Consider the following 144,179-nt stretch of genomic DNA (forward strand, 5'->3'; position numbering starts at 1 on the left):
TTATACTATTTTTTTTTTTTTGCTAATGCAAGAGTCATACCTTCAATTCATTAATAAAGTACAAAATATACAACAATCCACAAGGAGTTGTGGACCAAGGAGGAGACCCCCAAACTTGATAGTGAACGAGCCCAAGGCCATATCCCCCACCTGGAAAACCCTACATCTAATTTTTTTAAAAGTCAAAAAACGAAGAAGAAGCCTGCAACGGAGCCAAAATAACAAGCCTTCCGCCTGAGACCAAAACCTCCCGATAAGAAGAGGAGCATTAACTCTAACCACTAACTCCCAAACATGCCGCCTTAAAAGTCACTGTTGTTGAAGAACCCACCGACCCAATCCGACGGCAGAGGACTAACTCGCCCAATAGAAAAGCGGAAACTTACCCGCCAATCCGTCCAACTTGCACGATCAATCGGAGCCGTCGATCCACCTCTCTTGATCCAACGACAGAGGTTCATATCGCGACGGCCAAAATGCTGAACTTTAGCTTGCGATGAGGGCGGTATTTTGGCCGACCCCACCGCCACGTGTAACCTACTGTATGGGATCGCTTCCAAAACAGAAATACCACTTACCGCTAGCGAGGCCTACGATCACCGGAAAATAGCCCCTGACCTGGTATAACGTTCACGGTCGGATAACCCATGGTAATATGGCCACCATATGCTCCCGTGGACCCACAATCTAGCTCGATCCATATGCACCATTGATCCTCTACGCGAAATCATATGGTTGAAGAACATGTCGCTCCGATCAACATCGATGAACATTAGCATGCGATCAGAGAGGTATTTCCTCTAGCCCCTTTTCCACGTGGTGTTCCCTAAATGGGATTGCTGCAAAATAGGGAAAACTGCTTCCCACTCACGAGGCTTGCAATCATCCCCAAACTACCCAAGCCATGGTATTCCGAACAAAGGTGAAAGAGTCAAGGTTTCGGGGATGCCACGGGATCTCTGCATCCAAACGCCCGCGCTATCTGCTTTACCTGTGCCATTGTGAGGGGAGGCATCCGCCAACCTTCCCAAAACCCAGAGAAATAAAACTCCCACTTTACCACCACTAATAATCAGTTTGAGCGAATTGCTCCAAATAGCAAAGGTCCTCCGATCAACATCATGCACAAGCATAACACTCATTGGGTAATCAAACATGTACACTCCACTGATCAGAGTGGTATTTCGTCCGACCCCTCTGCCACGTGGTGTTCCCTAAATGGGATTGCTACAAAATAGGGAAAACTGCTTCCCACTCACGAGGCTTGCAATCATCCCCAAACTGCCCAAGCCATGGTATTCCAAACAAAGGTGAAAGAGTCAAGGTTTCGAGGATGCCATGAGATCTCTGCATCCAAACGCCTGCGCTATCTGCTTTACCTGTGCCATTGTGAGGGGAGGAATCCGCCAGCCTTCCCGAAACCCAGAGAAATAAAACTCCCACTTTACCACCACTAATAATCAGTTTGAGTGAATTGCTCCAAATAGCAAAGGTCCTCCGATCAACATCATGCACAAGCATAACACTCGCTGGGTAATCAAACATGTACACTCCACTGATCATGACGTTTCTAAGTCATCTATGTTCTCCTCCATGGCCCTGCTCCGAAACACCAACCAATCTTCCTTAGCCTGATCGTGGCACTTCGCTTTTAACCTATTCAGAGGGATATCTTGCCATTTCATTGCAAACCTATTTTCTGTGCAGTTCACTCCTTGATTGGCCAGAAGATCCGCCAGTTTATTGGCCGATCTACGTACATGTTTAAAATTAACTGTGCGGAGGCTCAGAAGGTGGTTGTGGATCCGTTGAAAGATCTGAATCAGCCTCTAGTTCCTTGAGGCCTTTTCCAGCGCCGTACCCCAACTGATTCTCTTGATCGAGTTAATGATTAACTCGGAATCAACTTCCACAATCACATTGTGTTGATTATCCTGAATCATGAATTCTAAACAATGCTCCATAGCCATAACTTCTGCCATGTTATTGGTGGCTCTCCCAAGGTGACCATGGAAAATGAACAGAATATCTCCTCTTTCATCTCTTAAAACCCCTCCATGACCAGCAGTACCCGGGTTCCCCTTTGAGGCACCATCAATATTAAATTTTACAAAACCCTTGGGGGGTGGGTGCCAAAAATCAAGCTCAGAGTCTCTAATGAGAGTCTTCCTTTCCAAGCCCTGAGGAACGAGACCCTGCAACCCTAGCTACTGGAGAATCCTCAAATCTGGAGCCGAAGGTGGATTCTTAGGGAGATTTCGGACTATAGTACCCACGGTCTCCTGAAGCTATTTTAAGATCTGATCCAAAAGGTGAAGGGCTGGTTTTTTTACGTCCTTGAAGGTTCTGTTGTTCCTTTCTTTCCAAATATTCTAGATAATGAAGCTTGGCGTAAGAGCCCAAGCTGAATCTAGGACTTCATTATTCGAAAAATTACTTCTCCACTTGTTAAGGGTATTGATGATGCTTCCTTTATCTCTATTTGACTGTTGGAAAATGGTGGCAAAAGAATCCCACAACCTGGAGGTAAAGGTGTAGTTGTTGAGGAGGTGCTCCATAGTTTCTTCTTGAGCTTCACAAAGCTGGCATCTGGAGGGCCCCAAAACTCCCCTCTTCCGGATGTTGTCCCAAGTCAAAATCTTCCTATGTTGGACCAGCCACATGAAAAGTTTAATTTTCATCCAACCTTGATGCCTCCAAAGTCTTTGCCATGTTGCGTTCTGAGCCTGGGAGGCCAAGCCAAGGAGAATAAGTTTAGCTTCCTTGAGATTAAAGGTACCCTCGTTGTTGTTGCCCCATCTCAGCTGGTCATTCCCTTCTGACACTAAAATTTTCCTTCGATCTAACTCTTGCACTAGCATCTCAGCTCTATCTTTTAAGGGGTTGTCATTCCTAAAATCAAATTTGCTCCATTTTCTCCATTTTCCTATACTGTTGGTTTGATCCCAGAAATCCTTAACCTTGTATAATCCTTTAGCGTCTGTCTCTGCCTTAAGATCCTTCAATTCCTCTCTCAAAAGAATGGGTTCTTGTTGCCATCTATCTTCCCAAAACAGAGCTAAGTTTCCCTCTCTTATTTCCCAGAAGCCATTGTCTTGGACCAGTCTTCTATTATCCCAGGCCTTGTTCCAAATGTGAGATCCCTTAATATTTCCATCCATTCTAATATGGTCATTACTGTGCCATGAGCTGGTGTATTTTTCTTTCCAAATTATAGCCCACTGAGCCTTTGGTTATTTTATCCAGCGCCACCATAATTTAGCCCCTAAAGATTTGCTTAAAATTTCAAGATCATCCAAGCAAAGACCCCCTTGTTTTTTGGGTTTGCAGATTTTTTCCCAAGCTACCAAGGCCCATTTCTTCTTTTCTTCCCCCTTGCCCCAGAGAAAATCTCTCTGTATGGTTCTGAATAGCTGCAAGACTCCTTTAGGTGCCAGGAGAGAAGAAAGCATGAAAACTGGGATTGATTGTAGAACAGCCTTCGTGAGCACCAACCTACCAGCCAAGTTTAAGGTCCTCATAGTCCATTTCCTAATTTTGTCTTGCAATTTATTAATGACCGGCTCCCAGATGCTTTTGTGTAATGGCTTAGCAGTAAGAGGAACCCCCAAATATTTTGAGGGGAGAGAGTCCCTTTGAAAGCCTAGAATTTTAGCAATGTTTCTCTAAATGGCAATATTAGTATTGAAGAAAAAAATCTTAGATTTGGAGAGATTAACCTCCATACCTAAAGCCTTGGCAAAGTCATTTAGAATTTGTTTGTATGCGAGAGATTCTTTGACTGTGGGTATTCCTTGCAGCATGGTGTCATCCACAAATTGTTGATGTGTCCAAGCCTGTCCCCTATCAGAAAGTTTGAGACCTTTGATCTTACCAACTTCTTTAGCATGCTTGATAGACCGGCCCAATCCTTCCATCATGAGGATGAAGAGAAAGGGAGAGAGTGGGTCCCCCTGTCTGAGGCCTCTAGAAGGAAGAAAAGATTTAGATGGAGAGCCATTGACCAGAATTGAGAAGCTAGAGGAAGTGACCAGGGCCAAGACCCATCTCACCCAGTTGTGATCAAACCCAAAAGCAATAAGAACTTTCCTGATATAATTCCAATTCAGTTTATCATAGGCCTTGGCTATGTCTAATTGCATGATCATACCAGCCTTTCTGTTGCTAGTCAGAGAGTGAACCACCTCATGAGCTTGAATAATATTATTAAGAATTTGCCTTCCTTCCACATACCCAGATTGTTCCATAGAAACTAGGGTAGGAAGGAAAGGTTTGAGTCTATTGGCCACCACTTTTGAGATAATCTTGTAAACCACATTGCATAAAGCTATTGATCTAAACTTGTCAGGAGTTTGGGCTACCTCCTATTTAGGAATCAGGGTGATGAAGGAGGTATTCAGAGCTTTCAAAATAGTTCTGTTCATTCTAGAATCTTCTACAACTTGCAGAATATCCTGTTTTACAATATTCCAGCAAGCCTTGAAGAAATCAACATTGAACCCAATTGGGCCAAGTGCTTTACCATTTTGAATTTCCTTGAGCACTTCACTGACCTCTTCTTCAGTTACTGGCTTGTTAAGGTTGAAATTGTCTTCTCTGGACACCAGCCTAGGAATATGTTTGGTGAAGTCCCTTATGGAGTTTTCTTTGTCATGACAGGTTTCCTTGGCTATATCACGAAAGTGCTTAACAAGAACTGCTTCTATCTCTACATGAGAGTTGTGTTGATTACCTTCCTTGTCCTTGATCAGTGAAATTTTGTTGTACGCTCTATTAGCCATAGTGGATCTGTGGAAAAATCTAGTATTGCGTTCTCCTTCTTTGAGCCATTGAACCCTAGATTTTTGCCTCCAAAATATTTCCTCCTGTTTGCATAAATTCTCCCATTCATGATTATATTTGGTAGCTTGATCATTTCTGGCTTCATCGAAGCCATCTGTGATAAGGGCTTGGTTGAGATCCTGCATTTTTCCCTCCACAACTTTTTTAGCCTCAAAAATGTTGCCAAATTCGTTCTTATTCCAATATTTGAGCCAGAGCTTGATATGTTTTAGTCTTTTCTGAAGAAGGAACATCCTTGTGCCTTGGATGTTCAAATCCTTTGACCACCACTTGGCCATGTTGTTGATGAAATTTGGATGGGAAAGCTAGATGTTTTCAAATCTGAAAGGTCTGTTCCGGGGAGTACCAATACTCTGCACCTCCAAATGAACTGGCCAGTGATCAGAGCCTCCAAAGGGGAGAATTCTTGCTGATATTTCTTTGTCATTGAGCATAAAGTCTTCTAAAATCATGAATCTGTCTAATTTTGAAGCCACCTGAGACTCTCCTCCTCTTTTGTTGTTCCAGGTAAATATGCCATTACCCGTTACAATATCCACTAACCTCATAGTATCTATAAAAGTCTAAAACTTCAGAGAGTCTTTGTTTAGAACTCTGGTTCCACCCTTTTTCTTCGAAAGTGATTTGATCATGTTGAAATCACCTCCCAAAATCCAAGGAATGTCTGAATGTCTATCTCTGAGGCTCTCTAGAGAATCTAGAAATTTGAGTTTACCCTCCAGTCTTTGGGGGCCGTAAACATTTGTAACCAGGTAGGTTTCCTTATCTCCTACAGGCTGTATGACCACTGATAAATATTCTCTAGATGCCTCAGCATCTAAGATGTCTATTTTTTTTGGATTCCAAAGGGTGATTATACCTCCTGCTGTATTTTCTGCTTTGACTTCCAGAAACTCATAACGGTTGAGCCATTTGCTATGAATTTCTTTTATTTTTTGAATGGAACATTTAGTTTCCTGGATGAAGATCACATCCGGTGTTGTTTGTTTCATTCTATGACTAATCAGTCTCTATTTTCTTTTACTGCCAAGTCCTCTAATATTCCAAGAAGTAAACTTCATTATTAAAGATTGGTAAAAGAGTAGCTAGTTAGGTCTTTCATCTTACCTAAGTCTATCATTAGCTTTCCACATTCCATCAATAGCTCGTTCTGCCTTTTCCTACCTCTTTTATTTCCTGGGTTTCTAGGTGATAATTCTGGTTTGGTTTCACCGTTTTAACCCCTTCGCTATTTTTCTTTTCCTTGCTTCCTTGCCTCTCCAACCCTTTGTTTTGGGTTCTCCATAAAAATAACTACTGGACTTTGTTGAACTCTTCTGGAGGTAAAGAGTCTATCCCTTCTTTGGTTCCTTGAATCAAGAAATCCTCCAGATCTAGATTTTCTTTTTCAAGAATCTCCTGGAGTTCTTGGTCCTCCGTTTCCATCTCACTTTGGGTCATCTCATGATCCATTTCTGTTTCTGCATCACTAACCATCGTTTCTGTCTGCTGATTTTTGTCTGGTGTTTGTTCCCTGTCCTCTTCTTTCCCTTCCTCCATTAAACCTTCTCCCTTCATCTGGTCTGCAGTAGTAATACCTTCCTCCCCTTCCAGGACTTGGAACCTGTTTTGACTGACTTGTTGTCCATTAGATTTTTGTATCTTTGACCCCCTCTTGCTTCCTTTTCCTTTGCTTGCCACTTTGTGAAAGCTTTCAAAGTCCTTCATTGCGGTAGTTTTACTCTTATTCTCTATTTTAGTGAGAGGGCAGTCCCTGAATAGGTGCCCATGCTCATGGCATTTGCAACATCTGAATGGAATATGTTCATAGTCCACAATTTGCACCCATTCTTCATCAAAAACTTCTAAGATTACCTCATCTAGTAGAGCTCCAGAGAGATCCATCTCCACACATATTCTAGCAAAGGAAGTGTACTTTCCCCTCCTAGTGGCTTCAGAAGCTTTAACAAAATGTCCTAACTTGTTTCCTATGGCCGATAAGGACTCTGTTTGCCAATAATCGAGAGGAAGAGAATAGAGTCTTACCCAAACTGGGACCGAAGTAAAGGTCTCACATTCTGGAACAAAATTCATGATCCAAGGTCTCATATAGACACCCGCTACAACATAAAAGTAGGGCCTGCCTTCAAAGATTCTATCCTTGTCTTCGATGTTTGCAAATACCACTGTGAAGAAACCCTTTGACCCAAGGTGTAGGTCAATGCTTCCTTTTGGTTTCCAATGATATTTTATCCACATTTGTAAGGCTTTTTCAATGGGCCATAAACCCATGAATTTACAAATGATAGCATAAGTTTGCATGTGGTCCCTATGCGCCGGCAGAGCAGGCTCATTTAAAAAAACTCTGGGAGTAGCAGAAGCTTTGGGTTTACATGGACCCATGTGTGCTTTGTCTTTTGTTCCTTGTTCCTTGTCTTCTTCCTCATTGTCTTTAGTGATGATGTTCTCCTTTAACTTCTGTCCATCTTGTTCCTCTTCATTGTTCATGTTCCTTCCCTTTACAGCGCCTCTATCATATTCCATTGGTTTTTTGTCCCTACTGGTCACAGCCTGTTTGAAGGAGGTAGTGGAGCTCCCTCCTTTTCGCCCTTCCATGGAGAATCGCCCCTGCAACAGCCTTGAAACCCTAGTTTACTCTGCCTCCGTCGCCAGAAGTGTTTCCGTCTTCAGCTATGCATAATGTTTTCTTAATACTTAAATTATACTATTATCTACCTAATTAAGATATATATAAAGCGAGAATGTTATACTACTGCAAATGTAAAACTCTATTGTACATAGTTTCTCCACACACCCTTTCTGTTGCATGTCATTTCTCAGTTCTAGCACATATTACAAAATTTTTCTATGTTATGCAGAGATACAAAGCATTGTGAATATATAAGGATGTGTGGAGGATGGGGTATGTGTGGGAGAATGAGTGTAGAAACAAAATTAATTTTAAACTCTTTTGCATTTAAAACTTTTACAAATTTAAACGGGGAATAAGTTGCATAGAGCTATGAATTTGTACGGAATTAAGGATGTGTGAAGGATGGAGTATGTGTGGTAGAACGAGTGAGAGTAGGGGGCGTTCTTTTGGTTAGTATTGTGACACTGATAACAAGACATGCATTGCTAGTGTATTTATCTTTTATTATTTTTTATTCGTCATATATTCCCATAATATTGTAATAAATAAACACTACATAATAAAAATATTTTACAAAAACTTTTAAAAATTGTTTTGACAAATAATTTCATTGAAATATAATCTAAATAATTTATAGATTAATAAATTGAAACTTTAACATATTCGTTAAAACTTCTTCTATCTTGTTTAAAAAATTATTTTCATTTATAATGTGTAATTTTGAAACAAATACAATTGTTATGTAACTTCCTTACCAGTGACATCTATCGATAGGTAGAGGCAACTATGTTAGATTTTAAGCTCCTGTGGATGTCTTTTGGAAAATTGTGATTCGGATCATCCATAGTATTATGTGCATCTTGTCGACGTTTCGAATCCCAACAGGAATCCATATTCAGGACATAAATTTTGAGTGATAGATTGAAGGAGGAGCTTACCGACCAAAACCAAATAAATACGTAATTCATATAAACAAAAAACAGAAAGCCGACTAATTTAAAAAAACTCAACCTAAGCCTATAGGGAAATAATTAATAGATTAAGATATTTAAATTATTATATTTATATGTAGTTATTTTATTAGTAAGTAATTTTAATAACAAGTGATTTTAATTTTATTTTCTAATAACAAAGATTTTAATTTTATTTTTTACTAACAAAGATTTTAATTTAAGTGAAATTTAAAAACTTAAAACATCAAATTAATAAATTAATTTAATAAAACCTTTTTATTTAATATGTAATAAATTAATATATTAATATTAATATCTTTTTAATAATAAGAAATTTATTTAATCTATTTTTCAAATAATAAATGAAATCTTTTATTTTACTAGGAAATAAATTAATAATTTTATTTTATTACTAGTAAATTAATATTAATATCTTGTTAATAGTGAGAAATTAATTTATTTTATTTAAATTAATGAAGATAGCTTTTTGTGTGGGTTTTCTTCCTAAATACCTGGTGTCCCAAAGTACTGTCCTCATTTCTGATCACGAGGACATCTAAAAAAGGAATTTTACATTTTTCTTCAAGCTCCATAATAAACTTAATTTCTGAAGAGATAGAGTTAAGATGATTAAAAAACTTCTCAAGCTCAGTCCTACCATGAGTCCATTTTAAGTTAGTGTCGTCAACAAATCTTTTCCACCATGTTGGTTTCAAGGGGTATGAGTCAAGAGCCTTTTTCTCAAAATACTCCATGTATAAATTGGCGACTATTGGTGAGAGGGGGAACCCATTGCGACCCCAGATATCTTCTCATAATAACTGCCTTGGAAACTGAAGAAAGTGGAACACAAACAAATCTCTACAAGTTTCATTGTTTCTGGATCAGTGACTTCTTTTATAACATGAACAACCTCATCCAAGGGGATCTTGGTAAATAAAGATACTATGTCAAAACTAACCAAAATGTCATCCTTATCAACCCTCTCATTTTTTATAAGTTTTATGAATTCATTAGAGTGTCTTATAAAAGACACACTGTTCCCAACTAGAGGCTTCAAAATCTTAGCAACATTAATATTAATTTATTAATAACAAAAAAAATTTAATAATTTATTTCATAATAAAATAATAAAATTCATTTATTATTTGAAAAACAGATTAAATAAATTTCTTATTATTAAAAAGATATTAATACTAATTTATTAATTTATTACATATTAAATAAAAAGTTTTATTAAATTAATTTATTAATCTAATGTTTTAAGTTTTAAACTTTAGCTTAATAGCTTAAATTGAAATCTTTGTTAGTAGAAAATAAATTAAAATATTTGTTTTAAACAAAGTTTTTCGGTAGAAATCACATGAGAGAATTTTTTTGGCCGACGCATTTCGAACCAACAAGTGTGGTTCATCATCAGGACCAGATGATGAAGCAAACCATAGCAAAGGCTTAAATAGAGAGCAATGTAGAGACATAATTTCAAGTAACAGATATATTTAACCAATAATGTTTAAATTATAATATTAATTTATTAATATATTAAAAACAAATATTATTAAGTAATAACTATATTAAACGGCTAGTTTTTTAAAACAATATTTAAATAATGATATTATTTCATTAGTAGGAGAATCGAGGATGAGTACTGCAGGCGTTCGTAAGGGTTTCGATTAACCCTAGGTTTTTACTGCAGTCTATTACCATTACTGCTCCGCGTGCCCGTAGCCAACAGTTAGCAGCCACCTTTCCCATTCCCGACCCATCCGTCGTTATCAGGATGTCTTCTTCAGCTGGTATATTGGGAGATTCAATGGAAATGGAGGAGGTGGATTATACCGAGGACCCGCATCCTGATCGTGTAATTTTTGGGTGTCCTGTTTTCTCATCTTCGGAAGCTGGCCCTAGACTCCCGTCGGATCCTTTTCCTCCAAATACATCACCGGTGGTTGCCTTGCCAGAGCACTATTCAGCTCCTCTTTCCACCGGGAATACCTCCCTGGGTTCCCTTGCTCTGGACATTCCCCCTCTGTCACCTGGGACCCTTCATATACTGTCTGCAATCTCGCCTCTGTCGCCTACTTTCGACCCAAATCCGCCCATTACATCCTTCTTCGTCGTACTTCTGCAGGTCCTCTTCCTTCAGTGGCTCAAAACCCTTCTGTTCCTCTCCATTCGCCTTCAGGTTGTTTCGAGACTCCGACAATCAAGGTTAGGTATGCTAAATCCATCCCTCTAGACGGCTCCTCGGATCCATTAGCGGACCACCCATCTGCAACTCATTCGGGGAAGAGAAAAACTAAGTGCGTGAAATCGACCTCAAAGGATATCTCGATCCGTTTTGGTGAGACCTCTGCAATCGGGGAAGCAGATATCACGGCAAGCACTATACTTGTCGGACATGTTCGTGGAAGGGCATATTCGGCTACTCGTCTCACTCAATGGGTCAAGGAAATCTGGGGGGGTGTTCTTAAAGAATTACCTGAGGTTCAAGTTTTACCTAGGGGTTGGTTTGCTCTTCATTTTGTAAAAGAGAACTACATAGACTTGGTGCTCACCAGATACTGGCACATTGAGATGGCGCCGGTCCTATTAAAGAGATGGAGTCCTCTCTTTGACCCTGAGAGAGAACAAATTGGGGCCGGTCCATTATGGGTACGCTTGCCAGGGCTCCCTCTATAGTACTAGTGTGAGGAGGTATTCATTCGCATAGGGAATGCCCTGGGGACTTATCTTGACCATGATCGCACTTTCGTGGAATCAAGGAACAGAACCCTTGCTCGTATTCTGGCACACTTGGACACCCGCGAGGGTTTGGAGGAGAAGATTACCTTGCATTGGGGGAAATACACCAGGATACAGATTCTGGATTATGAAGGAGTTCCATTTCGATGTCGACGATGCCACAAGGTGGGGCATATACTCAAGAACTGCCCCCTCAACAAGAAATCAGAGGATACTCTTATATCATCCACTGCACCCTCCAGGGCTGTCTCATCGGCTACCCAGCGTGCTCTTGCGCCGGGACCTACTCACTCTGCCAACATTTCTCAAAAGGCAACGGACTAGGCTCGCAAGAATCTCTCGCCACTGGTCACCAGATCTCGGGCAGCTGCTGAAGCCGCCATAGCTTCGGGTACATCTCTCTCTCCCCCCTCCTCTTGTATTTCTCTCTGTTCCTCCTTGCATGTATCGTCCACCTCTGTTGCACATTGCACTTTTCCCACCTCACCTGTCATTGCACCATCTGCTCCCTCTTTGCATTCATTATCCTCGCCCTACCCTTCTCCATCTTCATCTCGGGGGTCAAAATCTCATCACTAAAATCTTCGTCCTCGTATACTAACTCGAGAGTCCCCGATGCATTTCGCCAGATTGGGACTTGCCATACCTGGTTCTGCCCCTATGCCTTCCCATGGGAGAAAATCCAACCTATCAAAAGCTATCAGACATGCTGGAGCTGAATTTGCCTCTAGCCACCAATCTACTCTTGATGGGGTTTTTAGAGCAGCGAACACCCCTGGTAGCTTTCCCCCATGAAATGCCTTTCTTTTAGCTGCAGGGGCACGGCTAGTGCCTCTAAGAAACTAGCCCTGCGTAGACTTTTTGAGATTGATCCTGTTGACATTATACTTCTTCAAGAAACCCTTGGCCCGGCTGATCTCATCACTGATTCTTTAACCTCTATCTCCCCAGGTTGGATTTTTTCGGCCATGGATTCTACTGGGAGATCCGGTGGCCTTGCAATTGGATACAACCCCAAATCCATTAGAGTACAAGCTTCCTGGGGAGGTCAGGGGTTCATGGGCATTGATCTCTTTTCGGCAGACCTTGGGACTAGCCTTAGGGTTATTAACATATACGGTCCATGCCAACACAGGGAGCATTTTTGGCAGCATCTGCTCGGTCTCTCCATTTTCTCTACTGATCATATCATTATCGGGGGTGATCTCAATTTCTCCCTAGGTTATGGTGAATCCTGGGGATCAATGGCACAAGTGGACTCGATCACGGGCTTCATGATTGATCTACTGGAGAGATATAATCTGATCGATGTCCCTATGAATAAACCTCTCCCTACATGGAGGAACAGAAGGGTGGGTGAGGCTACCCTTGCTTGTAGACTAGACAGATTTATCATGAAAGGGCCCCTTATACAACAATTGCACCATTACAAACAATGGGTTGGAGCTGGAGGCATATCGGATCACTCCCCTGTATACCTGGAGATCTTGGGACCTCACCATAAGCCAAAAGCCCCTTTCAAGTTTAATCATGTCTGGCTACACGACCCATCTTATATCCGTATGGTCACAGATTTTTGGGCTGCAAATCCGATTGATAGGACAGACTCTTTGGCAAAGGGTTTCTGCTCCAATCTATCCTAGCTCAAGCACCTCTCCATCAAATGGGCCAGAGAGAAACATCAGAGGGAAAATTTGGCTCTTCTGCACATAGAATCTGAACTCAGCTCCCTATTGGATAAGAGAGGCTTGGGGTTTATCACTGCTGAAGATAAAACCCACCTGGTGGAGCTTGAAAATCAGAAGACTCAGATACTAAAAGACAGAGAGGAATTCGTTCATCTTCGTAGCAGAGCTATATGGTTAAAAGCAGGGGATGACAACGTTCGGTTTTTCCATAACTATGCAAAAGGAAGAAAGGTCACAAACACTATCTGGAACATTCCGACACCAGATGGAGGAGTGGCTGATACTTTCAACAAGCTCTCCCACCTTGGATCTTCCCATTTCAGGAACCTCTACGGCCAGACACTTCCCCAGATTTGTAAATGAGGATGAAGTTGTGGCACTCTTTGACCCTGTGACACCTGGGGAGCTTGAAGGCACTTTAAAATGGTTCAAAAAGGAGAAAATTCTGGGTCCAGATGGTTGGACCATCGAATTCTACCTAGCCTTCTATGAGCTTCTCAACCAAGACCTACTGAGGGTAGTGGAGGAATGTAGAATATCTGGGTCAATGTATAATGCCATCAACTCGACCTTTATCAATCTCATTCCTAAATCGGACTCCCCAACCTCTTTCAATGACTACAGACTCATTTCTCTGTGCAATTGTCTCTATAAGATCATCTCCAAGATCATTACAAATCGCCTCCGCCCTATCCTGTCCCGTCACATTGCCCCTCAACAATTTTCCTTCCTAGAACATCGTCAGATTCATGAAGCTATCGGCTCTGCCCAGGAAGCCTTACATACGATCTGGACCAGACACCAAAAGGCCATCACCCTAAAGATCGATTTGGCAAAGGCTTTTGATCGTGTCAGTTGGCTTTACATTAAGATGCTCCTTATCCATCTGGGCTTCCCCCTCAATTTCATCACCTGGATCATGGCCTGCATCACCACCCCTATTTTCAGTGTTCTTATAAATGGGTCTGCATCTCATTTTTTCCACTCTGAAAGAGGTCTCAGACAGGGATGCCCCCTGTCTCCTCTTCTATTTTTGATTGTCATGGATGGTCTCAGTCGATTGATTGCTTTAGCTAAGAGAGATGGTGATTTTTGTGGTCTCAAGATATCTGATGACTGTTTTCTTACCCATCTACTATTTGTGGATGATGTCATTATTTTTCTTGATGGAAGTATCAGGGATACCCACTCCTTCTCAAAGATCCTCTCCCTTTTCTCTTCTGCTACTGGGATGTTAGCAAACCACTCAAAATCGACCATCACTTTCACTCGAACCTCCATCCATGAGTCTCAATATGCTCTCCGTCTGTTTCCATACAGTATCAATCCACTAGATCGGGGTCTAAAATACCTGGGGTTCTGGATAAAACCTGTCAGCTAGAAAATTGCTGATTGGATTTGGGGCGTCACAAAATTGGAGAAAAGGCTTAACTTATGGAGTCACCGATACTTTTCCAGAGCTGGTAGACTTTCACTGGTAAAATCTGTTCTTGAGGCTACGCCTGTCTATTGGATGGCTCTCGCTTGGATTCCTAGAAGCATCTTGGCCAGGCTACACCAAATCTATAACATATACCTATGGAATGGGAACCAGGACAAGCGAATTTTTGCATGGGTGGGCTGGAACATGATAGCGCTACCCAAAAAATGGGGAGGCTGGGGACTAAAAGACCTGCCTTCATTCGCACAAGCTCTAGCAGCTAAAATGGGGTGGACTTTGCTCACGGGACAGAACCTATGGACTAGCATCTCATATTACAAATACATTTGGCCTCTGAATATCATGGAATGGATTCGGCTTCCCAATTGGCCCAAAACTGGCATTTCATCTGTCTGGAAGGCACTTCTTCATTCACTGCCTCTCATTAGGGAAAATTTGGTTTGGCGAATAAACGATGGCTCATTGGCTTGCATCGGAATAGACCCATGGAATGGGAGCGGTGGTAGACATCTGTTATCCAGGAACCTCATACAGCATCTACACTCCCTTGAGATTAAGGTCCTAGCTAACATTGCGGATCCTCATAATTCCACCATCTTTGCACAATGATGGAAATCCGCTCATCAGATTAATCTGCCACAATGCTGGCACCAAGAATGGAATGATTATATTACTATGCTTTCAGAATCGCACATTAGAATCAAAGAGGGACCGGATGAACTCATATGGCACCAATCTGACAGCGGATTGTACACTCCAAAATCGGGATATCTAGCGCTGATATCACACAAAGTCCCGGATTTGATTACATTTTGGTGGAAGGCAATTTGGAAACTCATTGCGCCTCCTCGGATCAAACTATTCTTTTGGTGCATACTAAAAGACAAAGTCCCCACTGGTGAAAATCTCATGCACCGAGCTATCCATGGACCTACGTAGTGTACACTATGCAAAAATGCAGCCGAATCGACTTCACACATGTTTCTGAAGTGTACAGCCCTGATGGACCTGTGGCATAACATCTCCATTACTATTTGCTTCACGAGCTCATGGGATGGCGAGGATTTAAACAGAGCTTGGGAAAGTTGGTATAACCAGCATAAAGGATCAAAATTACAGAGCCTCCCATTAATCATCAGTTGGTATCTCTGGTTGGCACGTAACAGGAACATTTTTTATTGCAAACCTGTGAGTTGGCCGCATACTACAACACTAATTATATCGGCTTACAACGAGATGCCTGAGCCTCCACAACCTTGAAACCGAAGGCCTCACGACCCTCCGCATATCAATAAAAATACCCCTTGGGCATATTTTGATGGTGCTACCCAAGAACAGGGATGTGGAGGGGGTTTCATCCTATTCATTAATGAACATCATTACTATAAAGTCCAGATGGGTCTGGGGATGGGCTCAAACAATTTTGCTGAACTCATTTCACTTCGTCATCTCATGCATTTTTCATTGGGACATAACTGCATGAGCATTCATATATATGGAGATTCGAAGATCATTATAGACTGGTTCAATAATATTATTGTTTGCCACACGCACACACTCAGTAATATTTTGGATGAAATAAATATTTTTAAGGCTCAATTTAATGATATCACTTGCAATCATATCTACAGGGAACATAGCAGCAGTGCTGACGAACTATCCAAGGCGGCCACGTCACTTCCTCGAGGAGAGTGGTTGATCCAGGAGCAGCGTGGGTCAAATGCATACCAATACTACCATCGACCTTACATAGACCCACATTACTACAGGGCGGATAGCCCTTGAACTAAATATCTCTGACATTTTTTGAAATTTTTGTACAGCTTTATGCATATATTGGACAGAAAATATTTACATGGCCCTGCGTGGCAAATATGTACATAAAATAGAAGGACTGAATGAACATCCTGCGTGATGTTTCTGGGATTTAGGCTGTTATTTTTGGATCTTCTACCGAGCCCTCAGAGGCTGACAGACACATAGTATATGCATCGTGCATCTACAATATGTAATTTTTCAAATTTAATGAAAGATTACGATTTTTCCAGTGGAAAAAAATGATATTATTTCATTAATTTATTAAAAATATTAATAGGTAACGGTTATATTAAACAACAAGTTTTTGAAAAATAATATTTAAATTAATTTATTAAAACCAATTATTACTAGTTCTTGAAAATTAATATTTAAATAAATATATTAGTTTATTAATTTATTAAAATATTAATATGTAATGGCTATATTAAACCGCTAGTTTTTGAAAAATATTTAAATAATGATATTATTTCATTAATTTATTAAAAATATTAATAGGTAAGGGCTACAGAAAATAAAATATTTGTTATTAGAAAATAAAATTAAAAACAATTGTTATTAAAATTACTTAATAATAAAATAACTACATATAAATATAATAATTTAAATATTTAATCTATTAATCATTTTCATGTAGATTTAAGCTTAGTGTTTTGAAATTAGTCGGTTTTTTGTTTTTTTTTAATACATTAAGTAGTTATCTCGTTCTGGTTAGTAACTTCCTCCTTTAATCTATCACTCAAAATTTTTGTCCTTAAAATAGATCTCCATTGATATTCGAAACCTCGATAAAATGCGCATAAAACTGTGATGATCCTTATCACAATTTTCTTAGAGGCAACTAGTTCGACCGTACACAAAAATTAACTAATTTGACCGCACACAAAAATTTCAATAAATTTTTATGGGCTCCTTTGTCAAACTTTAGGTTTCACGTTTTCAAGGCAAATGAAGTCTCACCGCTGTCAGGGTAGGGCTACAGCCCCTAGGCGTGAGATCATCGGTCTCGTGGTAATGGTATTTAATTAGAGTTGTGGATTGTAGTACCCATACGTAAAATATTTTTATATTTTAATTTTTTATCATCGATAAAGCCGTGTCGATTGGAGTTTGTTGTTGTGGCCAGTCAAAATGTTGTTAGGCAGGCATTGTCACATGACGTCATGTTTCCACGTGAGATAGTTGGTTGTGCACACATGCCATATACGTGAGGGAAAAGACTTGGCGATAGGACGACTATATTTATGTGGAGCATTGAGAGTTTTAAAGATAGAAATTTATCTTAAAGAATAAAAATTTTGGCGAATTTTACGAGTGCATAATATGTAATCTATAAAATGTTTCACAATATGTTTGTAAAGATATTCATATTCTATTAATTTTATATAGTCTTGAAATAAAATTTTGGTAATTATCAAGGTAAAATAATTTTATACTATAATATTTGGGTGGACCATTCTTAGAAAAAATGGAAGTAAGCCACTTTCTTTCTAAAAAACAATAGAAAATTAGGGAGTTGTCTTTAGTGAGACTTTTTGGAAGCTTTTCCGGTCAAATTTCTCTAAAATTCGGCAGCAATTTATTGAAATCGCAAGTTTGATAGCTAATTTCTGCACAATCAAAGCGTCCTAGGGGTTTTTTAGGGTGCTGAATCCAAATATGCAGTTAAAAAACCATTTTAAATAATACAAATCAAGATTTAACCTCAATTTTTTCTGCTGGATTCCGTCACCAGAATCTCCAAAAAGTCGCACTAAAGACAACTCCGAAAATTAGCTCCCCTAGGAATATTAGCCCCTAAATTTTTCCCTAATTTGGAGGCCGACAACTAGGAAATGAGAGAATGCCAAATTGACCACAACTCTATTTTGTGGTGAGCGTGTTGTTTATTGGTGAAAACAATGGCACTCTTTTATTTACTGGTGAAAACAATGGCACTCTTTTATTTACAAGTTGTTTTTAGTCAGAATTTTTGGAAGTTTTTCTGGTCTAATTTCTCTAAAATCTATCAAGAATTTAATGAAATAACAAGTTTGATGGGTAACCATTGCATTATGGAAGTGTCCTAGGTTTTTCAAGGTACTGAATCTATATATATAGTCAATAAACCAGTTTAAATAACACAAATCAAGATTTCACCTCAAATTTTTACGCTAATTCAACACCGGAAAATCTAAAAAATCGCACTAAAAACAACTCCTTTATTTTCGCTAAACATTAACTTTTAACATGTGTATTTAATGATGAGTTTATGTAGGATCCTTGCGGAAACTTCAGCGTGCATGACCATTACTGCGACAAGAACTGATGGCCATTCCTCGATCTTCATTGTTGAACATGCCATTTTCCTTCTCTCCATGAATGTTCAGCGGTGTTCGACTTGTTTTCTCAAAGAATTACTCTGTAGCCCAGGGGCGAAAAGGAGGCTTTCTTGCAGCAGGGATATCACTGAACAACAATTGCCAGTTATTTTGTATTTCCTCCTGGTTGTCTTCATTTCCAGGTTTCCATGCCTCATAAAATCACCCCATGGCCGAGGAGCGAAAAGGAAGCTCTCCCTGTTCGACGTACTAAAAAGACAATTGCCAGGCATCGATGTTTACAGAGCCATCGACGTGAGTTCAATATATTTAATTATATTATAGTTGTTACACATAAATTAGCAAAGTGATAAAATCTATATTCTCTATAAATAGAATATATATTCTTTAATTTTACTCAATTATATCATAACAGAAAAAATATATAGTTTTATGAATAGTTATTGTAGTATTGGTTAATTTTGGTTTTTTTATCACATAAATATATGACAAAATTAAATAATATCAAGACCAGCTTTGTAACAATTACCTTTCTTTTGGTGCTTGATATAGGTCATTTGGTTTGGTCTGTGTTCATCATTATATTTTATTAAGATTAAAGATAGTGTTTTGTAAAAACACATATTTTTTTTTTAATTACCTTATAGTTGCTACATATAAACTAGCAAAGTGATAAAATCTATATTTTATATAAATAGAATTTGTTCTCCTTAATTTTAATTAAATATATTAGAATATAAAAATATATGGTTCCATAAATAATTATTGTAGTGTTTGTTAACTTTTGGTCTATTTCTCACATACACTAATACCTACAACCAGATTCAATAATATGACTACCTTCGTAACAATTAGCGTTCTTTTGGTGGTTGATATATATCATTTGGTTTGTGTTTATTCATTCAGAGATTTAAAATACAAAGAGACCAACTAGCCTATATATATGACTAGCCTATATATATGACACCAGAGCTTTTTGGAATTGAATTTTTTTTGGGCTTTATAGAGTAGTTTTAAATTTAAAATATTTTTAGAATTTCTAGCACTAATAACAATTTGGTAACTACAAAATGGAATATGTATTTTGTTAATCTTCTATACTTGTAACATTTTTTGAGTCTAAAATGATGTTTTTCTCCATTATTTTCCCCCTTTTATAGTTTTTTTTATTGAATATGCATTATTTATTTGTATCTCCATTGATATATATGTGTGTGTGGATGGAATTTTTTTTCCATATCTCATTCTTAGGATTTTACCAAGACATTTTGGTCTTGAAACTTTTTTAGAGATTGCAAAATATACTGACATTTTAGTAGTTATATAACAAAATGTTGTTCCTTTATCTATATATATATCATGTATCGAAATACCAACAATAGAATAAGACACAAAAATTGATTGAAAGTTGTGTATGATATTGTTGTTTATTGTATTGATTTGCAAATTAACTAGAAAAAAATGTTGACACATTATCTTATTGCTCTAAGTGTGGCAAAAACATGCACATGTTCACTGGTGCTTGATGGTCATTTCAATCTGAATTGGGCATTGTTTAATTGTATTATTGTACTCTATCTTTGTTTGAAAAAATCTAGACAATGTTATATTCAAATTGCCTTATACCTTGCTCTTCATCTTCTTTGTCCTAGAACCAACTACTTGTGCTTGGATACGTGGTGAGAAAAAAATAGAAAAAAAAAGGAGTCTTATAATTGTACAACAAATTCCACATTGTTGTCTAATGGTATTAAGTAATAAAACATTTAGCATATTGTATGTTTTTTTGTTAGACAAAAAATCTTGAATTTTACACTTTGCCATATTTTCCCATTTATCCACATGACAAAGAAAAATGCTTTTGCACTGAATGGGTCAAATTTCGAAGAAATCAATCAAAAGTTATCTAGATTCAAATTATATAGATGACATCATTTATGCTATTATCGAGGGGGTTTCCTTTTTAAATCTTTTGATTTTATTCTTCACTTCTGCCATACCTTGATTGAAATCTGAGAAGGAATTGTTAATCACTTCCAATATTGGTTGAGTTGTGAACATGACATTGCTTTGAAACCATTGCATACTGAACTGACTTATGAGTATCTTAAAGACCTGCACCAGGTTAGTGATGTTCATACATATTTGCAAGGATTTTCTACACCCTCCTTTCTTTCTACTTCTTCTATGATTAGCTTATGGGGAGATATTTTTTGCATCAAATGGCTCTCTAATTGGTTTTCAGTTCCAGTAAGTGTTTGGCTATTTACAAATGGGAAACCTTATCTTCAGTTCATTCAAGGCATTGATGGATATCAATATAGTATTTTATTGCACAACCAAAATCATGTACCTGACCATTTTTTAACCATTGTTGTTGCACCACATAATGGACATTTCATATTCGCTCCCTCGATCGATTTCTCCATGCAATTCTCGATGCCAATGTTCTTGTGGACAATATGACATGTTCTCAATTGGAAAAATTCTAATGTAACAAGGGTTCTTGGTCTATGGTCATATTTTCAATGACTGCCATGACTTGTTGTTTGAATCTATTTGTGCACTTGCTCCATGGTTTGACATGGTTTGTCTAAGAAAGACATTGGCACAAACCTTTTACAGTTGTTTCATTCGCAATGAAATTAGAGCTATTAAATGTTTGCAACAACACTTTGATGCTAGGATCATTGAACAGGAACAATGTATCAATAGTTGGCAAGGTTATATTATTAACTTATCAATGCCATTTGCAAATGGACATATAGAAGGAAACACTTTTACAATCCAATGGATATGTGAACTACTCAATGTTAACATATGCATTTGGAGTGCAGCAATCAAATATATTTCTTTTAGATTATATCCATCAAACAGTTCATCCAAAGTGTTATACCTCATGTGTATTCAATTGTCCATATCACATATGCATTATTGCGCACTTACGCAAATAAATAGTGCTAATGATATCAACCACACTGACAAGGTACAATTAATAATTTAGTCAATGTCAAAGGAAAAAAAATTGAAATGTCGTGTTGCCTATTTCTTTTAAGAATCTTGTTCATAAAGAAACTATTGCTATTAAATCATGCTCTTTGCTACATTTCCAATCAAATGAAAATAAATCATAAAAAAAGAGAAGCTTTGTCGGGATGTGTAAACATCACAAGGCATTAGAACAAGATACATATTCTTTGTCACTGAGCAATGATAATAGCAAGTTGGTTGATGCAGATGGATGTTGGTGGCCACCCGCCTATCCCACTTGGACTCCCAAAATTGTCTCTTTCAGTTTTTCAGTTTCCTTAATTGTAGCACAATTTACTATTTTTAGTTATTTTTTAGGTCCTGAACTTCCGGAGCCATTTTGAGGCCCTAAACAACGTTTTTGTTTTTTTTTGTTTTTTGTTTTTTGTTTTTTTTTTTTAATATTGGGACCAACATTGGTGATAGACCAATGTTGGTCACTCAAAAGTTGTAGTCGGATAGATATTTCTAACGAGGTATTGTGTGCATCAAACGGAGATCGTATGCCAAAGTTACGACCCCGGGAAGTTGATATACCAATTTACCCAAACGGGGCCCATAGTTTGGCACTTCATCTCCTAGGGTTAGGTTTTTGGATGTTAAGGGTTTTCCATTATTTCTCAACAATAAATAGGCCTTCAAGCCTCATTGTAACACAGTTCAAAGACATGTAGCCACCACATCTCTCCTCAGAGATAAGCTACCATTGCCCGAGCTTTTTTATTTCCATTTCTATTTGTAAGCATATTTCAGTGTTTTACATTAATGAAATGAAGTATTATTTCTGCTACATCTCTGTATTTATGGTTATCTCTATAATTTGTTGTTTTCTTATTTAAATATGGATCAGTGGTATCAGAGTGGTCTGCTCTTTCTCTATTTTTCTTTGCATGTCCCCAACGAGGTTGGGATATAAGGAGTTAGGGCTCGATCTGGTTGAACCTTTGCAAGATCAGCCTCACAAATCCCAATGACCTCCCATGGTGGATGAAAAGAAAGACAAGGGGGCAGGAGATCCTATCAAAATGTTGCTCAAAGAAGCCCTCGAGCGAAAAACTAATGCGATGATGGACAAATTTGCCCAGATCCTTCAGCGGCTACCCAGGGGCAATGCATCTACTTCCAACAGCTACTCTGGAAGCGCCACACCCTTTAAGGTACAAGTTAAATTTGATATTCCCATATTTGAGGGTCAGATAGACGTAGACGCTGTAGATAAATGGTTAAATCTGCTAGAAGGGTATTTTTCCATTCATGATTTTTCGAGCTGGGAAAATATTACTTTCGCTCTTCTCAAAACAACCCCCCACATCAAGGACTGGTGAGAAACCTATTGCGAGTAGAAGGATGAAAGTACAAACTCACTGTTTTCAGCTACTACCACTTGGAATTCATTCTGGGATGCCATTAAGGAGCAGTACTACCCTGTTAGGAGCTACGAGGACAAATATATAAAGTGGACCACGCTGCGGTAGGGAAGGGACCAAGATGTGTCGGAGTTTACCAATGTTTTTCATACCCTACACACGAAGTTGGGCATCAAGGATTCTGAGAAACATTTGGTACTCAAGTACTGTGGCTACCTACATAGATACATTCAAGACGAGATGGAGTTCCTGGACATCTCCTCGCTCGGCATGGCATATTGATACAATGTCAAGATCGAGTAGAAGTTTAAACAAAAGAAGCGAGACTTTGGATTTGTGAATCCAAAGAACAAAGGACAAAGCCAAGGCGGGGTGACCCAAGACAACTCGTCGAAGCCGCAAGAAAGGAACAACACCATGAAGTCAAAGAAGGACACATGAAAGTGGTGTGATTTCCATAAGAGCCCCACTCACAACACAAGTTAGTGTCAGACCAAGCAGTCACTGGTAGCCGAATTGAAGGCTTCAGAATCAGATGCATGTTCCGACCCTGAGTCAGAACCCAACAAGAGGAATGACAAAGGGAAGCAGATCATTGATGTGGAGCCCAGCGCCACTATTGCCATTGCCAAGATCTAGAAGAATGAGCCGGAAGATCCAAAGGAGGGGGAGTGATCTTTTCCACTCATAAATGTGGGTGAAGGGTTCGCCGCTATAATTCATTGTCGATAGTGGTAGCCAAAAGAACCTCATTTCAGCAGAGGTCATGAAGCGGTTGGGCCTACCGACTACACCACACCTGCAACCGTACAGTATCGGATGGCTTCACGAAGGACAAGATCTCCGAGTTCGCCAGCAGTGTCGCCTTCCTTATAGCATCAGGCCCTTCACGGATGAGGTATTGTGTGATGTTCCTCCTATTGATGTTTGTGATGTATTATTAGGGCAACCTTACTTGTCGAAGCGACATGCTGTGTATGAGTCAAGGCCTCATGCTGTTATTATTTCTTTGGGTAATTCATTACATAGGATACCAGAGGTAGCCCCACCTACCGCCGCCCCTTTGATCTCTACTAAGAAATGCAGTAAGATCATCTCCCAGACTAGGAAATTTATTTTCTTTCTGGTTCGCTCTCAATGTAAGGGGAAGATCATAGCCACATCCATGGCCCCCAGGAAGGGTTCCTCCACGTGGCAAAAGCAAGTGGATATGGTCATGAAAGAACATAGGGACATCTTCTCTTCACCTACAGGGGTACCATTGCACTATCAGGTCAAGCATTCATTTGATTTGACTCCCGGAGCACCTTTACCCAATGGGCTGATATATCGTTGCTCCATTCTGGAAAATGCCAAGTACAAGCAGTGACATGATGAACATCGGGTGCCACACAAGTTTCAAGTGGGTGACAAATTTTGGTTGCATCTGTAGCAATAATGTCTTACAAGAGCCCATCGGAAGCTCAGGCCACTCTGATATGATCCTTACACCATTACCAAGATTGTGGGAAATAATGCTTTGGAGCATAGCAATCCCCCATTCCTTAGCTTGCACTGATTGTTCATTGTGGACCACCCTCAACCATGCTTCCCACCATTACTGGACACATCAAAGATTGTAGAACAGCTCACCAGGGACCAAGTTCAGCAAAATTTTCCCCATCTCATGAAGGCACTCAACAAAATGGGGACCATTGCTTCCTAAGGGGGGAGGAATGATCCAGGTGGATGTTGGTGGCCACTAGCCTATCCCACTTGGACCCCCACAACTGTCTCTTTCAGTTTTTCAGTTTCCTTAATTGTAGCACAATTTACTATTTTTAGCACTTTTTTTTGGGTCTTGAACTTTTGGAGCCGTTTTGAGGCCCTAGATGACGTTTTTTGGTAACACTGGGACTAACATTAGTGGGAAATTGATGTTGGTCACTCAAAAGTTGTAGTCCTTGGATATATCTTTCTAACGAGGTATTATGTGCATCAAATGGAGATTGTATGCCAAAGTTTCGACCCCGGGAAGTTGATGTACCAATTTATCCAAACGGGGCTCATAGTTTGGCGCTTCATCTCCTAGGGTTAGTTTTTTGGATATTTAGGATTTTCCATTGTTTCTCAGCAATAAATAGGCTTTCGAGCCTCATTGTAACACAGTTCAAATGCATGTAGCTCCCCAATCTCTCCAATGTTTTCTCCAACAAAGTCATTGGACAACATAGTCAGTTGCATTAATTAAAATATGCAATATGTGCACCGGGTGTGGTGTTAAATCAAGAACATGGAAAGCATATAAATTAAATTAAAACATCTGAGATATATTTGCAATCAATACAAGACACACCTACTTATGCATGTTGCATTTGTGAGAAATTACGTTTTGCAAAAGACATAAAAAAACATTGAAACATTCACATTTTCAACTCTACTCAATGTGATTGGTGGAATAGAGACAAAATCCATCAAAATCAATGCTTAAAACCTTTCCCCAACCCTTCATGGAATAATATGATGGAAAAATTTAAATCCAAATTTGAGAAACATGGATCCCAATCGTTAAACCTAGCATGAAGGATAAATATAATAAAATTTGTTATATTTATGCTCCCACTCTATCAGTTTTGTGTCCTCTTAGCTCCAAAGTCTATCAAACAACAAATGTCGTAGGAAATTAGGAATATTATCCCACAAATCCTTCGTTGTAGTTTCTCTTGAAACATTCAGTAATACTAAATCTGAGACACACAATTATATTGTTCTCTTTTCCTTTCGATCCAACTTGGTCCAATCCTCTGTCAACGTTGTTGTTGGTTTAGTACTTGGATCCACCACGATCCACTAATCTTTATCCACCAACAAATCCTCCATCTTAAATGATCCAAATTGGATCATTATATTATTTTTCATCCATCTTGATGCATTTGGAGTGGAAAAAGTGGAGGAATCAACTCACAGGACCAGTTTTTACTGACGGGACCCAGTTTGGCAAAACAGGGTTTGAAACCTTTCAAGAGTGTTTTGAGGCATAAACAATGTTTTTATGGCTAAAAAATTGTCTCTTTAGTGCAACACCATTTCATGTAATTCTACACACGTAGATATTTCCAACGACACAAAAAGTGCATCAACCAGACTCTGTATGTAAAAGTTATGCCACTCATAAGTTGACCTTCCTGTTTTCACACCTATTGTTTGGGAGGATGCCACATCAGGCCCCATTATTCATGTAAAATGGGCTAGCCACGTGATTATGATGTAAAATACTCTAGAAAATTCTATATTATAACTCTAGTTAGGAGTTGATGTGGTCAAAATTAACTACTAGTAGGCTATCAGGTTGTGTTATAACTGGGCCACTAGGAGGAAGAGGCATTGCATTCTTTCGAGAGAATTTTGTTCCATAGCTGAGAAAATATCCAGGAGAGATAGAAGGTAGAGCACACAAAGAGGATTTATGCACTGTAGCAGCCCACGGGCCACAGGAATTACTTCTTTGTACCTACAACTATATTTCCAGACATAGAAAGAGAGCGAAACGACCTCACCTTCTAGTTGGGTTTTCTCTTGAGATGGTTTCCCAGAGAGAATATCTTGTGTCTTATGTGTGTGTGAGAGCTTATTTTGTTGTGCTCTACTTTTATTCATAATTTCCATTCACATGCATGCACTAATTACAGTTAAATCTACAAAACTTAAAGTTTATAGAACTGTAATAGTATAGAATCTTAGATTTTTTATATAATATTATTTGATCTGTTGTGACAAATTGTCCAATGGAATATCCATGGCAGTTTATGGGTCATTGTGCTTCCAAAGCTCAAAACTCTATCCATTGAATTTTTCAATCTCTATCTTTCCATTTTTTTCCATTTCCTTTCACCACAAGAATCAATCCCATAGATCTCCCATTGTAATAGAGTCTACCATAGGCCCTAGAAAATCCCCCTCATCCACAAAGGTGTCCCATTGAATTCAAAACTGCGCTGATACCAAATGAAGGTTTTAACATTGAACAAAAATTACTTGCAAATGAATTCTTAAAAAAATAGAAATATACAATGGCTAGAACCTAAAATATACACAGAGATTTTTCTCCTGTAACCCAAAACATGGAAAACGGACTGATTTTTCATTGTATTCCTTTCAATGTTACAATACATTATATACATGTCTAAGAATACATAAACCCCAATCCATTAACCCTGAATTAGAATGTAACCATAGTTACCTTAATTAGATCTAAAAAATACCATGGGAAAAACCATTATGCCCAAAACCATGTGCAAAACCATGGGTGGGTCCACCCACCATCCTTGGGTCTGCATAAAAATAAAAATAAAAATTGGGCACTACCTCAAACCTTTTACAAGGGGTTGTCACTCTCCATGGGGACTTTACACAATAAACCTCTGATATAGCATGTGTGTTCATGGATACTAAACAATACCCTTAATTTGACTACATATGGGAAAATGCCTCTAAAAATCACATTATTTAATCCCCTACCAATATGAACCCAATACACCTTCCCAATTTAATAAATCCCTACTTTCACTAGATATTTAAGGTATCCATTTCTTCATTAACATTTTGTATACCCCTTTATATTTTTCCATTAACTTTGAGCTCCTTTTTTCATACTTACCAATATAAAAACCCTTTACCCCTTATTATATGCTCAATATATTGTGTCATTTTTCTTCAATATATGTCCCCCACTATGAATGCATGTGGTCACAATATATCCTTATAACTGATTGTACCAACCCCATACCTAAAAAAATCTCTACAACCAAATTGCTTCCTTTCTTACATAAGTGGTTGCCATGTATTCAACTTATATAGTTGAAAGTGCCACTACAAACTGTCTCTTTCTCATCCAATTGATTGCTCCTACAAATAGGTTAAACACATACCCACTTGTAGATCTTCTGGGATCCATATCCCTAGCCTAATCTGCATCAAAAAATCCAAGTATGCCCAACATGTTTTCCAATCCTAGTCTTTCTTGGTAGCACAAACCATAATTTCTAGTGCCATGCAGACACCTGAAAACCCACTTTACTATTGTCCAATGCTCCTTCACTGGTTAAGACATAAACATATTCAATACTCTCGCTACATGTGCAAAGTTTGGCCTTGTATAGACCATTACATTCATCAAACTACCAATTGCACTCACATATGGAACATGGGGCATGTCCTCTTCCTCTTCCTATGCCTTGGGGCATTGTTCTATAGATAACTTTGCATCTACAAGAATGGGAACCTCGATGGTTTACTATCTTGCATATAAAACCTTTGGAATATTTTCTTGACATACTTCCTCTAGTTTAACCAAATCTTCCTCCTTTCCCGTTCTCATTTAATTTCCATGCCCAAAATGAATTTTGCAGTAGCAAGATCGTTCATGTCAAAATTAGAGGACAATTGGGTCTTCACATTGTGGATAATTTCTTTGTTAGTTCCAATGACAACATATCATCCACATACAAGACCAAATAAATAACACAAGAATCAACTAATTTATAATAGACACGGGCATTTTCTTTGCTCATTGTGAATCCAAGTATATATATATATATATATATATATATATATATATATATATATATATATATATATATATATATATATATATATATATAGATATATATATATAATTTTTGATGCCACATCCTTGCTTATTTATTTAATCCATACAAAGACTTCTTTAACATGCACACTAGTTTTTTCTTACCCTTCACAGCAAAGTCTTTCAGCTGCTTCATGTAGATCGCTTCCTCCATGTTATCACATTTTTAGTCTATAATCTTTAAATTGATGACAATGGGAGCGCCAACACAAATTTGTAATAAATATGGTTAAAGCATTGACAACAGGAGTGACAACGTTAATATATTTTTGAAAATTAAAAAAATGCGCTGACATTCAAGGTATTAGCACTAAAGGGTGAAATTCAAATTTTTTTCCTATAATGCGCTGACAAAGTACACGTCAACAAAGGAAGTTGGAACAATCATTGATCAAACACGCGCTGATGAAATGGATGGTGAGGTCACATGATGCATTGTTGGATTATGTCGCTGAGAGGTAATGTGGGTTAAAAATTGTGATTGCGTGTTAAGATTTTTTAAATCAATTGTCAGTTTGTGATAATGATGATCCGCTTGACATGTCCTAGAGTAAAGTACCTCATATGGTAATACCCATATAACCCATGATTGATATGTTCATTTCTTATGCTAAATGAGGATGTGTTGTTAAATTGTCCCCATCAACTAAGGATTGAATCACGATCCTCTTTCTTGTGCTTGTGCTCGGTGGTGAGAACCATGGAAAGGAGTGTAAAATTGAACAGGAGTGATCCTAAGGAACCTGACCTGCTCAAAATTTATTTAGAAATTAAGTAGTGGTTTCAAGAAGTAGGCTAGGAGCAATTTTTCAATTGTTGTGCAGGTTACCATGATGAAGTTACTAGAGTGTTTACTAAAGGTTTCGATGGTTAGCATGTGACTATTGGGGGAATTACATTTCAGGTCATAAAGGAGCTAATCGTTGAAGTCATAGGTTTGCCTACAGACGAAGAAATATATTGCAGGAGTCATATTTTGGCTGGCATTGATGTACCCTTTTTTTAGAAAGATGAATTTAAGGAGATGAATTGGCATTCAGAGGTCCTGGTTAAAGGAAGAGTGGCACCATCTCCTGCAATTTACTCATTCATACTTCACCTGTGAAGGGTGCTACAATCATGTCAATATTTATCATTTCTGACTTTTATCTCATATAGCATGTCAATTAAGAATTAATACCCCCTATTTTCTATTAGAAATCCTTAAATATATGTCTGCTAGAGTCAGAGAAAGCACAACTTCATCCTCCCACTTTATATATCATAAGGGTATGATAAAATTGTTAATTGAAATTCAGTTAAGAAGAGTTGGAAGGACTTGGGAACACTTTTTGTTTTGGGGAGGGTTTGAACTTCAACCTGCAAAACCAAAAAGGGGTAGGAAGAAGGGTAGTAAAAAGAAAGTTAAACATCCACAAAAACTTGAATAGGGGACCTCATCTGTACAAGAAAGGATCCAACAAAATGTGGAAACAATCCCCCCTTTGGTTCCTAAATTAACCCAGGTTTATACCAGGAGAAGTGATAGGCTAAGAAAAATAGAGGATGCTCCTCCTCTCACTACCCCCCTACATGCAGAAAAAAAAGTTAGTAAGGGAAAAGAGAAATCCAAGGGAAAATTATTGATCATGAAGTAGAGTAGACACTCGTAGATAAGGAACCCACCTTGGCAGAGATGTTTAAGGGTGGAAAAATACCCCACACTAGGCCATGGAATAAGATGAAATAAGTCAAGTTGAAACTGAATCCTGGGTTGGAAATGGAGGTCATAAATGTAGATAAAACTCTTCAAAAAGACCTAATCATAAATCAAGAGAAGGCCACAAGCTCAAAGAGGCTAGAGAAAACCAAAGATTCAAAGAAAGGGGTCACTGTCGAGGTTCAAAGGAGTAAGAGACAAAGGAGGGAAAATTTTGACATCTTGCTGAACACAACTAGCACACTTACCTGTTTTGACCACACAATTTTGATTTCCCACTGTCAAAGTGAAATTTTGATCCACATGCATATAACCCATCTATCAGTATTTCACATTGTTAAAAGTGGAAGAGCATTGATATTTTCATTGTCAATGCATTTTTGGTAATCATTTCTATAAAAGTGTTAACATCCAGCCTGTCAGCAATACTGTTTATATTTTGGCTTCAAAAGGATAACAGCAAGACTGTCAGCACTATCAGATCTCGGAGCTTGAAAGGAGGAGCTATGCAACAAAAGATATTTTTGGAAGGATGACGAGGCACGAGTTCCAACAAATCAAACAGAGGACCAGTCATCAATTTTTTACCTAGTTTTATAGCCATTTTTATAGCACTCTATTATGTTTAGATACAGATAGGCTTGAAGAAATGTATTATATACATGTATTTGACATATACAATTTTATTTTTAGGAGGTTGTAATTAAGTAGATACTAGAAACTTGGTTATATTTTGTAAGTGATCTATAAAGACAAAGTCTCTATAATGAAGAAGGGTTGGAATATTTTTAAATAAAGCCTCTTTATGTATTGTGCATGTATGTAATCAGTTAATATTATAGGAGTATATGTGAGAAGTTTGCAGAAATTATTTTCTTTGCAACTCCCTGTTTGTTTCTAAGTATCATATCTTTTTTCAATTTTTTACTACCAGGTTGTTGAATTGGAATTCATATCTCTGTGCTCCAATTTATTTTATTCAGATATTTATTACTTTTTTTTCACCTAAAGATCACACTAATTTCTTTACTATTCTCTGATTTCCTAAAAATTTCAGAGTTGTTACTACCTTGCTTTGTGATATTTTCTCAATGAATTTGTGGTTTATATAAACCGATTGGGTCAAAAATCCATGCCCAATGGTGACATTTTCCTACAGTCCAACCAACCTTATTTTTTCTCAATTAAACTTCCCATAGAACATATTACATACCTTCTACCATTGTGACCTTGGGTAGTTGAGTTTAGGGAGAGATCCCTCTCCAGGTTGAAGGGCCAACTTTCAACCTCAAAGCGGTTAGAGGTTACCTTAGATTTTTTCCCTTACAACTAGATTTTTTCTTTACAACCAGGGTTTTCTCTAAGAGATAACACTCCAAATCCCCATGTAGGAATGATGTCTTCACATCCATATTTTCTACCTCAAAATCAAAATTTTTAGAGATAAATAAATTTATCTAATAGAAGCTAAGTTGGCAACAAGAGAAAAGATATCACCAAAATCAATTCGTAGCATCTAGGAATAACCTTTTGAAACTAACTGAGATTTGTATTTCTGTACTTTTCCTTATGCATTCATCTTCTTTTTAAACACCCATAAAAAATAGATAAAGAAAACTTTGAACAAAAATCAGATGGACTATACCTATTTGGCTTCCTTCTTTCTTGAACTGGTCTCCTCAACACTGGAGTGCAAGGTTCTCCTTCTTTCTTGTTCTTCTGTGGAGTCTTATTCTTCACCCTTTAGATCAAAATCTATCTTCTCTGGTTCATTTTCCCTTGGTAGTACTTCTTGTTTCATGACATCCTTCACTTATCTAAATGTCATATCTTAATTATACACTACCTTCTTTATTTATGGGTTCTAAATCTTGTAACCTTTTAAACCATCTTTATACCCAATAAAGATGGCCCTTTCAGACTTACTATCCAACTTAGTTATTTTCTCTTTTGTAACATGTACATATGCATCATAGAAAAATACCATGAGATGTGAGGGAGAGGGTTTGTTACCAGTCCATACCTCATGTGGAGTCTTTTCCTCCAACGCTGATGAAGGTGATTTGTTAAACAGGTAGCATGCAATATCCACTGCCTCTACCCAAAATTCCTATCCTAATCCAACACAACTGAGCATTCTCCTTTCCTTTTCCATGAACATCCAATTCATCTTTTCTGGAACTCCATTTTTCTAAGGTATTTATGGAGTACTCATCTATCATTATATACCACACTTCTTACATAGCTCTTTGAATTCCTTCTTATAAAACTCTCCAGTGTTATCTTCCCTCCACACCTTAATCTTCTTCTCTGTCTGATTTTACACCAGAGCCTTAAATTCTTTAAACCTGTCAAAGACTTCAGATTTCTTCCTAAGGAAATATATCCATGTATTCCTTGAAAAGTCATCTATAAATGAGACATAGTACACAAATTTACCTAGTGATGGAACCGACACAGGTCCAAACACATCATTATGGACAAGCTCTAATATTCCTTCTACCCTCTTAGCACTAGAGGGAAAACTCACTCAATTATGCTTCTCATATACACAATGTTCATATATATCAAAATCTAGAGATAAATTAGACATGCATTCTACCATACCATTAGTATCTAAAGTCCCTTCTCTCCAGTATGTCACAATCTTTGATGCCACATCATAGTCTTTTAACCATAGGCTATAATATTTTGTTATCCACTTTTAGGAACAATAGAACTGTTGCACCCATCAATAACAACAATGCTCAGAATCTTGTACAAAGTTCCAATCTTAGCTTCCCTTGTTGAAAAGTGTGCAACAAGAAATGCTTGTTGAGAGTGCAACAAGATGATGGAGCTTAGTGAAAAGAGTCGCCTTCACTAAGTGGGCCCGCAGGCTATTTTTGGCGCAAGTCTATTTTTAGACTATGTCTATTTTTAGACATATGGATCATGTCTATGGATTGTAGGTTTCTGTTTATGGATGATTGGTCAAGCTGGGAAAAATAGATGGACTTCTATTTTTGATGAAAGTGTGAGTGATCAAAGTCTATTTTTAGACTGGTTGTCAAAAATAGAAAAGTCAAATATTATTGTCTCATAATAATATTTGGACTATAAACTTGATCTTATTCTCTTGGAGCACTTCAGTTTGAGCTACAGAGGTGGCACATGCAGCTGTCAGAAGGAAATACGCTTTTCTTATGAGTCAGTTGAGTTGTTGCATGCATGACTTTAGTTAGAACTCAATCAGTTGAGTTTGGTGGAGTTGATTGTGGAGTTGATGGAGTTGTGTTCAGTTTGACTTAGTTAAACTAGTTGTAGTTAGTCTAACTGTAGATAGAATAATGATGAGTTGTTAAACTAATTATTAACTCATAATACAACTATAGAATACATCAGTTAACTCAGTTGCATGTCAGTGCATGTTCAGTTCAACAGGGACAAGTGGTAGAGAATCAGATTGCTATCAGTTGTGATTATAGTTGTGCCCCAGATCTTGCACAATCAAGGGATTGAGTATGCCAATGAGTTTGCTCACGTATTTTCCCAGTATTGTAGCCTTTGCTCACGTCCAACAAAGTGTGATTGATTATTTTGAGGTGAAATACGAGTTTGGGAAGTCATTCTCATCAGTTCTTGAGCAGGAATTGAGCTGGAGAGGCAGGCAAGCAGTGGAATAGATTTGGAGATCAGATCTGAGCTGTATTGTGCGTAGCATGTGGAGATAGTACTGAGTACTTGTGAGGAGTATTGTACTATGTATTGTTACATGATTCAATCACTATAATATACAGATAGTTGGGGTTTTTAGCGAGATGCTTTCCCCGGGAAAATACTGTGTTGATATGTGTGATTGACGCTTCTATGTACGCCTGTGAATGTTTCTGCTTCTGTAAATTGATGATCAACGTAGAGGAGGTTATGTATTATGCATGTTCCGCTTATAAGTGTATAATCAAGATAATCTCTATGAATATGTGTCATATTATTCAAAATTTCTACATGGTATCAGAGCTGCTTGATTTGTAGAAGAGATTTTTACAGGATATCAAGCGAGGATTGATCATCAGATCTACTATTCAAGAAGTGTTTACATTCTATTTCTTTAGGCAGAGTCTGTAATCGGGCCAGGTAGCCTCTGGATTCATCCTTCCTTTGGAAGGTGAGATATCTGGTGAATGCCCATACAGTCAATCTCTGTACGAGAAATATTGTGTTCTCACAAATTCTAGATCGGAAGCGGTTGAGTTTTGAGCTGGTGGAATTTGAATTTAATTCCAAAGCAAGAGCGAAACTCAGAAACATTCAGTGTGAGAATGGAGACAGTATGTCCAGGTGACTCACAAAGTTCATCCAATGCCGGGATGAGCTGGGAAGTGTGGGGGTGACTGTCGGATGAGGATGGTGAGTCTAGCACTCCTTGACCTTCCTAAGAGTTGGCATAGCTACCAGGACTCGGTGAATGGAAGGGAGAAATTGCCAAGATGGGAGAGACTTTGGTCGGATCTTGTGCAGGAGGAGATTAGACGGAGCACCAGAGACAGTTATTCATCTATGCATGATGAGGAGAACTGTGCCTTAGCGAGTAAGGCGAAGAAGGGGAAGGAGAAGGTTTCTCTTTCCGAATCTTGTTCTTCTAGTGGTGGGAAGAAGGTTGACAAGTCGAAGGTGAGATGCTTTCGTTGTCATGAGATTGGTTCATGGGTCAGGAACCTGTATGCTCTTGAGGTTCAAGATGCATGCAAAGCCTTGAGCAGCGAGGCAACTGATGGAGACTTGGTGGTTGAGAGGGAGCATATATTACCTCTCAACATGCAGAGCCAGAAGAAGTCTTAGACAATTGTGGAGGAGCCATGATTGGTGCAGCAACTTCAGGAGGTTGTGGAGGAGCCACAACAGGGGAAGCTGAGAGGAGATCGAGTAGAGACATCTACTCATCCAGAGACCTCCAGTAGGGGGAAACTTCAAGCCAGATGGGCTGAAGGATCGCATGCAGGCATACCTCCAGGTAGGAGGTGGGGTGATGTGGATTGATTGTCCCAAGGAGGAGGGGCAGGATCCTTGAGGTACCCAACCTCTTGGATGAGACCTTGCTACGGGAGCCCCAATGTGTAGTAGCAGGAACTGACTGATTGGGTAGAGACAGATGCGGATGGAGCGGCAGAGAGAGCGACAGTGCAGGGAATCCCAAGACAACGCATAGCTAGCAGGCTGTAGCAATGCGAGAGGCACAAGTGTTTTGCACAGTGCTAGGTGGCACAGAGAGGTGTGCAATGGTGCGAGATGCATGGAGATGTTGCAGTAGCGCAGATGTCAGAGAGGGAGCACTTGTCAGCAGCAGGTAGAGCTTCAGCATCAGAGGATGTTTCTAGACCAACACGGAGATCAGTTGGGAGGTGCAGTGCGGATGCAATGCTGGGAGATAGAACCAGCAGCAGCACGGATGCAGTCAGAGATCAAAGTGATAGAGGCTAGAGCAGTCAGATACTGAAGAGCACAGAGATGCAGAGTTTCAGTCGACAGAGGAAATATCAGTCAGAGACTTTGATGACAGAGCAAGTGGACCGGCCAGATGTGTTGCATGGAGAACATTCCAAAGTTTTAGGATCGGGTTTGAGAGGAAGCCTTTCTTGTTGAGAGGGAGTGTTGAAAAGTGTGCAACAAGAAATGCTTGTTGAGAGTGCAACAAGATGATGGAGCTTAGTGAAAAGAGTCGCCTTCACTAAGTGGGCCCGCAGGCTATTTTTGGCGCAAGTCTATTTTTAGACTATGTCTATTTTTAGACATATGGATCATGTCTATGGATTGCAGGTTGCTATTTATGGATGATTGGTCAATTTGGGAAAAATAGATGGACTTCTATTTTTGATGAAAGTGTGAGTGATCATAGTGTGAGTGATCAAAGTCTATTTTTAGACTGGTTGTCAAAAATAGAAAAGTCAAATATTATTGTCTCATAATAATATTTGGACTATAAACTTGATCTTATTCTCTTGGAGCACATGCAGCTGTCAGAAGGAAATACGCTTTTCTTATGAGTCAGTTGAGTTGTTGCATGCATGACTTCAGTTAGAACTCAATCAGTTGAGTTTGGTGGAGTTGATTGTGGAGTTGATGGAGTTGTGTTCAGTTTGACTTAGTTAAACTAGTTGTAGTTAGTCTAACTGCAGATAGACTAATGATGAGTTGTTAAACTAATTATTAACTCATAATACAACTATATAATACATCATTTAACTCAGTTGCATGTCAGTGCATGTTCAGTTCAACAGGGACAAGTGGTAGAGAATCATATTGCTATCAGTTGTGACTATAGTTGTACACCAGATCTTGCACAATCAAGGGATTGAGTATGCCAATGAGTTTGCTCACGTATTTGCCCAATATTGTAGCCTTTGCTCACGTCCAACAAAGTGTGAGTGATTATTTTGAGGTGAAATATGAGTTTGGGAAGTCATTCTCATAAGTTCTTGAGCAGGTATTGAGCTGGAGAGGCAGGCAAGCAGTGGAATAGATTTGGAGATCAGATCTGAGCTGTATTTTGTGTAGCATGTGGAGATAGTACTGAGTACTTGTGAGGAGTATTGTACTATGTATTTTTACACGATTCAATCACTATAATATACATATAGTTTGGGTTTTTAGCGAGATGCTTTCCCGGGAAAATACTGTGTTGATATATGTGATTGATGCTTCTATGTACGCCTGTGAATGTTTCTGCTTCTGTAAATTGATGATCAACGTAGAGGAGGTTATGTATTATGCATGTTCCACTTATAAGTGTATAATCAAGATAATCTCTGTGAATATGTGTCATATTATTCAAAATTTCTACATCCCTCATTAATACTAGTGCTCCTCAAACCTTCTTGTGGGTATCTATCTTGAAGACTATCTTTAGACCTACATCATCCATATTGCTTACAAAAAATAGGTTTTTGGCCAATCTAGGAATGTGTAGTGCATAGAGAAATGTTCTAATCCTCCACTTATCAGCTTTAGCATGAATTTTCCTATTCCTATGATTTTAGTGTTCCTATCATCACCTAGGAATACATCACCACCATCATTTTTATCATATTCGTAGAACCAACCCCTATGGGAAGTCATATGAAATAATGCACTTGATTCAATTAACCATGCTTCATGATCTATGTGTGTACTTGAAGAAGAAGCTAAGTACACATCCCCACCTTCATTTGAAGTGGTTTTTGCCTCTGACAAAGGAGCATCATAAGATCCCTTTCCTTTATTAGGAGTTTTAAATTTACAATATTTCATGTAGTGCCCTTCTTTTCCAAATTTCCAACATACCTTTATAAATATTCCTAGAGATTTAGATCTCCCTCTAGATTTAGATTTCCCTGTAGATTTAGATCTCCCACTTGAGGAATTATTTCTATTTCTATTATGAGATTGTCTTATTGTAGACAGGGCATCTCCATTTTAGCTCTCCATGTTTTTCTACCTCATCTCCTCTGACAACAAGGATGAGACTATTTCATCAAATTTTAAGCTAGTTGTATTGCTACCTATGGTAACAACCATACTATCCCATGAATATTGTAGAGAACACAACAAACTAATTCACTTATCGTCGTATGACATTTTAATACCAACAGACAATAACTGACTTACCACAATATTTAAGGTGTTTAGATGCTCTCTCACTAAGTCTCGACTCTCTGTCCCTCATCCTCAGGTTACATAGCTTTTTCCAGAGGAATAAGTTTTTCACTAGGGACTTAGATTGATACATTGTCCCTAACTTACCCCACAAAGCTTTCACTTAGCTTCTCCTGAAAAAGTTAGTAATACTAAATTTGAGACAAACAACTGTATTATGCTCTTTACATTCCAATCCAACTTGTCTAGTACTCTGTCAACATTGTCATTGGTTTAGTACATGGCTCCATCATGATGCATGATCTTTATCCACCAATAGATCCTCTATCTTAAGCTTCCATAGCTCAAAACTTTGTCCATTAAATTTTTCAATCTCTATCTTTCCATTTTTCACTATTTCCTTTCTGTTAGCCTCCTGCTGCAGCAGGTTAATCATCTTTCATGATCGACATTTTTACATGCCAAATATGTCGAACTATGCATGCTGCAACGCTCCATATTTGCTACAATTAGCTAAAGGAGTGTGCTTGGGAGTGTGCTAGTCTAAAGTGCCACTGCTCTGTTCCAGGCTTGATGAGTAATCCGTTTTGATCAGTTTTCAAGTATGGGAAGGCCAAACAGCTTAATCTTGGCTTCCCTAGGTTTCAATTTCCTGTTGTAGAATATAGAGAATGAGCATCTGTCCAAACAGCTTAATCTTGGCAGATTTGTAGATAGGTAGAGAAGCAAGGGTGCTCAACAGCTTAATCTGAGCCCCCGGCTGAAATAAGTGTAGAAGTAGATAGGAGCACAGCAAGAAGAAAGAATTAAAAGCTGGGTATGCTAGTTCAAGTGCACCCAAACCAAAAAGAAGAGAAAATGCTAGGTGAGTAGGTCGGGTAGGTAGCTTTGTGGTTGCAGAATCATGGCTTGTGATCCATCTCATATCGTCAAGTGTTATATCTATCATATCACAAGTTGAAGGCAGTTGTTCAGTTGGAGGAATTCAAGCGAGGCATGCCTAACTCCCCTTCTTCCTCTTTCCCCAAATCACTCACTAACTTCCCCCAAAGAGGTCAAGATCTGCTTGATACCTCTTAGATTCATCATTCTCCATACCATTTGCCTTGGTGGAGATCTGCTTCACTCAAGGAATGCTTACACTTCCTCTATCAGTCATTTTCCCCCCATTGATAGCCTAAGACATCATACTTAGTGCTTGTTCTCATCTTTGTCATGTTAACAACTAACTTTATTATGTAGCTCCCTATCTATTTTCCCTTCCCCTACTAAAACTATGTATATAACTCCCCTATATACTTATCCCTCCCCCTGGTTGAAAAATAACCATATGCATCCTTGGGGATTGCTAAGTTTATCTGAAACTCAGCAAGAACCCTCATTTCCCCTCAAACCATCTTCTCATGCATTTTGGACACTTTCCAATGCATAGAACCCTTCATCCCCCTAACTATCTCCCAAGTGCATAAGGACTCATTCCTTTGCATAATTCCCTTCACATGTTTAAAAAATCACCCCTTTGACCTTGGTTTGCCTTTATAAGGCATGAAACCCTTTGGGCACTAAACCCCTCTCAAAACCACATCACTTTCCTCCTAAGTGCCTTTGGACTCCTTCCAAGGTATAAGAATATGCAAACCATGCAAAAACCATGAAAAACCTTCAAAAAATGATAAAATCCTCCCTTTTTTGGCTATCGAACCTCTTCCGATGCCTTAGAATCCAAGCAAACGCATAAAGGTTACCCCCTCCAAATTCAAAAGACTTACATTTTTGAATAAATAATGGCTTCGATGAGAAATGGGTCCTTTGGGTCCCCCTCCGATGCGATATTGCTATCGGGAGGGGGCAGTGGCATATATAAGCGAAATGGCTAAATCTCAAGGCATGGGGCATAATGCCGATGGGCCGGACCCGAAAACATATAAGGTGGACTGGTAAAAGCATATCGGGTCCACCACATTTCGGCGTTTCTATGTGGCAGCCCCATGACCCCGCCGATAGCGAATTACCGAATTAATCACAGCCATCCATTTTTGGGCCCCAAATCAACGGCCCATATGTAATCGACGGCCACCCATGTATATGGCTCCGACCAGCGGAGCCGAAATAAAATTAAGGCACGGCGTATAAAGGATTTCGGGTCCGTAAGGGGGTGTTGCACAGCGAAAAGGGAAGGCTCCGACGAGGTGGAGCCGATATATAATAAACTGCAGCATATAAGCATTTCGGGTCCGCTAACCTTTTTATTAAATCCGCCGATTGACACGCTGATGGGCCGGACCCGATTCAAATAGAGAAAGGGCCTATAGCATTATCGGGTTCGCGCAGTTCGGCGATTCTATATGTGCTCCCCCCCCCGGTCCACCCCGATGCGATTTAGCGATAGCCGTTGGATCGGCCCGCGCCGGATCCAACGGCCAGGATTTAAAGGCTGCTACAGTGCCCGCCAAAAGCCAATTTTTCATTAAAATTTCATGTTTTGGGCACATTTTCTGTGTTATTCGGAAATGGGCCGTTTTCAAAGGTTTTGTGTGTGGCGCCGGTGCCCGCCCAGGTATAAAGAAATCATGGTTTTTCCAGGCCATTCTTGGGTCGCTCCAGGCCCAAATTGCCCCAAATAGCAGGTTTTCACCTCGGCAGGCCTTCAATGACCCTTTACTCATCCAGTTCGTGATTTTAAGTGTTGCTAAAGCATATTGAGTCGGCCAAGGGCCGACAACCACCCAAAAGTGGCAGAAGGCCTCACAGCAGATATTTGGGCTGATCAGCAGCCAGTAAGTGTTGATTTGATAGTTTAAGTGCATTTTTGAAGCCAAGATAGCCTAGGTGTGTGCCAAAGAATATCAGGAAGCGGCAGAGTGTATCAGTGAAGATTTTCCAAGGCAGATGAAGGAAAAGGGGCCCCAGCAGATTCAACAAAGCATCATTGAGCTGTAATGGCTCACCAGCTTGCAATTTTTGCCATTTAAGGCAGCAGGACCACTTGAAAGTCACAGATAAAGGATTTCAAAGCAGTTTTATTGCAAAAACATTGTATGAGGCCACATTTTGGGGCGGCGCTGCTCAGCCCATGCACAGTTATGGCCATGAGGCTAGCACACGGCTCGAGGACCTCTCTCCACTCATTTTTGAGGCTGCTGCCTCATGCGCAGTCCTGGTCTACATGACTTGAGATGCCAGCTGCCCCAGCGCAGCTGTTTATGATGTTTCATGCATTTATTTCCAGCATAGATTAGGTTCAAAGATAGTGATTGCACAGATCTCTTTTGATCTGTTTTTCAGAGATATTTTTTGGGATATTTTTCCCCTTGACACCTGTTGAAGGGAAATCTGTAGCTATTTCTTCTATATATACCACCCTCTGCACTGTTTTAAGGGTTGGTTGGTTGTATGACTCCTCTAGAGACTCGCTTTGTATCTGATATGTTTTCTTTAATCAAAGATTGCTAAAAGCTTGGAGGATGGACTGTTTGATGTGTTGTTAATGGTTGAAGAGTGGATGATGGAATTCCTGTGCTGCTATATGGATCAATAAGTGTCTCTCACCTCTGTTATCTCAATTTCATACATGCTCAAGTCACAGAACAAAAGATTGGCTTAGAATTTGCTTAGCTGTACTCTATGCTCAGTTTCTGTGGCTCTTTATGTTTTCTCCTTGATTTAGGCATAATATGAATTCCTTTATGGCTCATGTTTAATCTATTTCACATATGAATGACTGTTGTCTAAGAATTCTTAGCTGCTCCTAGATAGAGTTCATTCATCTTCCCTTTGCTAACTTGTTTGAGAGATTCTTTGTTGCCTCTCATTCCTTAGCCTCCAACCCATCTCTTTTACCTTGAAAGTTGTTTCATATGCAGCTATCTTGCTCCATATTCCTCTTGTCAACAAGAAACGCACCAGCAGTCTTACCCATGACTCCATGCCCAATGGTTTGAAACTTACCACACTATGCATTGCCTCTCTGTTTGAAAGCATCCTCCGTCCCACCAAATTACAAACCAAAACCCCTTGAACTCAATAGCTAGCCTAATATCATCATCAACAAAGCTAAATCTGAAAGAGAGAGCCCTCTCTGACTACAGGTAGGCTAGAAACTGCAGTCCAAAGTTGGTTAGTGGTTACCTCGGCCGTATCCTTTCCGAAGCTTAAGGACAACTTGAGTGATAACATAATGGCGACTCCACTAGGGACTTTCCTCAGATGATTTCACAAAGAAGGTAAGAAAGCTTCGTTGAGACCATAAATCAAACTGTCCAAATTCCAATTGCTGTCCACCCTTTAAACTACAGATGAAGCCTGAATGCCAGCCAGGAAGCCTTTGAAACTACTCTTTGCTTTGCATTAACAGAAGTAAATAAACGCTGCTTCAGTCAATCTTCATGCTAGTTTAAATTGTAGATAGATGTCCCGAATTTTGACTAGTCATTTGCTATTACTGAAACATCCATATAAAAATACCAGAAATAGGATTCAGAAGCTGGCTCCTAAAAAGAACCCACGACATACAAGGTCAAACCCAGATCCGGACCCTCCAGCTGTTTTTGAGAATCCCAACCTAATCCCGAAGATCCTTAGGAAGCGAGAAAGTCAAGAAGATTTTGCTGACTTGAATTCTGAAACAGCTTGGCCAAGTGCTGTTCCAACTCCTGTCAAGGTCTTATTTCGGCCAACCCCTGTTTCCCCTTCTTCATCATCCACATCTCAAAACACTCCTTCCACACCCTCATTGACTGCTACCACTACTGCTGTTCCAGTTACCCCAGTTATCCCTGTTATCCCAGTCGCTCCGGTTGTACCATTTATCGCCGTTGTTCCACTTATCCCCATCAATATGGCTAATAGATATGCACCCTTGCAACTGCCTGCCAATGCTGGGGCTTTACCTCAAGATTACCAATCTAAAATCACACATTTTGATTCCACCGGTCCTTTCACAGCTATTCAGCATACCAAAAAGATGCAAGATTATTTCGAAAGCTATGAAATCGATGATGATAGTGTAAGAATGAGAATTTTTGTTCAGAGTCTAACCGGTGATGTAAGAACTTGGTTAAGATCACTTGCTGCAAATTCCATAACCACTCCTGATGAGCTATACCAATCCTTTACTACTAGATGGGAGAAGAAGAAAGACCCCTTGCATATACTAGCTGAATATGATACAATTAAAAGAGGCCCTCAAGAGACTGTTTTAGAGTACTGTGCGAGATTCAATAATGTCTACAATGCAATACCACAGAACTTAAGACCTCCACCTGACCTTGCTTTGTATAAATTTCCGGATGGCTTTGACCCTGATATGGCATATTAGTTGAAAGAAAGAGCCCCTGCAACTCTTGCAAACGCACAAGATGTTGCTATTACCGTAGAAACCAACTTGATTGCCAAGAGAAACAGAGCAAGAATGGAAAGAAGAACCACCTTTAAAGAAGAACCCTCAGCCTTTGACCAAAAGCTTGATGCTATCATCAATGGCCTGCAAAGACTGGGAGAAAGAGTAGAAAATGTTGAGAGAAAAGCATCATGGGAAGGACAGCAGTCCAATCCCATAAGGAACCCAAATTTTAGGAAAACCCAGAACACAAATGCTGGTAGACCACACCAGACCATGACATTAGACCCCCTTTTCAAGATAATCTATGTAAAAGGGTCCACTTCTAGTGAACCCATAGAGGATACTCCATGAACCTGATGGATCTAAAGGTGAACACCAAACTTTCCTGTCCCAAGAAGACCAAAATCGGCATGACTGTAATGAGTTTCAAACTAAATCTGGTGAGTCTTTTGATTTTAAACAGAGTTATGATACCGCTGTGTATGAGGTACACAAATTATATAAGCTCAGAACTAGGATCATTGACATCTCTGAGCCTAGCAAGACAAAAGAAGGTAAACAGCCCAACAAGATTAAAAACAAAGTTGTTGCAACAGAACCAGCTGATATAACTGTCCCTAACCCACATCAAGTGACTATAGAAGATATAACAAACACTCAGCCTTCTGTTGAGCAGCCTCTGCCACTTCCTTCCTCAAAAGAAAATTCAAACAACATCCCAAAAAGCACTCTTGAAAATGTAAAACCGCAAGCAGAAATTTCCCATAACGCCGATCAACAAGAGCAGATTGCCGAGAAAGCAAATGAAAAAGAAAAAATTGCCATTATCAACAGCAAGACTCCACTGGAAAAGCCATTTAACTTAGAGGTAGAGATTGGAAAACTCAAGATATCTGTCCCTCTTTCAGAACTCGCCAAACACGATGTATATAGACAACAAATTCAAAGATCACTTCAAATCCCGGGAAACAAAGATGATGTAAATGTTTTGGATGATTCCCCAGAACTGCTATTTGGTCCAGAAGTTAACGGAAAATCAACACATGGACCTGTTCCACCCTTTTATATCAGTCTGCATATACATGACAAAGTTTTACACAACGCTATGTTTGACTCAGGGGCCTCGCACAATCTTATGCCCAAAGCAGTTATGGAAAAACTCAACCTTGACGTTACAAGACCTTACAAAGATCTGTACTCATTTGACTCAAGTCAAGTGAAATGTCTAGGCCTCATCAAAGACTTGTGTGTCTCCTTAGTCCAATATCCCAACAAAACCATTCTCATGGATATAGTGGTGGCTGATATCCCACCAAAGTACGGTATGCTCCTATCAAGATCATGGGGAGCAAAGCTCCAAGGATCCCTTCAATTAGACCTTTCCTACGCTACTATTTCTGTCTTTGGGCAACCAAAGAGACTGTACAGAGAAATGCTCATGAAATATGTGGTAAGTAGTGAGAGCAAGCCTGAAAATTTTCCCATTTATTCAATCCACTCCGACATGGATTCTTTTATTTTGTTTAATGATGATAGCTGCCCTCTAACTGATAACAAGCCTTTGGCTTTAGAGCAGCAAGCACATATCAATCAAGAATCGATTGCACATACTCAACAAATTGTCACAACAGCAAATGCAATCAGCATACAAAAAGAACTTCCCCAAACAGAATTTTCAAATCTGCCCAATCCTAAAATGACTCAAACTCTTGAGACTACCCACAAGCAAGAAATCACATGGTATTTAGAGTTTGACGGATCGGTTAACAAATTAGGGGCAGGGGCAGGTGTATGGATTCATAATTCTCATAACAATCATGCACAAGGTCATGCATATAGACTGAATTTCAGATGCACCAACAACATGGCAGAGTATGAGGCTCTCCTGTTAGGCCTTAAATTGCTAAAAGCTTTGGGGGCTGCAAAAGTGTCTATTCTAGGTGACTCCGACCTAGTAATCCAACAAATGAAAGGTAACTTTGTTACCAATGACAACAGAATGAGAGCCTATAGGACTGCTGCTACCAACATACTCAATGCATTCTCTGAATCCAAGCTTGCCAAGATTTCAAGAAATCATAACATTCATGCTCACAGCCTAGCCACTTTCGCTAGTACATGCAAGCTTCCCTTTGAGCCAAATCACCATTTCACTGCTGAAATAAAACATAGGCCTGCTGTCCCAAATAACATTAAAGACTGGCAAGTGTTCGAGGATGATGCTCAAATAGACAATTTTCTTACCTTACAGAATGAATTTGCAGGCCTAAACATTGATGAGGATACCATGGAGGACCTACAACAACAAGCATTAAACGAAAATCAGCAGGCTGTAACAGCCAGACAGATCCTAAGCCCAACAGTTTTTGGCAATGAAAACATAGAGGAATTGAAACAAATGCACTTGGAGGAAATAGCCAAAACAGAGGCCGAGATTATTGATCTAAAAGATAACTTTCTCCCTGCTGGCCTCACTCCACTAGAAGACATGTTTGATGCAAATGATGTGCCCAAAAAGCCAAAAATGCAACCTATAAACACTGCTATAGAAGAACACAACATTGGGACAGCAGAAAAGCCCAAAATGATCAAACTGTCTAAATCTTTGCCTCCTGATCAGAAGCCCAAGTACATTGATTTATTCAAAGAATTCGAAGATGTATTTGCTTGGAGCTATGAGGATTTAAAATCCTATGATACCTCTGTAATAAAACACATAGAGGAATTGAAACAAATGCACTTGGAGGAAATAGCCAAAACAGAGGCCGAGATTATTGATCTAAAAGATAACTTTCTCCCTGCTGGCCTCACTCCACTAGAAGACATGTTTGATGCAAATGATGTGCCCAAAAAGCCAAAAATGCAACCTATAAACACTGCTATAGAAGAACACAACATTGGGACAGCAGAAAAGCCCAAAATGATCAAACTGTCTAAATCTTTGCCTCCTGATCAGAAGCCCAAGTACATTGATTTATTCAAAGAATTCGAAGATGTATTTGCTTGGAGCTATGAGGATTTAAAATCCTATGATACCTCTGTAATACAACACACAATTCCCTTGAAACCGAATCATAAACCATTTAAACAAAAGCTGAGAAGAATAAACCCTGTCCTTCTCCCACTGATTAAGAAGGAAGTAAAAAGAATGTTTGAAGCAGGATAATAGCACCCATTAGATTCTTGAATGGGTTTCCAATTTGGTTCCCACAAGAAAGAAGTCAGGCGAGATCAGACTTTGTGTAGATCTCAGAAATTTAAATCAAGTCTCCCTAAAGGACCACTATCCTTTGCCCAAAATGGACCACATATTGCAGAGAGTAGTGGGATCATCTAGAATCTCTTTACTAGATGGCTTCTTAGGTTTTAACCAAATACTTGTTCACCTGGATGACCAAGACAAGACAGCCTTTACCACACCGTGGGGAACATTTAAGTATGTAAAAATGCCATTCAGACTTAAAAACGCTGGTGCTACATTTCAACGGGCAATGGACATTGCATTCGCCAAGGAAATCCATGATTTCCTAGTTGTCTACCTTGATGACTTAACCCCATTTTCCAAATCTGATGAAGAACACCTCAAGCACCTAAGGCAAATATTCATCACATGTAGGAAATATGGCATTTCCTTGAATCCCAAGAAGTCTCTCTTTGGCCTTGAAGAAGGCAAATTACTTGGACATATCATCTCAAAGGATGGTATTAGGGTTGATCCGGAAAGGATCCAAGCCATATTGCAAATCCCATATCCTAGAAACATAAAACAATTACAAGCAATCCTTGGGAAAATAAATTTCCTAAGAAGGTTTATTCCAAACTCGGCTGAGCTAATAAGAATGCTAAACAACATGCTCAAGAAAGACGCCAAGGTAAAGTGGTCTCTAGAGGCCAAGCAAGCATTTGAGGGCATCAAATCAGCCTTAACTCAAGCCCCAGTCCTCACAAGTCCAAAATTTGATAGGGACTTTATCATATTTTCATTCGCATCTGATAATACTATAGCTAAGCTGCTGTCCTTTGCAAAAGGATGATCAAGGAGCTGAAAAGCCAATTGCTTTTTTTCCGAGCCTTAAGAGATGCCCCCCTGAAATACCCAATCATGGAGAAGCAAGCCTATGCCCTTGTTAAAACAATCAAGGAATTCCGAATTTATATTTTATATCACATTGATTGCTTATGTGCCAAATGCTATTGTAAAAGACATATTAACCCAAGAGAGGTTAGAAGGCAAAAGAGGCAAGTGGATTGCTAACATTCTTGAGTATGACATAGAGATAAAACCAACCAAGCTGATAAAGGGACAAGGTTTAGCCAAACTCATGTCCGAAACAAACTTTAAAGCCTTAGACATCAACCAACTGGACAATGAACAGGAGTTGGCGACTCCACAGATCAGTGACACCTTTTTGCAATCCCCATGGTATGCTGATATTTGCTTTGTATTGTTAAACCTGTGTGCTCCCCCAGGATTGTCCAGGACCAAGAAGAGATTTTTAAGAATGAAGGCTTTGAAATTTTGTGTCTTAGATGGTGCATTATTTTGGAAAAATCATGAAAGTATATTGCTTAATTGCTTGACCAAGAATGAAACTAGTGATGTCATGAAAGAATTCCATGCAAGGGACTATGGAGGACATCTATATTGGAAGTCCACGGCTGATAAAATTTTAAGGGCTGGTTTCTATTGGCCCACTTTGTTTGCAGATGTAAAGAAGTTTGCCACCTCATGCCACAATTGCCAAATTTTTGAAGGCAAGAAAAAGCTGCTCCCTTTGCCTCTGAAACCCATCTCAACCGAGAAGCCTTTTCAACAATGGGGTCTTGACTTCATTGGAGAAATCCATCCCTCTTCCTCAGGCCAGCATAAGTGGATCTTAACAGCCACCGATTATTTCACTAAGTGGATTGAGGCCATCCCATGTAGGCAAGCCAATGACACCATTATTATCCAATTCCTTGAGTGCAATATCCTTTCTAGATTTGGCTGCCCTGAGAAGATCATCACTGACAATGCCGCTGCTTTCAAATCCAAAAAGATGATCAGTTTTTGCCACAAATTTCATATCACCTTGGGCCATTCCACAGCCTATTACCCTCAAGGTAATGGCTTAGCTGAGTCATCCAACAAGAGCCTGATAAGTATTATCAAGAAGACCTTAGAAGAAAACAAGAAGAACTGGCATAAAAAGCTCACCAATGCCCTATGGGCAGACAGACTTTCAACAAAGAGATCCATTGGGATGAGCCCTTATGAGCTAGTATATGGCATGGAGGCCAGATTTCCATCTTCTTTAGGCATTCCTGTTATCAAGCTGTTGCAGGAGGTTCAAGCTGAACCAAATGATATTCAACGAAGGATCAATCAGACCATTCATCTTCAGCAAACCAGAGAGCAGGTGTATGACAGAGTTCAAATGATACAAGAAAGGCTGAAGAAGGCGTTTGACAAGAGGACTAAGGCTGAGGATTTCTTTATTGGCGATAAAGTGTTAAGGTGGGACTCACGACGAGAAGACAAGGGAAAGCATGCCAAGTTTGACTTTCTGTGGAAAGGCCCATTTGTCATCAGCGCTATTCAAGGCAACAATACATATTTTCTCAAAACTCTAGATGCCTGCACAGCTGAAGAGGGCCCTGTCAATGGCCGCATGCTAAAGCATTACCTCGACCCAGTGATCTAAGGGATACAGGGTTCTGATGTATATATTTGTATATTAATGCATGTACATATAAGCGCTTTCTTTTTATGTTTGTGTAAGCAATCCGATTGCTTGGAACCAAGCAGCGAAGTTATGGAGGCAGGGCAGCGCAGGTCCTCCGTTTTAAAAACCTACCATAAGCATTGACCACAGCAGAGCAGCACAGCAAAGCTTGAAGGCGCAGCCCACGCAAATCCCCCATTTCAAAGCTCTGTCTTTGCATTGGTTTTGGGAAAAGAGCGCAGTCCCGAAGAAAAGAAGCCAAAGGAGCGCAACATTCGAAGCCTCTGTTCTTTTGAGGTGAATTTCAAAGAGAAGCACATCAATTTTGCCCCCGGTTATGAACTTACTTCAAAGGGTGCACAAGGCAGGTTATGATATATTTTAAAATACACTCAATGGTAAAGGGGCAGCGCTGTTATTTATAACAACGAATTCAATTAAAAATGTTGCATTCAGGTTACCAGCTCTTCAGTCAATGGTATCAAACAGAGGAGCGGTTTTTAGTGTTACATCTACAGCCTGTTCAAAGACAAAATTAAGAGGAGTTGCTCCAGTTGGTTCCCTTTTTGTGTGTACTTCAAAATGCAGTTATCAAGCAAAAGTGTATGCAATATCAAGCACACAGAAGAAAGCAGGCGATGCTTTATTTTTCACAATATTTCAGTTGAAGGAGAGTGCTGTTCAGATCTCAAAGTTCCTGTCATTTAGCAGTCAGCACAGAAGAAGTTTTCAGTTAACAGCAACTACAAAGGATCAAGGCAGTCTGACCTGCTGTTCTTGGCTTTTCACAAGGAAAAGCCATCCCCAAGTGGAGCCACTGTTAGCCTCCTGCTGCAGCAGGTTAATCATCTTTCATGATCGACATTTTTACATGCCAAATATGTCGAACTATGCATGCTGCAACGCTCCATATTTGCTACAATTAGCTAAAGGAGTGTGCTTGGGAGTGTGCTAGTCTAAAGTGCCACTGCTCTGTTCCAGGCTTGATGAGTAATCCATTTTGATTAGTTTTCAAGTATGGGAAGGCCAAACAGCTTAATCTTGGCTTCCCTAGGTTTCAATTTCCTGTTGTAGAATATAGAGAATGAACATCTGTCCAAACAGCTTAATCTTGGCAGATTTGTAGATAGGTAGAGAAACAAGGGTGCTCAACAGCTTAATCTGAGCCCCCGACTGAAATAAGTGTAGAAGTAGATAGGAGCACAGCAAGAAGAAAGAATGAAAAGCTGGGTATGCTAGTTCAAGTGCACCCAAACCAAAAAGAAGAGAAAATGCTAGGTGAGTAGGTCGGGTAGGTAGCTTTGTGGTTGCAGAATCATGGCTTGTGATCCATCTCATATCGTCAAGTGTTATATCTATCATATCACAAGTTGAAGGCAGTTGTTCAGTGGAGGACTTCAAGCGAGGCATGCCTAACTCCCCTTCTTCCTCTTTCCCCAAATCACTCACTAACTTCCCCCAAAGAGTCAAGATCTGCTTGATACCTCTTAGATTCATCATTCTCCATACCATTTGCCTTGGTGGAGATCTGCTTCACTCAAGGAATGCTTACACTTCCTCTATTAGTCATTTTCCCCCATTGATAGCCTAAGACATCATACTTAGTGCTTGTTCTCATCTTTGTCATGTTAACAACTAACTTTATTTATGTAGCTCCCTATCTATTTCCCCTTCCCCTACTAAAACTATGTATATAACTCCCCTATATACTTATCCTCCCCCTGGTTGAAAAATAACCATATGCATCCTTGGGATTGCTAAGTTTATCTGAAACTCAGCAAGAACCCTCATTTCCCCCTCAAACCATCTCTCATGCATTTTGGACACTTTCCAATGCATAGAACCCTTCATCCCCCCTAACTATCTCCCAAGTGCATAAGGACTCATTCCTTTGCATAATTCCCCTTCACATGTTTAAAAAATCACCCCTTTGACCTTGGTTTGCCTTTATAAGGCATGAAACCCTCTTTGGCCACTAAACCCCTCTCAAAACCACATCACTTTCCTCCTAAGTGCCTTTGGACTCCTTCCAAGGCATAAGAATATGCAAACCATGCAAAAACCATGAAAAACCTTCAAAAAATGATAAAATCCTCCCTTTTTTGGCTATCGGACCTCTTCCGATGCCTTAAAATCCAAGCAAAAGCATAAAGGTTACCCCCTCCGAATTCAAAAGACTTGCATTTTTGTATAAATAATGGCTCCGATGAGAAATGGGTCCTTTGGGTCCCCCTCCGATGCGATATCGCTATCGGGAGGGGGCAGTGGCATATATAAGCGAAATGGCTAAATCTCAAGGCATGGGGCATAATGCCGATGGGCCGGACCCGAAAACATATAAGGTGGACTGGTAAAAGCATATCGGGTCTGCCACATTTCGGCATTTCTATGTGGCAGCCCCATGACCCCGCCGATAGCGAATTGCCAAATTAATCATAGCCATCCATTTTTGGGCCCCAAATCAACGACCCATATGTAATCGGCAGCCACCCCATGTATATGGCTCCGACCAGCGGAGTCGAAATAAAATTAAGGCGCGGCGTATAAAGGATTTCGGGTCCATAAGGGGGCGTTGCACAGCGAAAAGGGAAGGCTCCGACGGGGCGGAGCCGATATATAATAAACTGCAGCATATAAGCATTTCGGGTCCGCTAACCCTTTTATTAAATCCGCCGATTGACATCGCCGATGGGCCGACCCGATTCAAATAAAGAAAGGGCCTATAACATTATCGGGTTCGCGCAGTTCGACGATTCTATATGTGCTCCCCCCTCGGTCCGCCCCGATGCAATTTAGCGATAGCCGTTGGATCGGCCCATGCCGGATCCAACGGCCAGGATTTAAAGGCTGCTACAGTGCCCGCCAAAAGCCAATTTTTCATTAAAATTTCATGTTTTGTGCACATTTTCTGTATTATTCGGAAATGGGCCGTTTTCAAAGGTTTTGTGTGTGGCGCCCGTGCCCACCCAGGTATAAAGAAATCATGGTTTTTCCAGGCCATTCTTGGGTCGCTCTAGGCCCAAATTGCCCCAAATAGCAGGTTTTCACATCGGCAGGCCTTCAATGACCCTTTACTCATCCAGTTCGTGATTTTAAGTGTTGTTAAAGCATATCGAGTTGGCCAAGGGCCGACAACCACCCAAAAGCGGCAGAAGGCCTCACAGCAGATATTTGGGCCGATCAGCGGCCAGTAAGTGTTGATTTGACAGTTTAAGTGCATTTTTGAAGCCAAGATAGCCTAGGTGCGTGCCAAAGAATATCAAGAAGCGGCAGAGTGTATCAGTGAAGATTTTCCAAGGCAGATGAAGGAAAAGGGGCCCCAGCAGATTCAGCAAAGCATCATTGAGCTGTAATGGCTCACCAGCTTGCAATTTTTGCCATTTAAGGTAGCAGGACCACTTGAAAGGCATAGATAAAGGATTTCAAAGCAGATTTATTGAAAAAACATTGTATGAGGCCACATTTTGGGGCGGCACTGCTCAGCCCATGCACAGTTATGGCCATGAGGCTAGCACACGGCTCGAGGACCTCTCTCCACTCATTTTTGAGGCTGCTGCCTCATGCGCAGTCCTGGTCTACATAACTTGAGATGCCAGCTGCCCCAGCGCAGCTGTCTCTGATGTTTCATGCATTTATTTCCAGCATAGATTAGGTTCAAAGATAGTGATTGCACAGATCTCTTTTGATCTGTTTTTCAGAGATATTTTTTGGGATATTTTTCCCCTTGACACCTGTTGAAGGGAAATCTGTAGCTATTTCTTCTATATATACCACCCTCTGCACTATTTTAAGGGTTGGTTGGTTGTATGACTCCTCTAGAGACTCACTCTGTATCTGATATGTTTTCTTTAATCATCAAAACTGCTAAAAGCTTGGAGGATGGAATGTTTGATGTGTTGTTAATGGTTGAAGAGTGGATGATGGAATTCCTGTGCTGCTATATGGATCAATAAGTGTCTCTCACCTCTGTTATCTCAATTTCATACATGCTCAAGTCACAGAACAAAAGATTGGCTTAGAATTTGCTTAGCTGTACTCTATGCTCAGTTTCTGTGGCTCTTTATGTTTTCTCCTTGATTTAGGCATAAATATGAATTCCTTTATGGCTCATGTTTAATCTATTTCACATATGAATGAATGTTGTCTAAGAATTCTTAGCTGCTCCTAGATAGAGTTCATTCATCTTCCCTTTGCTAACTTGTTTGAGAGATTCTTTGTTGCCTCTCATTCCTTAGCCTCCAACCCATCTCTTTTACCTTGAAAGTTGTTTCATATGCAGCTATCTTGCTCCATATTCCTCTTGTCAACAAGAAACGCACCAGCAGTCTTACCCCATGACTCCATGCCCAATGGTTTGAAACTTACCACACTATGCATTGCCTCTCTGTTTGAAAGCATCCTCCTTCCCACCAAATTACAAACCAAAACCCCTTGAACTCAATAGCTAGCCTAATATCATCATCAACAAAGCTAAATCTGAAAGAGAAAGCCCTCTCTTACTGCAGGTAGGCTAGAACTTGCAGTCCAAAGTTGGTTAGTGGTTACCTCGGCTGTATCCTTTCCGAAGCTTAAGGACAACCTGAGTGATAACACTTTCACAAAAAGAAAAATCCCATAGATCTCCCACTATAACAAGGTCTACCACAGGCCTGAGAAAAACCCCTTATCCACAAAGGCATCCCCTTGAAGCCAAAAATACTCTAATACCAAATGAAGCTTTTAACTCTGTATAGAAATAAACCTACAAATGAATTTAAAAAAATAGAAAATATACAATGGTGAGAGCACAAAACATAAAAAGAATTTTTTCTCCTAGAACCTAAAATCAGGAAAACTAGATTGATTTTTCATTATGTTCCTTTCAATGTTATAATACATTATATACATGCTGAAGAATTCATAAACCCCAATCCATTAACCCTAGATTAGAACATAATCGTAGTTCCCTTGGTTAGATCTACAAAATCCCATGGGGAAAACCATCATCCCCAAAACCCATGTCGAAAAACCATGTGTAAAACCATGGGTGACTTTGCCCCCCATCCTTGGGTCTACATAAAAATAAAATTGGGGCGCTGCCCCAAACCCTGTGTAGGGGGGATACCAGCCCCTTTCAAACCCCCCAATAGGGGGGGTGTTGCTCCCCACCCCGCCCCACGATCCCCCTACTGCGCACAATGTAATATAATAATGCATACATCTATTCGTGCAAATAATATAGCACATAGCCAATAAGGGGGAATGATAAATTCTAAGAAATTTCATCTTATAAATTGGAAGATAGTTCAACTAACCAAAATTTGGGAGGATTGGGCATTAGAGGCCCCACTCTCTCGAATATTTCTATGGGAGGGAAACTGGTATGGAAGCTAATATTTTGAAATCAAGGCAAGTGGAAACAAGTCCTTCATAACAAATATTTTTCCAGAGAAAGACACACTTGCATTTTTAAGCTGCTCCTAAATAGAGGCAACTCTCATATATGGAAAACCACAGAAGCATCTATCTCGTTGATCCAATCCAAATTAACTTGGATTCTGGAATATGGAAAGAAAAAAGGCCTCTAACATGGAATTATCATGCCCTCCCCCCTTAGAATCATTCCCCTCCATTTCCTCATTTCTATATTGCCTCTCTTCTAACAATAAAACCACTCTTGAGGACGCAACAGTTTGGTTGTCGAATGACACACGAGAGTCCTAAAATTGAGGTTACATTTTAGATAGGTTGAAAAGGGAAAGAAAATATTTGGAACAGATCCATGTAGGTTGCACTCTAGTATTGAACAATGAGGCTAACTAACGTGGATGGGATCAAACTCCCTACTTCATTAAAAGTGGGTATGCTTACCTCCTGAATCTAGGGCGAGCATCTCCATCATCAATATTATGGAGGAATATCTCGAATCCTGACTTTCTACCCAAGATCAATGCTTTCTCCTAGATCCTAGCTCATAAAAATTATTGACTGTGGAAAATCTAGCAAAGCGAGGGATCCAAGGTCCCTCATGGGGTGTTCTATGAAAAATAATTAGGAGACTATATACCATTTTTTCCTAGAATGTCTCTTTTCTTTGGAATATTATGAGCTTCGTCTTTCACCCTTTCAGGAACAGGGTCATATCACCCAATAATATTCTAGATCTGATTGGGAGATGGGAAAAACAGATTCGGGATCCTTCCTAGAGAAGAAGAAAATTAAAAGAATATGGGAAACTGCAATAAAAGTAGTTTTCTAGAAAATTTGGTTGACTAGGAACAAATTAATCTTCTCCAATGAAGACGAAAATAACACCAAGGTTGCTACAAAGGTGATTGGATTAATATTGGAAATTTACAAGGCCAAAGAAATAAAAAAATGACATCACAAACCTAGATCCCCATGAATTAGCTTAGGTTAATTCCTTCAACATCTCAACTGTCCCCTCAGGAAGCAAAAGGCTCAATAAGAAGTGGCAAATAAGAAGTACTGGAGAAGAATTCAAGCAATGGATATCCTAGTAGAAGAAATTTATCCTTTTTTTTATGGAGCAACAAAAGGAAACCTATGGGCGATAGGAAATTGGGGGGGGGGGGGGGTGGGAGAGGGTGGTGATTATTCACCCTGAGAATAATCCCGAAATCAAATTCAACTAGGGATTGGGCAAGGCAATAAAAAATGTAGTAGAATCTTATTCTCTCTACCAAGGAATAAAACAAATAATAAACCTTAACATTGAAGATATCATAGTGATTGGGGATTTACTTATTATTCTCTCCAGGATTCTAAATATATCTCTCCCTATAGATCTTGTTGTAGAGGCTGCAATACCCTCCAAAATATTTTCTTGCATCCAAATTTCGGAGCCTTCCTTGGTTTTTCTTTTAATGGTTGCAAACACTCGAGCTCAACCCATGAGCTCTTGTGAAGTTTTTTCACCTCTTTTATTGTTTGACCAACGGTCGTACTTCGGTATGTTGATTGCTTTTCCATGCCTGTGATCTAACTCAAGTGAGTTTGAAGGACTGTCTTTGTGTGTTTGGGTTGTCTTTGCTATGTAAGCATCCGTTTCCCTCGCACATAAAGTTGTCAGCACTGTTGTGCAAGTGTCATCACGGTTGTCCGAAGGTCTATCACGAGTGTCGCACTTGTCGCTCTCAACTCCAAGATAGTATCACTGAGGGCATGTTTTGTCATGTTTTCATGGTGGTCTACATTGTCTCGTCATCAAGTATGCTAAGTGTATGATCACAATGTCATTCTACACAACTTCACTTCCTTTCGACACTTATCCATTTTCCTGAAAATCTGCCCGACCAGACAACCCTCTTCCACCAAACCTTGAATAAGTTGCACTGCGCAGTCTTAGCCCTTAGTGACCCTGCTTTGCTACCAGGAATTGTGCAGTGCTTGAGGTTTCTCTCCAGATCAGCTGCATTGCACAATCCTGGAGGTGAGAAGCCTACCTACCTCCCAGAATTGCACAGAAACTGCCTCCCTGTCCAACTGAACTACACATTTTGCAAGCACAGTCATCAACCCTCCTCCTTGTCTGTCGGAAGCCCCCACTGCTTTGAGACCTGGCTCTACACTTCTCCCCAAACTTGCACAAACATGCTTAGTTGGTCATATGTTGCCTTGCTCTGTATTGTTCCCAAAAATTGTGTAGAGCTACCCAACTGACCCTTGATGCCTTGCTTTGCCCTTCCTCCAAAAATTGCATAGACATGTTTGGAATTTCCCATGCTTCCTGTCCTACATTGTTCCCATAAATTGCATAATCATGTTCAGCAGGTCCCTCTGTAGCCCTGTTCTGTCTTCCCTCTTGAAATTGTGCAGTCATGACCAACAGTCCCTCTGCAGCCTTGCTTCGTCCTCCCTCTGGAAAATGCGCAAAACTACCTAGCAGTCCCTCTATATCCTTGCTTTATCTTCCCTCAGAAAACTACCCAGAGTTGTCTCCCTCTCGGGTCCCACCTTGCAACTGACACTAGGGACTTTCATTGTGCAATCTTGCCTCCCAGTGATCACTGTTTAGTTTTTCTCGACAGTGCAGGTTGTCCTCCAAGAATTCCTCATTCAAGCATGATCTACGCTCTTCCTTGTCTCAATGAGTTGTCCTCCCTCCTTGTCACCCGGAACAAGAGAACAATGCATCATGCTAAACTAGGAGGTTTTGGATTTGATGTCGTCCCGTCATGAGTGAATTGCAGGAATAGGTACATTGGTAGATCAGGGCGATAAGATGAATGAGATGAAGAAGTGTACATGATAGAAGACTTTCTTGTAGCTAGACAGTCCTACCAAGCATATCAAGCAACAAGCAAAAGGAACACATGCATTGAACTGATGAGCCTTAGCATTGCAACAAGAATGTTGCAATTCCCAAGGCTACCGACTTTAATTATCAACTCGAGGTTCGTACAAAATTAAGAGGTATCAACACTATATGTGCAACATACAATGTGTCCTTCCTTTGTTGTCATGATGTAATGGAGTGCATGTACTAAAATCAAATCCTAAACTAATTGCAGAAAATGAACTACTCGAGATGGAAACCTAACCTATTGCAAGAAATAAAGTATAAGGAAAGAAACATATTCTAATTGCATAAATATCATGAACTAAATGTAAAAGTAACCTAACTTAACCTTATTTATCACATGTGATGATTTAAACTAACTAAGCATGGAATTTGATCCAGAGATTTCTAACTGCTGTGTGCATGAATAAATATAAAATAACTTTTTCCTTTTTATCTTTTTGCTTCAAAAATGTAAATCCTAATCTTTCTTGGTACTTTGGCAGGGGATACAGGTGTGGAGGAAAAGGAGTACAATGGTTCAAATGGCTTGGATGGAAAGTAGGGGCTTAATCCTAGCTTCTAGTGATGTTTTTTCTCAATTCAAGCTCAAAACAGGCCACTACAATTTTTCCTATAGGATGTCTACATGAAGTACTAGTTCCTATAGGATATCTACAGGATCCACTGTTTTATTACAAAAAGCAGGCCGAAAGCTTAGGAAGTGGTCTAGAAGGTGGAATGGATCTTGGGAAAGGTGGATAATGAAAGAATAAGGAATGGAGGTGGTGGACACTACCCAGAAATCAAGCAAGGGCTTCAATATGGGTAGATTTTCTCAATGGAAATGGCAATTTTTGCTTATAAAACAAGAATTCAGATTGAGATTTTAATGGATTTTGGCAACATGGGTAGATGAGGTGCTTGGATGAGGTCTCCCTGAAACATAGAAGCTCCTGCAACAACACACATTATTGTCTGCATCTATCCATAAATTCATCTATACATGAGAAAGTTTTACTAAATAACGGAAAATTACTAGTCTAAAATCCAGAAATTAGAGAACTAGTGAGCTAGTAAATCTATCAAATGCCTAACCTAATCAAGTGAAAATTCAATGGGTAAATGTTGTTATTAAGTAGAATTCTTTTGTGATCTAATGCAAGTGGAACCAACTCGATTGAATCTCGTTAGCATGCCCTAAAAAATAGCAGAAATTTATTGTTCTTTGCTACAAATGAGTTTCCAGAAATCTAGATTTGGGAATAAGAAGACTAATCCAAGTAGCTCAATGATTACTATGACCTTCCAAAGATTTTCCAAGAATCAAAATTATTCTTTTGATCCTACAAAAGAACTTACATCAACCATTGAACCCAATCGTACAATAAGAAATCATTAATTCTAAATGCAGAAATAGAAAGAAACAAGAACAAGAGATGCATGTGAATAATAAGTGACAAGAATAAAAACAAATGATAGAAAAGGGCTCTGAGGCTCCTGGGATGGCAAGCCCAAGGAAAATCAGAGTCCTATGGAGGAGAACAAGATTTAGAAGCTAAACATGACACCAATCTTCATTATTTTCATCAATACAATTACATCCCTGTAGGAAAATACAATGGAGCTGCAAAAATGCAAGTTCTCTCCACAAGAAGACTAATCAAAATCTATGCCTAGAGGAAAATTTGACTTTCTACTTATACAAATGATTAGGAATCATTCCCAAGAAAGGAGGAAGCTTTCCCCACCAAAATCCCTTGATTAGTGGATCTGGTTCCCAATAGTAGGAATTTGCATTAAATGACAGGGAACACATTCCTAGATTTTCTCAATCATTGAAGTTCCACAATCTGTGTCATAATTCCATAATATATTGTTGATTTATTATTTAATATTGATCCTCTTGTAGTAGGGAGAAAGTCCCTAAATTATCTCCTCCTCCAACTCTTCATAATCTGCACAATATTCTCATAATATTCCACAAATATAAATAATATTAGGCACAAATATGCAATTATTCATAAACCTTCCTAATGAATACATTAAAGTTAAAAATACATTATCTAATGCAAAAATAGAGGTTTAATGTGATGAAGGATAGTTATATGGGCCTTAATTTATGTTTAATTCAGAGGCATGGGCCTTAATTTATGTCTAATTTAGAGGTCCTTCATACCCCCTGCTGAAAGTGTTGCTCATCCTTTGAGCAACTTAGTGACCTCATTGTGCCTCATTCATGGCCCTAGTGGCCTCTCTCTTATGCATTAAGAATCTTGGCTGTAAGTTCTGCAAGGACAAGCCCAAAAACATATTTGTGCTAATAGAAATCATTGTTTCTTGAGACCATTATCTTGCCTTCTTCTTTTCTTTTGTGGCCTAGATGATTGCCTAATGGCCTTGGAATTTTCTATTTTGATTAGGTCTCTCTTAGGCACTGCCTTTTTTTTTTTTTTTTTTTAGCACAATTTGTTCATTTATTCCTTCTTGTAGCAACATTCTGCCTTCCTGTAGTTGTCATTCCTTCTTCATAGTCTTCTAACTGTATGGGAGTGATGAGAAATGATGTAGGTTTGTGAAAATGGAGAGGATGCTCTATTTGTTTGTTTTTTTTCTTCAAGAAATTTTCAGGGTGAGACAGAGTGTAGGGTTTGTTCTTGAAATTATGAAATGGGATGGATGAATGATGGATAGATAGTGAATATGAAGTGTATGGAGGGCTTGGAGTGTTGTGGTGACTTAGCCTTTGCAAAAGTTTCTTCTTTTAACTGCTTTCCTCATTCCTTGAAATCATCACCCTTCATAATTTGACTTTTCAGCATTGCATGAGTGAAGGAGTGAGCTGCAATTAACTAGTTGACGATGGTTGAGATTGTTGACCCATCCTTAGCTTATAAAACCTCATCTCTCATGCATTGACAACAACTTTCTAACTATAATATGCTCAAGAGAAGAGGTCAAGAATATTACATACTTGTACCTACCTGATGGTTGTTGGAGAAACATGCATGCTGTTGCTGAGTTGATGTTGTTGTGCTGCTAATGACTCAGGTACATCTTCTTGACTGCCTTTTTCCTTTTTGTTGATCTCATTTTGTTGATGTGCAGGTGTTGGGGCACCTATATCAACCTTCCCTAAAGAATACCTGAGATTTTGACCCATTTCTCCATCGTATTGCCTCTTGTAGCTTCTTCTCGGCCTTCCTGTAGAGATCCTATAGTAATTCAAAACTTCCTGTAGAGATCCTGTAGTAATTCAGGACAGCCTCTTGTAGCAGACTTGTTTTATCTATATCTCCAAAATGGTAGAATGGATTGACTTGAAAGTTGTTGAGCATGTTTTCATCATCATTATGCATCTCCCCATAAAAAACTATTGGCCAATGGATGCATGAATCTCGAGAAAAATTAAAAATGGTTGAAGGTAATGGAGGCTAATTTCTTGGAAACCGTGCAATGGAATTGGCTAAACTTTCTTGGGAATGTTACCATAATCCATATGCATCTCCCCATGAAATCGATGTTTAAACAAATGCACGAATATCAAGAAAATTAAAAAATGGTTGTAGGTGATGGAGGTTGATTTTTTGAAAACTGTGCATTGGAATTTGCTAAAATTGCTTGAGCATGTTACCATCATTCATATAAATCTCCCACTGAAATTGTTTGGCAAATGGATGCATGGTTTGCAATATATGGCAAAAAATGTTTTCTGCTCTATGTATTTCTGTTTCTTGTAGAGATCCTGTAGTAATTCAAAACAACAAGAAAATTGAATGGGAAAAGCTTGAGAATGATGGGTGCATGGTGGAAATAGATGAGGGTGATGGATTGGCATGGTCTTGGTCTTGTTGAAGCATTTGAGAAAAGGAGGAGAAATTCAAATTTAGACTTGTTTTGACTAGGCTTGACCAATTTTTTCTTTTGGTACCAACTTGTTTTTGTTGCTCGTAGATGTTGGAGAGTACATGCATTCATCAAAGAGATACATGGAGCACATATTTTTTTATTTTTTTTCTTCTTCTTTTTTTCTTCTAGGCCTACTAGTCGCCTCAAGAAGGTTTTCAACTAGTAGTTCTGCCTAGGCACCTCAAAGGAGGTTTTCACCTAGGGTTTTTTCTTTTTTCATCTTTTTTCTTTTTTCTCAACCCATTGACCGCCTCATGGAAGTTTTCAATCAATGAGCCAATCTGAGGTGCCTCAAAGGAGGTTTTCACCTGAGATTTTTATTTTTTTCTTTTATTTTTCATTTTTCTTTCTACCCTACCCTACTTGAAAAACAAAATTACTTTCAAGTATAAGAATACTTCCAATGGAGCCATGTGCACATCAAGATGACAAAGAAAATGATGTGTAAGCTTGAAATGTATTCTTTGACATGTACCTGAATTTGAGTGATCAAATGCTTTGACTTTGATGATATCAAGCACGTTTGAAGAAGAGAGCATTTGTTGCAACTTAGTGATTGTCTAGAACCATATTTCAATATAGTTGTAATGCCCGTGGTCCACTTATTGATTTGGATCATCTTGGATGTATTCTTCTTCCATAACCTTCAAATCTTCATTTTTTGCTGATTGTTCACTTGAATACATATAGGATTTGATGGTAACCATGAGGGAGCTTTCTCAATCTCTGATTTTGATGTCTGTTCTTCATCAAGTGTAACCCATGATTCTTTGATCTTCTCTTTCAAATCTTCCTTTTCTGCATGTTGTCCCTCAATGACATCAAGAGAATCACTTTTTTGTAATGTCCTTCATGAGCTATGGTAAATACCATTTAGCTCAAGAGGAGATGTTTGGAAGTGTTGTACCTCAGCATTGTAAGTGGGATGAGCTACTTCAATGTGCGGGTTTGGAAATGGTGGTACAGGTAGTTGAGTGGGCGTGTATATTTGAGATGGATGTGGTTGGGGTTGGGGTTGTGGTTGTGGTGGAGGTGGATGGTGGGGATTACATGGAGTTCGGTATGGAGGATATTAAGGAAAATATTGAGAATATTGTGGATGACTCCCTTAAGTTCCTTTCCAACCTTGTTTCCAAGATCGGTTTTGGGGTTAAGATGGCCAATGTTGCCAAGGAAAGGGTGTGTTCCAATTAATTTGAGGTGGATGTGCATAAGCTTGAAATTGTGAATTAGGATCTTGCATCATATCAGGCTAAATAGGCTGCCATGGTCCTCTTGGAGCTACATAACATAGTTGCATTGGCAATCGAATTGCTCCATTCTCCTCTTGGTAAACTTCCTGCAACCTTGGTAATGAGGGGAAATATTTGACATCATGTGATTCTGCAACACAAATATCAACATATTCTTTTTGCTCATTTTGTATTCTTAACATTTCTACTTGCTTGATTAGATTGCTAAGAATTTCTATTTTAAAGTCATCAAACAAATTTCCAAGTTTAGCTTGACTTACCGATCTTGATACTGATTGACTTACTCTTGCCCTTCCTCTTGATATGTGTTTGCATGTTTCACAATTTTCTTCAAATGATAATTGGTATACATCACCTCTACTCATTAGATTGAGATTAATCCATCCATCCATAATTGTTCTAAGTAAGAGGGCTTTTAGTATGTTGGATCCTAAATGATGTAGCTTTTCCCTCTTAACATTATACATGAACCTCTCTATTATATCCTCAAGGCTCTCATCTTCTCTTTGATTCATTCTAATATTTCTTCCTTAAGATCATGATCTTTATATTTTTCTAGAAATATCTTTTGCATATCATTCGATGATCTTATTGAATTAGTCCCTAAAATCATGAACCATTTAAGAGCTCTATCCTTCAATGTTGTCGAAAACAATCTCAATTTTTGAGTTTTTAATAAGTAACCATAAGATCTACAAACAATTTCAAATTCAAAGAGAAAGGTTTCTGGATCCTCTAACCTTAGACCATGAAATTTTGGAAGAAACGAAGGAGGAATGTTCTTCATGTGCACACTACCATCATTATGTTGAATGGGAAATCCAAGATGATCTTCTCGTTGTCATCATCTCCATCCATTTCTTCTACATTCTTTGTCATCTTCTTCTTCTACTTGCAAAAGTGGATGCTGATGTGGCTCTTATTGCACTACGTGATCAAATGGGGGGGTGGGTTGGTGTTAGAGATTTTTTTTGTTTTCATGATTGAATGAAAGCACTAATGCAATGCCCTTTTCTATTTTTGAAATGAAATATGCCTAATGCAATTTTTTTTTTTTTTTTGCAAAAAGTAAAAAGAAATGAATCAAATAGGGAAGAAAATAATTCATCCTTTGAAACCTCCCCGGCAACGGCACCAAAAAATGATGAGCCACGATATTGCAACAAGAATGTTGCAACTCCCAAGGCTACCGCCTTTAATTATAAACCCGGGTTTCGTACAAACTTAAGAGGTATTGGCACTATATGTGCAACATACAATGTGTCCTTCCTTTGCTATCATGATGTAATGGAGTGCAAGTACTAAAATCAAATCCTAAACTAATTGCAGAAATTGAACTACTCGAAATGGAAACCCTAACCTATTGCAAGAAATAAAGTATAAGGAAAGAAAAAGAAACCTAACTTAACCCTATTTATCACATGTGATGATTTAAAATAAGTGAGCATGGAATCTGATCTAGAGAGTTCTAACTATTGTGTGCATGAATAAATATAAAATAACTTTTTCCTTTTTATCTTTTTGCTTAAAAAATGTAAATGCTAATTTTGCTTGGTTCTTTGGCAGGGGAGATAGGTGTGGAGGAAAAGGAGTACAATGGTTCAGATGGCTTGGAGGGCAAGTATGGGCTTAATCCTAGTTTCTAGTGATGTTTTTTCTCAATTCGGGCTCAAAACAGGCCACTACCGGTTTTCCTACAGGATGTTTACAAGAAGTACTAGTTTCTATAGGATGTCTACAGGATCCCCTGTTTTATTACAAAAAGCAGGTCGAAAGCTTAGGAAGTGGTATAGAAGGTGGAGTGGAGCTTGGGAAAGGTGGATAATGGAAGAATAAGGCATGGAGGTGATGGACACTACCCAAAACTCAAGCAATGGCTTCAAGAGAAATGGCAATTTTTTCTTATAAAACAAGAATTTGGATTGAGGTATTCGTGGATTTTAGCGACATGGGTGGATGAGGCTTGGATGAGGTCTCCCTGAAATGTATAAGATCCTGCAACAACACACATTATTTTCTACATCTATCCATAAATTCATCTATACATTAGAAAGTTTTATTAAATAACGGAAGGTTACTAGTCTAAAATCGAGAAATTCGAGAACTAGTGAGCTAGTAAATCTATCAAATTCTTAACCTAATCAAGTGAAAATGAAATGGGGTAAATTTTGTTATTAAACATAATTTTTTTTCGATCTAATGCAAGTGGAACCAACTCGATTGAAGCTCGTTAGCATGCTCTAAAAAATAGTAAAAATTTACTGTTCTTTGCTACAAACGAGTTTCCATAAATCTATATTTGGGAATAAGAAGACTAATCCAAGTAGCTTAATGATTACTATGACCTTCCAAAGATTTCCAAGGATGAAATGATGCTTGTGATCCTGCAAAAGAACTTACATCAACCATTTAACCCAATCCTACAACAAGAAATCATTAATACTAAATGTAATAATAGAAAGAAACAAGAACAAGAGATGCATGTGAATAAGAAGTGACAAGAATAAAAAGAAATGATACAAAAGGGATTTGAGGGTCCTAGGATGGCCAAGACCAAGGAAAATCAGAGTCCTATGGAGGAGAACAAGATTTAGAAGTTGAACATGACACCAATCTTCATTATTTTCATCAATACAATTACATCCCTGCAAGAAAATACAATGGAGTTGCAAAAATACGAGTTCTCTCCACAATAAGACTAATCAAAATCTATTCCTAGAGAAAAATTCGACTTGGTACTTATAAAAAATGATTAGGAATCATTCCCCATGAAAGGAGGAAGCTTTCCCCACCAAAATCCCTTGATTAGTGGATCTGGTTCCCAATACTAGGAATCTGCATTAAATGGTAGGGAACACATTCCTAGATTTTCTCAATCATTGGAGTTCCACAATCTGTGCCATAATTCCATAATATCTTGTTGATTTATTATTTAATATTGATCCTCCTGTAGTATGGATCAAGTCCCTAAATTATCTCCTCCTCCAAATCTTCATAATCTACCCAATATTCTCATAATATTCCATAAGAATAAATAATATTGGGCACAAATATGCAATCATACATAAACCTTCATAATGAATATATTAAAGTTAAAAATACATTATCTAATGTAAAAAGAGAGGTTTAATGTGTTGAAGGATAGTTATATGGTCCTTAATTTATGTTTAATTCATAGGCATGGGCCTTAATTTATGTTTAATTTAGAGGCCCATCATGAACCATCAAGAAAGACCAAGACCATCAAAGACCCCGTAGCACTATGCCATGCAAAGGAGAAGACAAAGCACATCAAGAGTACATCCATCACTCAGTAGTGCATCATCTTGACATGGACACCATAGTCAACCAATACATGTCAGCAGTATCATGTCGAGCTAGGTCATGAGTTTTCTCAACCACATCACCATTAAAGGCCATATCCATTGTAACTGAATGTAATGTAAATTGAAGTGTAATAGACGCACATAGAAGTTGAAGAGTCATGTCAGTTGAAAAGTCATGGGAGTTGAACGGTCACGAGGTTAGCCCAAGAGTCACAAGGGTGAAGCATCACCCTTAGCTATAAATACCCCTCCCATTATATGAGCAAGGAATTTTCACCTTGGATCCTCCCACATAGCCTTGAGAGTCTGTAGTTTGTTCTTTGAGGAGCGAGGAGTGGCTCCAATGTCCCACTACTCAGACTAGTGATGTATGGTGTACAAATGTGTCTTAGTATTTTTTCTTAATTCAGAAGCTTGTTTCAGGCCAGCATGTTTTTACACATGTTTTGTAGATGTTTGTAAGAATACTCTTTAAACATTTGTAATGCATTTTTTCTTAACCTGTACTAAGATAGTCAAAATACTTTGGCTATTTTAGAAATTACATTGTTGAAAATGTGTTGTATTGTTTATCGTTGTTGTCTCGTCCGGGTGGACTACTCTGTAGGACATTAGATAGACCATTCTTTCTTTTTGGTTATAACGATCATCACCATCATGTGGACTACTCTGTTGGATGGTGTACGTGTTTTCCCTTGCACTTTGGTTTTAACGACTACCACATATGTTGTGGACTACTATGCTAGATTCTGGTCAGACCCTTGGTCAGACCAAGCATACTGACCTCGCTTTTTGAAGATACAAGCAAAACACTCTCATGTGTTGAACAATAAGAGCTAAGGAAAATCTCTAAGATAATGGCAACCGAGCCATCGTATCAGATGGGAATCTTACACCAAACAATGTGAGGTCTAGTTGGGATTTCATACCGGGGAGATCCCCTGAATGTTGGCAGGTCCAACACCGTCAACATTTATGACACTAGAAGGAGGGCTGCTAACATTTTACGGTTGAATGTCCTACCAACCCACTTGTGTATCATCTGGTCAAGGCAGTAACACAAACTCCCCTCCCCTATGCGTAACTCTAAAGTTGGTTATTCCTCACCTCCCAGAAACGAGCAAGAAACTTGGTATAAACACATCCGCATTGTCCATCCCATCACTTGTCAGTTTGCTAAAGGTGTTGGACTTATTCGAGGAGTACACACTCTTCCCTACTCATAGAAGAAGCAAAAGACTACTCCCACAAGAGTGGTAGTCTCATCGGTGGAAGAAGTAATCCTCACCACTCTTGAAGAGATAGAAGAATTTGTTGAAAAAAAGAGGAAACTATAGTCTTTTGAGAAGGAGAAGAAGATAACCTCTTAGTCTTGGGCTCAGGTTCTAGCAAAGGTATCAGAGGGGAAGGCAGCGGAGGAGGCCAAGGCGGAGATAAACCAACAGATTCAAAGGTAGAACCGTCAGATTCAAAAGAAGAGGAGGAAGATGGAGAAGATGAAAACATGGATGACCAACATCTGGAATGGATGACCCAGGGCCCATTGGCACTTCTGAGTGTCTTGTACAAGATCCCCAAGCATGCAGAGAAGTTGTTAACAAAGTATGACTCTGACAAGACAGTGAAGGCAGAACATCACTTAGACACATTCTACCTACATCTGCAGAAACTCAAGGTACGTTATGACAACATTGAATGTAGACTATTTCCATGTACCATGGATGGAAGAGAAACTGTATGGTACCACAACCTTCCTGTGAACTCCACTCAAAACTGGGGAGCATTCAAGAGAATTTTCCTTGAAAAGTTTGTTGAAGACAAAACCCTTGCCATGTTGCTAAAAGAGTTGGGTAGTCTCAAGATGGAGCAGAAAGAAAAAGTTAAATATTTTAACCATAGGTTTAACCATATCTTGAAAAAGTTCACAATAGGCACCAAACCTCATGACCCCATCACAGTTGACTACTACACGTCTACACTGTTGACTAACATTGCACAGTTCATTAAGCGAGTTGTGAAACCAACACTTTTGGAAAATTTCCAAGAGGAAATTGTTGTGGAGAAAGACCTGCGCACTAGTGGAGTCATTGTAGATGACGAATCATCTAAGGAATTCAAAGACATGGGCAAGAGGTCTCAAACTACTATGATTAAGGCAAAGGAAAAGGAAGCAAGTCAAATTGGGAGCCTTACACGTCTCATTAAGTCCTTGACAACCGAAGTTTCCGAACTCAAGCAGTGGACGAGTGAGACAACTGTGAACAGTAGGCCTCCCGGATTTGCACAAAAGAAGAACATTAGGGGATTTTTGAGGTCTAAAATGGGCCTCCTAAGGAAATTACAAAATAATAGTGCAAATTATAAAATAATATTAGATGACATCATCAAATTTTAGAGGGAAAAAATAAAAAACTATTTTTTCAACTCGTATTTTCAACATATCTCACTATGGGTTTACTCAAATTTCGAGTGGAAACACTTGTTGGATGCATAATTTGATTCCTCATTAAAGGAGTACCCATGTTGCATACTTTCGATGGACCTTGCTACACGAAAAATGAGAAATACATGAAAAACATGATTGCAATCATGTTTTTTCATGTATTTCTCATTTTTCATGTAGCAGGGTCCATCGAAAGTATGCAATATGGGTACTCTTTGGATGAGGAATTGAATTTTTCATCCAATGAGGAATCTTGATCAAAATTTGAGTAAAACCTTAGGGAGATAAGTTGAAAATACGAGTTGAAAAAGTAGTTTTATTATTTTTTAATCTTTTTACTTTTTTACTCCAAAAATGGTGAATCATCCCCCATGGTTGACATCATCATCTTGAATCCTATTGGTTCTTATAAAGTTTATTTTGGTTGTACATTTTTCTTAGGAGGCCCATTTTAGACCTCAAAGGTCCCCTAATGGCTTATCTTCTAGTATCAACAACAGTCACTAGACCAAAACTGTGTAGAGCTCTAACCTTGTGCTCAACCTGGATGAAATCACGACAAATCATTACTACAAGTTCCATAGCGAACGACATTTAGAAAATACTTGCCCAAGATGGAACCAAGGAATGAGCGCTCTGGTTACATAGTTGACTGACCAATTCATAGCTAGTGAGCAGGCTCAGCCTGAGGATGAAGATGAAGAAGAAGATGATGCATTTGGTGAAGCTCCAAGTGATGGGCATGTAATCAACATGCATCAATGCGCTCGTACTTCCTAGTAGATGACCACTGAGAAGGAGCCTCCGAGCGACCATCCGGCCCGAAAGAAAAATATTCAATACAACTTGATAAGTTCAGGGAGTCCCAGTGTGTTTGAGATACCAAAAGAAAAAGTAAGACAACATCTGCTCAAAGCAGTTGATCCGCTAGTAATATCAATGCAGAAAACTAAAAGCAAGTTCGGGAAGAAAACTACAACAAAGAGTGCATCTGTGAGCAATAAAGACGAGATCAACCCACCAAACAACATGAACACAATTCTACCCCTAGACATCTTGATGAGTCTTCTGGCTCTAGACTACAACATTGTTGAAGACATGAAAAAGACTCATGCGAAAATCTCTCTCTACGAGTTAACCAAGATCACAGGTTAGCAGGATATTCTTTTGTGCGCAATGGGGAAAACCTCCACAGAAAGTGTTGCCTCTTCTAGCAAGAGACCAAGCAAGTCTCCTGACTCACTCACATCCATGCTCAATGGGATCTGCACGGAGGAAGAAAAATTGCTCTACCCATCGTTTTTGTTATCATTCGAAATATTCAACTTCAATGTTCACCATTGTTTGGTTGATTTTGGTGCGTCATTCAATGTCATGCCACTCTCCATTGTTAAGAGGATCAATGCTCGATGGAGTAGTACAATTGTGTCGATCATCCAACTTGAAAGAACATGTGTGCCAACCATTGGTGAACTATGGGATGTGATCATTCAGTTATCGTCTGACGGATGATTTCATGAGTGCATTAACATTGCGATTATGGACATCCCAAAAGCATATGCCTTATTACTCAGCAGATACTGGTCCAACAAGCTACAAGGGTATTTTTCTACGGACTGGTCATACTTATGGCTTTCGCACAAGGGCATAAACAACCAGATCTGGGTGTTTTCGGAAAGATACATGAAACATAATGTTACTCCCTTAAATGGTGAAAATGAACCTTTGGATTTCGTAGAATTTATGTTCGACAATTATTTTCTAGAAACGTAGCAAGGGTGTTATTTGCACAGCCAGCCCCAAGCCTACCAGACAAATAGTTGGGATTCCTTCCTTGCCCAACTAACAAAAATGAAACTTGTACCATAGATTGTAACAGTAACAACAATAGTGAAAGTAGTACCATTGTGCCAAGCGATCCTTGTACATATAATGTGTGGACCCTATACTTTGACAGATCCAAGACATAGGAGGGATCTGGAGCCGATTTTATTTTGATAGAACTGTTGCAAAGGAAAAATTTAGTCTCAAGCTGCTTGGAGTTCGAGTGCACGAACAACACCGTCAAGTATGAAGCACTCATTTTGGGCTTACAAAAAGCCATTAGCCTCAATGTTGTCGTGCTTAAAATGGTAGGTGATTAAGAGATTGTGGTGTGTTAGGTACGTAACACCATACACTGTGTTTCACCCCGTCTTCGGAGTTATCAACTAGAGGTATGGCAAATTATCTCTAACTTCCAAGCCTTCAATATTATTTATGGACCAAGAATGCATAATGCAGTTGCAGATGCTCTGGAAAATGCAACTAATACGATGTCACCACTTTGGGATAGATTTTTCTGTTGAAATTTTGTATAAGCCATCTATCCATGATAACATCACTAATTTACGTTTTTTTTTATGATGATCAACAGATAATGCATTTCATGGCTAACGCTGATGTCTTCAAGGACACAGTGATAGATGAAGATAAGCACGAGTAGTCTCTACAGAGCACAACTGATGACAGGAAAGGCAACCTCTATCCCAAAAGGTGTGGTATCACTCAAAACGTTGTATGACATGCAAAACTGCTTTTAGGGGCCAGTGAATGCCAAAACCCATAGTTCCACAATGTTGTATGAACAAATCAACCTGGGAACTAACAAAGATCGAAGTTCGTGAATCTTGGTATATGTTGCACAACAGAAGAGCGACAAGCTTTTGTCCTCCTATTTAGACAATATCGTGATGTGTTCACATGGACATACAATGACTTGAAAACATATGACACACAAATAATATAGCATGTTATTCCAATCAGAGAAGGGGCCAAACCATTCAAGCAGAAGATAAGGAAAGTACATCCATCACTTGATCTCCTCATATCGAAATAATTGACTAAGCTATTGGATGCTCGAATCATTTACAAGGTTCGTCATTCCACATGGGTTTCAAACTTAGTCCGTGTCAGGAAGAAGTCCAGGGAGATCTACTTGTGCATTGATTTCCGAAATCTGAACCGTGCCTTGAAAAAAGATAACTACCCAGTGTCATTTATGGAGCACATATTACAGACAGTATCTGGAGAAGAGATGTTCTCTTTGCTAGACGGTTTCTCAGGATACAACTAGGTTCTCGTAGCAGAGCCTGATAGACTAAAAACAACATTCCATACAAAGCGGGGTATAATTGCTTACCGTAGAATGTCGTTTGGGTTGGTAAACATAGGCGCTACATTTCAGCACCCAATGGACATCGCTTTCCATGGGCTTCTCGGACAGAGCGTAATGGTCTACCTCGACGACATGACAGTATTCTCTAGATAGCAATCAGACCACCTGTGCCATCTTAAGAATTTTTTTGAGGAATGTCAGAAGTATGGGATATCCTTGAATCCAAAGAAGAGGGTATTCACAATGTCTGAGGGTAACCTCCTTGGGCACATCATTTCCAAGAGTGTAATCAAGGCAGATCTAGACAGAGTCTGAACCATCACACAATTTACTCATCACGTGAACAAGAAAGCTATGCAGTCCTTCCGCGGAAGATCAACTTCCTCATAAACTTCATCTCTAATTATGCACAGATTGTCAAACCCATTCAAGAGATGACCAAGAAGGACACAGTGTACAGTGGGGGAAAAAGGAAAAGGAAGTGTTTTCCTGGATTAAGCAAGCTATAACAGAGGTGCTTGCCCTGTATAACCCAAAATTCAATTAATATTTCTTTCTCTACACATTTGCTTCCGACACTTCACTCGTTGTTGTGCTCACTCAAAAAAAACGAGTTGAAAAATGAACCCATCTCTTCCATGAGTGTGAGCTTGCAAGTACTGGAACTGAACTATCTAGCTGTGGATAAACAAGCATATGTGGTATACAAGGCGGTTAAAAATTTTAGACCCTAACTATTGAAAATTCACTGCATTGTCTTTGTTCCACACCCAATAGCCAGATCACTGCTTGTTCAACAAAAGCTGGGTGAGAGACGGGTGAACTGGGTGATAGGACTACAAGAGTATGATCTTGACAGCCTACCTTCCTCCCATAATTGCGCAGAAATTTCCTCCCTTTTGAATTAAACCGCGCATTTCCAAAGCACAGTCATCAATCCTTCTCCTTGCCTACCGGAAGCTCGCACTGCTCTGAGGCCTGGGCCTACACTATTCCCTAAAATTGTGCAGACATGATGAGCTGGTCATTTGTTGCCTTTCTCCACATTGTTCCCAAAAATTGTGTAGAGATGCCCAGCTCACCCTTGCTGCCTTACTCTGCCCTACCTCCAAAAATTGCGTAGACATGTCTCGCAGTTCCCCTGTTGCCTGTCCTGCACTGTTCCCAGAAATTGTGCAGTCATGTTCAGCAGGTCCCTCTGCAGCCCTAGTCTATCTTCCCTCTGGAAATTGTGGAGTCATGACTAGCAATCCCTCTGCAACCCTTCTCTATCCTCCCTATGGAAACTACGCAAAACTTCTTAGCAGTCCCTCTGCAACCCTGCTTTATCTTCCCTCATAAAACTGCACATAAGTGTCTCCATTCCAGGTCCCCCTTGCAACTGAAACTGGTGACTTTCACTGCACAATACTACCTCTCAGTGATCACTGTGCAGTTTTTCCCGACAGTGTAGGTTGTCCTCCTAGAATGGCTCATTCTAGCCTGAGTTGCGCTCTGTGTTGTCTTAGTGAGTTGTCCTCCCTCCCTCTCACCCGAAACATGAGAACAATGCATCATGCTAGACTAGGAGGTTTTGGATTTGATTTCGTCCCGTCATGAGTGAATTGTAGGAATAGGTACAATGGCAGATCATGGTGAGATGACGAACGAGATGAAGAAGGAGCGAACATGCTAGAAGACTTTCTTGCACTTGGATGGACATACAAAGCATATCAAGCAACAAGAAAAAGGAACACATGCATTGAACCATCAAGCAAGACTAAGACCATCAAAGACCCTGCAACACTATGCCATGTGGAGGAAAAGACAAAGCACACCAAGAGTACATCCATCACTTAGTAGTGTAACAACTTGAAATGGAGACCACAGTTAGTCAATACATATTAGCAGTGTCATGTCGAGTTGTGTCACGAGCTGTCTTGGCCACATCGCCATTATGGGCCATATTCGTTGTAACTGAATGTAATGTAAAGTGAAGTCCAATGGATGCACACATAAGTCGAAGAGTCATGTTAGTTGAAAATTCATGGGAAGTTGAACAGTCACAAGGGTAGCCCAAGAGTCACAAGGGTCAAGCATCACCCTTGGATATATATACCCCTCCCATTGTATGAGCAAGGAATTTTCACCTTGGCTCCTCCCACATAGCCTTGAGAGTATGTAGCCTGTTATTTGAGGAGCAAGAAGTGGCTCCAATTTCCCACTAATGGGACTAGTGATATATGGTGTACAAATGTGTCTTGGGACTTTTTCTTAATTAAGAAGTTTGTCTCAAGCCAACATGTTTTCACACATGTTTTGTAGATGTTTGTAAGACTACTCTTTAAACATTTGTAATGCATGTTTAGTTAACCTGTACTAAGATAGTTGAACTACTTTGGTTATTTTAGTACTTACATTGTTGAATATGTGTTTTATTTTTTATCACTGCTATCTCATCTGAGTGGAATAATATGCAAGACATTAGACAAACCATTCTTGTTTTATTCATTATAATGACCGTCACCTTCGTGTGGACTATTCTGCTAGATGACGTACATTTTTTCGCTTGCACTTTGGTTTTGATGACTGTATCCACTGTGGACTACTCTGTTGGATGCTGGTTAGACCCTTGTTGGTTCGCCTGTGTCTCTCCATGGGTGGTACTACTACCTCACATCTATAGGCTCACTTTTACTCTCTCCCTTTATAGTGAGAGAACCTGGACACAAGTTACATTACCCACTCACCAGGCATACTCACCTCACTTTTTGAAGATATAAGCATAACACACTCATGTGGTGAACATCAAGAACTAAGGAAAATATCTGAGATAATGGAAATTGGGCCATCGTACCAGATGGGATTCCTACACCAAATGGTGTGAGGTCTCATTTGAACATCATACCAAGGAGATCCCATGAATGTTGGTGGGTCTAGCACCGTCAACAGATCTCAAAATTGCTTAGATTTTCAAGAAGGTATCTAAAATGCTCTCTCTCATTCCTAAAAGGAAGTGCTTCCATGTCTTAAGAAGTAATAATTTGATAGAAGATGAACTTGCTAACCTTGGCACTACTCTCCCCAAAGGTAAATTAGTGTCCTAGGGTAGCTCTAAAGGGCCCCTCTCCCGAGAAGGTGAAATAGTTTTCCAAGGATATCCCTAAAGGGTCCCTCTCCCTTAATGAAAATCATGAATTATATTATATTCACATTTGTTTCCATAAGTGTGGTTTTAAGGAGATCCCCCCAGAGCACTTCTCTCAACACGAAGTAAACACGTAGCCCATCATTCAGGAGACATCCCAGAATTTTTTAAATTTGAAACCAAGGAACAATACACAAAAAAAATAGATGGGAGAACACTGGAAGTACATACCCTCTCGCCAAATCATGATTGGTAATTATCCTCCGTTTCCATTGAATTCTCAGATCATGATGAGTGAGAGGAATGATTACCAGAAACATATTGTTACTTCATAGTTCTAAACTCCCCCTAACATGATTTGTAAAATAATAGAAGGTTCTTATGTTGTTTATACCAATAGGTGGTTATCATTGTTCACAAAATGAGTTGATCATCATGATATGATGTTTAAAACCCCTCTTTGGGATTTCATTCTATCATTCTTTGTTACCCTTATGTTTCTTCTTTGGTGGAGATCTCCTTTAAACTGCTCTTTCTTCATTCCCCTCATTGTAGGTTCTTTTCCATTGGTGCTTTGGCCTCTATCCCTCTGCAAAGCATTGGCTCTCCCTTGCGATGGTATGGAACTTAGCTGTTTGGACTCCCTTCTTATATCTTTGTGCTCCTTAGAAGCTTTGTTTCTGCCTCCTTTGGAACCTTGCCTCACTTTCCCCTCATCGGGCCATCATTGTTACATAGATGCTATGGCCACGTCAAAAGTTTGGCAACTCCTTTTTGGCCTGTTTATTATATGCGTTATGATTTTTGGAGGGTTGCTCAAGATTCCTAAGTTGAATACTAGAACTCCTAGTTACAAGACTGAGCTTTCTCCGAATATTAGCCTTAGTGTGCCTTCTCATTATTGCTAGGGGATAATAACAATCCAATAGACAAATGCTCAAGTTGTTGATCAAAGTATCAACCAAGCTCTTTAGGAAACGCCACTAATTGTGGAAGGACACCTTCTTTACCATTTATGTTCCCACAGGGTGACGATAAAAGTAAAATTATGGCCTTCCCCTTTGGATGGTATCCAAACTCAGTTGTCATAAAGAGAAAAGCAAGTACCCACACAAAGAAACCTAGCAAGTACCCACACAAAGAGAAAAGCAACAATTTCACAGTCAACACAAAACCAAATCCAAATAACTTAAAAAAGCATTGTTGTCAATCATACAAACTTCCAAACTACAATAAACCAAAAAACTATCTATCTCCATCCTAAATATTTAGTACATTTATTTATATATATTGTAAAAATGTTATTTTTGAAGATAATAACAATCTCATTTTTTTATAATCCTTCATGAACTTTAATTTATATTTTCAAAAACATTAATGAATTCTTGCCTTAGCGAAATAAGAAATATAATAAACTTATATATATAATATAAATTAAAAAAATTACTAAACTATTAATGAAAAAAATTAATAAATTAATATAAATTAAAAAATTAACGAATTATTAATGAATGTTGGCTCTTTACATATATATAAATTAAAAAACATTAATAAACTATTAATGAAAAAATTTAATAAATTAATGTAAATTAAAAAATTAATGAATGTTGACTTTCCTTGGAAGCATGCGAAGTCCCATGAATCCAAATTGGAGTTTAAGCGTTAATCGAACTCTCTCAAGGTCGGGGATTTTCCCTACATAACCAGCAAATATTACTCCCACGGTATTCACCATGAAAAGTATGGAAAGCATCCTAGAAACACGAATAAAGAGAGAATGGGAAGGTCATGAAGCCAAACTTCCAATAAGAGAGGTGACATCCAATCATATGGTTGCATCATGATGAAGAACAAATTTAAATAATTAAATACATTTGGTTGACACATTGATAAGGATTGATAATTAAATAATTAAAATCCTAGGCCACTAAAATCCTGGTTGTCATATTCAATACCCTAGTCATATTCAATGTTCTTGGTCATCCATAATAAGATCCACTTTGTGCAAAGAAGTGGAGTATAGATAGTCAATGGTTGGAGAGGCCAACGTACTCCACATGATGGAGAATAGTGGGGACACAAATTGACATAAAAATTATGGTTGTCTAATCTAGGCCTTTGAAATGACTAGTTGGCATAATCAATGCACTTGGTTCCGAGAACATTTGAATCTTAAACATTAAGCTTTGGCCTCAATTTTATGATTTTTTGGTAAATGTTCAGATGGGGGTTGAGATACATAGGGTGAAGCGTTTTTCAATGCCAATTTAAGACCCTCGAGTCCATATTCATATTCAAATTATCGAGTTAATATTCATATTTTTTTCACGAGTTGTTTTTAGTAAGAGTTTTTGAAAGTTTTTTCGGTGGGTTTTTTGGTTTAATTTTTCTAAAATTTGTTAGGAATTTATGAAATCGTAAGTTTTATGGGTAATCCCTACATAATCCAAGTGCCCTAAAGGTTTTTCAAGTTGCTAAATCCATATATACAATCAAAAAATCAATTTAAATTACACAAATCAAAATTTCACCTCAAATGTTTTCACCAAATTTCGACACCAAAAAATCCAAAAAAATACAATAAAAACAACTCTTTTTTCTCAATAATTTTGTTAAGAAAAAAAAAATCCATTATAATACTCTATAATAATCACTTGTGATAAAATAACTTATACCTCAGGATATAAGGGTAGAAAAATACACCTTTTTCTTTTTTAAATTAATGATATTAATCCACCTTAATACAATTTTTTGCTTTTTATAACCTTAATACCATTTTTTCCTTTTTATTTTTAAAGTGATGTAGCACATTTTTTTTAATGAGTCACGTGATTTTTAATAGGTCACAAACATCCAAACATGTATTAAAATAAACAACAATGAAATTGTATATGAGATTTCGAAAGGCATATAATACAATTTCCAAAAAGACCCCACAATGATTGTAAATCTGGAAAGTTAGCACTATAATTATAATAGTCCTATTTGTCTACGGTACATGATGTTAGTATTAGTTTGCTCATAATTCCCATGAACTCTTTAAAAGCATATACTACACTTTCTTCAAAGACCACATGGTCGTTGAAAAGTCCAAAAGTTAGCACTCTCTCGGTAAATGTTTTCATGTGTTGCTCCTCTTTGTCTCACTTACATGATAACGGTGTTAGTTTGGCTTTGAAGTAGGAGAATTACATTATAAATCAACACATATTCATGCAAGAAAACACATCATTGATTCTTCGGGTAAGCATGACATTAAAGCAATGCAAGAAAACACATCATAAGAACATCATTGATTCTTATGGTAATTTTTACTTATGAGAATGTTTGTATATTGATTATGTTGAGAGGTACTCTACAATTTATTATAGGGGAGATGTGTAGGTGTAATGTATAAAAAGATGTAAACATTTCTACATGTTGGCTCAATTAAATAATAATAAAAAGTTAAAAGTAATATAGAGTCTAATATGGAGAGATATTGTAGTGTCCATAAAAAATTAAAAGTAGTAAAAATAATAAAATTTAATCTGTTATACTGTAATTTTGTTTTTATTAATAAAATTATGAAAAAACTTTTATATAAAAGAAAATCACAATATACATATAACATTAAAATATATAACATATAAGTTGTATCTATAAGTTAAGATCCATTTTACCTTATAAATTAAAATAATGATTTTGTAACTGTTATCCCTAGCCTTAATAGTTTTTTCAAAATTGGTAATAGGGCTATGTAAATCGAATTCAAAGGAGGAACCACACCCAAAGGAAAAGTTTCGAGACCAATGCATGATTGAAAGAATTTACAGCAAGGCAGGTTATGTTGTTGGGGGTTCATGTCAAAATCGTAGTAGAAGCGACCGTACAAGTAAAGGCCTTGCTTCTTCCGAAACGATTATCGTTCCTTGCGGACCAACGACGCTCTAGAACCAACTCCATGGACGCAACTTGCATGGAGGTTAATATACAACACTGTGCCAACGTTGAAAGTCAGTTGTTAATCCAACGACCCAGGTTAATTTTGGGGGTGAGGAGAAGAGTTTGTCTGCCTACGGACATTACCATCGAAGTACAATGGGACCCACTTTCCAGGTGGACTACCCCCATTGGCCCCTTATGACCAATGATTCGCAGTGCTAAAGGTAAAGGTGTTTTATAATCCCCTTGCTTTCTCTCCTCGATTCTCCTTTCCAGACCAATCCTCAGCCGCCACGTCCCCTTCCTCTTACCATTGACGTCATCACTTCACCGCGTGTCCCCTCCTTACTATAAAGTAGCTTGTCCCCAAATTCCCTTTCCCAATAGCTACTCTACAGTTTCCCAATAAGAATATCTCAGTTTGGTCGCCTGTGCAAGGCCTCCTGCTCAAAGTACTTGGACCACCTAAGGACCTCCTTCGAACATCTCTTTCAGTTACTCCTACGTGCTCCAAGTAACCTGTCACCTGACTACTTATGCTTTGTATTTTGTTTGCTCGGTAAAATGAAACAAACGACGCCCGAAACCCCTAAAACCTGTGAGGTTAAGTCTTCTTCTAACCTTGAGCCCCTAATAGATTCTGAGAGCCAAATTGCAGACCCAACTTGCTCTTATCAGCTTTCCAACCTTCACTTTGACCTATTTTCCATCCATGTGAGGGAAGAGGACGCCTTTCGAGTTGTCGACTCCCACTTATATTTCCAAATCACGCCCTCAGCCCATCACTTCCCTAGATGTATATCATGTCTCACTGCGACATACCTAGATGAAAATAATTACTTCATCTCCCCTTTAGGAAAAAAAATACTAGAGGTAACCCCTAATTTGACTTAGAAGGCCCTAATTTTCCCTTCCTCTCCTGCAATGTAGTCGTTTACCGATGCTACCCTAGCTCACCACTTCACTACTCTTCCTCTTCACAAGCAGCAGTCCTTCTTGGACCAAACCCTTGCCCCAAGAGTCAAATACCTACCCCCAGATGAATCTTTCCCAATTACCCTTTTGAGAGAGTCTGTTCAACCTATTTTGTTTGCAATAGCATGTTTATTTGGGGAAGACAACTCCCATAGGATCAATAAGTCCATCTTGGGATGTCTACATAAAATGAAGCAACCTAGTTGTTTGCTCGACATTCCTCTCTATTTATCTACAGCCATATGCTTCCAACTTCATTACTTCCCTGCCTCTGCTTACTTTTGCTATTACGCCCTTCTGCTCTACCTGTCATTGTATACCCACGTCAAAAATTTCGAATGTTTGGGCCTTAACGTAATGTCCCCTAATGAGCAACAAAATTCCTTCTTCGATTAGAATATATCTATAAGAAGAAGACCCAACCTTGGCAGGTACTCTTAATTCATCTTGACCTTCATGGCATTTGCGTACATAATTATCCATGTGGCCTCGCCGCCCAAAATTTTCCCTCAGCAAAAAGAGCTCCTCCAACTTAGCAAAGAGGCTATGGTAGGAGATTGGTACCTCTATGAGGATTACATAGATCTTAGAGTTTATGGGTGTGAGCTTCATCCCTATCATTTGCTAGTGTTCATGCCTATGATAATCTTTGCCCTTGAATTCATTCGACAGATCCTCAGTGTAGACCTACTTCACTTCGTGCCTACAAAGAAAGGTTACTTTTTAAAAATGGGACAACTTGTGGGTCCTTTTGTGGTGAACACATGACAAGATTTTAGAATAGTTGATGCTTTAATTGAAAGCTAATTTTGGTTCATGGCCTCTTAATACAAAAATGGAGACGGAATCCCCGGACATCAGGGGTAGAGCATCAAAGAGGACCATTTACCAAGTTGGGGATACCGATATGGAAGAATCTCATATAAGTAAGAAGGCTAGAAGTCAAGGCCCAAAAGAAGAAGAAGAGGTTGTGATACAGCTAGTGGAAACAAAACCAAATCAGCCGAGCTTTTAGATTACTTTAGAGGATCCACCTCCAGTTACAACTCCATCCACTACAGAAGTAACCATCCCAAACCCTGACGATAGTGTTGCTGCCACTAGATCTAGGTGGCATATTGGAAAGGCCATTGAGGAGAACAATAAAAAGGTTAGGGAAAGAATCTAATGAATGATGGGTTCCAAATCAACATCTCACAAAACACAGTTTGTTAGGGTCCAATGCTAACCGCTTTATTTATGTAATAGGGTCGAGTCATAGTTATAGTTAATTAAAGAGTCAATAAAACATGTATTAATAATTGTAAGTGGTTGACTCGCATTTAAGAAAGGGACCACAGTTAGTTGCAAACGGACCATGATATTAGATAGATGGTATTGAGAGAACCATGCTAATGACCCATGGTATTGTATGTATGAATCATATATAAAGGATAGAGACCCCCCAGTGTGGAATGTCATGTCTTATTTTGTAATTGAGCTCTGCTCTGCTGGAGGTTGTCCCCTCGAAGAGGCAAGTGAACATTGCTTTCATCTCTGAATAATAAAATACTTGTTGTTTTTCTCATTTTGTTCCGTGTTTTGGGTTGTATTTTGCGCATATTTGGTATTCTGGAATCTTCTCGTAGGTCAAGATCATAACAAGTGGTATCAGAGCGCTTCTCAGTGCTGGTGGTACCTCCATTTTTTGCAGAATTTTTTTTAGGCTACAGACGTGTTCGGCGTCTTTAAACCACGAGATTTGTCATTGAGCGCATAAACCTACGGATTTGGGGAGTCATGCACACAGGAAATACAAGAGGTGGTCACGCTTGTTGGACTCCCTTGTAACCCTTGTGGGTACCCCTAAAAGTAGTAGCGCATTAGACAGAACTGCGCACAGACTGCCTTCCATGTACCCTCTGGGTATATCGGAAGTCCCCTAGGCTCACCTAAAACCTCACCTTAGCTAAACCATTAGTCGTCTTGCTGATATAGTACAACGAAAACAACACTCAGGGAAATTACTTGCGTGCACGATAGGGTAGTTGGGTAGTACGACTAAGGGTAAGGTTGATCCTCCTTAGTTAGTGCCCTGAAAGATTGGGTAAAGTACTATTGTTGGACCCTTATGTATATTTCGATTTGTAGCACCTATTCCCTCGACTCTCTAAAGATCGCCCATTATCTTATTTTCTAGATCAGATCTAGCAGTTCGGGTTCTGTCACTGCAGCAAAAATAAGATCCACTAGTTGAGGTTCTACGGCCACAGTACCTAGTAGTTGGGTTCTGTCGCCGCAGCAGTCCAACTCACATTCAGCAGTTAGGGGTTTTCACAAGTGGATCTAACCATTCGTGCAGTGAGCCTTGTGGCTTCTATAGCTTGGGGTGATTCTCGCAAGACATCGGGCAGGATCAAGTTTTATGGAATTTGGCCACTGCAGTATTGATAAGCGGGGAGTAAAACTGCATTCTAAGTAAAAAAAAATCTGGGCTTTCCCCGGATGCTTATAAGAGACTTAGCCCATAAGAATTAGGATGATGAGCTAGTCACAGTGGTACCATTCACTTGTCAGCTTCAATTTTCGGGCGGTCCCAAATTTTTTCAAAGTGACGACAAGTGACCAAGATCTGTGTATGGTAGAAACCAAAGCTCAAGTCATGGCCAACGAGAAGATCGAGTGCCTTGAAAACAAGTTGGATACATTCCAGAGCCTAATAGACAAGATGCAACAATTCATGGACCAATTAAAACCGAGCGTGTTGGCGTTGCATCGTGAGGCACATGGTGGTGATGAAGAACTGGAGGGAGAATCTAGCCATCATATTCACTTCCATGGAAATCACCAACATTCCCATCCTCAGCCACCCAAGTTGGACATGTATAAATTTGATGGCTCTAATCTGGAAGTATGGGTAGCACAAATGGAACAATATTTCATTCTGAATGATATCTGGGATGATACAACTAAACTACATGTGGGATCCCTTTACTTGGACCAAGAGAAATGGCAATGGTGGCATTGGCATCAAAAATGCTATCCCGGGAACATAATCTAGTAGGTGTTCACAAAATCTCTTTGTAACCGGTTTGACAAAGAATCTATTTTTTTGGGTCATCTTACTAAGCTCCGAGAGACAGGCTTAGTAAAAGAATACATTGCAGCCTTTGAGACATTGGCCTTCTACACAGATGGTCTAGGAGATGAATTCTACTTGGAATGTTTTATAAGTGGCCTCAAAGAAGCCATCCAAGCACATGTTCGGATGCATCACCCTCCTACATGGATCAGTGATTGCAACAAGGCTATCGAAGTGGAACGTGCTTTACCTGCCTAGTCTCCACGTCCAAATTTCCAGGTCCAGATTGCTGATGGGGGGACAATGAAATGTGAAGGCGTTGTGAAAATATCAAACTTTAGATGGGAGATTACCACCTAAAGATCCACATGTTTGCAATTAACATGGGTGGTTATGACATTGTCTTGGGTGTTGAATGGCTTCGCACACTAGGCCCAATCACCATGGACTTCCAGGAGTTATATATGAGCTTTAAGTAGAATGACCACATGCATACCCTCTGTGGACTCTAGGTAGGTGCTCCTTCTATCATCATCTCTCATCGCATGGAAAAGTTGTTGAAAAATGGCCATCATGGAGTTATTTCCTAGTTTAATGCCATCTAGGCCATCGAGCCCCCTACTCTTCATATTCATCCTGACATGCAACAAGTCTTGAATCGACACCAGTAGGTATTTGAAAAACTTAAGGAGCTTCCACCCTCTATAGGGGAACATGATCATAGCATCACTTTGGTCCCAGGGGCACAACCGCCAAATGTGTAGCCATATCGATATCCTTTCGCCCAAAAGAATGAAATTGAAAAAATCATCAAGGAACTCCTTGAAGCTGATGTCATTCGTCCTAGCATCAGTCCTTATTCATCACCAGTGGTCATGGTGCTCAATAAAGATGGGGACTGGTGCATGTGTCTAGACTTCAAGGCCCTCAACAAGCTCACGGTCAAAGACAAATTCCCTATCTCAGTTGTTGATGATCTGCTGGATGAACTACATGGTTCTTAATTCTTTACTAAGCTAGATCTTTGCTCTAGCTATCACCAAATATGCATGAAAGAAGTAGACATTCCCAAGACTGCTTTCCACACTCATGAAGGCCATGATAAATCCTTGGTCATGCCATTTGGTCCCTGTAATGCCCCAGCCACTTTTCAAAGCCTCATGAATCACCTGCTGAAACCATATCTCCAAAAATTTGTCCTTGTTTTCTTTGATGACATTCTCATCTATAGTCTCACTTGGGAAAAAAATCTTCAGCATGTAGACCTTCTCTTGCAGCCGTTTCAGGGAAAACTATTGTCGATTCGAACTGCTAGTCCCACTAATATGGGTAGCTACCTTAGAAACAAACAATCAAAGCAATTCGAGATTTCCTTTAAGTGTAATAGATAAGAGGGAAGAAAAGAGGACCAACATGGATCTTCCGCTTGGATCCTTGCTTGATTTCTCTTTCCCTTGATAGAATTTGCCACTTCTCTCCTACTTTTCCCGCTTCAAAGAGTACCTGTAGAGTCAAAGTAACATAAAACCATCAAAGCATCTCTATCTAAAACATCATAAACAATGCAGAATGAAAAACACATTGACCATACAATTTCATTCATAAACAATAAGATTCACAAATACGCGATTATATGGAGGAAAACTCAAAGAACTTTATTAATAGTAGAAGATAGGATTACAACCTAGCTGTCCGATCTAGCATCATCCTCCTAGCATAGAAGCTCTCTTCACCTCATGAAAATCAAGATCACCCAACAATACAATGTCTTTTATCACAGATAAACCAACAACACTTCCTTACAAATTACAAAATTCCAGCCTCCAGATCTCTCAGATGAGGGATCCATTTATAGATGTCTTGCAAGGGTGTGAGTCAGCTCTAGGTTTTTTATTAGTGTCATTCCACTAATAGTTCTTGGTTCCAATTGGAGATTTCATTGATGTCTTACTCATCCCTGGGCGAATTCAAAGAGGCAAGTTTCACAGGAGAAGTTTCTAGAAGATTCCATGATCATCCACTTAGCAAACTGTCTCTGTCATTTGTCTATTCTTCCTCATCGCACCCTACAAAAGGCCATTTCAGTATGCATTGCACCTGGCTAGTGTGGCAGCCAGTATGCATTGCTCCTTGACCATGGAGCAGACAGTATGGTCCAGTTTTGGCTAGTTATCAGTGGTTTTTCATGTGGAACTTATGGAAAATGATGTAATCAGTTGATCATGACCCTTTAAGGTATGAAACAATGCTTTTAGGGACTAAAGAGCCCTTGGTTTATTGACATATAAGATTGGGGTTGCAATTCCCAAATATGTTTATAACAGCCACTGCTCCAGAATCATAAATTATTTGTCAAATTGTCCAAGTGCTCTTTTGGCATGGAAGAATTCGAGTATTTGGGCCACATTGTGGGTCATGAAGGTGTCCGGGAGGATCCCAAAAAGAAACAGGCAATGAAAGATTGGCCCCAACCAAAAACCTTAAAGACTTTGAGAGGATTCTTGGGTCTCATCGGCTACTATCGCAAATTTGTCCGCAATTATGGCCACATTTCTATACCCCTCACTAATATTCTCAAGAAAAATTCATTCCTCTAGACTGATGCAGCAAAACGGGCGTTTATGTCTCTCAAATAGGCCATGTGTTCCACTCAAGTATTGGCATTGCTAGACTTCACCAAATCTTTGTGATTGAATGTGATGCTTCAGGTACTGGTATTGGTGCTGTCTTAATGCAGGAAGGTCGACCCTTGGCTTTCACCAGCCAAAAGCTGAACATTTGGGACAATCTACCTATGAGAAGGAGATGATGGTCATCTTACATGCAGACGATACCTGGAGACCATAATTATTGGGGCGGCGTTTCCAAATCCGCACAGACCATCAAAAACTCAAATATTTTTTAGAGCAACGTCTATCCTCGCCCCAGCAAAATAAATGGCTAGCCAAAATGTTGGGATATGATTATGAGATAATTTACAAGAAAGGGCGTGACAATGTAGTAGTGGATGCTTTATCATGCCAATTTGAGGATGAGAGCACCCTTCTATCAATATCTCTTCCCATAACAGATTGGATTGAGGAAGTCAACAAGGAATGGTTTTCACATATCTCTCTCTCCCAGCTCATTAATAACTTGAGAGAATATCCTCATTCCTCAGTTGGCTACTCTTGGAAGGATGAAATTCTTCGCTACAAGGATAGAGTAGTTATATCATCGACATCCACCCTCAAAACGTGCATTTTGGCAGAGTTGCACTCATCTCCCACTGCAGGTCATGTAGGCTTTCAGAAGACTTATTCTCGCACTCGTCATTCTTTCTTTTGGAACTGAAATTCTTACTTTTGTAGCTGAATGTGATGTGTGTCAACCCCACAAAGGAGAAACAATCAAGTCACCAGGCACCTTACAACCATTGCACATCCCTGCTTCAATTGGGATGGATGTTTCTATGGATTTCATTACTGGTCTTCCGAAGTTAGGCAACAAGTCAATCATCATGGTGTTTGTGGACAGACTTTCTAAATATGCTCATTTTTGTGCTCTACCCCACACATTTACCCCCACTTTGGTGGCTCAAGCTTTCATGGACAAGATATTCAAACTACATGGCATGCTCACTTCCATTGTATCTGATTGTGAATCGACTTTCACCAGTAACTTTTGGCAAGAACTTTTCAAGCTACAAGGCACCCAACTCCAACTAAGTACTTCCTATCATCACCAAACTGATGGTCAAACTGAAGCAGTAAACAAATGTTTGGAGACATACCTAAGGTGCTTCACTTTAGAAAAGCAACATCAATGGGTATAGTGGCTACCTCTAGTTGATTACTAACTTTCATGAAACCACCAAGATGACTCCATATGAAGTAGTGCATGGTCAACTCCCACCTTCACCTACTTCTTATATCCCTAGATGCTCTAAGGTGCAAGCAGTGGATCAGCTCCTGCGAAACTGTATAACCATGTTAGCCCGTCTCAAAGATAATCTCCATCAAGCTCAGAATTGCATGAAGCAATAGGTAGACTAACATCGTTCAGAGCGTACATTTCAAGAAGGGGATTAGGTATTCCTGTGGTTGCAACCATATAAGCAAACATTGCTTAAAGAAAAGGGCTACCAAAAATTAGCTCCAAAATTCTATAGACCTTATCAAATACTGCAGTGCATTGGAGCAGTTGCCTACAAGCTAGCATTGCCACCAACTTCAAAAATCCATCCAGTCTTCCTTGTATCATGCCTCAACAAATTAGTGGGGAACAATTGCAGAATTCAAACCAGTCTACCTAAATTGGATGAAGAAGGTTCACTTTGGCTCCAACCTGAACAGGTCCTCGATACACGAGAACAACATCTGTGCGGTCGCACGATCAAGGAAGTCCTCGTCATGTGTAAAGACACCTCTCCAGAAGATGCGACCTGGGAACCAGCCACTATTCTTAAGCAGTTTCCGTAGCTTCAGCCTTGAGGATAAGGCTTCTTTTTATGGGGGAGGGCATGTTAGGGTCCAACCCTAACCCCTTTATTTATGTAATAGGGTCAAGCCATAGTTATAGTTAGTTAAAGAGTCAATAAAGCCTGTATTAATAATTGTAAGTGGTTTACCCACATTTAAGAAAGGGACCACAATTAGTTTCAAATGGACCATGGTATTAGATAGATGGTATTGAGAGAACCATGGTAATGACCCATGGTATTGTATGTATGAATCCTATAAAGGATAGAGACCCCCCATTTTGGAATGTCATGTCTTATTTTGTAATCGAGTTCTGCTTTGCTGGAGGTTGCCCCCTCAAAGAGGCAAGTGAACATTGCTTTCATCTCTGAAAAATAAAATACTTGTTGTTTTTCTAATTTTGTTCCGTGTTCTGGGTTGTATTTTGCGCATATTTGATATTCTAGAATCTTCTCGCAGTTCAAGAGCATAGCACAGTTGCTAGCTGCTACGGACCTGGAACGTGAGCATATGAGGATTTCATTACAACACCCATCAGCATAGTCATTACCTTCAGGGCCTCAATTTAAAACCTTGAATATCTCTCTGAAATTAGCCAGCGTCCCTTTACCAGATAAAATCAACCTTCATAAGCAGGTGGGGGATATATTATACAACGATCTTGGCAAAAACGTCATGACCATTAGAAAAGTGGAGACATTATTAGAAAAGGTCTCAAATAAGGTGAAAATGGAGAAGGCCAATTCCAAAGGCTGCATATTCAGAATGAAAGCTACAAGGAGTTGATAATCAAGTTGGGGGTGAACCCAGAAGACAAGACAATAGTAGAAACTATTCTTCAACAATCTCAGAAAGAGATACATGATTAAGACACAAGTTAAAGATGTTAGGCAATGAACACATTTAGTCTAAAGAGCTGGCTCAGGTCGAGATGGAAAAGGAAAAACTGATTAAATATTTGGTAGACAAAAGTGATGAGGTATTGACTCTTAAACAGACAGTGGCAGAACTACAAGAAAAGATTAACTCTCATGTGTGTGTGGTGGCAGTGTCCGAGGATCCACAAAACCCGACTGAGCAACTCACCAAAGCCTTGACTGAAGTGCATCTCTTGGAAAGTGAGTTGAAGAAGGTACAAAGGGATTTAGATTCTACAAATGCAAGACTAGCTCAGAAAGAAAAACAGTTGCAGATCGCGGTAACAAATGTTGAACTTGCCAACAAGAACCTGCAATCTGCAACACAAGAGATTACTGAGCTTAAGACAAAGTTGAAGGGGAATATGTCTCTTCTGGAAGTCAGACAACTGGTATGGGACGAGATCATCGAGGAAATGAATCTCAGTTGGGAACATGTGACATTAATACATGAGAAAAAAGTTGCAAGTAGGGATTACGAGCAGTCCATCATGAATGCTAAAGAGGAAGGCGAAAATAATTCCCAAATTTCCAAGAGATTCATTCGCTTTGTGAACGAGAGGCCAACTGAGGAGTTAAGACCCATTGATATGGAAGACATTGTCAACGCTGTAATTGGATATATAAAAATTTCTTTTGAAACAAGAAGCTAGGGTTAGAGTTGGACAATGCCTCCGGGTAGTGCAAAAGGAAGTGACCTCCTTTAATGTTGAATTTGATAGAGTATTGCAAGTTCGGTTGCCTAACTGTTGGGGACTTTGTGGGGATTTTATCTCTAAGGAACAATACAATCAAAGGCTGATAGAAGCTGACAATAAGGAAGGTTTGTCCCACGAGAAGACTGTCACTCTCAAAGGTAAAACAATAGTGAACTTCCTAGAGAATGAATTCCAATTACTTGGGATGGCTAGAAGTCTCTTTCATTGCAGATTGGATTATTCTGGTATAATTGATTTAAAGGTCAATTATCAACAGTTCAACTCTGCTCCTCACCCACCTCTACCATTATGGAAACGACGTGAACAGTTTGTTAAGCCACCAACTATCTGAGTCGTCGATCCTCGGGCACAACACACTCCACAATGTGCAACTTCGTCTCACTGTCCTTAAAGAATCTCTCTAATCATGACAATATTGACATTTTATTTACATCTTTTATGTTATTCACATTATATGTTTTATTTTGTTTTGTTAAATGGTTAGATTTTAGTTAATTACAACTGTGTAGTCAAATATGCTGAAGTTTTGAGGTGCGTAGTCATCATGAACTAAATCAAGAAAATAATATTTTGTAACGTCCTCTCTTTTTCACAAAAGGCCTATATGAACCATTTTGAAAGAAGAAAAAAGGGTTCACAATTTTTGGAAAGAATTCTTCAAAAGGACTATTTTTTGGTTTCATGAGGACAATGTTATGTATCTCGATGTATGTGTGTTTCTCAGAAAATTAATACGAGATTTTTGGTGACTCCAACTTATTGGATTGAAGTATGTTCATATCCCTTTGTGTTTTTCATATATGTTGAATATTCTTCTCATATTTCATGTCACGTAGCTGCCATATATATTTCTCATAAGATGTAGATTCATTTAGATCAAGTTATTGATGGATAATGCCTATATGAATATGGAAATCAAGTCTTTAAAAGCGCTCCATTTATATTAGCACTCGATGAACATTTCCTTTCTCTCGTTTATCTCTAAATATAGATATATGGAATTCTTAAGGTTTAAGCTCTGTATGATGGATTTCTCTTCTACTTCAACAATTACATTTGTCTTAACAACTGATTTGTTGCAAGCTCTCAATCTAGATTGGCCACCACCGATTGATGATTATGTTCTCATGTATTGTTGTGTATTTGACGTTTCACATATTGTATCTTTATGAATGGTTCTAAATCAATTTTATTTGATTTACATGCAAAAAACTATGGTGCTGCTGTCTACAAGTCAATAAGAAAAATTTGATAGCACTAATTCGAATGTCCTAGGTACTGTCTCCTATCAACCTAGAGACTGTCTCTAGGAGTGAAAACAATAACCATATTTAAATTTAATTAATAACCACATAAAAATTTAATACTTACAATATAAAAATATTTTTAAGCATGAATATTCCCGTCCACTTTACTATAGATATTATTAACTTGTAAATATACCTTATTAAAATATTGTGGGCCAATACAATGGCTCATCAACACCACTTACGCAAAAGTTATCTCTCATTTCACAATCAAAATATTTGAGATATATCTAAACCCTCTATCCCATTAAAATATATAAGATATAAATAGTAGCTATGATTTAAGATTAAATTTATCATATAAATTAAAATAGTGATTTTGTATGTAATACCCCCTCCCCACATTTACTCGCTTTTACAAGCCCTCTAGGTAAATGTGAAGCGGAATGTCACTATGACATGATCCAGCCTCTTAGCTCCACTTAAGGAAGTGGGGTGTACAACTCAAACTTACTGACCACAAATTAACATCATACAGGGCTTATAGGAAACTTAGGAGCCAAAGAACCACCTCAGGTAGCCAAACCATGAGTTGGATATCTTCTGCACTGACCTAGACCCGCAACTGCATGCATAAGCCTACAAGGGTGTAGTTATAACCTTCCAACTACATGGACCAGCTTCCCTCTCTACAATTATAGTCCAAAATTTCCAGTTCATAGAGTGCAGTCCTAAAATCTAAGCCACTTTTCCAAGCCAGCCTCTAGACCACTACCTAGAATTGCCTGTAACTTCTTATAATAATAAATGACATAATGATAATTTTATTCATACAAAACTTGAACAAGAACTTCACCTAACCAGGCCTAACCATGACATTCATTTCATCAAACATACAGTGAACATGCAAGCTACAAGTCATGAATACATACTGATCATAGGAGTCTGAAACTTATATGAGATTCACCAAGAAGGTCTAATGCCTTCTCATAATAGCTGAAATACTTATCAAATACTGAACATAGTCATAGTTAGAGCACATTACAAATCCATGCTTATAACCGACATATAACCATATTAGTAACCATGACATAACAACCATCAAATCATCATAATAACAAGTACAAGTGCTTATAGAATACAATAGGAAAATAACTCTTATTAATTGATGCAAAATCCAACCAAGTCAAAGACTTCCAAATACCACCCAACCATAGATTGAGATTAACCAGATATTTCTTTCATCCAATCACCCATGTGCCATATTCCAAGCATGAATGTGGGATCTCAAGATATAAACCACTAGGGCTTCCCAAAGATTAAACCACCTCCACTGTCAGGCTACCACGATCTCACAAAAAATGGTCAAGAGATCACAAATCCCAAAACAAGCTTTCATTCCTTATAGTTTATTCACCAATACCTTGCAGAACTTTCCTATCTCCACCCACCTATCGAGGCTTCCCAGATATTAAACGACCTCCACCCCCAACCCTTTAGAATTTTCCTAAGACTACCTCACCTGATTTCAAAACCTTTCGCCAATCCAAATATTAACTAGAAAAGAATACCATCACATAATGGCTATCCGGAAATGGCTAGGAAATGATGAAATCACTATCAAACTAGGCAAAGCCCATGCCAATGATAACAAATGAATCAAATAAACAAATGCACGTACCATGCGTTCACACATCAACAAGGAAATCAAACATGCAATTTGTTACCTGCAAGATCTTCCTGCTGAAGTTGTTGATCTAACCTTTCCTTACTTTCCTTTGCTTTACTTGCTTGTCCTTCTCTTTGCATGCTTTCTTGCTTTCTCCTCTTGGTTCTATTCTCTCTCTGAAAATAATTCCAAAGATAAACAGACAAAAAACTAAAACTTTCAAAAGTTGTAAATTGGTCCTCATAGGCCTTTTTATTATTGAGGCCTCTATTTTCTTCAGTTTCCTCTATTTTTCCTTCAATTTCCCTCTCATGAAAAATTGTGACCCTTCATCTCCCTTTTCTCCTATTTTCCTTTATTTTCATCAATAAATTCCAATAAATTCCTTTCCCAATTTTCTTAGCCATAAATAAACTGAAGTGACACCCACTTGGATGTTTTTCCCAACATTTAGCTTGGAATATGTATCCCATGACCTTGGCTTTATTTTTCCTTTATAAACCTTTATTATATGAACTTTAACCCAAGTTTGTTACAAACCCCTCCCCTTTGGTGGAACACCCTCCTTGGTGTTCTATGGAACCTATGACCAACAAACTGTTTAAAACAAAACATACTACCCATGGAGCCTTATAACATAATTCGTTACAGTTTTTACAATGACATCCTATTGTAAACATGACAATCATTTACTGGAGCTTTATAAAACATCTCATTATGATATTTACAATAACAACCACATAAGCTTATGCGCATTAGCTTCAACCAACAAATAACCATATTATCTATGGAGATTAATAACCACAACTCAATACAGTATTTACAATAATATACACATATACACATATATACATTTTCATTAGCCAACAAATAAAATGATACGATGCCTGCAACCGCAAGAAGGGAATCTAGAGGTTCACACCTCCACCCTCAAAGTAATACTAGGATTCACCTCCTTCCTAGTAAGTCCAGAATCCACTGCCAAAGTCAAACCTGCATCCAATGTCCAATGCTATAATCATCACTCTACATATTCCCTCAATGAACAGTTACTGACTCATTGTTTCAGGGCACACTCCAAATGTGCATCAAATTCCATCTGGAAATACTAATGACCAAAACAAATGCATTCCTTGACCTCTCCTTCTTTGCTACATAGTCCCTCCGGAAATCTGGTCACCCCCCTCCGTGCAGTCACTCACCTTCCAAGTTTCTTGGTGTCCCCTTCTTGGGTGATCCATCCCTTGGCAATTTTTCCTCGCATTAGATGGTCTAATAACCAAGGCATATCTCTGCCTCAAAACCATCATATTAGTCATAGCATACCCATGGAAATCAATGGACACTATTAGGTACCAGTGTCCCACAATGGCCCTGCTCCTGAATTCTTTACCAACATGTTGCATGTTCCAATTCCTTTTTTTGTTACACCTAATTCTTGTAGTAAGTTCAACCACCAAAACCAGGCATTTCTCTACTCTCCTGTACCAAGCACACAATTTCCATTAGACTAAAAAGGAATTGAAATAAATCCAAATCATACCTCATTGGTAGACTGTCAATAAGGTACACTTGAAATTATGTTTACTTCCTGTCACAACAAGTAAAATGAACTCTTTGATCAAATCATCATGTATAAACGTATCACATATGGTTAGCTCAAAACTCAACTGTCATAAATCAGAATTGTTAGAAATTAATTAACAGAGCAATGAAACACATACAATATTGCAGAAACACAAATACAAAATTGCATAAAACAAGAGAGGCATAGATATGCGTGGTTCACCCAATTTGGGCTACATCCAAAAAGAAACAACTAGTCCTTCCCTTTATATTATCTGGCAAAATGAAGAGATACAACCAACAACAGATCCACTGTAATTTCCTCTTCTCTCTCACACATACTCCTCCCTCTCTTGCTTAGAATAATAATCCACAGCTGCAAGACATCCCTCATATAAACTGAGGGGGTGCCTTCTAGGAAAAAACCCTAAATTAACATAACTTCTACTGTCATATAATTTGCCTAATTAATGGCCCATATTTACTATGAAATTACAATATTTTACAAGGAAAATTTTCATCTATTTTTAGCTTTAGGGGCGCTACCCCCGAACCCCTGCCAGGGGGAGGCTCATAAAATTCATCGTCACCCCCCTCCTTCGGAACCCCTTGACGGTGATTAAATAGGAGACATTTCCACTTCGTTAGGAACATTGATCCAACACGACTAAAAAAAAAAATAAATCTGAATATTTAGGAAGATAATCAGGATCCACACCTAACAATCTCCCACTTTCAGACTAATTATAAAAACTCCACCACTGCTTCACTTGCTAGAAAATTCTTCCACTTTGGACCTAGATGTTTCTCATCTTCATCATCATACTTGAAGACCAATTGAAACTAAGAATGATCTCATTTTCTCCCTGGTTACAACTTTTGTTAACATGTCTACAAGATTTTGGTTAGTGTGTATGTTTTCTAGCTTCAAATGTCCATCTTCCAACACTGACCGTATGAAACAATACTTTAGTTGTATATGTTTAGTATTGGAATGAAATGTTGAGTTCTTTGCAAGAAGAATGGCACTCTGAATGTCACTGTATAACCTACCCATCTCCTACTTCTTACCCAACTCATCCATAAACCTTTGTAACCAAATCATTTCTTTATTAGCCTCTGTAGCAGTAACATACTCAAATTTCATTGTTGAAAGTGCAACAATCTTTCACGACTATGAAACCCAACTGACAGTTGTTCCACCTACGTTAAACACATACTGTGTGGTGCTCCTCCTATTACCTTTATCACTTGCCATATATGCATCAACAGATCCTTGTAGAGAAATGTTTGAACCACCAAAGAATATTTCTTGATTTGTGGTATCTCTCAAATACCTGAGAATCCACTTCACTTCCATCCAATGCTTTTTTCATGGATTTTTCATATACTTTCTTACAACTCCCACTGCATGTGCAATATCAGGCCTTGTGTACACCATTGCATACATTAAGCTTCCAACTGCTGATTTATATGGAACTTTACACATATAATCCATCTCTTCCTGAGTCTTGGGACACATCTCCTTAGTTTGAAATGGCTAGCTCAATGTGTCTTAACAGGTTTTTCATTCTGCGTATTAAATCTTTCTAACACCTTTTCTATGTACTCACTTTGAGACAATGTTAATTTGTGATTTTTCCTGTCTATAGTTATTCTCATACCAAGGATTTTTTTTGCAGCATCCAAATCCTTCATTGCAAATGAATTTGCCAATTTTCCTTTGAACACATTTATGTCCTGCATGTTAGACCCTGCAACAAGAATTTCATCGACATACAAGAACAATATAATATAGTTTCCATCATTTTGTTTCTTAAGATAAGCACGATGATTAGAATGACATCTAGTATAACCTTGTTCAGACATAATCTTGTAAAAGTTTAGATACCATTACCTTGGAGCTTGTTTTAGGCCATACAAGCTCTTCTTCAACCTGCACACTAATTTGTCCTTCCCTTTGAGCTCATACCCTTATGGTTGCTTCATGTATATTTCTTCCTCCAAATCCCTATGGAGAAAGGTTGTATTTAAATCTAACTGCTCAAGATGCAAATATTTTGTTGACACTAGACTTAAAATAGTTCTGATTGAAGTCATTTTAACAACATGAGAACAAATTTCATCAAAGTCTATATCTTTCTTTTGTTCCCACAAGTCTAGCCCTATACCTGTGTTTACCTCCATCTTCTTCCTTCAACCTGTAAACCCATTTATTCTGCAATGTTGTTTTACCTACAAGAAACTTGACTAAGTCCCAAGTCTGGTTATGCATCAAGGAGTCCATATCTTCTTCCATGGCTTTCTCCCACTTCTTCCTAGTTTCTACCTGCATTTCTTCTTCATATCTTTCTGGTTCAACATAATCAGTCAACAACACATAATATAATGAAGGAGAGGATTGTTCTGGGGGCCTACTTATATTGGTAGATTCTAACACCCCTTTCAGGTGTTTGAGGTGTCTGTTGTTGTTGTTGTTGTGGTTGTTGATCATTATGATTTCCAAGCACCTTTACTTTTTCTGTGATCTCATCAAGCACTTTTATTCTTTGTTTTATTTTTCTTGTTTCTTTCCTTGAATTTGATCCTTATACAAGGCCTTTTCATTTAAAATGACATCTCTGCTCCTAAAGATTTTGTGATTTTCATAAGAATATAAGCGATAACCAAAATCATTAACACGATATCCAATAAAGGTACATTTATTTGATTTTTCCTCAAGCTTTGTTCTATTTTATTTATTAATGTGAGAAAAGGATTCATAACCGAATCTTTAAAAATGAGTAGTTTACCTTTTTACCTATCCATGCCTCCTTTGGAATACCACCATATAGGGAAATTGAAGGCCCTCTATTTATTAGATAAAGAAAAATATCTATAACATCTGCCAAAAATTGTAAGGGAAATCCTACATGCAATCTCATGTACCTTGCATGATCCAGATTGTCCTGTTCATCCTTTCTGACACACGATTTTCTTGTGATGTTTCTAGAATTGTCTTCTCTCTATGAATCCCATGCTCTAAATAGTGGTTATCAAACTATGTGTTGTAGTATTCACCTCCATTGTTTGATCTGAGACACTTCAACTTCTTTCCTGTCTCACTCTCAATCAAAGATTTCCATTTCTTGAAAGTATCAAACACATCAGATTTAATCTGAATATAAGAAATCTAGGTTTTTCTAGTTGCGTCATCAATAAAAGTAACATAATAGTGAGAGCCACCAAGAGATGATATCTGAGTAGGTCCCCATAAATTTGTATGCACAATATCTAATTTTTTTCTCTTCTTTTCCTTCCTAGCTTGGATAAATATGACTCTCTTATGTTTTCCAAAAACATAATTTTCACAGAAATCCAAATCAACATGCTTCAAACCTAGATTTTTTTTTTTGAGTGAATAATTTTCATCGCTTTCTCACTCATGTGACCGAGCCTATGATGCCACAATGTCATATCTGCTCCTGTGGAGGTCAAAGCATTAACAGAATAAGAAATAACATTGCATAAATATAATGTACCAACCTTTTTCTCCTTTTTCTATTACTAGGGCTCCTTAAGTGACCTTCCAGGTTTTGTCTGTGAATATAGTTACACAACCTTCATCACATAAATACCCTGTTGAAATTAGATTTTTATTCAGATCTGGAACATGCCTTACCTCTTTCAATAACCATTGGTTTCCATTTTGTTTCTTTATAAAAACCTTACCCATTCCAATGATTTTACAGGGTTTATCATCACCCAAATGAACATGTCCAAAATCTCCTTGAACATAGTCATGAAAATGTTTCCTATCAAGTGTAGCATGGAATGAAGCCCCTGAATCAACCACCAAAGCATCAATAATATTTTCTAATGAAATAATCAAAGCATCTTACAACACATCACCTGTCACATTCACTTCATTATTGTTCTCTTTTTGTCCATCTTCTTCTTTTCCTTTTTGAGTTTTGTAGTCTTTCTTCAGCTGTCCTTTCTTCCCACATTTCTAGCACACTATCCCTGATCTAGATTTGGATCTACATTTTTTTGACTTACTATGATTTCCTAGGCTCCTTCCTCTTTCCATTTTTCTTCCCCTAGTCTCTGTAGTCAAAGAATTACCTAATGTCTCACCAAATATTTTTTGTTTCATTTCCTTGCTAAGGATGGCACCAACAACATCATCAAACTTTAAAGTACTAGATCCAGAGATAGAGTTGCTAACATCCATAACTAAGCCATTCCAACTTTCTAGAAATGAGCACATAAATAATAGAGCCCTAACTTCATCATCAAAATTTACCCCTACAGAACTCAATTGACTGGTAACCATGTTAAATTCATTTAAATGATCAGTAATAGATCCACCTTATGACATATTCATATTAAATAGACGCTTCATAATAAATACCTTATTTGGAGCTTAGGGATTTTCATATATTTTGGCCAATCTCTTCATTAAACCTTTTGTTGTCATTTCCTTTGAAATGTGGAATGCCATCGACGTTGCCGGACACAACCATATTGTTCCTAGTGCCTTTTTGTCAAGAATATCCCATTTTACATCTATCATACTCATCCTCTTCTTTGATTTTCCTCTCAATGGTAGGTACATATATTTCTGAGACATATAATATTCCATCTGCATCTTCCACAACTGGTAGTTTTGGCTGTTAAATTTCTCCACCCTAAATCTACCATCTTTTGCCATTGCTCCCACTCAAACCAAGAACACTTCTCTCCTGTGAGTTTATTAGCCAAATGAATCTTCGACTTTGATACCATTTATTAGAAATTGATTAACGGAGAAATGAAACACATAAAATATTGTGGAAACACAGATACAAAAACACATAAAATAAGAGAGACACAGATGTACTTGGTTCACCCAATTTGGGCTATGTCCACATAAAAACAACCAATCCTTCCTTTTATATATCATCCAGAAAAATGAAGAGATACAACCTACAATAGATCCATTGTAATTTCCTCTTCATTCTCACACAACCCACACTCTCTCTCTCACTTAGAATAAAAAACCACAACCACAATAAAATTCCCTCATATAAATCGAGGGGGTGTGTTCTCGAGAAAAAACCCTAAATTAGCATAACTTTTACAGTCAAGTCATCACCCCTGAACCCCCCTGATGAAGATTAAATGGGTGGCACTGCCACCCCATTAGGAACAAGGATCCAACGCGACTGAAACAAAAACCTCTGAACAATCAGGAAGATAATCAGGCTCCACATCAACCAAGAATCATAGATCACATGCAACCATCATAAATTAGAATCATAGATCACATGAATAATTAAAAACTAAAATAAAATAATGATACTTATCTTTCAAATGATTCTTTGCTTCTACCTTTATTCTTTGTCCTTTCCATACGCATACTGAATTGGTTTCCAAAACCAGCAAGCACACAATGCCTTCTCTTCTCTTCAATCTTGTACACACACTAGATCAATTGCCAAACCTAGCAAACACCTAGTTCCTTCTCTTCTCTTGAAGCAAAAAGGGAATCCAGAGACTAAATCACCTCCTCCCTCAATATCAACAAGGGAATCTGGAGACTAAATCGCCTCCTCCCTCAATATCAACAAGGGAATCCAAAGACTAAATCACCTCAACCCTTATTATCATCAACAAGGGCATCAAAAGGCTAAATCGCCTCAATTCTCAATATCAACTACAAGGGCCCAGAAAATCCCATACCTTATTTTTCCATCACATTGTAGAATACATACACATACACAGTGCACAACACAACACATACACCTACATCTGGTGCACAACACGATACCTACACCCAGTGTACAATACCACACATATATGCATACACATTATAATCTAACAAATACACATGTTGCAACACAATGACTAGACATTACCCATAACACAATACCATATATACACAACACAACACGTACGGCATATGCACAATATCACATATATACAACACCACTTGCACAACATGTACACAACACCACCTGCACAACATATACACAAAACCACATGTACACAACGCCACCTACACAACATGTACACAACACCCCCTACACAACATGTACATAACACCACGTGTACATAGCAACACCGGCATGTGTACACAACACCGCATGCACAAAACACCACATGTACACAACACCACATATACAACATGTACACAATACCATATATACACAAAACCACATATGCAATATGCATACAAAATCATATGTACACAGTACCACATATACAACATGTACAAAACAACATAAGTACATTGCACTGCATATGCAACGTGCACAGAAAACAATATGTACACATCACCGCATATGCATCATGCACACAACACCATATGTACACAAAACCATATGTACACAACACCGCATATGCAATATGTACACAACACCAGTACTGCACATCCGGAGACCACACTGTCTCTCCCAAGCAACCTTGCTTCTAGTATCTTTCCACTATCCATGCTTGTCCCAACATGCCACATATCTCACTACTTTCATTATGCTATTGTATCTCTCAGCATTACATGTCCATAACATAAACATAGGAATAGTATGAGCACATAATATCAATTAATATCCACACGATACTAACCTCATAGATCTATTAGGGCTACTTTTCCCACTTCATTCCTCATGTTAGGTTCCTATACCAATAGGAGTCATAATTTTTGAATGGCTGAGATTAAACCTGTAATATGTACATACCTTTTCTTTCTGCAAATGTTTTCCATATTCAAAAAAATTAAAAAATGTAAAGAGGGTATGTCCTAAAAGAATAATCAAAGGACAAAAAGAATAAAAAGGTAAAAAAAGATGAAAAATATGAACCCCAAGAAAAGAAAAAGACCATGAAAGTGTGCAAGTCAAAATGCCACTACTATTTACTTTTTGTACATAATAAATGATTGTGTGCAGTTTGTGATTTTTGCCACAATCCATGATAGTCAAAATGTTTAAACTTGGCTATTTCATGTTTCGATTTCATGTCTATAGATAGAGAATAAATATCTGACCAAACTGTTTAATCTTGGCAGATAATTAGATAGGTAGAGTAAATAAAAGGAGCTCAACTGTTTAATCTGAGCCCTTGGATGTAATAAGGTTAGATTTAGTTAGTTTACTATTGTAAAGAGAAAGAAAATGTTTGATAAGGATTTGCTAGCTCAAATGCACCCTAATAAAGAGAAGTAAAAATGGTAGGATAAGTAGATGGGTAAGTAGAAGAAAGGTTGCAGAAGTATGATGATTGATTAGACAAAAGCATATTTATTATTTTCATCATAAAAATTCCAAATGTGAATGGACACTCAAGTATGCATATGGATATCAAAGTCAATTAATTAACCTCCCTCATTCGTTTCACCTTTACTTAACTAATTTCCCACAATAAAGTTCAGAGTGCTTAAAAGAAACCTAAGTCAATGAGGCTCAAAGCATTTATCTGAATTTTGGAGGGACCGGACCCTCGACTCAATGACTTATGGGCAATAAGTACTAAAACCTACTCATAAACATTCATTCCCCCCTTCAGTTCATCCATTTTACCTAATAATGCTATTTTCCTAAGGTTAAAATAATTTTACCTAGGAAAAGTGTTCATTCCCCCACATAAATCATTTTCATATCAAAAACCCACAAAAACACTATATCCTATGTTATTACTAGAAAAGAATTAAAACATGAAATATCATATACTTAGGGTATTGTGCCCCTTTCCGCTCTCGTTTATAATTACTAATTTATTTATTAAATCCCAAACAAAACCTGTTTCTCGTATATATTTAACTCCCACAAATATTAATTAACCCTACCCTACTTTAATTATATAAACTATGATTTTCTACCCAAACCCATTAACTAATTGATCTACGATTAAGTTAATAAAAAACCCAATTAAACCCTTCGTTAATGATTTTGACACCTTAACCCCGCCTTAATCCCTCATTAACTTAAAACTGTCGCACTTAATTACCCGTCGGGACCCCCCACTACCCTCTGTGCAACTCCATTGCCCGATCACTGCACGATCGCTTCCCTTCACATTGGACGACCCACATCCATTTCGGATGGGCCCCGACGTCCAAACATTACCTGCCTGAAAAGAGTTGTTTTTCATTGGGCCCGTGAGGCTATGTGTCGATCAATGAATGGCATCGGGCGACCTCACCCCAATACCAACGAGCACCCAAAAGTAGTGCAATGGAAACCACTTACCACCCGCCCGCTACGCGCAAAAAAATCCATTGTTCACCTCGCTACACAACAAACGACCACTGTTCACCCATACTCACCAAAATTGACTTTTGCGCATAAAGCCAAAAAAGCCCCAAATCATTTGTTTTATCGTTTTTTCAACTGAAAAGCTCCATGCATGCACCTGCGAATGTTGAAGTTTTCAACCTATGTCCAATTGCACCCAAAAGATGCCACAGAGCACCTAGTTTTCTCTCCAGCCTACTCAGAACCTTTTCAACCGTTCACAGTTGCCAGGTGACCTGTTCAGAGCTAGTTCTCCCTAGTTCTAGGTATTTAAGCCATAATTCACGGGAAAACCTCTCAATTTTAGAACCAGTTACTGAGTTTGTTAGTTAAAGTAAAAAATTAATTAAAGAAAACTCAGGCGACTTAAGCTTACTCCGACTGAACCACCATTGCCCTAAAAAACTGAAAATCACTTCCCCCATTCTCAAATCCACAAGAAATGAGACTGGTTGCCCCAATTGTCATGGATGTGAGACCTATTTCCACTCCTCATCTAGACCTAGACCATCTCCCCCTGGAAGACAAGGATTTCCAGATAAAGGACACCTCTGTCCATGAATCCCTCTCAAACTCTACTGCCGATACAGAGACCAATACCTGAACCACGTTGATGAAATTGGTTTTTGGGAGTCTAATTTTCCCAAGTACCAATTGCCTAAAGTTCACATTTTCCCAGAAATTTTCCATTACTGCGACGTAAACTATATCCCTAGCCAAAGAGAAATGATGTCCCCTAACCAAATTGTACTTTTGACCATCACTGCTGGATCAATAAATGAGATGCTACAACTTCAGCCTGGCCAAAACTTGACTCCCCTCTCCATTGGAGATCTATTGGACCTATTTCCCAAGCTTAGCCCTCCAAGATTGGCCCAAATAATCCAAACCTACATTGTGGAAGAAAAATATACACCCAAAGAGCCTCCTCCATATGTGTATACCATATTTTCCTCATTTGGCCAAGACATTGTAGCAATGATATCCAGTGTCCTAGGTTATACCACTAGTGTGTATATAGATGAGATCATCTTGGCTTTCATGTCCATATACACTCCAGGACAGCCTCCTCTTGTTATTTATGATTATTCCAAGATTATAGCTGAGAGGATGCATGACCAGTTCCTTAGGATGAGTAATAAGTGAGTCTTCAAGTACTCAGTTTTATATCACCTATTTCTATACTACCAAGCTGATAAGCTCTCATTTACTCTTCAGAAGCTTGACACAAAAGGTCACCCTAGGTCAGTAATTTTCTGGACTCCATTGATCCATAAATATGGCTCCCCATATTCATATACAGACTTCATAGACCTATTTTTACATCCCATTGTGACAATGCTAATAGGAAGCCCTCCTCCAAGAATCAGTTCAGACATAAGGAGGATCTTGCAACTCTCAAAACAATCCAAAGTGGGGGATTGGTACTTGTACCAAAACCACACTGAGATTAGAATTTATGGCTATGATCTGGCCCCATATAAACTACCCAAATACCTCCCAATGAGGTTATTTTCTCTGGAGTACTACAGGCAGATAATCAATTCAGATGAGGTACACTTTGTCAGAGCCAAAAAGAAGGCCTAGCTCAGGATAAAAGACCAATTAGGTCCCTTCATTTGTAATAGTCGAGAAGCTGGAAAGGAGACAGACCAATTCCTTCAAAGGTTAACTCTAAAATAGAGCTTCATATGGAGGTATGATCCCTTGGATTTCATCTGCAATAGAAGATAGAAAAACAAGATGGCTCCCTACATTCATCACCATATCCCTGAAATAGAAAAGTATGCCAACCAATTGGAATGGGTGGAAAACACTTTAGAAGATAGGGATAGTACTGAAGTTGCAGTGGAAAATACTTTAATTGATCTAGAGAAACATCTTGATGAGGATTCTTTCTTGCAGGTTCCAGGAGAATCACAGGTCCAAGAAGAATCACATGCCCAAGAAGAATCAGAAGTACCAGTAGAATCAAAAGCACTAGACCAATCAGACTTAGCAGAGCAATAAGAGAAAACAGATAGACCAAAGGCCACCATGAGTAACCCCCAGTCTTAAAGAATCCTCTAAATGAGGAGAAAAACCTTAAGAGAAATAGGGAAGGGGCCACTCCCTCAGAAAGAACAACATCTCAAGCCTATGTAGAGACAAGTGAGGCAAAGAGACAAAGAATGAATCCTGTCTTTGAACAGGAATATACAGAGGATATAACAGAGGTTACCATCACAAAAAGAGATAGAAGCAGGCATGCCACTCCATCTGGAGGCATCTTAGAACCTTCCACTTCACACACTCAAATGTTGGAAAGGCAGCAAAGTGTTGAGGTATCCTCTTTCAGAATGCCAACAGACAAAGACCAAGACATCAAAGAAAGGTACAAAGAGATAAAGGCCAGAAATTAGAGGCTGAAATCCTAGACCTATGCACAGTACCTAAAAATGATCCCTACCAATCAAACAAGGCTCATGTTAGTCTATGATGTCAAAGAGGGGAAGATGCAAATGACCTTCATTAAACCAACCACTCAGCAGCCAAGGACAACAACAGATTTCAAAAGAGTGGATTTTGAAGTACTGGCAAGGGATATTCATCCCATTGACCAAATTGAGCTACATAAACAAACAAGTGAGATGATTTATTCTACATTGATAGGGAAAGCCATAGCAGGCCACCAACTACAGAACTCTTTTAAATAATATGTCAACTCAGTTTCAGTTGGAGAAGGCCTCTTCACAGGCCAAAGATACAAGAATCAAGTCCTTAGAGGACTTAGTGATAGGATTGGGACATGATCCCAAGGATGTAAAAGCAATATAGCAGCTGATCAAAAAGAAGAATGATGACATTTCTACCCTGAAAAAACAACTCAAAATTCCTCAGCTACATCACCCTCAAACAATGGAAGTCCTAGAAGCACAAAAAGGACATGAAGAGCTTATGGACCTAGTCCTAAAGCTTAATGATCAACTTAAAGAAACATAAAAGGAGTTGGACATTTGATTCAGTGCAAGAAAAGTGACTAGGCCACAACTTCCACAACTGCCATCCCTACAGTGACAACAACAGTTCCTTCCACATTGGCGGCATCATTGGCACCAACAACTCCACCTACCACAACACTACCAATTACAATTGAATCCACTACAGCAGTAAGCACTTCAACTGAAAAAACAACAGAACTGGTAAAAGCTATGGAGGAGATGTCCATCCAAGCTACAGAGCTCAAAAGATTAAAGGAGAAAGTGGCAAGTTTAGAAACTGACTGTAAACTTGCCCAAATTCAGTAAAGAGAAGAAACATAGAAAGCCCTAAGGATGGGTGAGAGAATCAAAGTCCTAGAAAAATATTTAACACTGCAGAAGCCACTAGGACAGACTAAAGAGATGCTCTGGGCCAATATCATTGACTTTGTCAATGATATTTGGCCATCAATTCAAGTTATATTTGAGAAAATTGAATTGGTGAAGGTAGCCACTGAGGCTAATATCCAGAAAGTAAGGGAAGAATTAAGAGACCAACGTGAGGATGCAAATTGATTCATCCACCTCCTAAATAGTAAGAACAGAAATGAGCTCCATGAGCTTGGTGTATAGGATAGGATTGAAGCCATCCTAGAGATTAAAAAGGTTCTTTCCAAAATAAAACTTATGCTCAACTTAGAAGAAAAGTGCCACAACATGCAGGTGGCCATTGACAAGGTTATGGCCAAATTTCAAATTTTGAGGGACAAAGGCCTTCCCAATCCTATGGCCATCAATGATAAACTCATGACCCAATTGGACTACAGTGATAGACTCAAGAGATTGGCTAAGGAACAATCCAACTCTTCAGGCATTAAAGCTTTGCCTATTGGAAAAGTATTGTATGATACATTAGATAACCTCTTTTTCTTAGATTATGAGGTGAAACATCTGTTTCTCACCAAACCCAATTTTTCTAAATACATAGAGGTAGACAAAATTTACAGGAGAATGTTAAAGATGAGATTTCCTGAAGCATAATGGTGGGAAAAAATGACAGATTTACTTTGAAAAGTTTTACATTAGAAAGTTACCATAGTAAATCTGAAGGTAGCCAGGTGAAACAGGTGAAAGACAGATAAGCAGGGTGAAAGAGTAATAGAGTGAAAGAGTATTAGTGAAAGATAAAAAGTAAAGAAGACTCCAACGTGGAAATACCACAACCATCAGTGAGCTTAAAGGGCTTTAGACTCAACAGAAATAGCCAACAACACCACAATAAAAGGGGACAACAAGAAAGAATTTTTCATTTGTCTCTATCTTCATGCATGAAGATATTTTATTCCCTAGGTTAAATCTCAAACTATTATGAGATATTTTGTAATTATTTTTGTATAAATACTTCACATTTCGAAGTATGTAGGGTGGATTCCATGAAATTTCTATAGACTTTTTCTCTCAAGTCAAAATTCTATTGTATCAATGACTAGATTGGCTTGCTGGATCAAGGAATAAAGATAAGATATTTTAAGGATTCTTGTGTAAAGCAAAATACAAATAAGCATTCTCTCATGTTTACTGTTGTTTCTCTTATGTTTCTTCATAATCTTGTTTGTTTCTCTTAAAATCTAAATGTATAACATGGAATGATATTTCATAAATTTCTTAAATGAACTCTATCTTGACTGTTTTACATTCTGAACGTTTTCTGCTAAACTATCTTAGTTAGGGAATTCTTAATTGCTCCTTAGCTTCGAAAGTTTCTCCCCTGGTCTATAGCAAAGGATTATTAATTTCCCTTTGTTTATGATCATCCTCTTTTCTTCATTCTAATCTTGGTCTAAGGATTCTTAGCTTCCCTTTCACCCTGGTCAGAATCATTTCATTCATTAGACCTGAAGATTTGCCTTTTGCTTTGCTAGCCTGCCCTGTGAACACTCCCTTTAATGATCTGGTCTAGTTATGCTATCCATTGATTGAATCCATAGCCCAATGGCTTGAAGACCTAGTTCTATCCATATATTCTTAGAATTCCACAACCCAGACTTCAATCCAAAAATCAAAACCCCATCAACACTAAGAACTAGCCTAAAATCTAATAAAAACAAAGCTAAATCATAAAGAGAGAGCCCTCTCTGAACTTAGGTTGGCTACAACCTAAGCCTAAAATATTGGTTTGTGGTTACCTCAGATGATTCCTTCTTTTGATAACTTCTAGGGAAAACTTCTAAGTGATAACACCTCATAAACTAGGAACCTCTTCATGCCATTCACCTGCATACCCATCATTCTTCCACAAGAATGATCCCTGATGACCCTGTAAGACAACGACATACATACATACATGTATACATATATATACATCAACATAATCATGATCACAACATAATTACTAGATATCATAAGGTCAAGGTTAAAATAACTCCCTTTTTCTATGAAATGCATGCACAACATTGAGAACAATAGTTCCCAACATAGCCAATACATATGATGCCTCAAATCCATATACTTTACCTTTCTTGTTATCATGACTATTGCACCACCTCCCATTTACCCCAATGGACCCAACCAATCCACATACTTTACCTTTACCTTTCTTGTTACCTTTCTCATGATTGTCGCACCACCTTCCATTTACCCCAATGGACCCAACCAATCCATCTAGTTTTCATATTATTTCATTCATCTACCTTTACACATGCACTAAGCTTCATTCAAGTCTTACATCACCTATTGGGTTTCATTCAACTCTCCAGAAGCTCCATTAAATTTCCTTTCCCAACCAATTCCCAAGATCCTCAAAACATAAAAGGCAAGAACAAGAGGAAAACAAGAAGAAAACCAAACAACAATAGAACACCAAAAAAAAGTGCCATGGCCTTGCACCAGACACATTCAAAACTGCAAATCAAGCTCAAACAAATCACAAAATACCGAAAGCAAAAAACTAGCAACAAACACCATGAATCAAACCCATGGTTCCTAGTTCTTCCAAGGGAAAGCTCAACTGAAGCCTTCTTCAAGATTTCATGGTAGTCTCTTTTTTCTTGCAATTCCCTGCATCATATTGCCTTAAACACATAATTGTCAATGTATAAATAAGTATAACAATATACCAATTACCTTATTGTGCTAAGCACGCTTCCTTGTAATTGAACATGTACATATATCATCTCTCAAGGGACTCCAACTTCTTTACGAATCCAACCATAACTGGAAACCAATTGTTATACCTGTCAAATACATTTTCATGAATACACCACGTATCCACATAATGTCAAACAAAATCAAGGTTAATCAGATTTGTTGTATTCATGCGCACTCATTTATTTGGAATTGTAGTTTTCAAACATAGCCAAAAGAATTCTCACCCAATGCCTTTCTTTTAATTTTTTCCTTGCTGTAATTTAGTCTTATTATGTGCTATCACATCACCCAGTTTTTAGTTATATAAACAAATCAACTGTTACCTTGTCATGCTAATACCAAGCATGTTACCCTGCAACTTGTCACACATGTTAGCCACATGTTCCAAAGATCAAGACATCGTGTCTAATAATTTGAAATCAACCTTTACCAAGACTAACAACCATGTCATAATCAATTCACAATCATTAATCATAACACTACAACTAGCACCCACTTTCACTCAAGTGCATATCAGTTGTCTCAACACATATTGTGTTAGTACAATCGTCTTAAAACAAGATCATTCCTTCATGTATTCTTATAGACACATACTCATATCATGCAACTAATAAGACATTCAAACAAAATGTAAACATACCATGTTAGATAAACCAAATAGATGACATAATCAAACTCATATCTCAATGTATCTCAGGGGAGGCTATCACATCTGCACAAGTCAGTCCAGATTAGTACGACACAATATCACAAGTATATCGACTCATACTTGAATTTCATATCCATAGCCATTTGCACAAGATGATCCATATTAGTGTGATACATATAACATCAAGATCTTAAATGCAATGACCAGAATCATCATGTGTACGACTACAATGAATATAACAACAAATTAATTACCATGTATGACTATTTGAAGCATGTGTATATGCCACACTAATCAACTAGAATATATCATGCATGTAACCAAAACAACAATAGAATGTCATAGATGGATATAACCATAATGAATATAACAACCATTAATCATCATACCTACATGCCAAACATACAATACCTATATGACGATCTTCTCTTACCCTAAGGTCTAGTGCTACAACATAGCTCTGATAGTATACATTTTTTTATCCATCTCAACAAACATATCAATATCATAACATACCAAGAACATCATGATGATAAAAACTGCATAATGACCACCACGATTCGTGTATGACCTTCTATGCATGCATAACCATATACATTTAGCCCATATAGTCCAAGTATTTGAACCTGGAATCTATGATACCAATCTATAATGCCCCCTCCCCACATTTACTGGCTTTTACAAGCCCTTTGGGTAAATGTGAAGTAGAGTGCCACTACGACATGACCCAACCTCCTAGCTCTAGTTAAGGAAGTGGGGCCTACATCTCAAACTTCCTGACCATAAATTAACATCATGCAGGGCTTACAGGACACCCAGGGGTGAAAGAACCACCCCAGGTGACCAAACCCTTAGATGGATAATTTCTTCACTGACCTCCACCCACAAACTCATGCACAAGCCTGCAAGGTTGCAGTTATGACCCTCCAACCACACGCACAAACTTCCCTCCCGGCAATTATAACCCATAATTTCCAGTTCAGAGGGTGTGCTCTTGAGATCTAAACCACTTTTCTAGGCCAACCTCTAGACCACTACCTAGAAGTGCATGTAACTTCTTAGAGTAATAAATAACATAATGACAATTCTATTCATACAAAACTTGAACAAGAACTTGAGCTAACCAGGCCTAACCATGACATTCATTTGGTCAAACATATAATGGACATGTAAGCTACAGGTCATGAATGCATATTTGATCATAGGAGTCTGAAAATTATATGAGAATCACCAAGAAGGTCTAATTCCTTCTCATAATAGTTTCAATAACACTTGTTAGACCATGCATTCATTAACCATAAAATACTTATCAAATCCTAAATAAATCCATAACTAGAGAACATTACAGATCCATTTTTATAACTAGCATGCAACCATATTATTAACCATGACATAGAAACTATCAAATCATCATAATAACTAGTACAAGATCTCATATAATACAATAGGAAAATAGCTCTTATTAACTGATGCAAAAGCCCACCAAGTTAGGGATTTCCACATACCACCTGACCATAGATTGGGTTGAACCAAATATTTATTTTAGTTAATCACCCTCGTGCCATATTCCAAACATGAATGTGGGATCCAAGACATAATCCACCAAGGCTTCCTAGAGATTAAACCACCTCCACCCTCAAGCTACCACGATCTCACCAAAACTGGTCAAGAGATCATAGAGCCCAAAACAAGCTTGGATGCCTCAGAGTTTCTTCACCAATACCTTGAGGAATTTTCCTATCTCCACCCACCTGTCGAGGGATTCTCAAAGATTAGACCACCTCCACCCCCAACCCTTGCGTATTTTCTTGAGACCACCTCACTCAGTTCCAAAAACTTCTGGCAATCCAAGGCTCAATTAGAAAAGAATCCCATAACACCATGGCTATCCAGAAATTGCTAGGAAGGGATAAAATCATTATCAAACTAGGAAAAACCTAGGCCAATGATAACAAATAAACCAAATAAACAAATGCATGTACCATGCATTCACACCTAAGTTAGGAAATCACACATGCAACATGTTACCTACAAGAGCTTCTTGTTGAAGTTTCTTATCCAATCTTTTCCTTTCTTTCCTTGCTTGTCCTTTGCTTTCCTTGTCCTACTTTTTGCTTTATTTATTTTTTTCTCATCTTAGTGTTGTTCTCTCTCTAAAACTGATACCAAAGCCAAACTGACAAAAATCTAAGACTGGCAAAATTTGTGAACTGATCCTCAGAAGCATTTTCATTATTGAGGCCTGTATTTTCTTCATTTTCCTCTATTTTTCCTTCAATTTCACTCTCATGCAAACTTGTGACCCTTCATCTCCCTTTTGTCCTATTTTCCTTTAATTTCATAAATAAATGCCAATTAAGGCCTCTTTGCCTTTGCTAATGCCTTTGTTAATTTCCTTAGCTATAAATCGATCAATGTGACACCCACTATGATGTTTTGCCCGAAATTCATCTTGGAATACGTGTCCCATGACCTTGGTCTTATTTTTCCTTTATTAACCTTTAATACATGAACCTTAACCCGAGGTTGTTACAAACCTCTCCACCTTGGGGGAACACCATGCTCAGTGTTCTATGGCACCTATGATCAACAAACCACTAAGATCAAAACATATTGCCCATGGAGCTTTATAACACAGCTCATTGCAGTATTTACAATGACATCTTGTTGAAGACATGGAAATCATACCATTTACTGGAGCTTTATAACACAACTCATTATGTTATTTACAATAACAACCACATATACTTGTGCAAATTTTCTTCAACCCACAAATAACCATATTGTCTATGGAGCTTTATAACCACATATCGATACAATATTTACAATAATATACACATATAGACATATGTACATTTTTGTTAACCAACAAATAAAAGGAAATTATGCATGCATCCTCAAGATGGAAATCCAGAGGCTCACACCTCCACCCTCAAAGTAATACCAAGACTCACCTCCTTCCCAGGAAATCCAGAATCCACTACCAAATTAAAACCCGCATCCACTGTCGAGTGCTACATGTTCCCTCAATGAATATTTATCGGCTCATTGTTCCATGGCACACTCCCACTGTGCATCTGATTTCATTTAGCAATGCTAATTACCAAAACAAAATCATTCCTCGGCCTTCCCTTCTCTAATACATAGTCCCTCAGGCAATTTGATCACCCCATTTCATGTATTCATCACCTTCCATGTTCCTTGACATCCCCTTCCTAGGTGGTCCATCCCTTGGCAAGGTTTCCTTGCATCAAAAGGCCCAAAAACCAAGGCATATCCCTACCTAAAAATCATCTTACCAATCATAGCATGCTCATGGAAATAAATGGACATTATTGGGTACCAGTGTCCAACAATGACCCTACTCATGAATTCTTTACCAACATATTGCTGCCTATTCTAATTCCTTTTTGTTTTTTCTACTGATTCTTGTAGTTGGTTCAACCACCCAAAACAGGCATTTCCCTGCTTTCCTATACAAAGCACATAATTTCCATTAGAATAAAAGGAATTGAAATAAATTCAAATCATACCTCATTGGTGGCCCATCAATAAGGTACACTTGCAATTTTGTTTACTTCCCCTCACAACAAGTCAAAGTAAATCTTTAATCAAATAATCATGTATAAACATATCACATCTATTTAGCTCAAAACTCAAAATTCATAAATCATAATCATAGATCACATGCAAACATCATAAATCAGAATCATATATCACATGCATAATTAAAACTAAAACAAAATATTGATACTTATTTTTCAAATGATTCTTTGCTTCATCCATTATCCTTTGTCATTTCCATACACACACTAAATTGGTTTCCAAACACGACAAGCACCCAATTCCTTCTCTTCTCTTCAATATCACACACACACTAGCTTAATTGCCAAAACCAAAAATCACCCAATGCGTTCTCTTCTCATCAAGAAAAAATGGAATCTATAGACTAAACCACCTCCTCCCTCAATATTGATAAGGGCATTTAGAGACTAAACCGCCTCAACCCTCAATATCAACAACAAGGGCATCTAGAGACTAAACCGTATTAACCCTCAATATCAACAACAAGGGCATCTAGAGACTAAACCGTATTAACCCTCAATATCAACAACAAGGGCCCAGACAGTCCCATACATGTTTGTCCCATCACATTATACAACACATACACATACCCAATGTACAACACAACACATACACTTACATCTGGTGAACAACACGACACATACACCTACACTCGGTGTGCAATACCACACATACACACACACACAATGAAATAAAATGAATACCCATGTCGTGACACAATGGCTACACATTATCCATAACATAGTACCACATATACACAACACAACATGTACAACATGTGAACAATACCACATGTACACAACACCACCTACACAATGTCTACACAACACCACATGTAGACAACACCACCTACACAACGTGTACACAACACCACCTGAACAACGTGTACACAACACCACCTACACGACATGTACACATAACCACACGCACACAACACCACACGTACACAACACTACATATACAACATGTACACAATACCATAGATACACAACATCGCATATGCAACATGCACAAAACACCATATGTACATAGCATTGCATATCCAACATGCACACAACACCATATGTACACAACATTTCATATACAACATGTACACAACAACATATATAAAGAACACCACATATGCAACATGTACACAACACTAATATTGCACATCTGGAGACCACATTGTCTCTACTAAGAAACCTTGCGTCTAGTGTCTTTCCACTATCCGTGCTCATCCCAACATGCCCCAAATCACACTTCTTTCATTCTGTCGATGTATCCTATTACACAAAATATCATCACCATGACTATTTGCAGTCAGTATGGGTCTATCATCACTTGTACTATCCTCCTAAGCAAGTCTCAGACCTCAGCTCTTCAAGTCAAGCTTTGAAAATGAGAGAAAGACATTGAAAATCAACAAAGCTCTAGTTCCGCACTTTCTCTCACTGTTACCTGTGGTCCCGCACCCCCTGTTCACAATACCTGCGGACCTGCCCGCTCTGTCCCTAAAGGAGTGGGTGCGGACCCCTGTGAAAGTAAAAAAGGTGCAAGTTTATTCTAAAAAACTCACTTTGGGTTAATTCTAGATGATTCTAGAAGGAATTTTGATGTGTATTGTTCACTCTTAGGTGGTTCATGCATCCCAAAAGAGAAGGAGCTAATCCCTTGATGAGAGGAGCTATCCCTTTGAAGGAGGACCTAGTAACTTCCCTCCATTGCACTATAAATTAAGGCATTGGGCTGGTTGCTAGAGAGGTTAGAAGCTGAACATTTTTGAGGGTAAATGCTGGTGGAATTGAGACTTCCTAGTTAAGCTTGAGAGGAGAGATCACATACCTTTTTGGCTTCATTGGGAAGAGAGTGAAACTTGTCAAAGTAGAGGAGACTTCTTGTTGGACCCTAGGAGGAGCTTGTACAGCATCAAGGCACAGGTTGTAAAGTTCTTCTTTGATTTGAATTAATACAATCAGATTCATTTTTCTCAACAAATTGTCTTATGTCATTTGTTTCATGAATTCCTTGATCATCATGTTAAGTATGCTTTATGATATTGGCTTTTCAGGTGCTATTTAATTTGTTTGCTTGTTTGTGTTTGCAGATTCGCAACAAGGGAGCTCATTTGGATCAAAGGAGCGAGGCTTTCACAAACTTGCATTGGACCCAAGGTAGGCCTAAAACACGTGTTTGCCTTTTTTTATAATTTCATATTTAGAGAAAGATAGTTTTTGATTGGCTTGCTTGTCACTAGATATCGTTAGATTCTAGGAAGGTCTATCTTGTCTGCAAGATCGACTCATTCCGTGTGACAAAATGGCGACTCATTGGTGGCTGGTAGGCATCCCTATCCCTAAAAATCAACCTGTTATCAAACTTAGGGAGCGTGAATCAATTTTTTATAGTCCACCTAGGAGTAGTGCTTGGTATCTCTCATTGACTAATTTTTTGGAAAACCTAGGACTAATTTTTTCACCACCTCGTATTCCTTATCACCCAACACCTAGAGGTTACTATCCTCCGTTAAATATGTCAAGATAGTCGTCCATGTTTTCTCAATCGCCAGAATCCTTTTTGTATGGTGGTCCTTCTATTCCCTCTGGGTACCAGTCACTTTCTGGTACTTTTGCTGGAGCGTCTCCTCAACCCATTGAACAAGGGTTATTAACTGGAAATAATGGTACTAAGTCGTTGAGTGTAGAAGATATTCTCATGATGTCAGGTCCTATTCCTAATCCTCAACCTCAAGGTGGCCAGTTACCGCCTGGGGGGCAACCTCAAAATCCTCAAGTATCACCTGGGGGGCAACCTCAAGGCACCGAATTTGTGCCTGGGGGGCAACCTCAAGGACAGTACATACCTATGGGACAATACGTTCCTCAAGGTCAACCCCAGACTCAATATGTACCTCAAGGTCAACCCCAGTATCAATATGTACCTCAAGGTCAACCCCAGTATCAGTACGTGCCTCAAGGGTATCAACCCCAAGGTCAGTACTCGAACCAAGGTTTCCAACCACCCTCCAGTCAATCATTATGTTCAAGGAACTGGAAATGTACCTCTGAATTATCAACCCTACCCTCAACCCGGTTATGGTCCTCAATATTCTCAACATGTTATGGGTCTGTACCCTAGAATGAACTTAGTGTGGGATCCATCTCATTCTCAACAGGTCTTGCAACCAAATGTACAGTTGTCATCTCAAACTGGACAACCCTTAGTTTCTGGTTCACCCCAGCAACCTGCCCAGTCTACTATTCAAACTTCTGTACCTTTAGTAGTTTCTCAGCCTGGGCCTAGTACGCCTCGTACTCCGCCTCAAACGGCTGTTACAACTACTGCAACATCTATTCAATCAACCCCACCTACTTCTGCAGTATCGACAACTCTGGTTTCTACTTTTCCTGTATCAACTCCTCAGACATCTTTACCTCAGTCTGGATCCACAATTCAAACTTCGGTTCAGATGCCTGTAGGACAACATGGTTCAAGTATGGTTGTCACGAGTCAACCACAATTTACTTATCAACTGTACCAGGGACAATACCGATTCGGTCCTGCTGTGTAGCAGCCAGTCTATTAGTATCAACCATACCCTGGGTATACATATCAACAACCTCAACAACCCCAGTACGGTCTGGTTAATCCTGGTTTTCCGGGAGGATACAATATCCCAAATGCAATTCCAATTCCTAGTTATCCTGGATATCCTTCTGCTGGGGCTGGTCTCATGACCTAGAGTTTTAGGGACCCTAATCATCAGTTACCGTTTATCGCAACTTTGGACTTGCCTGACTTGTCGCGCCTAACGAACGATCCCATTAACTATCTTCCGTTTTGGTCGCCAATGCCAAATAAGTTTCCTAGTGATATTCCTAAGTTTGAAGGCAAATTAGGAGAGGACCCATCGAACCATGTGATGACTTATCACGTCTGGTGTGCATCTAATTCCATTTCAGATGATTCAATCCATTTAAGGCTTTTCCAGCGCACTCTAATTGGTCTTGCAGCCAAGTGGTACATTGATTTACCGCGAGCCACTTTTTATAACTTTAGTCAGTTAGCTACTTCGGTTTTAACTCATTTTCAGTTGCCAATCAGATATGACAATGGCACAGAATTACTAACTTCATTAAAGCAGTCGACGTCCACTTACATTTCAGATCACATTCATGAATGGAGACGTCGACAGCGTTTAGTGAAGGTTTTTATTCCGGATCAGATCTTAGCTGAATGGTTTGTAAAATCTTTATTGCCAAAGATCATTGAGGATGTAGCTAAGGCCGGAGTCATTACTGAGGAGCAAGTAATTGCTCAAGCACAGTACCTTTACTTAGTTTATACTCAGTCAGGTACGTTACACGAGAAAATCCCCGATCCTCCTAAGCAAAATCAAATTGTTGCAGCTCCTTCAGGGTCTCATGCCGCTTACAGTATGATTGGTACAGTTAATACCAAAAGTAAGAAGAAGTCTTCCAAGAATTCTTCTCCTATCATAACCTTTCCAGATTCCCCGACAGGAGATTCTTCCGCAGAGATTTCCGCCGATATTCATGTTGTAGAGTCATCTACAGCCAAATCAAAATCCGGTGGTAAGAAGAAAGGGAAGAAGAAAAATAAAACAGATAAAAATTCGAAAGAGAAACCAGAAAAAGCGGAATCAACTGATGAGAAACACAAACCTCGTTATCCTTGTCTCATTTGTGACGAAGAACATTTTACAAGAGACTGCCCTCATCGTGCAGAGGTTGCAAAAATTGTCAAAGGTTCCCAAATGCCTGCTGTTTTGAAGGATCCTTTTCCAAGTCAAGACAGTAAGATGATAGGTTCTTCCTCAAATGCTAATGAAGAACCCATACTGATGATGTCCAATGTTATGATTGCAACTCAATCGCATGATTATGGTAGTAAAAGTCCTGTTGATGGTAAAGAATCAGAATCTTCTCATTCTAACCCATCAACCTCAGCTCTCGGTTCCGATCCGCTACAAATCGAGAAACCTAATCCAGACTTAGTAATCAAACCGCCCGCCAAGGGTATACTTCGAAAGTCAGCTTTCAATCCACATGCGAAAGCGGCTCAGAACTATAACATTGTTGAAGATTTAGTTGTTTCACCTTCAGCAATTCGGCTTTGGAAGTGCTGCAATCATGTCCAGCACAACGTAAATTAATTTTGTCGGCTATAGGAGTTGTTGACGTTCAGGACTCGAACCTAATAATTTTCAATCTAGAAAATAGTACACCGTGCTTACCTCATCAAATGGCTTCCAGATCCCAGTGATAGTAAAAAACAGACCTATTCATAGGACTGTGATTGATGAGGGAGCCTCAACATGTATTATGTCGATACAGTGTTGGAGATCACTTGGTTCTCCTTTGCTAAATCAATCCCCGACGATTCTAAAGGCCTTTGATGACCGTGGGTTTCATCCTTTTCGTATTCTACATGATTTACCTATAGGGGTTGAAGGCAAAACTGTTAATCTAGATGTGGAGGTGGTTGATGCCCCTCTAGATTACAACCTTCTCTTGGGTCGTAGTTGGTCTTACGCTATGACAGCTGTCGTTTCATCGGTCTTTCGGGTTATAAAGTTTCCTAATAATGGAAAGATCGTAACAATAAACCAGCTGGCTTACTTTTCATCCGACCGAGCCTCTTCTGAAAGCATTCAGCATGTCGGCAAAACGACTATCCCGTATAAGGATGTTGGAGTAGGACTAGTTAAAGATGCCGGTTTACTGGGAACTTTTCCTTTTCCTCCTATCAACGCATCGTCTTCTTTTGCAACTATTCATATGATTTCGTCAGACACCATTATTTATGATGATCCTTGGATCGTACCTTCTGAATCTGAGATAGACTCATTTGGTGATGTTATGCCTTTGAGTCCATATGAAATTGCGTATCAGGCCGTGCAATCATTTTCCGACCCATCTTCAACCAAAATTGACTTAATGAATGTGGTCCATGAGGAATCACTTTTCACATCAAGCTCGGATTCAACAATGTTTTCCAAACTTGTTCACTCTGATGAGAAAATTCGTGAAATCCTATGTGTCAATGATTTACCATGGGAAGATCTTCATCAGAGATCTTCGTTTTTACCCAAGAATGATCGATTTGAAAATGATTTCTCATCAATTTTTATGACTGAATATGTCAAGGAACCTAAGAATCCAATGAAAAATCCTGATTCAGAGTTAAATTTGGGAAACATTTCTCGAACTATTCCTATTGATATTTCGGTTAAGCCTGGAATTGTTGAAAACATTCATATAGGTGCCTTGTGTACGGAAGATGAGATTCAAATATATAAGGCCCTATTTCAAGAATTCCGCGACGTGTTTGCCTGGTCATATGAGGAAATTCCAGGAATTGACCCCGCAATTGTTGTTCATGAAATCAAGACTTACCCGGATGCTAAACCTGTCCGGAAATGTTTGCGTTAGATTCACCTGAGAAAAGCTGCTGCTATTAAAGCAGAAGCTGAAAAATTACTCAAAGCAGGTTTCATTTATCCGATTCCGTTAACGGATTGGGTATCGAATATTGTTCCGGTTAACAAAAAGAAAGGGACAATAAGAATATGTATCGATTATAGGGACATTAATCGAGCCTGTCCAAAGGACAATTACCCAACTCCCTATATCGATCAAATAATTGATGATTGTGCCGGCAGCGAAATATTCTCCTTCATGGATGGTTTTTCCGGATACAATCAAATCAATATTCTACCTACCGATCAACCAAAAACAACTTTCATTTGTCCATGGGGGACATTTGCTTATTGCAAATTACCTTTTGGGCTCAAGAATGTCGAGGCAACTTTTCAAAGGGCCATGTCTTATGCATTTCATGACATCAAGCACATTGTGCAACCCTATCTTGATGATTTTCCTGCTCATTCATTACATCGAGCTGATCATCTCATCCATTTACGAGCAATCTTTATGAGGTGTAGGCATTATCGGATTAGGTTGAATCCACACAAGTGTGTTTTCTGCATAGAAACGGGTCGGTTACTGGGGTTTGTTGTTTTGAAAGCTGGCATTTGCGTCGACCCCTCGAAGGTTGAAGCTATTGTCAAATTGCCTCCTCCTTCGAGTCTTCGCCAACTCCAAAGTTTGCAAGGGAAAGCAAACTTTTTACGACGATTCATTCCTAACTACGCTGAGGTTACAAAGGGTTTTACTCGGTTGTTGAAACAGAATACTCCATTCTATTGGGATGAGATAGCTCAGAAATCTTTTGATGCACTAAAACACGCGTTGACCCATGCACCATTATTGCATCCTCCCAACTACAACCAGGACTACTTCTTATATCTCGCCGCCTCCCATTCCACCATTGGAATGGTGTTAGTTCAGGAAGATGAATTCAGTACTGAACATGTGATATATTACCTTAGTCGAACTTTAAATCCAACTGAGCTAAAATACTCACATGTGGAGAAATTGGCATTGGCAGCTGTTCAAGCTGTCCAACGTTTTCGTCACTACATTTTACTACGTAAAACTACAGTAATTTTTTATTGCAACCCTATGATCTACATTTTGACCAAGCAATTGCTAGGGGGAAAGTACTCCAAATGGATTGTGATCCTGCAGGGGTTCAACTTGGAATTTGAAAAATCTAAGTCAAAGAAATCTTTAGTTTTTGCGGAGTTAATGTGTGACTTCCCGCGTGCTGACACGGAAAATGTGGCGGAGGAGCCCATTGCAGATGAATCCTTGTTTCTAATCAGCACTTTAGATCCGTGGTGTGGGGATATCATCGTTTATCTCCAGACCCAATCCTTTCGGCCAGAAATTTCAAGGTCATAACGTCGAAAAATATGATTCCAGTCCCAGCAATTCAGAATTATTGGAGATACTCTTTATTGCCATGGGGTGGACTCTGTTTTTCGACGTTGTTTAACTCACGAGGAAGCTGAAAGGGTTCTATATGACTGTCACTCTGGAGCGTGTGGTGGTCATATGTCTGGGTATGCCATAGCCCAAAAGATATTGCGCATTGGCTACTTCTGGTCGTCTTTGTTTAAAGATTGTATTAACGCGGTCCGAAAATGGCACAACTGCCAAATTTTTGATCGAAAGATGCGCGCTCCACCTGCTCCTCTCCACCCTATAATTGCCATCGGTCCGTTTGCAAAATGGGTTATCGATTTTATTACATATAACCCTCACTCGGCCAGGGGGCATGCGTATATCATCCTTGCGGTAGATTATTTTACCAAGTGGGCTGAGGCGATGCCTACATTTGAGGCAGACGGCAAAACAGTTGCAATTTTCATGTTCAATCATATAATTTCTAGGTTTGGTGTTCCACAAGCGATTATCACTGATCATGGGCGTCATTTTCGAAACGTTATGATGATTGAACTTACAGGCCAGCTTGGCTTGCGTCACGATAGTTCAACTCCTTATTATCCACAAGCTAATGGTCTAGTTGAATCCATCAACAAAGTTTTAGTCATCATGATCTGACGAATCATTGGGATTCATCGGTCGAATTGGCATAACATGCTATTTTCAGCACTTTGGGCGTATCGAACCTCAGTAAAAACGTCAACAGGGTTCACTCCTTTCCAACTAGTTTATGGTCTAGAAGCTGTGTTACCCATTGAATGCGAAATCTCGTCATTGAAAATGGCCATCGAGTTACTTCCAGCCACTTCCAAAGAGGGAAAACGTTTGTTATACTTGGCTCAACTAGATGAGAATCGACGTGATGCTGCATTAGCGATCGAAACTCATGCAAAACGTATTAAAGCTCAATATGATCAAAATGTGACCCCTCGAAATTTTTCGGAAGGAGACCTAGTCTTATTGTACGATCAAGCTAATGATAAATTAGGCATTGGAAAATTCGTTCCTATGTGGCATGGTCCCTATGTTGTCAAGCGAAAGCTAGCAAAAGGGGCCTATGAATTGGTAGACTTTGACGGGGACTCTTTAGGTAAACCCGGAAATGGTCTTTACCTGAAGAGGTATTATGCTTAAAAAAATGGGTGTGGAGATTTTTAGTTAGGTTAGCTTTCTTTCTAGCTGGTGTGTTTTAGTTTAAAAAGTGTGCTTATCTTAGAGAGTGTTTTTCGTCATTATTCCTGCTTATCTTGGTTTTACTCTTGATATTGCAGATGTCGATGCCTCTCCAAACATACATTGGTTTCGCTGATGGTGCTTGTCGTAATACACGGAACATTTCTTCCGCAGCTTGGGTTATCTATTCACCCTCTAATGAGATGGTATCTATGCATGGGGTAAGCCTCGGTCAAACAACGAACAACATTGTAGAGTATAGTGCAGTGATTGAGTTATTATTTGAATCTATTTCATTTGGGATTCAGAGTTTGATAGTGAGGTTAGATTCTGAACTCGTTGTATTACAGATTAAGAGAGTATATGCCATTAGAAATCCAGTGTTATTGAGATTATTTTTGAGAGTGCATCTCTTGGAACGTGAATTTGATTATATTGAATATCAGCATATTCCAAGATCTTTAAATACATTAGTAGATACAATCGCTTCTCGAATGTTAAGTAGACATTTGCAATAATCATACATGTAAATTTAAAAGCATTCCATAACATGTTTTACAAGATAAGCCGATAATAGTGATATAGTATAATATAGGAGTGTGTCAAAATATACATCGTCCTCGATCATAGGTTGAAAAACACCTTATGATCGGCAAAAATGATAAGTACAAAAAGCAAAAAATATATGTGTCTACAATAGGCGATCATCCTATCACTGGTGATGATCTCGATAAGAAACCATTGTACGGGCCGCCTTACAAAGGAACCTCCTAAAAGGTCCTGGGACCCCAATCACATAGCGCTGTAGTCAACGAGGAATGTCATCTATGCCGGTCTCTGGAATGTCCTATGTCAAACGATCTAGATGGCTCTCCAATTCGGCCAAGGTCTTGCTGATTCGTCCTGTGGGGCTGGTGCCGCTACAGCTGGTTGTTTCCTCTCGTAAGGCCGGAGAGCGGCTGGTCGCTGTGGACCCACATCTGCATTTGACTTTTACTATCAATTTTGGGACGAAATAAAAAAAAAAAAATTAAATTAGGAAAATGTTGAAACTGATTTTACCTGAATCATCACATTGCTCTCCTGGTGGAAGAGCCATGTCTGGGTCACCGCGAAAATCTACCCCAGCGTAAGGGAACTCCTGAATAGCAAAAACCTGGTTTTCCAACCAATGGAAATACTCAGGCTTGAATCGAACGACCTCTGTCCCCTCGTCAGGATGACGAGCCATCACTGCAACCCATTGCATCAGTTTGGGCTCTCAAGGAAGTCCAGCTCCAACAGTGAGGTGCTGCGGGACCAACATTGGGACCCTCTCTAGACCAAAGATCACAACTAAAGCACCATATCCAAAGGTCTTCAGTTGTCTGTTCTTGGCTCTGGTCAGTTGGCCTTTTACATTAGCCAACACAACATCGCATCAGTTGAAGATGGTGCCTTGAAAGCAGTCAACTGCCATCCGCATCTGGGATCCAGTGGCAATATATAGTGTGGCGCTCCCACAGAGCCTGGTAACAGTAAACGCGAGCACCATGAGTTCAGGACGGGATATGGTTTCGATGTCTATCCCTTTGTCTCTAGTCTAGTTGTTGTAGAACTCTAGCCGGAGGCTATCGACAGACTGGCCACCTGGCCTAGTCCCGAATAGAGTCAAGTCTTCGCCTCTCTTAGGAAAACTAGTCAAAAAGTATATGTCTGCCAGCTCAATTTTGAGCTGGTGGCCACCAATGAAGAAGCACTGGTCCTGTATGCTCCACCTGTCTACTAGCCACTGCAAGAAGTCCACTTGGGCCCTCGTGCCAGGTATGGCCCAGAATTTGTACAAGCTGCATGCCTTCAATGCATCGATCGAAGGTTGGTGATTTAATGCGGCAAGATCTACGTCCTCATGCTCCCGTTCTCGCCAATCAAGCATGATGTATACTCTACATCCAACAAAAAGGCGAGTTAGAATGCAAAAAATTGAATTGTTTGGGTAAATTTTGAGAAATTTAGGGTTAAAACCCCTTGCTGCGGGGACTGCACCCTCTCTGTTAGAGACAGTGCGTGGGTCCGCACCTTGCCTTCATGGCAGGTGTAGACCCCTGACTTTTTCCCCACTGAGAAAAAGTCGGGGTCCGCAGGTTACCTATGTTGTGCCTGCTGGCCCTCGCGCGCAGGTTTCTAGCCTAAAAACCCTCTTAAAAATGAAATAAAACCCTAAAAAACGATTTGAAACGGATGAAATTAAAGAGTAGGATGATATGGATTACTTGGAGGAGATGGTGCTCGATTCCAACGGATGGATTTTCCGCAATCTTCCCAGGAAGTTTTTGACCAAAAGCACTATTTTCTCACCCAAATCTCAAAAGTAAAAATGAATTGATGAAAGCCCTTTTTATAAGTTTTTTGAATAAATGAATTGTAAATTTGTTTATGTTTCACTTTAGAAAGGTAACTTTTGCAGCATTTTTATCCATCTCAAACAGGTATGAGTAATGTTTGCATTTTTGTTCAGGATAACAGATTTTTCAGGCAAAATCAGTCATTTTCGACGAAAAAACATTTAGAGTCACCTTTAAACTCTTTTCTGACTCCTAAAACATGAAAAGATCGCCGAGTTTTTCTTTTTAAACTCATTAAAACGGAACTAAAAAGAGAGTCCACTTACAACTCTTTTTCTGACCGTAAAAACATGAAAAGATTGCCGGATTTTTGTCGTTTCAAATTCGATATTGGTCATAAAACAACATGTCATTGATCGCTTTTTTACTTTTTCGGATCAGAGGCACTAATTACGAAAAGTACTCCTTGGTCGTAAAGATCAAGCGGTTCTCTCAAGTATTATTTTATACTTTTTCGGGCTTGGGAGACACAAATTTACGGAAAAGGTCAACCCTGGAGTCTTCTTAAGTTTTTTCAGACTCTCTAAAATTGAAAAACGCCGAGTTTTCCTATACTAGACTCGTTAAAGTTTAACAGTAAAGGACCTGTTCAATTACCAACAAGAATGGACCACTCCTTCTTAGGGTTCGAATTTAAACTAAGTTGGACTCATCCGAAGGATGAGATTATAATCAAGCAAATGTTATCCTCCTCAAGCTTGTCAAAAATAAAGAGGTACTTGCCAGAAATGGTGGGGGAAAAGAGAGAAAAATGAGCCTTTTTGTCATACTTTGTAACCACTCTTGAACACGACACTTTTATTCACCTGGGTTAGGAAATCCTTTGCCTAATAGTTGATCAAACCACATTGAAAGTCTTCAGCCGGTTTCTGGGTATTAACTTTGGGTCAATTGTCACCAAACCATCTCTTGTGTCATTATTTGTTCATGAGGTCAGTGCCAATAAGCCATTCATCTGCAAAATATCTGTCATCCATCTTGACCATCCCTGAGTCAGTCCTTGCAACTAAATTTCTTCAACTTGATCTATGATTTCGTGTTGTGGGCTTACCTACGACGGATCACTTTCTATTGACTTCAGCTCATTATCTAGAAATCGTCAGTACCTTGGGATCTACATGCCTCAATGGCAGGTTTCTCTCCTTCGACGATAGGTTGCATCATTGACCTTCGATCAAAGGATTCCGTGACATGTTCGACATCAACACATCTATTCACATCTCATGGATTGTATTGGGTACTTTGAGAGCCATTAACATTACTGGTGGTTTCTCTCACACTTGTTAACAGTTTACATCATTGACTGGTAATCAAGTGGTTTCTACCATGTTCGATTCCAACACATTCATTCGCATGGATAGAATCGTACTGTTTCGGGAAGTAGAAATGAAGACCCTGGATCTAGTTTCCGCAATCCAGGCTGTGAGGAATTTTGTATTCATTATATTGTGGACTATTCATAAACAGATGGCTGCGTCCATACTGTGTCTACATGTGTCTATACTTGTGATGTATTACAAGATCATTCCTATATCAGAGCAGTAGTTAGTTTTCTAGTCAGTTTTGATCTGAGTATGGGAATGCCTACCTCAGCGATGATATGATCTCATATATATATATATATTTTGCATTGAATGTTTTTACAGGTTCCGACTGGGCTCTCCACAAGATGATACTCGAAATGATAAAGTACTTCACTCTTCCTAAATGATAAATGAAATCCTCATCTACTACAGACTTTGCACTTTAGGGGGCAATCTGTTACACAAAAATATCGTCACCATGACTATTTGCAGTCAGTATGGGTCTATCATCACTTGTACTGTCCTCCTAAGCAAGTCTCATACCTCAGCTCTTCAAGTCAAGCTTTGAAAATGAGAGAAAGACATTGAAAATCAACAAAGCTCTGGTTCCACACTTTCTCTCACTGTTACCTGCGGTCCCGCACCCCCTGTTCACAATACCTACAGACCTGCCCGCTTTATCCCTAAAGGAGTGGGTGCGGACCCTTGTGAAAGTCAAAAAGGCACAAGTTTATTCTAAAAAACTCACTTTGGGTTAATTCTAGATGATTCTAGAGGGAATTTTGACGTGGATTGTTCGCTCTTAGGTGGTTAATGCATCCCAAAAGAGAAGGAGCTAATCCCTTGATGAGAGGAGCTATCCCTTTGAAGGATGACCTAGTAACTTCCCTCCATTGCACTATCAATTAAGGCATTGGGCTGGTTGCTAGAGAGGTTAGAAGCTGAACATTTTTTAGGGTAAATGCTGGTGGAATTGAGACTTCCTAGTTAAGCTTGAGAGGAGAGATCACATACCTTTTTGGCTTCATTGGGAAGAGAGTGAAACTTGTCAAAGTAGAGGAGACTTCTTGTTGGACCCTGGGAGGAGCTTGTACAGCATCAAGGCACAGGTTGTAAAGTTCTTCTTTGATTTGAATTAATACAATCAGATTCATTTTTCTCAACAAATTGTCTTATGTCATTTGTTTCATGAATTCCTTGATCATCATGTTAAGTATGCTTTATGATATTTGATTTTCAGCTGCTATTTAATTTGTTTGCTTGTTTGTGTTTGCAGATTCGCAACAAGGGAGCTCATTTGGATCAAAGGAGCGAGGCTTCCAAAAACTTGCATTGGACCCAAGGTAGGCCTAAAACACTTGTTTGCCTTTGTTTATAATTGCATATTTAGAGAAAGATAGTTTTTGATTGGCTTGCTTGTCACTAGATATCGTTAGATTCTAGGAAGGTCTATCTTGTCCGCAAGATTGACTCATTCCGTGTGACATATCCCTTTGCATTACCTATCCATAACATCCATAGGCATAGTATGAGCACATAATATCAATTCATATCCACACGATACTAACCTCATAGATCTGTCAAGGCTACTATGTTGACTTGATTCCTCATAAACTAAGAACCTCTTCATGCCATTCGCCTTCATATGCAATCATTCTTCCATAAGAAAAATCCCTAACAACCTTGTCATAAAACAACATACATACATACATGTATACATATATAAACATCATCATAATCATGATCACAACATTATTACCAGATATCATAAGTTCAAGGTTAAGAGAACTCCCTTTATCTGTGAAACACATGCACAACATTGATAACAACAATTCCCAACATAACCAAGGCATTTGATGCCTCAAATCCATATACTTTACATTTCTTGTTACCTTTCTCATGATTGTCCTACCACCATCCATTTACCCCAATGGACCCAACAAATCCAACTAGATGTCATATTATTGCATTCAACTACCTTTATACATGCACTTAGCTTCATTTGGGTCTTAAATTACTTGTTGGGTTTCATTCAGCTCTCCCTGAGGTCCATTAACTTTCCCTTCCCAACCAATTTCCAAGACCCTCCAAAAATAAAAGGCAAGGACAAGAAGAAAACAAAAAGAAAACTAAACAAAAATACAACCCCATAAACAAAGTGGCATAGCCATCCACCAGACATAATCAAAACCATAAATCAAGTTCAAAAAAATCACAAAAGACTAAAAGCACAAAACTAGCAACAAACACCATGACTCAACCCCAAGGCTACTAGTGTTTCTAAGGGAAATCTGAACCTGAGCCTTCTTCAAGATTTCATGACAGTCTCTTTTTCCATGCAATTCCCTACATCACACTATCATAAACACATAATTGTCAGTGTATAAATAAATATAACAAGATACCAGTTACCTTACCTTTTTGTGTCAATCACACTTACTTAACTGAACATGTACATATATCATCTCTCAAGGGACTCCAATTTCTTAACAAAACCAACCATAACTGGAAACCAGTTGTTATACCTGTCAAATACATGTTCATGAATATAGCACATATCCACATAATGTCAAACAAAATCAAGGTTAATAAGACTTCATGTATTCATGCAAAGCACTCATTCATTTGGAATTGCAGTTTCCAAACATAGCCAAAGGAATTCTCACCCAATTCCTTTCTTTTAACTTTTTCCTTGCTGCAATTGAGTCTTATTATGTGCTATCACATCACCCAGTTGTTATTTATATAAACAAATCAACTATTACCTTGTCATACTAATACCAAGCATGTTACCCTGCAACTATTCACACATGTCAGCCACATGTTCCAAAGATCAAGACATCGTGTCTATTAATTTGAAATCAACCTTTACCAAGACTAACAACCATGTCATAATCAACTCACAATCATTAGTCATAATACTACAACTAGCACCCACTTTCACTCAAGTGTGTATCAACGGTATCAACACAGATTGTGTTAGTACAACCATCTTAAAACAAGATCATTCCTTCATGCAATCTTATAGACACATACTCATATCAAGCAACTAATAAAATATTCAAACAACCTATAAACATACAATGTTAGATAAACCAAATAGATGACAAAATAAAATTCATACATCAATGTATCTCAAGGGAGGCTATCACATTTGCACAAATCAGTCCAGATTAGTATGACACAATATCACAAGTATATTGACCCATAATTGAATGTCATAACCATAGCCATCTGCACAAGTCGATCCAGATTAGCATGATACACATAACATCAAGATCTTAAATGCAATGACCATAATCATCATGTGTATGAACATAATGCATATAACAACAAATTAGTTGCCATGCATGACTATCTGACGCATGTGTATATGCCGCATTGATGAACTAGAATCTATCACGCATGTAAACACAACAACAATAGCATGAAAAACATGGATATAATCAAATGCATATAACAACCATTAACCATCATAGCTACATGCCAAACATACAATACCTATATGATGATCGGCTCTTACCCCGACGTCCAATGTTGCAACCTCACTCTGATAATCTACATCTCCTGCTCCATCTCAACCAACATATCAACATTATAACATACCAACAACATCATGATGACAAAAATTGCATAATGACCACCACGATGCATGTTTGACAAACTATGCATGCATAACCATATACATTTAGCCCATCTATTCCTAATGTTTAAACCTGGAAGCTCTGATACCAATTTGTAATGCCCCCTCCCCACATTTACCTGCTTTTACAAGCCCTTTGGGTATATGTGAAGTGGAGAGCCACTATGACACTACTCGACCTCCTAGATCATGTTAAGGAAGTGGGGCCTACAACTAAGACTTATTGACCACAAATTAACATCCTACAAGGCTTATAGGACACTTAGGGGCAAAAGAACCACCCCATGTGACCAAACCTTGAGCTGGATAGATTCTTCACTGAATTATACCCATAACTGCATGAACAAGCCCACAAGGGTGTGGTTATGACCTTCCAACTACACGTACAAGCTTCCCTCCTTGTGGTTATAGCTAAAATTTTCCATTTCAAAGGGTGTAGTCTTGAGGCTTGAGCCACTTTTCTAGGATAGCCTCCAGACCATTTCCCAAAGTCGCCTTTAACTTCTCATAGTAATAAATGACATAATGAAAATGATATTCATAAAAAACTTGAACAAGAAATTGACTTGACCAGGCCTAACCATGGAAATCATTTTGTCAAACATATAGTGAACATGTAAGCTACAGGTCATGCATGTATATCTGATCACATGAGGCTGAAACTTATATGAGAATCACCAAGAAGGTCTAATGCCTTCTCATATACTGGTGGTAACACTTATTATCCCATGCATTCATTAACCATCAAATACTTATCAAATCTTGAACAAATCCATAGCTAGAGTACATTACAGATCCATGCTTATAACTAGCATATAACCAGATTATTAACCATGACATAACAACCATCAAATCATCATAATAACAATTACAAGTGTTGATAGAATACAATAGGAAAATAACTCTTATTAACTGATGAAAAATCCAACCAAGTCAGGGACTTCCACGTACCACTTGACCATAGATTGGGCTGAACCAAATCTTTATTTCATACAATCTCCCTCATTCCATATTTCAAGCATGGATGTGGGATATTAAGACAAAAACCACAAGGGCTTCCCAGAGATTAAACCACCTCCACCCTCAGGCTACCACGATCTCACCAAAACCGATCAAGGGATCACAAAGCCCAAAACAAGCTTGGATGGCTAATAGTTTCTTCACTAATACCTTGATAAATTTTCATGTCTCCGCCCACCTTTCGAGGGCTTCCAAGAGATTAAACCACCTCCACCTCCAACCCTTGGGAATTTTCAAAGACCACCTCACCCATTTCCAAAACTTTATGGTAATCCAAAGGTCAACCAGAAAGGAATCCCATCACACCAATATGGAAATGGAAAGGCAAGGCTGAAATCACTGTCAAACCAGGGAAATCCCATGCTAATGACAAAAAATGAACAAAATAAACAAATGGATCCACCATGCATTCACACCACAGCTCGGAAATCACACATGCAACATGTTACCTGCAAGATCTTCTTGTTGAAGTTGTTGATCCAACCTTTTCCTTTCTTTTCTTTTCTTTCCTTACTTGTCCTTCCTTTTGCTTACTTGCTTGATTTTTCCTCTTAGTGCTCTTCTCTCTTTGAAACTAATTCCAAAGCCAAAATGACAAAAATATAAGACTAATAAAAGTTGTGAATTGGTCCTCAAAGGCCCTTTTATTATTGAGGCCTCTATTTTCTTCATTTTCCTCTATTTTTCCATCAATTTCCCTCTCATGAAAATTTGTGACCCTTCATCTCCCTTTTCTCCTATTTTCCTTTATTTTCATAAATAAATGACAATTAATACCTCTTTGCATTTGCCAATTTCCTTAGCCATAAATAAGTTGAAGTGACACCCACTAGGATGTTTTTTCCCAACATTTAGCTTGGAATACTTGTCCCATGACCTTGGTCTTATTTTTCCTTTATTAACCTTTATTACATGAACTATAACCTAGGGTTGTTACAATGTAACCATATTTAAATTTCATTAATAAGCACATAAAAACATAATACTTACAATATAATGAGATTTTTAGCCATGGATATTCACCCCCACTTTACTATGGATATTATTAATTTTTAAATTTGATTTTTTACAATACCATGACTCATCAATACCACATGCCCAAAAACCATCTCGCTTTTCGCAATCAAAATATTTTATAATTATTTTTTATTTATTGCATTTTATTGCATTTTTGTGCCAAGATACACTCTCCATCCCAATACGAAAGGGATGTTGTAATGTCCTCTTGTTATGTTATCTAAACATTTTGAATCGTTCAAATTACATTAAAAAAATGTACTAATTAAATTGTTATGAAAACATTTTGGCTGAGTGAAATTACTTCAGAAAATAAAAAATTAAAATTAATAATTATATCCCCGTTGGGGGTGATAGATTAGGATACTATGACTCAAAATAGGGAATTTAATGGCTCTCCCACGCGGCGGCCTTGATGATGCGACGTGTTAATTATGCAAGTTCTAGGGACCTACATCAAAATATTCTCGAGGGTATAGTGATTATGGTGTTGTGGGTAATGCTAGTTGTTCGTGTTTTTCATACCTGTGAGATGAGAGCATTGGGTCCTCACTCAATGAACTTCTAACATATCACATGCATTCATGGCATACTAAACAATACCCTTAATTTGACTACATATTGGAAAATACCTATAAAAATCACATTTTTTAACACCCTACTAATACAAACCCAATACACTTTCCCAATTTAAAAAACTCCTACTTTCACTATATATCATACATATCCATTTTTTCATTAACATTTTTTATAACCCTTTATATTTTTTCATTAACTTTGAGCTCAATTTTTTATACCTGTTAATATAAAAACATTTTATTCCCTATATATCCCAAAATATATCATGTCATTTTTTCATCAATATATATCCCCCAATATGAACACATGTGGTATAGTATTTCTCCCCTAGTGAAGCCCCCATGGATGAAAGAAGGTTCTTCTAGAGGAATTTCATGTGTGGGAATTTCAGGGGGTTGCTTTTGTGTGCCTTGTCAGTTCCTTTTTCAGTGGGGAAAATCTTGTGAGGAGAACATGGTGCTTGTTAGAGGTGCAAGGACAACCTTTGACACACAGGCAGTGATATGGGATCTCAGACCTTTTGTTTTATCTAGATTTAGCTCTCACTAAAGGTTGGAATGGCACTAGTGAGAACCTTTGATGAGAGTTATGTTAAGAATTGGCATCTATCGACCACTAGGGTGGTGGAACAAGGACTTATGAGTGTTATCAGGTAATCCATGTGCTTTGGCCACTTGTGATGCTTGAACTATGGTTCGTTCAATTTATTAGGATTAATTGGCAGCCATGGTGGTTTGGAAAAGGGTCACTCTTCCTTGGGGGGTGGCCCTGAGAACCACCTTGCTATATATTGTTGAATTTTGGTGGTGCGAGGCTTTATATCCTCTCTTGCTTGGAAAATATGTGTGGTGTCTGTTTGTAAGATTTATAAAGGTTGGAGGTGCCCAAGAGGTTGTGTTGTGAGTTTTATTGTTGTCTAGGACCTTGTGATGGCTTGTTGGCTTCTTTATGTAGTTTTCCGGTCTGCAATACCTCTGATTGTTGTGAATTGTGGTGTTAGAAAGGGAGGTGTGGCTTCTTTAGTTTTTTTTCTTTTTATAGTGTAAGTTAAGAGTTGGGCCAACTTTTCCCTTATGGGTTTTCCTATGTAGTTGGTTCAAGCTGACTAATATTCTCTAGCCCGGGAAGGTTGTGCTACTGTGATTGAATAGTGGGTTGGTTAGGGGGATGAAGTCATCTTGTTTTAGAGTTGTGTAGTCTTTAGTGAGGATTCCCCATCCCGCATTAACATAGATGGTTGTGTCGAGGTGGGGGGAAATGGGGCTAGGGAAACTGGCCTCTAGTAGGCAAGTCATCCAAAGAAGGTGATGTGGAATAGTCATTGAATGTTCCCCCATGTGCGTGGATTTACCACACCCTTTTGATTCCTTGGAAGCTGAAATCTGGGGAGTTCAAGTAGGGATTGAACAATAGGAAAAACACTTCCATGATGACTGAAATGAATTCATCATTTTTCTTAATGATATCTAGCATAAGGCATATCTTGGATTTCTAGGAGTCCCTGCATAGAGGCCAGAAGAGCCTTCAGGATAGAATGGAAAACTTTGAGGGATGCATGGCACATATGGATTTGCATGTTCATGATTCTTTCCACTCCTCGAGTGAAGGTGATAATGCAACTCCATATCATAACAATGCCAGGGGGTGATGAGAAGGATCACGTATATTTTGTTTTTTGCACAATTCTAGGACTTTTGTGCCATTGATATGTGGGCACATAGTTTTTTTATGTTGTTATCATGAAATTTTTGTTTGTACTTGATGGCCAACAAATTTGGTTAAAGTGAGGCCTTAAAATTTTTGAAGAATATTTCGAAACGATGTAATATGTTTATGAATTGATGAAAAATGTTGATTTACAAAATAATAATAATAATAATAACAATAATATTAAATTATTACTTTAACCAGCCTATATCCATCTTAACTCTGGATCTATCAAGCTCTAGGAAGGATCCAAATTCTCGATCTGCAACCCTTTCCTCGAGTTTTGCACTCAAAAAATATATTTTCACCTCGAGAGATTCGAGGAATTTCCTCACCTCACGGAGGCTTTACATGTAATGGGGACCATTTCCTCCTAAGAGGGGAGGACTAATCTAGGTGGATATTGGTGGCCACCCGCCTATTCCACCTAGACCTCCAGTCAAATTCGTCCATTTCCTTGATTATAGAAGGATTTACTATTTTTAATAGTTTTTTGGGTCCTAAACTTCCAGAGCTATTTTGACCTCCTAAACGATGTTTTTTGAGGTCCACAGTAGGCCGATAGCCATATGTAGGGGCTTTCTGGAAATCTTGTAGTAATTTGAGATATCTTTCCATTGAGGTATTTGACGCACCAAACATAAATCATATAACCAAGTTATGACCCCGGGAAGTTGGTTTCCCAACTAACCCCAACAATGCTCACAAACTCTTGGCATTCCATCTCCTAGGGTTAAGTTTTGGTTGTTTAGGTTTTTCCCTTGTTTTTCAATAATAAAAATTCCCTTGTGCTTCATTGTAACATAGTTCATAGGAATGTATCCGCCACATCTCTTCTCAGAGATAAGCTACCATTACTCGAGCTAGTTTATTTCCATTATGTATGTAAGAATATTTCAGTTCTTTGATATTAATGAAATGAAGTCTTATTTCTATTGCAGCTATGTGTTTATGTTTGTATTTGTGTTCTGTTGCATTGTTGTATCAGTTTGAATCATGAGATACTTTCAATGTATTTGGATGCCTTAATGAACTTCTTAGAGTGATAATAGGGATGACCCTCTACTCATGTTGAAGGGTCCCATAATCCAACCAACAACAACATGCACCAGGAATTGGAGAAGGTAAATTCCTAGAATTTTGGGGGTCTATGGATGGTCCGACAATGGAAGCATGGCTAGAGAATATGGTTATATGTTTCACTTTGAGAGACTAAACCTCAAACTTAAAAGTTAGAATGGGGTGTTTTAACTAAAGGGAAGTGCATTATTGTGTTGGAAGAAACTCCTACCATAACTTCGCATGGATATTATAAAAGTGACTTGGGAATTATTTAAAGACAATTTTAGAGAATGATATTTATCAGAGGCATTTATTGAAAGAAAATTGAATGAGTTCAATTCCTTGAGATAGGGTGGTCAATGTGTACCATAGTTTGAGGCCCAATTTATGGAGCTACTTAGATACACCACACATTTGATCGCAAAAAACTTAAGGTTCAACAAGTTTGTGTATGGTTTGAACGTCAACATATGGGATAAAGTAAAAATCCTTATTTCTCACACCTTGCACGAGGTATTCTAGTAAGCCATTATTGTTGTCAAGAAAGAGATATGAATAGAGGTCATAGTATATCACGAAGGCCTATGGGATTAGGAACACTTAGATTTGTAGTGACTTCGAGAGTCAGGGGGATTAACATAGATCATAGGAACCATCAAAAGAAACTTTAGTCTTTAATGGCCAGAGGCAGTCTATAGGGAGCCATAGTCCACCATATACACTGCCAATGCAACAGTAATGATCCATAGTATAATAGTCATGTTAGACATGACATTTTTTCCTTGCATAAAAAATTATTGCCACATCACAATATCATCCAAGACAACAATGTGGATCTTACTAGAAGAGTTATAGACTAACATTTGGTTCAACTAGTACTGGGAACTAAGCTCATAAGAGGGGGTGTTGGAATTGCAAAGGTCCAACAATATGATAGATACTATCCTCATTTAAAGGGGATATCTAACCAAATAACAATATACTACAATGGGGGATTTTGGCAAGCCCATCAGATACGTATTGCATACATGCAATGGTGAATAACCACCAAGCTTAGCATTAATCCATTACTCTTGAGACAACAAGTAAAAATGATGGTCTAACTTTTTTTATTTTAATATATCCCAGTGCTATTGATTCCTTTATTTCACATACTACATTAACAAAAAAAAGAGAGCAATAGAACAACATGATTTTAGGTATGTATAAATGGAATTTGGGATGAAAAAGAATGTGGGAATGTTAGTAAAGGATTATGAGATCAAGTTGAGTGCTTGTAATAATATTTTTTTTTATAATAATATTCTTTTTATAAGTAATGATCCTAGGAACTTATGATGTTTTCATCATAATGGACTGATAAGAGAGGCATGAGTCAATTCTAGACTAAAATGATAAGGTACTATATTTTATTAATTATGACGGTCAAAGGAAATCGTAGTAGGAAAGAAAAGAGGAGTGTCATTAAGATTAACCTGATCAATGCAATTAATGAGATGTAGGAAAAAATGGTCTTAGTTGTATGTTATTGAATCGTTGAATGATAAAAATGATTTAGAGGAATTGGATTAGTATCCAATACTCTCTGAATTCAAAGATGTATCTTTAGATGAATTACCTATCATACCTCTATAAAGGGCGATAGATTTCACTATCAAAATTAAACCTAGCACACAACCTATCACTAAAACACTTTAGCGTATGTCAACTCCCAAATTAAAAGAACTTCAACTTTACATTTTGGATTCATGTGACCCAGTGCATCACCATGGGTAGCACCAAGATTTTTTGTTAAAAAGAAGGATGGATCATATAGGTTATGTATGGATTATCCTCAGTTGAATAAGGTAATGATAAAAAACTCAACATCTTCTACCAAGGATACATTATTTATTTTATCAAATGAAAGGATCAATTATGTTTTCTATGATTGATATGAGATTTGGTTATCATTAACTAAAAATTAAAGTAGAGGATATCCCAAAGATAACCTTTAAAACAAGATATGGGCATTATGAATTCACATGATTACCTTTTGGACTAACTAATGCCCTAGGTGTTTTCATGAGTATGATGGACCGAGTATTTAGAGACTATATAGACAATTTTATACATGTATTTATTGATGATATTTTTATCTATTCACAATGTTTGGAGGAGTGTAACAAACAATTGAGACTTATGTTGTAGTGTCTTAGAGAAAAACTAGTTATATGGGAAATTGTCTAAGTTTTCATTTTATTAATCCAAGATTCAGTATATAGGACACATCATTTATGAAGAAGGTATTTTAGTGGTTCCTACAGCAATTGAGGCCATTGTGGATTGGCATGTAGTTTTATGGGCATGGTAGGATATTATTGCATATTTGTTATAGCACCATTTACCACCGTTGGTATATTTGATGCTACTATGGGGTAAAATTCACGGTGTATGGAGAATGAAAACTACCCTCAAAGGCCTTCTTGGGGCCTTTGACAAACTGTAAGATTATCTGCAGAAGCTACCAAGTTATACACATGTTCATCTATCAAATATAAGCTAATAAAGTATGGAAAGAGGATTACCTCAAGTCTCCTTCTGGATTTGTTTGGAGATCGCTATGCAACCAAGAAGAACTCCCTCAAAGTCAGCTCCAAATCAATTCCTGCACAAAGGAAAGGAAAACACAATCACAACATACAATATTGAAAACTAATATGAGAATGCACAATGAACATCTATTAGCATACAACTAAACCACTCATCTAAACAAGTATCGAAGTGAACAACTCAATGAACAATGTTACCGACACTATGGAGTAGGGAACACAACTGTAGTTCTGTATTAATAATGAAGAGTGATTACAACCATTTGTTGTATCAGTGTTCCCTTGCCCCTTCTTATTCTCTCTCTCTCTCTCTTTCATCTCACTTCTTCAAGTGTATGATAGTTCACAATAGCTTATTGGGCTATCCTTTCAAATGCTCTGACCCCTTTCACAATAACCCTCACCTTGCTTATATAGAAATCGAGTTAGGGTTGCCAAGCTCCTCTTAGAGTTCGCTAGGGCAAAAACAATGAACTTGCTCCGCTTTTCAACTCTTTCCCATTTGCCTTCTTTTCTTAGATTATAAATCCTCCAAATATCTTGATTTTGGATGTTTCCTTACTTTTCTTGAGCAAATTTAGGGATAAATATCTAGATATTTGTGAGTCAATTCGTTGGCTTGAACCATTGAACTTCCATTAGTTTCACTAATGCTGCCCCTTCACTAGTAACATGAGTTAGTGGGGTCACTAACGCTCCCTTAGGCTTGGTAACAAGCTTTATGAAGCAGGTTTTCAGTGTGCAACCAGTGTTAGTGTGGAATCAAGGCCTGCAATTGTGGTCTTTGCTTCAGTCATCATGTCTTTCACCTCTTAGTTGATGAGGAGGTCATTTTGTTGTATAATAGATGCCTCCTAAAGTATGAGATCAGAGGTAGCAACGATGGCCGAATAATTTACTAAAACTGTAATTTTTCCTATCAAAATTTGTAGAGAGAGAGAAGCTTCGGGCGGCAAGGAAAACCTGATACAACACATATATATAAAACTACTAAAATCATGTCCTGAGTCAGGCATTCCCATGCTCAGTAGCTATGTCAGAGTAATTTTCTCCAAAGAGATATAACAAGGATGGCCATTAATAATCACAATGCGGATCGAGTGTCATAATAGAATCATCCTGAAACAGTTGTCTCCAAAAAACAATATCCACAACTTGGGAGAGGAAACAAGGTTTAATGATGCAAGCCTCTACCCAAGGTCTTGATTTCTGCTTCACCGAATAGCATAGATCGATACATGTGAAAAATATGTGTTGTTGTCGAAAATGCACAAAATCATCTGATTACCAATCAATAATGGAGACCATTAACAGATGCAAGGAAGGCCATCGATAATGGTGATGGTCTCCAAGATGCATAGTACAAACTAGCGAGTGAGAAAGATTTCTTTGTTGTCGAACACCTCTAGAATCGCTTAACCAGGAGCCAATAATGAGAACCCTTGATCAAACACAAGGTAACCTTCCACTAATGTCTGCAAGTACCAAGGCACTGAATGTGTTTCTGGGTTATCTTCCTAGATAGAGTGTTGAAGTCGATAGGAAGAAACCTGTCGAAAGGTAGGCAATGATGTGTCCTACATCAATCGACATGAAACGGGACAAGAATGATTTTTTTTTGAGGAATCTTTTGAGAATTTGGGTCTAAACAGCAGAGGGCATGATGAAAGGATATGTTTGATCGGTTGATGGAGGAAACAAATGGGTAACCCTTGAACAATAGAAGGCATGACGACAGTTTTAACCAGACAGCATTAGACTCATGAACACTACAGAGTGTTAGGATACAGAGATGCAATTGCATCAGGGTATATAGGCTAAAACTCATAGAATGGTAGGGTTCATATTCAGAGGCCATCAAAAGGAAGGTTTATCTGAGGGAGTGCCATGTTCAAGGGAACGACTGCTGCCAAACCGCACTTTCTAATATGGAATACAGTTGTATTGTCCACTTTCCCTGTCTGATTAATTTAATGAATCCAGAAAAGTAAACTCATCGATCTTTTCATGTTTAAAGAGTTTGAAAAGGATCACAAAAATAATGACTATTTTCCCTATCTGATTAGTTTAATGAGTCCAGACAGGTAAACTCGTCGATTTTTTCATGTTTTAAGAGTATGAAAAGTATCATAAAAAGAATGACTCTATATCTTGTCTGTGTAATTTAAAGAGTCCAGACTAGACAACTCAATGGTCTTTTCATATTTAGAGAGTCTGAAAAGATCGTAAAGAGAGACTCCATGGTGGTCCCTTTGTCATAGTTGTTAACGGGTGCGACAAAAGGTTAATAGTATACCCGGATCGGTCACTTTTCCGTAAGTTAATCTATTGAACCTGGATAAAGAGAAGCCTATTTGCAATATATGTCGACCTCATTTTTTATGAGTACAAGGCGACGGGCTCAACTTGTTTTTCTTCATGAATTTTTAATGAGTCACGTGATGACAAACTCAATACCTTCATCAAAATTTTTAATGAGTCAAATGAAGAAAACTCAAGGTATCTTTTTCAGTTTAGTGAGCAAGAAAAACAGGGAAAAGAATAACTCATCCCTTCTTCATAGTTTTATGAGCTCGAAGGAGGGGAAAAACTCGGGGATTTTTCGATTTAAGAGCGAGAAATGGTCCCCAAAAAGAAAGTTCTCTTGCTACTGCCATATATTTTTAACGAGCCTGGTAAAGAAAACTCGGGATTTTTTGGTTTAACGAGTGAGAAAAGTACCTAAAAGAATGCTCGGGTCATCTTCATCAATTTTAACGAACAGAAAGACTAACCTTAGGATTTTTTCAGTTTAAAGAGCAAGAAAAAAAGTGCCTAAAAAGAATGCTCTTTTGGTATTTTTTAGTTTATGAGCTAGAAAATGATCAAAAAAGAGTTGCTTAGAGCATCGTTGTATGGATTTAACGAGCGCAATGATGAAAACTCAGAGATGTTTCTATTTTTTAAAGAGCAATAAAATATCACAAAAAGTGCTCTAACTATCGTCGCATAGATTTAACGAGCTCAACGATGAAACTCAAAGATGTTTATATCTTTTAAAGAGCAATAAAATATCTCAAAAAGTGCTCTATTCATCTTTGTAGTAGTTTAACAGCCTAAAGAAGGAGACTCGAGGTTTTTTGGATTAACAAGCAAGAAAAATACCATAAAAAGAACGCTCGATCTTCTTCATGGTAGTTTAAGGAGCCCGAAGAAGGAGACTCGAGGATTTTTCAGATTAATGAGCAAGAAAAATACCATAAAAATAACGCTCTACCTTCCTTGATCTCATGCTTGACAATAGAAGGGTCTATGCCATGCATTTCCTCATAAGACCAAGGAAAAACATCGCGAAGTCCCTAAATGGGTAGTTGAAGCTCACAATTTCCTCAAGATTGTGATTGGCTCCAATCTATATGTTTTCCATGATGCCTGTCATGATAGAAATATCGGTGAGCAATGGTTTTGAAATATTGCCCCTGTTTCCTTCTAAGTCCAAAGGTTGGATAGTCGTATATGGTGAGGAAACTATTTTTGGTGTGTCAGGTGATAGGATTTGAAGAGGCATCATGTCTGAATCAGATATTGAAACACGATGGTGCGAATCCTCCCAAGGTCGCTCTTCTAAACTCGTGATCTCTCTAATAGCTTCGTCCATATGTAGGACTTGATTGAGTGGATTGAAAGAAGGAGTGGTTATGGGAGGGGTAGTGGTATTGTTGGCCGAAACCAAAGTGACCAGAGATTCGGATGCGATTTGAATGGCTTCGTAGGCCAATTCAGCTGGTGATAGCGGGCATTTGTTCTCCATATGTGTCAATGTCTGAAGGAGCCATTAGGATGCATGGATCGGTCTGTTCATGAGGAATAGATGAAAGTATATTGACCATCTGTGAAACCTTCGGCGGCTGAAGAGGAAAAAAACCCATGAGGGAAGAAGCCTTCAGTAGATTGGTACCTAAACTGACATAAGAGTCAGTTTCACCTCCTACTAGGGGTACGGAGCCACTTGGTAATGGTGAATAATCAGGGGTGCAGAAAGACAACTAATCTACTATAACTACCTTTCCATCCAATGGGAATTGGATGATGCGAAAGATAGTAGATATGATGGCCATCATGGCATATGTCCAACTGCAACCCAGTAAGAGATTATAGTCGAGTTTTCTATCTACGACTTCTATGTCCACTGTTATGGTTTTCCTAAACAAAGTTATGGGTAAACTGGCTAGGTATCCTTTTGGGATAAAGGTGTGGCCGTCAAAATCTTTAAGGGAGTTCGATGGGGGGATAGGGGTGGGGAACCCAGGGTGAGCCAACATGAAGCCGACATGACGTAGGTTGAAGCACCTTCATCGATGACAGTTCTGTGTATACCTTTACCTTTCAAAGTTATATGCACCTGGAATGCAAGCTGGTGAGAAAGGGGAGGTTTACACTTGTCCATGTCGAAAATAGCAAGCATGGAATCCATTGGGTCAGTACCTCCAATAGCTGAAAGCAAAGCTTTCTGTTATGTTGGGCATGTTTGTAATACTTCGAGCACTGACATAGCCAACGGTGCTTGTGCCAAATCCTCTACGATGTTGTAGTGTTGGGCGGCACATGCAGATGTATTGTGCATTGTGCGTTGAAGTCCCCCTTTTAGGGGTCTAATTACAAAGTCCTCAACCAACCTTTTGATATGAAAATTGTTGGGCAGTGATGGGTTTTGACCTGAGGATGGTTCTGCTGCCAGAGCGACAGGAGCTCCATAATATTTAGCTCTTGTGGTGAGTTCTATCATTTCAAATGTGTAAATGGTAGAAGATCCTTCACTAGCCGAAGGATGTTGTGAACCATCATTGCCTCCTTGCGGGGGTTGCGGTTGGTTGGCAATAATATTTTGCTACTGTTGAGTAGGAAAGGGATTTCTAAGGATAGTAGGTGTCTTACTAGAATCCCTTTTAGCAAGGTAGTTTGTGCATTCCTGAAGCCGCGAACAATGCCAAGTCATGTGGTCTTCAACACAAAGTTTACATGGATATATGGTGGGTTTATCCTTTTCCTCATCAGTAAGCGCAGTGGCCTTCTGTTTTGGGTTGGGCTGCTTGAGTGACTGCTCTTCAGAAGAAGCAGTTTTTTTTTTATTCTTCTTGTTCTTGCCACTGGATTTTTGTGTAGACTGCACATAGTTTATCAGATTGGAAGGAAGAGTAGTTGTATTGGTAGAGGGGTCCACTGCCAACTTAGCAATGGAACCACTGAGTTGTTTTACAACAGTCCCAGAGGTTGCGCCGACAATCCTGTTGGCGTGCACTTCGGGGTGCTGAGTGGCGGAAGCATTGGGGTTCCCAAGAGCATTGGGGATTATGTCATAAAGAGTGCCAGACTGTGAATATATCAGATCTAAGTGTTGGGAACGACATATGGATTGGTATTCTATGACCGCACAACCTAGAGTGACATCTCTAGTGATTTGCGGGAGTAAGGAATTTCAGAACCAGTCCATTAAGAGAAAGTCTAGGATGGGAGCTTTTACGAACATCTGCCTACATCTCCATTCATGAATATGATCGGAGATGTGGGTGGTGGTATCATGACGAAATGAAGTGAGGAGCTCTGTTCTAGTCTCATAGTGGATTGGTAACTGGAAGTGCTTTAGGAATTCCATTGCTGAAGTGTCAAAGGTGTTTACTGACACACGTGGTAACTCAATATACCATTTCACTGCATTTCCAGTGAGGGTGCGGGGAAAAAGATGTAACCGAACACTATCATCCACCATAGAGTTTGAAACACACCAGAGATGGTAGGTGGTGATGTGGGTGACCAGATAATCCCCTTGTTTTCCATCGAACTTTGGGACGTCCGTTGGTATTTTATGCGAGATTGGCGGCAATTGTAAGTTGTGGTAGATGGGGTCGTTTTTCATCTTATATAAGACAGGTTTATCCAACGTTGCTAAGAAAGGAAGAGAGTTAGGTGCCCCCGACTCGGACCATGGTGATGATGGATGACTTGAGGAGCTTTGCGCTCCTCCCATCATTTGGTTCCCCATAGTGTAAATGGGTTGCATGGTGTAGTAGTTTCTTTGCGGTATGGTGTTGTAGAGTGGATTTCCATGAGGATTTTGATACTGGTGTATGAAATTTCCCCCAGTATAAGTGGTGCCCCCTTGACTCATTTGAGTATATGAGTAGGGTGTCCCCATGGACTGGTTGGGAACCCCTTGTGGATTCCCGCTCAACACAGAATTGACCATTTGGCCTTGATTGACAGAGGGAACACTCATGTCAATTAGTGACTGACCATGCATGCCTGAGAATGGAGGGGGAACTATTACGTTCCCTACTGGCATGTGCATATTGGGAACCCCCCTAAGTATATGAGTCTAGGGGTTTGAACTATATATTGGCAGCCGACCATATTGTTGGTAAATGAGAACCGTGCCCATAGTGCCACATTGAGTGTTATAAGGAGCACTATATGTGGCACTTGTCGAAGGTATGCATGGTGGCACCATAGGGGTGGAACCTGGCATCTGTTGGGTTCCACTAATAGAGGGTGTCGTGTGAGTGGTTGTACCTTGGACAAATGGGATAGTGGAATTCACCATTAACGGTGTTGTGGAGACTGGCAACTGGGGGAGTGGTGAAGGACCAAAAGTGTCCCTAAAGTTCCACAACCCAATAGTTGTTGACTGGATAGATGGAAATGTTCCAACTACCGAAGTAGGAAGTATTGGTGCCACTAGAATCAAGAGTGTGTCCAACTAACTTGTGAGTGGAGGGTTAAAATGAGGAAGAAATCCTTCCGTGAAGAAATCCTCTGGCAAACTTGAATCATCAGTTGTCCAAATAGATCCCGTTGAGATCTGGGAAACTGATTCCCCGAAGATGGGGAATCCGGTTCATTGGAGATCGGTGGATCCTCCACGATGAGTGGAGGAAGTCCTAACAATCGTCTAGAGTGATGACGAGGGCCGGATGTAGCCACAGTGACCATTAATTTTATCAATAAATTTTTATCATGATGTTCATTAAAGTCTCAAAATGATAACACTCGGGTACCTAATATAAAAAATACACTAAGTCTATCAATAAGCAAACAGAGGGAAAATACCTCGTCTGATAAGCACCGATCACCGGAGATGAAACCTGGTATCTCAATGAATAACAGAGAAGGATGGCCAGATGTATAGTTACGGTTACTTTAGAGCTTCACCCAAACCTCAAATTGAGGGGCCAAGTACTCTTGTGAAGACGAGCAGCCTCCCAAAAACTGAAGATAAAGTAGGTCCATCTATGTTAGGTACCAGGACAGCCTGTCCTAGTCACCTTGTGTAAGTCCCTATAAGTTTGGCCACTAGAGATACCTCAAATCACAGAAATCATCGGGAGGGACATAATCGTAGATAGCACGCTATGTGGGCAGGATACCTGAGTCCCCGACTTAGTTCCGAAATCCCCGAAGGGACCCCCAGTACATAGAATACCCAAAGGATTTGTAAGAGAAGGCAGGCTACCTTCAATTACAGTCTGATGTTGTCTCGTATCTTTCTCCATTGTTAGTGGAGTGGTCCTATTAATATGAGTGCAGAAGAAATTTTTCACTCGTTAACGACACTAGTTTTGGTTTTCAACCTTTGGCAGTTCACTCTCATGCTTATCCCAAGATCCTAGCCTAGCCTAGCTAATGTTGGTTTGCTCAAAAGAGTAACTGATTGATTTTAATGTAAATTTTATGTGTACTTGATTATTTGTCTTTGGTAGGGGTGTTGACATATGAAATATGGTGAGACTCTTGACTCAATAAATCATGCAGAAACAATGCTTTGAATTCTTTTTTCAATTTGATGCAAACAAGACTTATTCTACATATTCATATTTTTCACATATTCATAGTTTCGTCTGTGCATCTATAGTCTTTCAACACATGCATAACCAAAAGATTCTTTTCCAATATTTCCTAACAACCACTGAAAACCAAAATGAAGCAAATCACAACTATTTAAATAGAAGGATGAATACAAAATATCAGTCTTTCTTTCAGAAAAATGTTTTTTAAGAGAGAAAAACTAAAACTTTTTCCTAAAAATAAATTTCTAGGACACCAATTTTGTTGACATAATATAGTTACAAATCTTATTTCAGCCCATGAGAAGATTTTCCATCCCTTTTGGTCCATAGATACTACTGGAATTGCAGGCAAAGGGAGACTAATGCTCTGTAACAGTGGTTACAGATAGTTACTAGGGTCACTAACGCTCCCTGTGCACAGGCACAGTGCTTTATAAAGCTCTATGTATCCTAGTAACCTACGTTAGTGTGGGAAATCTTTCACAACAAGGGTTTCCAAGATCAGTTTCTGAGATGAATGTATACTAGTAGGATGCAACAAGATATTTGGTGGATCAGAAAAGGATTGCTGAAGAATAGG

The sequence above is a fragment of the Pinus tabuliformis genome, chromosome Q (genome assembly GCF_031772625.1).
Source record: "Pinus tabuliformis cultivar Carrire ecotype Pingquan chromosome Q, CPIR1, whole genome shotgun sequence".
Lineage (NCBI taxonomy): Eukaryota > Viridiplantae > Streptophyta > Pinopsida > Pinales > Pinaceae > Pinus > Pinus tabuliformis.